Raw genomic sequence first — 143282 nt, 5'->3', positions numbered from 1 at the left:
TGTGTGTGGGGGGGGGGGGGGGGGGGGGTACAATAAATTTGAAACTCTGCCCTGCTAATGTGTGTAATACCTCCTAAAGCCTGTAAAAGATGTTGTCAAACAGTGTGAGGACACAGCTGTATGCAGCTGTCTGCTCGCTGCACACACTGTGAGGTTATGTCTGAAGCCTGCTGCCAGAGGAGGGAAATAAAGTCGAAGCATCTAATCAGCAAAGAGAGGAGCCAAGCAAGCCTCAGGGAGTGTGCTTAAAAAGTAAAAGTGTTGTTGAGGTGGTAGAGACGAAACAGACACAGAAGGAGGAAAGTTGTTTTCATTTTACAGCAGAGTGGCTTTCACACTGCTGTCCTAAACAGTTTTATCACTCTTGACTTATTCCACACTGAGCTGACTATCAGAAAACACCACATGTCACATCAACACATAAGTTTGGTCCAAACAAGACAATCTCTGTTCTCGTCCGCTTCTCTGTTGACAAACATCAAACTGAGTGAGTCTGAAGAATGATTGTATGATTTAAGAACGGGTTAAAAAAAAAAAAACACTGTGAAGCTTAAAGTGATGACAGAAAATTATTCTGCCATGCTGGCTGCTTCCAGTTTCTGGAGTGGGTGTTGATTTATATGATCATGAGGCTAATTTCTTTGGAATTCAGACTGTTGGTCAAACAAAATAAGAGATCTGCAGACATCATCATAGTCTGTGGGAAACTGTGTTGACCATTCCTTACTTTTTACTGACATTTTATGAACTTAAGAGATTAGTCACCGAGTAATTATTAATGAAATGATTCGCTAAAACATTTGTCTGTCAACACAAACCTTAACTCAAGGCCTTCTTACTCGCTTTTTTTCTGTAGCTTTTAGCTGCGTCTCATGATGTTCTTCGGTGTTAGGAATTTGTTGTCACCTTGTCGATTTAGCATCTTTGATCATCTTAGTTCAAAACACACTTTTACTGTCTTTTGCAATCAGCACAGTTTCTGTATCTACTAAAATCTGACTTTACCATGATCAGAAAGCTTGTTTTAGGTGGAGCCAAAAATGGAGAGAAAAAGATGCATTTTCTAGTTTATTGGGCGTAGTTTCAACATATGTTGTGCTTTTATGTTTGAGTTTAATTTTCTGAGAATCGGAACATTTTACGGACACTTTGGGGGCTGATCATGGTTTCACGGCTTAAATAAATGTGTGTAGTTCTTTACAACAATAAGCTGGATCCCTGTTTTCATATTGGACTTGTTTCTTTTCTTCTTTTTTAATTATATGGCTACACTACCAGTCAAAAGTTTGGACACACCTTCTCATCTAATGTTTTTTTTTTAATTTATTTATATTATTTTCTACATTGTAGATTAACACTTTTTTGTTTACAACTTAATTCTATGTGTGTTTTTTAATAGTTGTGATTTCTTCAGTATTAATCTACAATGTAGAAAATAATAAAAACCACTGAATGAGAAGATGTGTCCAAACTTTTGACTAGTAGTGCATATTAGCACCTTTCTTACTGTACTCTTCTATTTTCTTCTATTCTATGTTAGTAGAAGGGGCTTGGGAATACATTATGTCCTCAGAGTCATAGTCACACAAACACATACGTGATATTTATGCTGTGTTTACGCGAGTGACAGTGAATAGATCTGCATATGTGTCGGTGAATGTGTGTGCAACGTGTGTCTGTGTGAACCAGAGTGAGCTCATGTATGTACCTGTCTGAACTTGTGAGTGAAGACAGCATATGGACGGTGCCCTCCTTCCTGTTGGGAGGGAACAGCGTGGCTCTCTGTGAACCGCGGCTTCACCTCTGACCTCTCAGGAACACACGCACACACACACACACACACACACACAAAGAAAGAGAGAGAGAGACACACACAAACCCAGATACCTACACACATGTACGCAGATATACGTCCACCCTCAGCCGGCCAGCTGTCCTCAGCGACTGACTGTCCCACACACAGACAGAGAGGAGGTGAGAGCTTCAGTCGGGCGGGCAGACAGGATTGTTTTCTCAGGCTGTGAGAGAGTCACTCTGGAATCCACTGACTTTTTTAAACCCACATGTCACCCAGCAGGGAAATCAACACACAGCAGCACAACCTCTTTTCCTATTTTAAACAACTGTAGCTCGCTGTGATGTCACCAATTAGGAGGAAAGAAAATCTCCTCTTCTCACACAGCTGAGACCGATCACATGTACCGGCTGCCAATTAAGCAAACTGTAAATAAAAAGCATCAGAAATTTTCCTTTATACATCAGTGAAATCTTAAAGTTATCTCTCTCTCATCCTTTTATTTTGTTCATGGTGTTCAAGTTTTTCTAGTGTTTAACCATCGTGTCGTCCTGTGGGTCAAAACTGACCGGTTTTAAAGTTTGAAAATGTGAAAGAAAAAAAAATTCACAGTGAAACTTCTGATGTCCACATTTTCAACATTTTTGGCAAATCTTTGAACATTTTTTGGTGGGAAAAAAAATGTTTAAAATGTTTCTTTAAGAACGTCCACATAAAAATCAACCAAAATCCAGTGAATTTCACTGGATTTTGGTTGATTTATTTATTTTTTTTGTGAATGTTCTTAAAGAAAATATTAGAAATTTTGCTGATATGCTTGTAATTACTTTAGATATTTTTAGGATTTTTTGGGAAGATTTTTACTCATTTTTTGAACATATTTACAAGAATTTTCTTGCCAAATTTGGGGTATTTTTTCAAATAAAAATTTTAAAGGAAATTCTTAAGAAAATTGGAATTTTCTTCATGAAAGTTTTGCAAATTTTCAGAAGTTTGGGGAATTTAATTTTTTTTGCTGAATTTTTGAAATTTTTTCAGACAAGAAAAGAATATTTTTTGGTGCCTGTAAATTGGGACAGTCAGGAGGGTTAAAGAAGACTTCCAACAACCCAGTATGTGACAGCATCTTACAACTTTGTAGCTTCAGGTAAATGAACATGAACTCTTGTCTCTGTGCCAGACGTAAGGCAATTAAAGCAGAAACAGATTCCTCAAAGCGTCATTGTCATTGTTGCCCCATGACTCTGCAGCTAAATATACTATGCTGATACAATGTGTCAATTAAATATTTAAATTCATGTTGTTGTATTAAATATTGAAAATTCAACAACGCAGTTCAAGTTTTACAATGCATGCAAAACATGTAAACATGATAAATATTTCATAAATTTATGTTGTAAACAATACAAACTGTTACACTTGAATTCATCCTCTCCTCACCAACCTCCAGATGTCTCCTTAGTCTCTTATCTGTGAGTTTTTTACCCAACAAGTCAGGCCACCTCTGTCCTCCAACTGTAATTACGTGATCTTCTAAATGCCTTTAGAGTGAATAATGACTACAATATGAGGACAAAAAGAAGATGAAGAAAAGAAACCATGACTCGAACAGAGGAGAAAAAGGAAGAAGTGAGGTTAGAGAAGTGAAAATAAAAAAAAGAGGTGAGGAGGAGCATAGCAGCAGCTGGCAGGTGTCAGGAGTCACAAAAGACCATCTGTCCATCGAGTGCCATCTCCACACAAACACACACGCTACATTAAACTTTCTCCTTCACAACCACATGCCTCAACAGAGCAACACTTCCCCTTATTTGTCTTTTTTGTAGGTTTCATCTTAGTTCAAAAATCCATTTGAGTCCACTGACCGAGTGTGTACAGTAAAATATAAAGAGCTGTATCATTTTTGGCTTTGCTCCACTGGCCTCCTCTCATTCAGAGTCGTATTGGCCGTTAAGGGTCAAGGAGAAGCCATTACAGCAACAAAACAGGCACTGTTTTGCAAACCTTGGCTTTGTGTGTGGTATGTTGTTCGTGTTTTGAACTCTGCAACCTCAAGTGCCTCAACTACTGACCAAGAAACACTTGCATGAAGACACACACTTTGTGCTGACCTCTGTCCTTTCACCTCACATGGACTCTCCTGGGAGTTTTTAAGAGAGTAAGGAACGCTGGGACGACACATGTTAAAGACTTCATGCCTGCAGCAGCTACTGTCACAAGACTGAGTTCACAGTGGAGTGTGAGAGCGAGGAGGCTACCTGGATGTATTTCATCTGCCTCGTAGTTTACACCAGTGTCTCAGAAAACAAATGCACCTCATGGCCAGAAGTATGGAGACACCTGATCAGCCTGCTGAATAACAGCCTCCACTCTTCTGGAACATCTTTTTACGAGCTCTAAGTGTTATGCTGATGTCAGGTGATAAGACCAGCATTTATAGTTGACATTCCAGTTGATATAAGAGATGTTTGATGAGGTTAAACTCTCCAGACAAGCTCTTCTGCTTCAGACTTACACTATTTTATCATGAGTCCTACTTTTTGGTAGCCTAGCCGCGCTAGACCCAGGTCTGAAGACACAAGGGTCTAGGAACTCTCGACAGGGAGGGAGGCGGGCTAAAAGGTTGTCTTTCAAATCACTCTGCAGCAGTTGGGTAGGTATACAACCAATCAGCGCAACAAATAGGCTGACGTAGTTCCTAGAGCGCCGGAAATCAGAGGATGCGGTAGTTCGGTGAAGCCTTATTTATACAGTCAATGGGTGAAGCTCAAGTATATTACAGACATGTTAACAGAAAGATTATTCAGAGTCGGTGCTAATGGAGCTCAACGACTGTTGTCGTTTTTGTTGTCGACCCTGGCAGAGAAATAAATTTGTTGCCGTGGGTTGTCTAGCGCGGCTAGGCTAGTTGTTTCCGGTTGTTTCTGTCAGAATCGTCGCGCCTCTGCCGTCACTTAGTTACGCCCGCCTTCTGACTCTACACTTCATGGTGATTCGTCGGCCAGTTTTAGGAGCATCCAAACTCGAGGCTTACCCAGGGTAACTACATCCACCCTGGCAGAGAATTAAATTCGTTGCCATGGGTTGTCTAGCGGGGCTAGGCTAACTTTTTGGGTGATAATTTTTGCAATCAAGTCATTCCACTGATGTACAGCAAACCTTCATGTGAGGAATCTTTGTGTCAACTTTTACATCTAATGCATACTCAAATTTAACAGTTTCTCTCTGTGAGAAGAACATGCTTCTTCTAACTAACAAATGTTTCCAAATCGAAATGTATCTTCTGTCTCCACGACATGAAGACTGTAGCCATAATATTCAGTTTCTCAAAGCTGGATTAATGTAACTCTCGGGACTCCTTACTGGCACCAAGAAAATTAAAAGCATTTCTCCCGTACTAGCATTCCTGCACTGGCTACTTGTTAAACACAAATTTCATTTTAAAGTTTGATTATTTGCTTAGAAACCATTAATGGCTTGGCACCTGTGTACATTTCAGAACTTTTTTGCTCCTACTCCACATCAAGGTCTCTTAGATGTTCGGATCAACTGTTCCATGATTCAGACTGGAGGGTATTAAGGAAGATCGAGACTTTAGAAGAACCTTTCCCCTTCTGTCAAATGTTTATACTGATTGACATTTGTAAGAAAAATTTTAAGATATATGTGTTTCCAGTGTTTTTTTGTATTGCTGGGTTAGGGTCCTAGTGGTCCTAATGTTTTAGTGATTTATGTTTCTGTTGCTCTAATAACTGAACTTATAACTCGTGGCCTTATTCGTCCTTTTTTCAGTATTTATATTTGCTATTTTTTTTTAGTTTTGTTCTGTTTTCTTCGCTGATTTGTTTACTATATTTTTGTTTTTCCTGTCTTATAACATGTGCAGCACTTTGGTCAACATGGATTTTTTAAATATAAACTATATATTTTATTTCATTAGAGTATAATTTGCTATACTGTTATTTTACCGCCCCCTTTCTGTTTGCCCTACCATTTTTTCATGTTAAACTTGTTTTTTTTTGCCGTTTTTCCTCATCTGGATAAAAGGTGTTAGGATAGACAATGCTGTATGTTGAACAGATTGCAAAAAATATTTGACTTGACAGCAGAAGACCTTCTCAAAACTGTTGCCACAAAGTTGGAACACAGTATAGAAATACGAGAGCGAGTATGCCAACAAAGTAGAGCCATGCACTGTATCTTGGCTCAGCAGCACAGTCTTTATGTTTCCTTTTTCCTCTCCTACTTGATCTCTTTTTTTGTTGGTTCAAATGTTATGCTGGACATTATGTTAAAGGTCTTTGGTCTTGTCAGTGAGATAGTCTTCTGTACAATAGATTCTAAGCGTTAATCCAGCTGAGGTCACACAGGATAGTGTCATATTGTTTTGTATAATTGTGAAACAGTGGACTATTTACCGACAAACAGGCCATCCCATATCTGAATGAGCAAACTGGTCACTATTTGGGGAAGGCCTTTTCCACATTTCAGCAACAGACAGTGCAAGAGACACAGTTTGCATCCCAAAACCACAACAAAACACTGTTCTTATTCACTTTTGCTCCACAAGTTCACATCTATTACGCTGAAATGTCTGTTAAAAAATGAAACTTTGCTGCAGTGAAAACAGGCACTTACAGTTTAGATTCATGATACTTTCCAATGTTGAATATATTATGGTGGGTTTCTTTAGTTTTTTTTTGACAAAACTTTAATAGAGCCTGAACTTCAGCCCGTTGCTTCCGGTTGTTTTCAGGAGTCCTTCCTTTGAATTTATTAAATATTTGCAGTAACTTCATTAATCACTTTGTATTATAAATTATGTTCAACATGGAGACAGGATAAGTCTGGATCTAACTGGGAAACAACGCAGTGGAGGATGCTCTGCTCAGACAGCCCCATCACACCAACCACAGAAGGAACTTCACCTCGCATAAGATCCTCTAATAAGCTACAACTAACAGAAGACCCTCAAATTGGCCTAAAGAGCATCAGGATGTGACTTTCTGAGAACTTCTGCTGAACGGCTGAATTATGTTTTTCAGGGCACCTCAGACGTCATCTGGATGATCTCCCTCGTGCTTCAACACAGTCCGTTGGTCTTCCTCTCTTCCTAAAACAACTCTCTATTTCGTTCTGCCCCAATCACTCCCACCTCCTCACTCCCCCCTTCCCTCTCTCCTTCCTCCCCTGTCCAGCAGACAGAGGGCGGATGCTGGCAAACACTTCCTCTCTCCACGAAGTTTCTTCCTGTCTCTGGGAATACGTTTCCTGTTCGCAGATACTACAGCGGCACTAAGAGCATTCCTCAGGAGTCTCACAAAAACACACACATGTAGATGATTGTGCAAAAATCCAAAATGATCGGTGTCTTCTGGTCCACTGATGTAGAGTTCAGCTGCAGGACTCTTCTTCTTGTGTCTGACGTTCTTGGTTTGCTGCAGAGTGAATCTGGGACTGATCATATGTCTCCTGATATTCTATGATGCATAAAATCTGAACATCCAAAACGGTTTCTCACCACTCTACTGGTTTGACTTATAGCTCGTGCCTTTGTCTTTACGTGTGTGATTTGTTTTTACTTCATCTTGTATGTGTGTTGGCTGAGGGACTCTCCTGTAGCTCAGATGTTTCTTTAAAGCCTCCCATTCTTGGTGAACTTTCTTCTTCTGCTGTATGTGGGTTACCATTGTTACAGTTTTGAGGTGACTGTGACTTAATGAGGACATCTCAAACATCAGCTCTTTTAGCATTTGTAAATTCTCAGTCATCTAGGTCATGGTAGTCCGAAAGGCTTCAGTAGAAGTCTTTTTGAGCCTTGGAGTTGAAGCACCTTCAAGAACCAAAAGGAAAAGTGAACTTAGAATCATTTAATTTCCCTTTGCTGTAAGTAGGTCAGAGAGCTTGCCCGCAGTTCATGGAAAAGACACAGAAAAAGAAATGTCAGTGTGTGAAAGTGTGTCATCAAATGGGGGAGAAAGAGTGAAGATAAGGAATGTAAGAATGAAAAATAAAATGAGTTCTTGGCAGGAAACAGGCATGGTTTCCTGTGGTGTTAACGAGCCACACACACACGTTTTTGTTGCTAATCAGTGGCAGTGTTATCTAGACTCACGGAGGGGAAGTGTTTATATTTGTCTAAAAGGTTGGACCTCCACTCAGTGCTGGAAGTGACACACAGTCACAAAAGCAAAACAGACCATCAGCACAAACTCCCCCCTACACAGACATCAACACACACAAACACACACACATTCACATATACACACCTGCAGTCACATACTGGGTCAGAACATGCACTGAATGTATTTTGTATGGAAAATGTACACAGTCGTCCTCACATCACTGCGTTCTTAACGTCTCCCTCTCGTTGCCTTTTCTCTCTCCAGCTGCTCTGAGGTTCTGATCGCCTACATGGTGCAAAAAGCTACACAAATATTTAGGTTTGAATCTAAAGCTCATCTTAATCAGAGGGACAGACAGGAAACAGTCTCCTGCAGGGAAATATTCCCCTGCTTCACTGTTATGTTTGAGGGTGAGGTGCAAATTCAGCAAGCTTGTCTTAAGTTGGGCCACATCTACGGTCAACCAGATCAGATCAAAATGGAACATTTCAAAATGTGTCTGTTTCACTGTGTACATGACGTTGTGTTCGTTAAATTCATCTTTGTGTAGTTAGCTGTAAAAAAATAAAATAGGAACTTCTCCACAATTTTATCTTTAACATTTTCGCTTTTTCACAAATCTGAAACAAGAAGCACTGAAAAGTTACACCTGAACTTAGTGTTGTCACTTCTGTGATGTTTCACATGAAGATGCAGTGATTTTTGGTTTAAATTTAAAATTGCTAACAACACCAAGAGCAGCCAGGTCCTTATTTATGCTCTCTATACAGCAAACGTGAAGACTCCGAAATGTAAAGGTGTCACTTCAGCAGACATGCCTGATGATGTCAGTGGGGCTCCTTCACGTTTTGCACAGACACATGTGACTGATAACTACTAAACACATTCATCTACAGTGATTATTTATAAAAATCTGTTTCGCCTGCTAGAGATTTGCTTGGAGAGACAGCATAATAGACTTTTTCTCACTACATCTCTCACTACTAAACCCTCTGGAGGCCTATTAGTTAAATACTGAGGACAGATCATCCAGAAGATGCCACCACTGACTTCGCCTTCTCACGGTTCAGGCAGCATGTCTCTGGAGTGCAATTAAGGGACATTAACAGCTCGTCCTCCATTATAAAACTGGCTGATTAGATCTGTTGTATATCCCAAGCTTTGGACAAAGGCAGAAAAACCGGAGCTTTCTAGCACAGAGGACTATCTATAATAGACAACAAGACTTTTAAAGCTCAGATTTCTCTCACATCTTCAGTAATATAAGGAGGTGGAAGGAGGGAAATGCTGCTAAATGTATCATCAAGACAACTTCTGTTGTGTTGGCAGTTCTGTTGACTCTACTTAGCAGTACTAAACTACTGTTAAACAGGTGACTCCTCTGTCAACCCTATTATTCAGCCAATAATGAATACACTCTTTGATCAGTGATGTAAACTTAAAGGCAGACTAAGTGATTCTAATTCAATTCATGACTTCTTCTTTGTCAAATTCAGAAAATATCTCTTTAATAGTCCACTGGCTGTCTGCTTTCTTTCTCTGTGCTGATAGAAAAGTGGAGTTTGTGCACCATCCTGGCTCTCTAAATGGGAAACAAAGAGGTTCAGACTAAATATCTTTAGTCTTTCTTTCTTCAGAATTGCAGACTCTACCTTTAGAAACATTTGCACATAAATATCTCATTTCTGCCTCTTGAGGTCTCTTCCCATATTCATTTAATCTTAAGCACACTGAGGTACAAAGACCTTATTTACAATGTAGCTGAGTATGAAAATAAAAGCACACAAATAAATTTAGAAAACAAAGAAATATTTAAAGGCAAAGCTAGTGAAATTACTAACACTAATTAGTGCATTGATGCTAAAAAATCTATTAAACAAGAGCAGCTGGAAGTTAAATAAGCTGAAATTAAAAGCCTACATTGCCCAAAGTTTGAAAATAATCAAATTTTACATTGTTTTGCAAGTTATTCCATGTTGCAGGTTCACAGTGAATAAAATAGGACTCTCCGGTCATTTCATGGTAATATTAGTTCCACTGGTCCCTTTATAGTTACTAACCTGTTTTTGCTATGATATAGCAAATACATATGTAATTGCAATGTGAATGTAATTGTTTGTCTCTATGTGTAGCTATGTGATAGACTGGTGAACTGTCCAGGGTGTCCCTTCACCCTAAGTCAGTAGGAATAGACTCCAGCACCCTCATGACCCTAGTGAGACTTAAGTGTTGTATAGATGATGGATGGATGGATATCTTATTGCAAAATATAGATTTTGTTTTGCAAGGTAGCCATAAACACTTCAGAATTCAAAAACTGAAGATGAAATGTCAGAAGGCTGTAAATGTGTTCTTACAGACAGTTGATACGGAAATTCTTCTGTGTATTTTTTCAGTGAGATTCTCTGAGCTGCAGCTTTAGGTCACACCACAACTCCAAAAGTGATTTATGCTCCCCAGCAGATAACACTGAAGCACATTATGCTTTAGTGTCCTGCTTGCTGTTAGCATATCCCACCCGGCCATCATCATATTCATGACAGAGTCGACTGTTCTCAGTGTTTACATGGTCCAGCCAACAAGAGGGAAAAGTCACAATATCGGAGTATTTGTCTGCGAGGAAGCAGCATACAGGAGGGTCTGTTTGGTCTTTTAAGTCATACGGCTGCTGGTGCGTTTGTTCATTGTTGGTCCGGCCTCCTCTCTCCCATCTGCCGCTACTCATTAGCATGGAAACAGGACCGGGAGCGTTTTCACACATACACACACTGGCCATTAATCAACAAGTCAGACCAGGGTCCATTCCCACACATACACACCACACACATGAACACAAAGAGCATACACACACAGACACAGCGCCTAATCACACAAATATCCCAGAGCACACTTTACTACATCTCGACCACTCCCCTCGTGTCACCGGATCAGACCTGCCAACCCAAATTTTTGTCTATCAAATCTGCCAACCTTAGTGACGTCTCAATTGCTTTTTACTTGAAGTGATGGCTGCTCCCTCGTGGCACCGTGAGTGAACACGAGGAGATTTGTTCCCATCAGCTGTTTGCCTTTTTGTCTTTGTGGGATGAATTGGCAAGTATTATTGTGTGAATTTGCTGTCTAATTTGTCTAGCCATCATGAATGGTATCATTGAAGACAAGAGTGTATTCCCATGAACCGACGAAGTAGGTGTGAGCGGCGCGTAAAGGCAGACAATGACACTGTGTTGCTGCTGGAAACTATTTGCCTGTTGGGATCTACAAATGTGCGAGTACTCTGAATTTCAAAAAGTAACAGAATGGAGATTTAGTGTTTTACACAAAGTCATAAAATCAGAAGCATGAAAAGTATGAAAGCAGGGAGCACACTGAAAATGATGAGATAAAACGCTTAGATAAAAAATAAATATCTTGAAAATGTGCAAAAGCAGACACTATGTAAAGTGGTATGTTTATGTAGTAATGTAGTTTAAAAGCCTCAAAGCATATACAGCTGTCTTTCAGGGTTTTTTTTATTTTTTTTATTTGATCATCTTTGAAGTAGATGTGCCTTAATAGGGACTGGTGCATTTCTACTGTTTTCGTTGTTAAGCAGCAGAAATGAAATGTTCCTGTGCTCAAAACTTCACTGTGCATGAGTTCAACATGGAAACTGATTTTTGACTGAGACTGAAGCAGCCTGACCCAAAAATAAATGCAGGGATTACATAAAAAAATGCTTATTTTTGTTTAAATCTCTATTTTGTCACATTTTTTGTTGTCTAAACAGTAATCAGGAGTGCATACTATAGTTTGATGCCAATGTTGATGTATTGCATCAGAAAAGATATATGAAATTTGAAAAAAATCTTAATAAAAAAGTAAAATAAAGGTTTTACATCCACTTTAGGTTGCTTGTGATTTTCTGAAAATTAGTTAATGTGCTGCATGGGAGGTGGAAATGTCTCAGAATAAGTTTGGACATTGCAAACATGTAACTCACATGATTGATCAACTGTTTTTACTTTAAAATCTATCTATCTATCTATCTATCTATCTATCTATCTATCTATCTATCTAATCTATCTAATCTATCTAATCTATCTATCTAATCTATCTAATCTATCTGATGAACATAACGTTACCCATTGGTTTGTAGACTGCTATTTTGAAGCCTTGATTCTCTCTCAAGGAGACCATGCATCTATCATAGCAACCTGTTAACTATCACTACCACAATTTAGCCACATGCTAAAACATACCTTGCTTTATCATCCATTTTACTGTAAATGGGATCAAGATTTACAAATTGAACATCGCGTTGTATTGAAGCCCATTTGAAACTTGTGTTTTAACCCTTTAAGCTTCAGTCAATTCCAGCCGTTTTCAGTACAAAAAATCGCTAATATTCTATTTTTAAATAAAAAAATTACGAAAAATACGGGGAATATTGGATGGGCATCACAAGGTGCATTTCCTTGAAAATGACCGATTCGGGGATTTTATACGACTTCAGGACATGTTTTGGACAAAATAGTTTACTGGCTTGTGTCGTCTGGATGTAAAAGGTTGGATTATGGCCGTTTTTTGTGGAATCTTTTTTTTGTGTGTAGTAATGAATCCGGAAATGTGAGTCGCGCTGTGTACGTTGAAGCCGTGTATAGAGAACGGATGGATGAATATTCGTTTTTGTCGGACAAATGTGTTTTTCTCACCCGCTGTAGTAATCGCATCTGAAAGTGGTTTATACCGGCGGATTCATGAGAATCTAAGCTTTCCATCGGCGTATAGTGTTTGTATAATCGTGTTTGCAGCCGTCAGACATTCTTGAAATTCCTATGCAAATTAGTAGGTGTACCGCCGGCGGTACACCTACGACGCACTGAAGCGTAAAGGGTTAAACCATAAACTTGTTGGGAAAATGTTTACTGAGGTAGCAAACCAGTTGAGCAGTAGCATCATTTTCTCATAGACTTCTATAGAATTCCAGTTCTTTCTACAACCAAAGAAGTCGCCCCCTGCTGGCTCTCTTAAAAAAATCTCACTTTTCAGACCCAGAATCTCCGTCCATCTTATATTTACAGCTACGTATGAAATGGCACCGGTATTAGCTGACATGAAAGAATAATTACAACGTTCCCACTTGAACAAAATACAACCTTCTGTCACAGATGGCCAAGGGAACTGGTTTTATTTGTTTCATCCTTCTACGGTTTCTCTGGTTCACTTCACAATTATATGAAACCGCAACTAGTGGCACTGAAGCTGCTTTGACTGTTGACATGTATTGTGAGTTTAAATCTGACTTATGAGTTTTATGTCATTCTGCTTTTGCCCACAGTCTTTCCGAGTTTTCTCGGCTGTCTAATATCAAACTAAGATAAATGCTTCTTGCTAACTTGCATCTTATCCCACCAGCTCACACAGGCCTCATTTTGGGTGTTAATGATGGTGCTGGAGAGGACAAACGCATCAGTCATCGTGTGATGAGATCTGGTGACTGCAGTCACAGCGTATGATTCATATTATTTACATACCCACACACATTATTACACACCTTACACTGACACTTTGTGTCTTGTATTGAAGCATCTGCATGTCAGGCTTTAAAGCAATTCGTTATTGATCTCTATGTAAGATATTGTATGTTAAAGACGTGGTAGGACTTAAAATGGGCAACTCTAGAGTTTAGAGGGTTAAGAAGAAATGTGAGGCGAGCTAAGTGTAGAAGTCTGATCCCAGAACCCATCCCACAGCTTCACAACAGAGAGATCAACCACAACAGAGAAGTGTAAATGTCTGAGCAGTTTTTTAAAATTCTGGACTTGTTGAACAAAGTCACATAGTTTTGTGAAAAGCAGGTAAATCTGCTGTATCTTCTCACCTCCTGCTAAAGAGTTGAATATAAATCAAACTCATCAGAGAGAGAGAGAGAGAGAGAGAGAGAGAGACATCTGCTGTCTCTCTCTCTCTCTCTCTCTCCCCTCCTGTGTGTCCTCTGTTTCAACATCTGCTTCCTCTGCTGCTCTTTCCCATCATGCAGTGGGCGTGTCCTTTGTGTTGCCCCCAGCTTCATTGTTCTAGCCAATCATTGTCCTCGCCAAGCTGTTCCCACGATGCACCAGTAATGACCAGAAGGTGCTGATGGGAGCTAGTGTCTCTGAAGGAATGACTGTGTCTTTACAACTGCTTTAACCCCCAGGGAGAAATGACAATAAACAAAATACAAACAAAAACAATGCTCTCAAAGAGAGCTGAAAAATGCGGTTTGCTTTAATTGCTTTTGACTCACAACCTAAAACTATGACTTAAAAAAGAAATTAGAAAAAGGACAAACAAAAAGCATCGGAGTCATGTTCTGTAAATATTAACAGAGTCCAAGAGAGACAATCAGGAAAGAGAATGAGGGGGTGAAGTGAGTGAAAGAGAGAGATGGAGCTCTGGGAAAAGATCAGAGCCTGGTCCCTGGGGAGCAGCGACAGATGAAGTAGCTGAATAAGCTGTCTGTCATTGTGTGACTCGAGCTGCTGTGGTCACTTCGTTTGTTCAAACTCAACAATGGAGGATGGCTGAGAGAGAAATCTCTGTTTTCCCACAAGATTTAGCCCAAAAATCTCTAGTCAGTGATGCTCTGTATGTGTGGGGATTTGTGCTGGTGACAAATTGAAATGCTAATAATAGACAGAGTGGAGAGGGGCGTAAAGTCAATGAGTCACTGTTATGATGCTGGCTTATTGAGGCTGCGAATCAGCAAAAAGCTGAAGACATGGAGAGAGGAGCAGGATTGGTGTTTACTGTGTATCTCAATCAATATTATTAAAAGAAATACATGTATGTTATTATTTAGTGATGAAATTGCATCTAAATTAAACTCTTCAGTGTCAGTGAGTGAGCTAAAGTGATCAGAAACGTTGTCCAAAATTTCTGGTAAATCTGGTAGTTTGGTCAGAAATTTAAAGTTGGAAGAAGAAAAAGGCCTTTCAAGACGCTCAGATTCAACTGAAAAACATTGTCTTCTGGTTCTCCATCTGTATGAAGGATGTCCACTGGTCTCAGCATCAGGATTTGGTCTGAGCTGACAAAGACGTTAAAATTAACTAACAGCATTGGCCCATGATGAACAGAAAATTCCTACTGGACTAAAAGGAAATACAGCTTTGTTTGAATAAGTTGGATAAAAAAAAAAGTGCTATTTCTATCAATTAGTCGTTTTCTTATTTAGCTTAGTGATTGCATACATTAAAAAAACATTGAAATTAACTTCACTACAGAAAAAAAAATTGATGTATTTTGCTGTAAGGTGGAAGAATGGGTGCATATATCAATATTAGCAATGGGCAAAATGAATTGGGAAATATCCAATCCTCAATATTTTTAATACATTTCTATGTCAAATCTACAATTATTTCATAGAAATGTAAACTTTCTTCAAGCACTGTTTGGCAGAGCAAAGACAGGAGATGGATGGTCTCTTAGGTGTCAACTGAACTGTGTTGTGTAGTGTTACTTTTTATACCTTAGATGGATTTTATGCCTCAAAAAATTTAGATGCTAAAAGTTAAGTGAGACTGCTTTGGATGCAGCCCTTCTGTGAATTTAGACTATTTCATTGTCTTCTATCGCTTCATGTTATCCAAGACTGACTCAGTTAAAGCTTCTTGTACTTTTTGTCACTGAAGATGACTCTGGTTGTGTTTGGATTGGACTTTGGGACTAATTAGATGCCTCCATGATGGTACTGAGTGATGCTGTGAAACAACCTAAACATCTAAAGTGCTGGAAACTTTTGTCCAATTCCATATGTGCATTGGGAATTTTCTGTGTTTGTTAGAGAGATGATGGGAGTTATGGAGAGACAGACGACCTGATATGTGGACTCAAACCAGTCCATTGCCCTTCTGCCATGAGGGGTCTCTTCAGTTTCAGTCATTTTCACTAAAAACCTGCGTGTGTGTGTGTGTGTGTGTGTGTGTGTGTGTGCGCACGTGACAGGTGACCGGTGCACACACAAAAGAAGGGTCAGTGGCCAAGTGTGAGCTTTTTTCTTCCTCTCCTGTTACCCCATTCCCAGCAATCTTTCTCTGTCTCTCCCTAACACACACATGCAGGGTTACACACAACAGACACACACTTCTACATGGAGAGGAGAGAAGAGGAGAGGAGGAGTGTATGAATGGACAGATTAATCAGATTATAGCAGAGACACACTTAAACAGCCTGTTCTCCGGATTAGCTACGGTCCTGCCTACTCCCTGTCAGAATAAAAAGTGTATAAGAGCAGAGAGGGGGAGAGCGTGAATGAGGCAAAATCATCCGACACACATACTTATGTTTTGTGAATATCTGTGTTCACATTTTGTATGGTGTTTCTTTTTGTCAGTGACATTAAACTTCGCTCATGTTTGTGTTGCCAAACAATGAAGGTCGTACGATATGAACGATCGTACAGCTTGGACATCTTCAAGAGCTATGTTCAGAAGAGGGAGAACCAAGCCCATGTGAACACGGGAGTGGCTGACTGAATAAACACTTCTCTATCTATCTGACCATGAAGAAGTTTCGATTTCCCCCTCAGAAGTTCAAAGAGTGCTGTTCTTTATGTGCAGCAGGGCAGCATATGGCAGCCAGTGACCAGGGCTTTGTCTGACTATTGACACCAGAGAGATGCAGAGAGGGAGGACGCGAGTGTGTGTGACTGTTCGGGGGCCGGAGGACAGCCTAACAATAACAAAGGACCAGCTTTAAGCCTGTCTCCTGTGATTTTCCAACTCAGCGAAAAGCTATTGTGGCACTGAAAAAAGTTAAGTTAAAAAGCTTAGCATGGTATGTGCTAACAACTGCCTGCTGCTTGTGTAATACAAGCAAATACTTTTTGAGCAGCCACAGTCGCAGTCTTTGGAAGGGCAACCGTCGCTGTGTCTACAGCCGGCGGGTAGGCCAGTGGTCCGAGGTGCTGCTCTGTGCAGCCAGTTGTGATGTGAACGATGCTTCACACACACACACAACACTGTATCAGTATATGTAGAATTAAAGCAACTTACGTAGACTTTCCTACTTCAGTCAGCCAGGCCATGACCTCGGTGTGTGTGTGTCTGTGTGATGATGTGTTCCATGTCGACACTTAATACAGTTTATCCTCTGTAATTGTAGTGAATTTCTGATCATCTGTCATCTAATTTCACCGTCTTGTGTGTGTGTGTTTATATAAGACTGCAAACCAGATGAGTTACTTTGATGACTACTTCTACGTTCCCAGTGGTCGCTAAATGACACACACACACTCGTACACACAGAGTAGTCAGTCAGGGGTAACTGGGACTAAATCCAGACTGGTGGTTTCTTTCTCCGGCTATAAATACCCCTCTGCTTAAAACAAGATCACACGCACACATGCACTGATACTCGTGTACAGAGGCCCATAGAAAAAAAAGATTCATTCACAAACACATTAAGGCGCAGACTAATGTAAATACACACTTAGAGTCGTGCACATGTGGACGCTCTCTCACACAAACACACACACATGTAAAAATACTTGTATACACGCATACAAATACACACAAAGAGATGGCTCTGGCCTCAGAGGAGGCTAGCTAAGCGGTCTATGATTATGGGGTGTGTCTTTGTCTCATTTAGTGGTTCCACAAGGAGACAGTCTTCTGCTGTGTCAGACAAACACACACACACGCACACACACATGAATACCTCTTATACAATCAGTTAGTGACAACATATCCCCTGGCTTGAATTTGTTTGATAGTTTTTAAAGTGGAGCTGCAAATGTAGAAATGGCTGCACATGACTGTATGCTTTTATTTTTTGTTTTGCTGATACTGTTTTGCCATCCTTTAAAATTATGAACACACAAAAGAAAGTTGACCCAAGTGTTGTAATCGCTCTACTCCTTCTCTAACCCTCCTGTTGTCTTCATTTTTCGGGCATCAAAAAATCTTGTTTCCTTGTCTGAAAAAAAATCCAAAAATTCAGCAAAAAAAATCCCCAAATTTCTGAAAATTTGCAAAACCATCAAGAAGAAAATTCCAATAATTCCTTGAAAGTTTCCCTTAGAAGTTTAATTTTTTTAAAAAAACAAAAGCAAATTTAACAAGAAAATTCTTGTAAATATTTTCAAAAGAATTAGCAAAAGTCTTCCATAAAAATTCCAAAAATATCTAAAGTGATTACATATATATCAGTAAAACTTCTAATATTTTCTTTAAGAACATTCATAAAAAAAAATCAACCAATGTCCAATGAAATTTGCTGGATTTTGGTTGATTTTTTTGTGAATATTCTTAAGAAACATTCGTAACATTTCTTTTTTTCCACCAAAAAATGTTCAAAGATTTCCCACAAATGTTGAAAATGTGGACATCGGAAGTTTCACTGTGAAAATGTACTTTTCCCCCACATTTTCAAACTTTAAAACGGATCAGTTTTCACCCGCAGGGCAACACGAGAGTTAAATGCGAAAAAACAAGCATGAATAAAAATAAAATCATTCAAGACCAGTTGTGCTATATTTCATTCCTCTTTTATTTTGGAAAAATATTGCGTGTTTTTTTTTCCAGTAATAAAAATGACAGGCTCTGTACATACGACTTTTCTCTTAAATACAACACAGTCACAGTGGTCTCAAGTGCCTAACACATACATGCATACATACATACATACATACATTATCTGCCAAATAAAAACAATCCAACTTAAATTATAACAGGTTTAACAAAAAAAAAAACATCACGACCAAATGGAGCACAAATAATTACATAATTAAATTAAAAGAATACATCTTTCTTTAGATAACAAATAAAATAAAAAACCAATGATCCTAACCAGCGGCAGGCGGGTTGACGGTGTCCTTGACTTGGCTAATAGTGGAAGAACTGGGAGTGAGGGGAGTGGCAGTGGGCAGTGCATACATTGACACCATACACAGGCATTACCTCTTCTGTACACACACTCACACACACACGCATGCACACACACACCTCCATAGTGCAATGAGGTCTTGGCAGTTAAGACTAGTCCTTTATAACTCGGCCTACTTGGAACAATAACAGCATCATTAGAGGTCGGGGGAAAAAAGGCCAAACTGTCAGTGTTGAGTAGCTGCAAGATTGATGCGACCTTAATTACACTGATTCCAGGAAACTTTTCTGTAAATGGATATGCAGCAGATTAAGTTCAACAACAGAAATCACAGAGGAATTAAACGTCACATTTTTTGCTTGATTTGTTTCACCTCAATTGTTCTCTAATGCTGAAAGTGTTTCCTAAGTTGCCCTACCCAAACGTTGCCCTGTGTATCACAACCTTCAGGGGTCAGAGGCCAGTATGGCCCAACAGAATCCATGTTGGATCGATCTGCAGTCACTACTGGAGTCTTCAGTTCTCTATTTTCTGCTGAGAACCAGCTCAGCCAACACTTTCTCTGGCAGTGCTGCAGAGTTAAAGATGCTCAGCTGCAGCAGAGGTCCCACTGTTTATTTTTCTTTCTTTGTGTTGTGAGGAAAGCTCCGATTAAGATTTATAGAATGAATTCTTAGGAGTGAGCACAGCAGCACTGGGACTTCTAATGTTGCTCCAGCTTCACCCTCCACTCTGCAGCACAGCGCAGAACATGAACTACTCAACATCCATATCAGATTTTACACTGCATTGTAAAACCACAGCACATAACAAGTACTACAACGGTACTTCAAAAGTTCTCAGTACTCCAAAGGTACTACATTGTTCATTCAATCAGTACGCCACGGTACTACAATATCATCGGTCAACATCCAAGTCAATCAGGGGAGAAGAGTTCATCCTGGTTCGAGCAGTAAACAAGCTCTTCATCAGTTCTCCAGCAGCCTGTGTCTGTACAAAGTCTGTACGAGTGCCGGTACTGTCTTCTGGCGCTTCATCCATCGCACTGAGTCAGCCTTAGACCTACATCCATCGAAGGTCAAAAATATCCAGAATTCACCCGTAGTACTGAGTGTACTTAGTCCTTGCCAAGTCAGTACAGACTGCGCTGGCTCATCAGCGCCTTGGCTCAAAGTCCTCTGGTAAATCCCAGGGAACAGCAGCAAACAGCAGGAGTAAAACCTCCTGGAGACAAGTTGAGCTCTACTGCTCAGGGCTGGTGTGACTGGACCGCCATCAACCAGAGAACCTGGTCTGGTCCGGTCTTGACTGGTATCATACCTGTAATACAGATTTTTACAATTTTTACAAGTTTGTTTTCACACAAACATTGGTAGAAGTTCAATTATTTGGTGAACTTTTTGGGCACATAATTCCATTTTTGTGTCCTCACCTCTGTTGCGATGATACATTCATCCTTCTGGTCCGATATGACGTAGACGGACTGGTATTTGGTGTCGGTGGTACACTGGTACCGGCTGTCACTGGGACTGTTGTATTCCACATCACTGCTTGACTGGAATTTGACATCACCAGTCGACTGGTATTTGAGATCGCTCGCAGCATGACAGTTCAAATCAGTGGAGGACTGATATTTTGCTTCGCTGCAGCTTGGTGACTCTGCTGCTGCTTTCTTTTCTGATGTACCACTGTGGAATAAAGAACACAAACAGGGTCACAAATACTGTCATTCACACAACACATGCTCCACTCTATTTAGGGAAATACAGGCTCTTCAAGCAGCTTAGTTTAAGGCATGCACCATTTTAAAGCAGTGTAACTATGTAAGTACATATTTTGACATCTGTGTACCTGTTGCGTCTCTTTCTGTATGTTTCCTCTGAGTCAGACTCATCTAGCATTTCACATTTGGCCTCTGGCTCATCATGGTCCTCTTCTTTACACAGTGACAGCTCCTCAGGCCGGAGCTCATGGACCAGGTTGTACTCCACGCTGGGGTAGCGAGTTTTAAAGCCATTCTTCTCTGATCCGTTGAGGCCACTGATTCCACTCAAACCACCCAGTGACCCGGCAAGGTCTGAATGATAATCTGCCTTCTTGTTGGTGTTTTTAATTGACGTTGTCATCATAGGACCCAGTTCTTTGTCACTGCGAAGGCAGTTGTTGGTGGTTGTCAGGTTGTTCATGGTCTCACGGCTGTCACTGTGGACACTGTCACCATGGTGACTGTGTCGCTCCTGCAGTTTGACCCGAACGTAGACCACCAGCACTGAGCAGCCGATCAGGATCACAAGAACAAGGAAGACACCGGCACATACAGCCGTCCAAGGAAATCCGCTGTCGTCATCCTCCTTGTCCTCAGCATTTGCAGTTTCTGGGGAATATCGCCGATCTGGTCCGTCCACAACTGGCTGGCCCCTGGGAATATCTGGTAAGAGGAACTGGCAGTTGTGACCGCCGTAGCCGGGCACACAGGCGCACACATAGCGACTGCCACGCTCATGGCAAGTAGCCCCATTGTGGCAGGGATTGTGATGGCAGCGGGAGATGGGAGAGCTGCAGTTTTTACCTGTATAACCTGAAACAGATTGAGACAGAGTTTGAGAGTCTGATACAAAATTACATAAAACACAAATAGAAACACAGAAGAATCAGTCGAGTGCGGTCATACCTGGAGGGCAGGTGCAGGTGTAGCCATTGACTCCCTCCTGACACGTTCCACCGTTCTGACAGGGGAAGGACAAACAGTCTCCAGAGATGCTGATGCTGTCCTCACAGTTAGGACCTGAAAACCCTTCAGGACACTGACAGAGATAGGAGTTCACCAGATCCACACATTCTGCACCTTCAGAGGGATTTGGATAAAGAACAAGGATTAGTCTCCAGATATTTTAACTCTAGGTTTAGATGTAATTGTAGGTGTAGGTAAACATGCAAACACAGACGACAACGTACCATTTAGACACGGGTTGGAGGAGCAGTGGTCGATTTTCTTCTCACAGTTGAAGCCGGCATATCCCATCGGGCACTGGCAGAAGTAGCCACCTTCAGGGTTGTCAACACAACGGCCACTGTTGAAGCAAGGCCCATCTGCACAGGTATTGGCACTTAACTCGCAGTTGTTGCCATAGAAACCAGGTGGACAGGTGCACTTATAGCCACTGTCATTGTCCTATATTGGAAATAATGTAAACAGTGGTTACACACATAGGCTTCTTTCCATGCATGCTTTTGTTTACACGCCACCTCTCCTCCTCTAAAGTGATACTCACAGTGCAGCTGCCTCCATTGCGACAAGGATTTCCAGAACATTCATTGACCTGGATCTCACAGCTGGCTCCTGTGTATCCAGGCAGGCAGGAACAAGTGTAGCTGCCCTGACCAGTGTTGGTGCAGGTGGCTCCATTAGCGCAGGGTTTGTGGTGTGTACAGTAGTTCAGATCTATAAACACCAACAACAGTCAACATTAATGAACAATCCAGTTAATATATGAAGCAGACAACGCTGACTGCATCCTATGGGAGGCACAACTACAGAGTAAATCTGTCACTAAACTCACCCTGGTTACAGAAGAGCCCACCCCAACCCTCCTGGCAGTTGCATTGCCAAGGTTGTTGGCAGGTACCATGGAGGCAGCCCGGGTAACGAATGCAGTCATCACAGTAACGTCCACTGAAGCCCACACGACACCTGGAGGGAACACATTCATTTAATACTGTTAATAACAGAAACAAGATGCATTGTGACTAGTTAACCACTGGATGATTGATTCTTATATTTATCTATGAAAACTACAGATCCATCTAAGCAGTTTATTAAACTTACTTGCACTCTCCTGGTTTATCACAGAAGCCATGTTCTTCATCACATCCAGGGAGGCAGATTGCTGCAGACAGGAAACAAATAGTGCCAGGTGAATCATGGGAAATGGGAATGTTTGCTCTCCATCAATCTCCCATTCACTGAGAGCCTTTTCAAACTGCTGCCTGCTTGCCTGTGTGTCTGGTTGGTGCCCAGCATTCTTATCTGCTGTGGGTCTTTCTGCCTGTCTGGTGTCGCGTCTGTTTACCCTAAATGTGTACCTGACCAGCTGTCAGTCTGTCTACAGTCTCTTTTATTCTCTCTTTCTACTTTCTACCGGTCGTAGAGCCTGAATTGACCATGTTTGGTAGCTTCTCTGAACCAAACGCAGCTGCCAAAGTGGCAAAGAGTAAGGTCTGGAGGTAAATCAGGTCATTCCTGACCTCAGACTTACAAGTGCTGATGTCTTCAGTGCCACAAAAAGTTGCTGTAAATGTCACCTTCCAGCTTCAGCAGCCATAAAGGGAGCTATGGCAGTTTTGGTCACCAAACAGGGGAACCAGCCAACAAGCCCTCTCTTTTAACATGGTTGCTCTCCAACACAAAAGCGTCCCACACAAAGCCTCCTTTCTCCCCTTGACTGTGGGTCAGAAGTCCCTTTTCTCACCCTTGGCCCCTTTCCTCCTCTTCTTCCATCTCCCTCCTCCCCCTGATCCTCCTCTCCTCCCTTACTCCTCCATCCACCTATCCCCTCACTTCTCCTCCTCTCTTCTTCCTCTCTTCTCCTGTCTCTCCTCACTCCCCTCCTCCTCCTCCTATTCCCCCCCCCCCCCCCCCCCCCCCCCCCCCCAGGGCCAGCTGGTCTGTGTGGAGCTAACCACCAGACAGCTGCTCCATTGTCTCCTCTCACCACAACAATACACAGCCCCACTCGGCCAATCACCAGCTCGGGCCACAACAATACAGGACCCCCACTTGGCCAATCGGGGAGGAGGTTTGGGGCGAGGAGGCCCCAGTGGTCTAATGGAAGGCACGCGGCGTGTGAATTACTGAGGAGCCACTGCGGCTCATTAGAATGGAGGCCTCTGGTGCTATGGGATAACTAACTGACGCCTGTTGCACACGGGCCCCATATTATGAGGTGGAAAAAGTCCCTAAACAATAAAGCGAGGCAAATGACTGTTGGGGAAATGAACTTTGAGAGGGAGTTTTACAAACTGTATAGAAATCCATAACTTTCAAACTCTTTATTTGGAGATATATAAAACTATTTTTCAAGATGGTAGTGATTTCAAGCTAAGCCCAAACTAATGTAAACTTGGAGTATTATTATTATTGCATTAATATTGAGCTTGTGTAAAAAAAATAGCACTTAAAAACTGATGACCGTGCTGCTCCTACAGCTTATCTATCCCACCAGCAGCTGCCAGTAGATTTAAATATTAACTCCTGCACTGAGGTGAACAAGTGCTTGTTCTTTTAAACTCATATTTATGGCTGTTCCTCATGCTGCTCCATACTGACTGAATGGTAGTGACTATTGGACTAATAAGCAAACCCACTTACGTTCTGTGCAGTACTGTCCCTTCCAGCCAGAGTTGCATATAATCTCTCCACGCTCGCCACAGGTGAAGTGTCCAAAAGCATCATCTCTGGGTCGGCAGAAGACGGAGCAGCCATCGCCATAATAGTGTTCATCACACAGGAAGCGATAAGAGTAGCGCAGCTCCGTCCTGCCTGATGTCTGCATGTCTTTGGACCACTCTTCTCCCACCGTGAGGTGACGCTGAGTGGTGATCCTGCTGATCAGACGCTCTGGGTTGTCTGTAAAAGTAAAAAATCAGGTAGCTTGTTATGAATCATATGTTGGTAATGTTCGAGTGATTATTCAACTGCATGATGCTCTGCTGGTGCACACAAAGTTTAAATGATCTTGTGATGGCTGTAAGTCATCAGTTACATTCCTTTTGTTTATTACATGTCAGTTACATGTTTGTGTTTTTAAATATGAGGTTGCCGTATGGTCAAAAATAAATGATTTTTAATGGTTCAAAGTGGTGGATCCTGTTGTCAAAATGAAAACAATTCTTCTGTGACCTCTTTTATAAACAGAGCCAGATTTCACAAATCAAAATGTGGAGTCCACCTGGTTTTCCTTCATGTTACCCTCCACCATATACACATTCAATTAGTGATAAGAGTAAAACATAAAGATGACAGCAGTAAACCTCACCACAGGGCCAAATGTTTGACAATGTATTAGAAATGAGATTCTTATTATCATGAGGCACAAATAAATCTACAAAAAGTACCTGAATGTGGCTGTTGAGTGTCATTTTCCGTCATATACATGATGAAATATTGGCTCTTTTTTCTGTTGAAGGCAACAGAACTAACTGTTGTAACAATTAAACATTATCTTAAAAGTAGATCAGTGTGTAGTAATTCATACATGGCCACCAAAATGTCACAGAGAAAAACGACAGCAGACATTAATCAAACTTGGTGTGTCCAGTTCATCACTAATGGCTGAGCACTAAGTGAAAAACAGGCCACACCAAGGAAAACAAGGCCATCATCAGCCTTCTGCTCTGTCTTTGAGTTACAGTGCTGCCTTCTCTGGCTGTCACCCACCTGTTGCCAGGTCGTCCAGGGAGTCAGTGTGCAGAGCTTCAATGATCAGTGAAAACGTCCCCTGAGGAGAGACAGAGAGAGAGTCAACAGCTGCTTGGCCTGGAGGCCTCTCTCCCTCCGCAGGGCAGCAGAGGGCCATCAGGAGGCCTCCCAATAAACTTCACAGCCCAATTCCCGTGTTGATTAGCGGCCTAATAAGGCCTGCTACCTGCTCCTTTTTCACACCCCTGCCACTATCACACTCTGACACTGCCGTAAAACCAAACGAGGCGGAATTTCACGCTGCGCTGCCAATGATGTGCCAACTCAGAGGATGTTAAATTTCCCACCACGGTTGGTCGGAGGAGAGAAGCGTTTGGTGAAACACCCCCTCCTCCTTCTCTTCTTCTCTCTCTCTCACACACACCCTCCTCCCCTCCCCATTTTATCCTACCAAAGAGCTCAGAAATACTACAATAGCCCCTCTCACACACTGCTGACAAAGACCCTCACAAGTGTTGAGTTTGGGAGCATCTGTTGCGTTTTACACTCTTCAAAGCTAATACGTCCCACTGGAATAATTTCACAGTCTGCTCATGGTTTTCATTACCTACTCCCTAAAAATGTAGTATGTAACAATTATCACATCAATAAACTATCAAATAAATAAATGCACATTAAATAATCTACATGGATCCTCCAGGAAAGTTGGCGTCCTTGGAGGCAAAATGCCAAGAAATGTGAAAAAAAAAATGCAGTTGAAGTTATCTTTAAATCTGAGGGTGTCATTAATACATTCTGATAACTAATAATCCTCATAAGATAAGTACTCACTGGCCATGTGAAGCCGAAGGTAAATCGGATTGGGTTGGTGAAGCTCTCCGCGTTGGTCTCCGGCACCTGGAAGGAGTTGGATCCCAGGACGGGAGTCACAGCCCAGCCGTAGGTGCATGGAGGCTCTGGGGAGACGTTGGCCTGATAATGCTTCAGACAGACCCGAAAGAAAGTCTTGCACTCGCACTGCTGGTGGCCCTGCTGATGAGTGGAGCCTCCCGGGCAGCAGTTGGCGTTCCCCTGGATCCCCTTCTTGTTGAGAAACTCCTGCAGCTTCAGCTCAAACACTCCAGAGCACAGAACCTACGAACCAAAATCAACCCAGTAAGACTGAGGCAGGTGTGGTATTGGAAATATGTATATATCAATCAATATAAAGTGTGCATTTAAAATGTTACTGTGAAATATATGCAAACAAACAGCGTGCGTAAAGACGCACTATTTACGCCCTTACGGACCTACCTGGCAGGTGAGCATGGACAGACTGACAACCAGGAGCAGACACAGGCGTCCCATTGTATTGACAGCCCCTCAACAAGCAGTGAAAGCTCCACAGGTCCGTGCACCCAGACTCAAACAATCATGGAGAAAGTGTTAAAAGCTTTCCGCGATGTCACAGTCAAGGTGAGTGTTTTTACGCACAGGAGAGAAGATGAAGTGAAACTTTATTTTCTCCTTTGGTGCGTCTGTCTTGCCTCTCTATTTTCCCATAAGAGGCGTGAGTTTTTGACAGAAAAAAACTTCAGTGTAAAGTAATCCTCAGCAGAAGGATCCCCTTGTAGAAGCGTGAATGAAATTCCCGATGAAATGTAAGAGTTAATTCCAATCAGTCGGTGTGGACGCAGCTTTCGATGGCCTTGTTTGTTTTTCCACTTGATTGCTCATCATATGCTGATCTTGAACACAGAAAACGAGTCTCCGTCTCTCTCTGCTTCTCCTGCTGTAACAGTGCGTAATGTCTGATGTCTCTTCTGCCCTGCGCAGGGTTTTATACCGGGCCAGCAGGCGAAGGGTAATAAGATGCAAATGAGCCCCTCTGCTCCTCTTCTTCCCCTCCCTCCGCCACCACCACAAGTCCGCCCCGGGGCCATCACAAAGAAAGAGGAGGGGGAGGAGGAGGAGGAGGAGAGGGGGTGCACACAACTTTTTCTAAACCCGCCCCCCTCCTCTCTGTCTCTCAAAGGGACAGACCAAATGGCTAGTGAGCTGTTAAATGTGCAACAACCCCTTGTTTCCCCCCCTGATGCCTCCCTCCTCCACATCACACTCACACACACACACACACACACACACACACACACACACACACACACACACACACACACACACACACACACACACACACACACAGGACCCATTTACATTCCGACAAATTCTTTAACCTCTGCACGAAATCCTCCACTGCTCCATCAGGAGATTTATATACGCAGCAGCCAGTCTGACGGTGGCTTCTCATATTTGGGGTTATGGTAAAGCCCTGGTTGGCCCCGCTCCTTGCTTGGCCAGCCGGCCAGCCAGCCCGTCCCAACTGCGCTACAACGACCATCTGCTCCACCACATTCCTATGGTGATACCCCTGCCGTGGTTTTCACATGTTCACAGCCCCCCAAAACAAGTACTTCTGCTCCTATTACCTTATCTTTATTTCTCCGCCTGAAGACATAGCTATCCACGTGCGCACTCACCTTATAAACAGCGGCTGTTTTCTGTGCTACAGTAACTGTCTTGTTGGCACCCTGTTCGGCCGATTTAATGGGAAATAAAAATGTCAGATAGGATTTGTTTGATCAATGCGAGTTTTGTGATAATGTCACTGTTAGGCGCACTATATGACACTCTATCACCCTTTTCCGAAAAATACCACGATCTTTGTTATCGTTTTTTCCTACCGAATTCCTATATACTACTCTCTAATGTCCATCTTTCTATTCACAGTCTTAAATTACAAATTTTGTATAACTGTAATCGGATAGAGATCAATTTTTGGGGCTCGAAAGCAAAATATTCTCTGAGATAAAAAGTGCGTAAAGACGCACCAAATTACGCACACTGGCTACAGGCCAGCACACCTAAAACCCTGTTTTCACCGCATGCCTGTGTATTTCCCCTTACTGGCTCTTTGGTAGAGGCAGTAAAAAAGACTTGGTGGTGTGTCACTCGCGTGGCTGTCATTAAGGGACTTTGTGAGGAGCAGGAGGAGGGGGAGGAGGGGAGTCATAGAGGGAGTAAAGTTTTTTTTTCTTTGTGCTTTCAGCTGTATGGTAATTGGGTCGGCAGCACCTGCTCTCCCACAATAATACAACACCAGAGAGAGAGAGAGGGAGAGAGACTGAGGGAAAGCATGGAAGGGTGCATAAACAGTAGTCTTACAATATGTTTGATAATGAAATGTCATATATTACATGCAACCACATGAGATTAAACATTACAGACTCCAGCAACAAGACTGAAAGTGTCTGTCTGCTAGGATGGCAACATGACACCAACTCCCCACATGGACTCACTGTCTAATTTGCATATGTGTGTATATCTGCAGAAAAATGTGGGGAAGAAGCCACACTTGTTGGCATGATGTTAATACGAGCTTATCTTCAGCTGTGTGGTAACTGAAGATCTTAGTATGCCATCAATCAAACAACCTTGTGATGTGATTCATTAAGTTTAAGAAAGGATTCAATAATAAATCAAACTCCTGTGGAAGTGTGGAGCTTAAAGGATGTATAATACATCTGTACAGGGTTGATTCATGTGTGATTGTATGACCTGATGGTTCATAAAAAAGGAAATGAAAGCCTGGGAAGAGAGCTGCTGATTGGACAGAGCAGTTAATTGGGTTTTGGTGCCACACTTGTCAATCAACTCAACCTCAACAATGCACAGATCCAGAGAGGGCCTCCTTTCTGAATCATTTCTTTATTAATGTGTTGGAGCAGCGGAGTCCAGAGAAGAACACGTGTCTCTGCTGCATCAGAGTGCAACACCACTTTTGATGTTTACACATATGAGCAGAGGGAGGAGGAGGAGGAGGAGGAAGAAGAAGGGGGGGGGGGGGGGTCTTAATTAACAGCTCTCACTGAAGCTGTTCCCTCTGCATAGCATCACTGTTTTGGTGTCCACAAATAAGGCCTTCATTCACACTCCACAAACCAGCATATGGACAACTCTGAGCCTGCCATGTCAACACATCCAGAGCTGCAGTCCCACATCAGCGCATAAAAATGAAGAAGCCTTGATGACCCTGCTTGGTTATTCCCTCTGGGTCAGTGTATAGCTGCCTGTGTCTAATGTGGTTGCGTGTCCTTGATGTGCTCTTTACACCCCTCGAGGCTGATTGAAAGGCCTTTAACCTTAAGCTTTAACACTATTATCCCTGCCTGCCACCGTCTTCCCAGATACCAGTGTGTATGTTTAGCTGCAGGACGCGGCTCCAGCCTGCTCATTTCATTTAACCAGTTGATTTCAGCCCCCTTATAAATAGAATGCAATGCCCCGACGTGGCGTGGCGTAAAATCTCTTCTCCCAAAGCCTTTTATTTACACTCATCCCGACTTTCAGAGGTCTTTCTCTCCCTCTCTGTATTAGGCCAATATACTATCAGTCATTCATCACCATGACGTGGCACACATTTCCCGATTACGCCACCAAAGCGTGACTGAGAGGCATGATGGGATGCAGAGTGACTCTCCTCCTCTCCCCCATCCTCACTCACCAGCACCAAGACGTTTTCCCCTAAAACGAGATTCTCTGATTGTGTCTTAAAGGAAACAGCAGAAAGTAGAAACTCCTCCCCTCTGATCCCACTGTGTGTGTGTGTGTGTGTGTGTGTGTACGCGCGCGCGCGCGCGCACCCATCGGGTTAAGAAATGGTTTAACTGGAGGTCGATTGTTTAACTGAAGTGCTTCCGTGTGTGTGTGTGCGTAAGTGCGTGTGCGCGCGTGTTGGCCAGTGCGTGTGTGTGTGTGTGTGTGTGTGTGTGTGTGTGTGTGGACCAGCAGCTCTGTGACACGCAGGGTAACAACAAAGGAAGAGGTCTCGCGCCCCGCCGCCCATTCATCCCTTTCTCTCGCGGAGTAATTCCCATTGATTCCTATTGAACGGCGAGTCGCGAGCCCCTCGGGGGAGAACCGTGTGATTTGTGAAGGGTCGCGAGGACAAGACACGCCCCCTCCTCGAGCCCCGGCCATCTGCTCACCAAACACCAAAACATGGAGCAACTACCAAATGGTTCCCCTCACCTCTGTCTTTATCTAACCATCCTTCCATTTCTCATTTTTCCTCTTCTCCCTTCTCTCTGCCATCCCGAGCCTCCTCCTCCTCCTCTTCTTCCTCCGTTTCTCCCTCCACAGAGGACGCCTCTGGAGGTGAAGCTGCTGCTTGCTCCCAGGGCCAGCTCACAGTGGAGGCATGCAACGGGTATGAGGTGGCCATATGGCCTGTGCGTTTGTGTGCACGAGTGTGTGAGTGTGTGTGCCAAGAAATGGATGGATGGCTGTCGTGGGAACCTTCACATCATCACCATCACACCAGCCACACACACACACACACACACACACACACACACACACAACATGGCAAGCCTTGGACTGGTCAATTGCAAAAATCAAAGTTCGCAGGGACTCAGGAGCCAACAAGTGTGAATACTTTAATTCTCGTCTCCCACATGCACAGCAAAAATACTGGTTTTAATTACCCAATGCACTGATTGATAAATTTAATTTGTGTTTGAGAATGACTGAATAAGAGACAATATTCAATTTGATTGGAAAATGGTGCAGCAATGTTATTTTGTGAATCTGAGTCACTGCATTCATCGATCCTTCATTCATAGAATTTGCGATAGACATACAGATAGATAGATAGATAGATAGATAGATAGATAGATAGATAGATAGATAGATAGATAGATAGATAGCATTCATATCAGGTCAGAAACGTGAGACTCACGTCACCCACACAACACCTGAGGCAGCCCACTTATCACCCCTGTCAGGAATGCACTGACTTACACCACCTGTCAGCCTCCAAGTGTTACAGTAACTTATTCCAGTGTTGTTGTGTAGCATAGTATGATATTTTGACAGTCCACATGTCACCCTGTTCTAGTCTGGGCTATCAACTGATTTAAGAAATTAGAAAATGTGAAAATTGTGCATTTTTGCTCTTTAAATCTTTAAATGTCAGTGCTTCTCTTAAAATTCACCTTCTATAACTTAAATGTTGAACCTTTTTGTCACTGGGACACTTCATATTCTCTATGTTCCAGTTCTGACCTCATAGGAAGTAACTAATTAAGTGATTAGTTGAGAGCTACTTGAATTTGTAGTTATTTTGATCACTGAAAAAAGTGTTTAAGTGCATTGGCAAAAATGACAATTTTGCTTGAATTCACTTTTCACATTATAATATATAGTGAAATGTGAAAAACAAAGGTGAGGATTCTTTTTTTTTGCATTGTGGTTTATTTGTCAGACTAAACAGACAATTTGAAGACATCGTCTTGGAACATTTCCCCTGTGTTTACATATTTTACAGGCTGAATGTAATTAATAACAAAATAATATTCAAATTATGGTTCCACCATTATGTTCCATAGAAAATTTCGAGGTATTTTGTACATCATTTTACACCCTTCTCTGAATTTCACCATGAAATAGTTTTTGATTGGAATGTTAATTACATCCTTTAAGCAGTGCTTGACCACAAAATGTGAGTTAACACTAATAAATCTACTTCTGAGGATGAATCAGATTTGTGAAGATGACTAGAATTTAAATTCCCACAGGACTCTGGTGTTTGATGTGTAATGTTTTCTTTAAGGTTTGATCTGGACTTAAAGCAAGCAAGCAAACAAACAAACAAAAACTCATACATTTTGAACAAATCACACACTCCCTGCTCCCTGAGATCCCTGCCTGTGGTCCCCCAGGGGTCCTTGGCCTTTAGTTTGAGAAGCTCTGGCCTCCAGCAGCAGGATTAGCCAGGCCAGCTGCCCACAGAGACCCTGGGCTCTGGACGCTGACACCAGGCCTGACCCTGAGGTGGCTGCTATCAGGAACCCTGAGGGGATCTGGACGGCACTCGGTGTGTATGTGTGTGTGTTGTTCATTCAGTTGGACAACTGTTGAGCCCGTACAGATTTGGGCAGCGGTGTTCTTTGTATGGGTGTGTGCGTGCTTGTATGGTCAATTCTTTCCGGGGGTTAACTGCTGGTCCAGTACAAATGGGAGGTGTTGGGGGTGGGTGAGGGCCGTCGTGTGCTCCTGGAACATCTGCCCCTGTTTCTCCTGAGTCAAGCTTTGGTCAGGAGAGGGTAGGAGGGGAGGCGGGGAGGCAACAGTGGGGGAGGAACTCAAAGGGAAGGAGATCGAACAGGAGAAGGAAGAGTTCTTGTAGGAGGAGGAGGTGACTAAAACGTGAATAGACAACAGACCCAAACAGTGGGTGCTAACAAAGAGATGCAGTATTATAAAAGCCCCCTTCTAAGGACTGGTTTTATTCTATCTATCTATCTATCTATCTATCTATCTATCTATCTATCTATCTATCTATCTATCTATCTATCTATCTATCTATCTATCTATCTATCTATCTATCTATCTATCTATCTATCTATCTATCTATCCATCCATCCATCCATCCATCCATCCATCCATCCATCCATCCATCCATCCATCTATCTATCTATAACATCTTTTTTGTCTTTAACAATACAAATGAATTTAAAACAAAATGCCACAGAGCATTTTTTCCTCGGCTTGAAATTCAACAGCCTACTTATTTCCAGTACAAGCACCCTCACTGTACACATGCAATAAGGATTTCCTTTCTTTCTGGCTTCCGTCTGCTCTTTCCAAGCAAAAATTGGCCAAAGTTCGTGTGTTACAAATTCTCAAATGTAAATATTTGCTAGTTTTTGTACTCTACCACGATGTTTGTTTTTCGGGTTTTGGTTATTTGGCTCCTCTCTGGGAACACTGCTGTTTTCCAGTTTGCTCCCTTTGTTTTACAGATCATTTGATTTATCAGCTAATTGAGTAATTCTGTAGCTGAATAAACAGTGAAAATAAATGTTAGCTGCAGAATCTCAGCACCGCTCGTTGTCCAACCGTCTCATTCTCTGAAAACCATACAAGTCAAAAAGGAAATGGAACAACAACAAAAAAAATCTCAAATTTAAGAGCTTGGTAGTTTTGAACATCCCACTGCAGCTTTAAGACAGGTGGGCTATAAGCAGAGTACTTGCAGCAGCTGTTGCTTTAACATCTGTGCAGGATGAAGTTGATGATTACTTTAATACAAAGAGATTCAAACCCAAATATTAAAATGAAAACAGACCAGAGTCACTTTAGCCTCAGGTGCTTTTGAGACAGGTGCCCAGGGTACGCTGAGAGTGAGTTTAATGTCTATAACTCTTGAGTGGGTGATTGAGAATCATGGCACTCCTCCCTCCTTGAAGATCAGTTGTATGGGAGGGTTGGATTGTCCCAGCACTCCAAAGAGCATCTGGCCGAAGAACGACAGATGCTGACAGCTGGACTGACAGCCAGCATATGTCGCCTTCTTTATTCCTGTTCTGCTCAGACAATAGAGTGGAAGGGACGGGGGCGCTTTGTGTTGAGAAGGTAGATCTAATAGCTTGTGACTCCAGAGAAGAGCCCCCATTCTCCAGGAGAGCAATTAGGCCTCTCTGATCCTGGCCTGGAGAGGTATAATGGGGAGCCCACAAAACCACAATGGTTCATTCTTATTCATGACAGCTCAGGATGTTTATTCCTCAACTGCAACAGCATCACTCTGCTCTGTCTCACAGTTTATTTCGGCTCCGCACAGTCTTTAATATTTACATTAATCTCGCAGATGATTAAAAACATCTAATACTGTTGCTGTTGTTGGAGGCTCCATGCGCCAGGCACGTGCGCTTTGTTTTGCAACGTGATGACGCCACACGGAGATTACAGGAAGTAATTTGAATTTACACCAAGTAAACACAGCGCGGACTTAATGCTGCTCAGCTACACCAGAGTGAGTTTGTTGCTCTGCGGAGCAATACAGGAGTTGATGGTATTTAAAGACATAACTCGGTTTTTCACGAGTGTGTTTGAAGGGACAAGAGACGAGAATGTCTCTGAATACATGAGCTGCGCGGCTAGAAGCTAAGCTAACTGTTAGCATTCGGTCTGTTCGTACTGAACACCTGCATTCATAGTCTGACGAACTGTCAAAGCGTGTTTTTGAAAGCAAAACAGTGTCATTCATCAAATATTTAAAATATAACGTGCTACGAAGACGTTAAATTACAGTTACAGTCAAATGTACTGGCATAAATCCTCTCTTAAATTGTCACTGAATAATTCCCCCTGTGTTTTTCTTTCTGTCTAGTAGAAATGGGTGTGAAGGGTCTTCAGTCCTTTATGGAGCGCTGCTGCCCAGAAACCTGTGTGACAGTGAACCTGAGAGAGATGGCCAGGCAACATGCTGCCAAAAGCCAGCAAAGCTCCACAACCACAGCTAACACCACCAGTTGAGTTTACAAAGCTGATGAAAGTACTGTTAATAATTTGGAAGATGAAGCATTTAGGTAGCAGACAAAATTATTACATTTCAAATACATTTATCTGAACAAACGTGTTTTTTTAGTGTGAATATCAATTAGGTTCAGTAAGCTGCCAAATTTACATCTATGTCCAGTATTCTGTAGATATTTACACATTTTTTCTCCCACTGCTGTTTTTAACAACAGACGTAGAGATAGGTAGTTAGACCTCAGGAATGATAATAGTTGAAAATGTAACACTTCACTTTAAGTTTAGTGCATATAATCCCTGTAAAACTTTTCTTAAATGCCCAAATAACACCGTATAATGTAATTCTATGAAGATATGAGTATTTTTAGTATTTATTTGCATTTTTTACCATGAAAACACATTTTTAGAACTGCAGCTTTGATGTACTATTTTGTCATTCATTGTTGTGAGTACTATGGACATATGTGTGGGATCTCACCGAGGAATTGTAGCTTTTGACAATTTCATATCAGCTGATATCATGTTCTAGTGTGTTGTGATCTTCCTCATCTGTAGGTGCCAAGGGCAGCAGTCCTAAGGGTCACCGTTTGCAGCTGATTACTGGCTCAAAGCCTTTTTATTTGTAAATCACGACACTTGAAGAAAGAAGTCTTGAATTTTCTTGCCTATTACTTGGGGAGTGTGTTTGCTCAGAGTGGGTTAGCATGCAGGTCTGCTGTCTGTTACAGTCGTGTTTCACTCTCATTCAGCTCCCGCTCTTGTTGTGGATGGTATGGCATGCCTGCGTCACTGGTACTCGTGTAAGGACTGGGTGTGTGGCGGCCAGTGGAAGGAATACATGGATGTCCTGAAGAGATGGGTGGAGGCTTTTAATTCTGCGGGCATCAGACTGGTCTTTTTCTTTGATGGAGTGGTGGAAGAGCAGAAGAGACAGGAGTGGGTGAGGAAGGATGCTGAAAAGATTGCTGTAATTTAACGTGTTTAAACTGTATTCATTTAAGTCTTCAGTTTCTTTAAGCGCCACACGTTGTAGTTGTATTTCACCTGTAGTAGAAGGTGCCCACCAGCTTTTTAGAAACAGTTCTGATCGAACACTTTGGGCAATTTTCTACCTACCTGGTCGTCTCCTACAATTAAAGGAGTACTTACATTACACACAGGGTTTCAGGGCTTGCAGCTTCATTTGTAGAGCTTGGTATTAATTCCGTTTACCTGGACCCAACTTCTTACATTAAACAACATCCACTGTGGTCTACAGGTGAAGAGGAGACGCAGAGTGAACGGGGAGATTTCTAAAATGTTTCGCTACATCAAGCAGCACGGAGAGCAGCCTGGTAGAGAGTTATTTTGTCTGCCCTCTGGTCTAGCAACATTCACACGCTTTGCTCTGAGGTTGGCATTTACAACACTAACTGTGATGTTGTATTCCTCCTGTACAAACTATGCATATTGAGATCATAAAGTTATTGTTGTATTTCAGTTATATTAGATGTGATTTATAGATTTTGTGTTTTGTACAGTTCCTTGGGTCAGGAAGTGTATTGCTCAGTGCGTGAGGCGGACTATGAGATTGCCAACTACGCTCGTCAGCATGGCAGCATGGGTATTCTGGGGCAGGACTCTGACTTTATCATTTATGACAGGTTTGTAAATATGATATTTTTGTACTTAAAAATGACTACAGAATGACAAAAATTAAATAACTTAAAATGATGAATCTGATAGTAGACTCACAGGTTGTCAGACTTTTTTGAAAGTGATGGAAACTTTTTGCTCTGAACAAGGATTTTTTTCTAATCTTCAAAGTGCCCCCTACTTGTCTGTGACCAAGCTGTGGATGAAAGGCCTCACCACTGTCATGTACGACCAGCAGCGGCTCTGCCAAACCCTTGGACTGTCTGTTACCCAGCTACCACTGCTGGCCTGTCTCCTCGGTAATGATGTCGTGTCAGAGGAGCGAATGCAGCACATCAGGAATACTGCCATGGAAACGTCCAGGTGTCTTTACTTGTATTTTTCTCTGCATTGATATTGACTGTAATGTATAAAAATTTATTTGGAATTTACAGTCTTGTCCTCATCTAACTACATACTTTTTTGGTGATTGGCTTCAATTATTTATAGAGTTCACCCTTTCATAATATTTTTTTTAAAAGTTCCAGGAAATTATTTTCCCAGCCTACATTGTTGACTTTTGTCTGCAGATAAATACACTCATCTTGTTTGGTGAGCCAATGTAGTTAAACTTCTTTATTTTATTGTTCTCAGGAAAAACAATCCCACACCACACCCTGGAGCTCCTCAGGGGCAGGTGGTGCTCGCAGTATCCCAACTTGTCAGCTCTTTGTGGGGCAGAGAGGAGGAACAAACTAGACTTGTCCCACGGTCTCTAAATCTGTCAGCTCCTGACAGAGAGCTCCTCGTGAGGGGAGTTTGCTCCTACCTTTTACCTGGACAGAGACCTCTTGGGCTAGGTGACGTTTCTGTACTTCCCTCTGCCTTTGAAAAACATGTGAGCCCAGAAATATTAAAGGTATGCTATGTGTCTCACATGTATATTTGTCCTGCAGAACTCCCTGCAGTTTTCAGTCAACCAAATACCAGAATGGCTAAATATTTTTTGCTGTGTGGTTTTCCACAGGCATGTAGAGAGAAGCATGTAGCAGCAGAGGGTTTCATGGTTTACAGTGTTGTGTGTGAGGGAGTCACTGAATGTAGCAATACTCTGGAGGACGAGGAGGACGCTGATTTGCTACCTCAGGCCCTCGTCTACAAGCCCTGCAGACAACGCATCTATGGTCTGCTGCTGCTCAGGCAGGATGGTAAGACAGTAAACACATCAATGTTACACACAAATGAGGACGTAAGCACACATGTTGATATACATGTGCAGGTAAATACAAGCAAACCTGCAGAAGAACTCTAATGATTTTGCCATCCTCAGGAGGAACACATGGTCGGAAGTGGAGTTTCTACCATTGCTTCTTTGTGTATAGTTGAAAATATTGGATGAGAATGCTTTGATGTCTTTTGCAGACAATTGTGTAAAGTTGTTCTAAGCATAGCATCTTTCTTGTGTGTTTTCAGGCAACACTGTGAATATTCCAGCAATCAAGGAATGGTTTGTCTACCCTGGAAACCCTTTGAAGGAGCCTGACATGGTCCAGCCTGTCCCAGTCCGCCTCCCATGTACTGTACCTGCTAGTTTCTTTGTTCATTTGTCACCTTCTGCTTGGACAAAATGTGATATCAGTTTGATGAAAAAGGGTTTATATGTTTTAGTTTTGCAATTTTTTTTCTTTGTAGCTTGATGATACACAGATGTGCTGCTGCACCTTGTCTTATGCACTTTAAGTTTAGTGTGCTCCAAATAAGCAGCAACAAAAGAGTGATGTGGTTCTAAACTCGTCTTTTATGGTGTTTTCGTCATGATTAAGTAGCTGTAGACTAAACCTTTTGGCATGTGTGGCCGTCAGAATGATTTTGAAAAGCTGCCTCTCGTTATGCTTAATACAGAGAGGACATGTGTTTAAACATCCAGAGTCTTACTGTATTTTTTCCTTTGTGTGAATGTGTAGGTGAACAACCCACCCTGGACTTACTGTGGTTTAGCACTGGTCCTGCGGTTTCTGCTCTTCGCCTGAAAACCTTCCTTTCAATTTTTGACTGCCTCGACATCTCAGACTTGCATGGAGCCATTGAAGACTCTCTCCTGGCTGCTCTCTGTCTGGTCGCGTATATTACACTGCAGGTACTGTCGGCTTGCTTATTGAATAGTTATCAGGTAGTAAAAATACAGCCAGAAGATTTTTATTTAATAGCAAAGGTCAATTAAAGAGAAACTTTTAAACTTCTAGGAAAGAACTGAAAAACCCATGACTTGTTTCATCATTGAACTTGTTTGCTCTTATGCGTTATGATTCATATAAATAAAGTGCAATTTAGTTTTCTTTTAGGCTAAAACATAGGTAATGGTTTCCTTGTTGTGTGTCGTTTTCTATAATCCTTTCTTCAGTCATGATGAGTGTTCCAGTTGCAAAAAAACCCCAAAAACATCATTGGTTGTAGACACTTTGAAAACGCTTACGTCTCCAATGTGATTCATGTGTCTCTGATGGTTTTCATTGGTCGGGCTTCATGTCTGGCTTAGCCTCCGCTGAATAAGTAAATCTGTTAAATAAGCAGGTAGTAAATCTACACCTGGTGATTTATGTAAACAGAAAATGAAAGACCACATATATTTGGTGACAATTAAACTTACGCGTCAGCTTTTGATTTAGGATTTACATCTGTAAGACATACACAACAATTACTCTGCTCCTTTGTCAACATGTGATGTGAAGCTAAACACGGCTTGTTGACGCTCTGTTCTCTGTTGTTTTGTTGTGGCTTCATGGCAGCCATTAACACCCACTGAGCACCCAGTTCAGCCACAGACACTGGTCTTTGTAACTTCAACGTCAACAACAGGTCTGATAACCACCCAAAGGCCAAGAGATGATTCTTAATTCACGTCATAACTTTCATGCTCTTGTTTTGAACAATATGATTCTGAGCTGTTGGTGATCCTGTTGTAATGCTTCATGACCAGTTTTCAAAGTATGTGAAAGAAGCAGAGATTTTCCCCTTTCTGCGTTGACGTCAGCTGATTGAGCTCGAACATAGCAGGAATCACAGGTTCACATCACCTGGATCAAGGATGCGTGCGTCATGTTGTAGAACCAAAACAGAAATTATACTGCAGTTTGATGTATCAACTCTGTATCAAACTGCCTTAAATGATTTTTTAATGCTTTATAAGTTACATCTTCAAGTCAGATGTTGCCTTGAGTTTTCAAAATGTGCTTTTGAACTTTTTCTTCTCTTTCATCACTCAAAATGATGATGGACTTCAGTAATCTTTGCATCTCACGTTGCATAAGATTCGTAAGCTGCGGATGCTGGATTTGTGAAATGCTTGTGAAACATTGTTTGTCATCCTGATAGAATGCTCCATGACTTAGCAGTTTACTCCTTCAACTTTCTCCAAGTCTCAGTGCACAGCTAAGAAATACAAGATTATTAATTTAGATGCCGCAGAATGGAAGGTCTTTTTTTCCAGCTGGTTTTATCTGTGTTAGTCACAATACAGATTAATCTCCAAGCGTTCGGTCAGTGATTTTTTTCACAGTTTCAAAGTGTTTTACCAGCTCAAACTGACAGCTAAAAGCTCAAAGACGTAGATCAGCTGGTAGTTTACCAGACAGAAACGGCGTTGTAGTCCATCACACAGACAGTCTCCAGTCATGTAAATGGGTGACGGACCAACAGACAGACTGGAGAGCTGCTTGTTAGATGGACCGTTAGCTGATAAAAGATGAGCAGTCGGTCTGACAGACAATAGTAGCTGTTGTCTGATCGCCGCTGGATTCACATTATTCTATTTAAATAACTTCAGGGTTTTGTTTGTTTTGTACACACAACTGGGCAGCCTTGTTTCTGTCGACAGCCTTGTTTCTTTCTCTGTTGAATTGTTGCACAGTGAGCAGACCAAACAAACTGACCGACACAGAAGACACACTGGGATGTGACTGAATTGGCTCACCATATATTTTTCTCTCTGTCTGTGTGCTTGTTTTTGTGTTTGTTTTCAGGTACAAACTTTGTCTCAAGAGGACGTGGATGCCTACCTGAGTCAGGCTGTATGTCTGAGACTAAAATCCCCGCAGGAGCTTCAGCAGATTGAGGTCTGTCATAACCGCAGACACACAACGTACAAAACATGAAGACTGTTGTTTTTGATTTTTAGTTATTTTCAAAAAAGGTAATTCTGATCTACACCCTTGCTTTTGGTCAAAATACAACCAAATGTTGTTTCCTGCTTCAAGAAGACAATGTTCTCCGCCGTTTACACTAAACAAAGTCGTCTTGTGGTAAACACCGCTCTGAAATTGTTTCCATTAATAGAAAGTGAAGAAAAAGTGGAGCGAACACAGAAACACACTGCTGATTGACAAGCTTTTTTAAGAAACCACACATAAAAATAAAGAGAAACAGTTAACAGATTGTTAAAAATCAAATCCTATTGAAAGTTAAAAATAGTCTTGAATGATGATACTTTTTTGCAGTCAAATCTGTAACGTGTTTTATATTTTTTAGCTGATAATATAGTAGTTTTAATGATTATGGGTGCTATTTCTGTGTGTAGAAAAACTAAAACTACATTTTTAAGTTGTTAGAACATGTTGGACTAAGGATCAGTGTGATACATTTATATATTAGTGTTGTAGCTTTTAATCACTTAGTCAACATAATAATTAGCTCCAATCCTAATCAAAGCAGTGTTGAGGCCAACAAGGCAGCAGCGATACAACTGTCTTCTCAGCGTCTCCAGTGAACTCGCTTCATGTGACTCGTGAGTTCTCACAGATACGAGCATCAGCTGTGCTTTTCCATTCTCTGGGAAAACGGCCGTTGTGTTTGCTGCCTTTTTGTAGCCCCATTTATTTTTACTGCTTAATTACCATACTTACGTCTAGTAATTTGTATTTTTGCTGCTCGTCTGTTTTCTACACAATAATTAGGGCTGGGCGTTGATTTGAATATGCTGTGTGGGAGAGGTTCAGCGCTGCAGGAGGGGGTTTAACTGGGTGACTAGTGTATGGATTAAACACACACACACACACTATACAGACAGCGTGTGCTTAGATGTGGGCAAGCAAATGATCAACTATTGATTGTGTGTGGTTTGCACGTGTGCACTTTGCAGACTCACAAACATCTTCCACTCAACATGTCACAACCTGAAAATGTGCATCTATATTTCAACACAGCATACAAAGCAAACACTTTCTTCGCTTAAAGGTTTCTTTATTAAAGAAGTGTGTCTGTGCTCATGAAAATGAGTCACACTGTTTGTGTGTGTGTGTTTAGGGGAAAGGGGTTGTGGGTAGGTTTTGGGATGCGTCGGTTTTGTTGCAACATTCCTCCCCATGGGACTGTGATTTTGGCGTGTGTGTTGTGTGTGTGACAGGGAGAGTATGCTGGCGACAGTCGCCTGTCTGTCCTGACTGACGCTCACCACATGGAGCTATTTACACCACACACACTCCACCCCGCTGGACACACACACACACACACACAGACACACACACATTTCTGTCTTTGTCTCTCTCCTTTTGTGTGTTCTCATGTTCATCTACTTTTTACACTCGACCACTTTCTCTCTTTCTGCCCCTCTTCATGTTGCTCCCTATCTCTTTTCTCCCTCCGTCTTTGTGTCGGTGTGTTTGTGAGCGCCCTCAGGCTTTTGTGTCTCCGTCCAGTGGTTCATTGTTTTCAGAAGGTGAAGCTGTGTTTGACTGGAAGCAGGTGGCAGGCAGGGAAGTGTGTGTATGTGTGAGTGTGTGTACACGTAATCACTGTTATCAGTGTTATCTACCAGAGGACAGGTGAGAGCAGACACACACAGCGAACATCTGCCTGCTGTTACTGACTGCTGTCGTTACACTCAGCTTGTCTCTTGTTTCTCTTTCTCTCAATAGCATGAAGCAGCTGTAAGATGTATATTTGTGTGTTAATTGTAGGCTCTGTCTTTAAAGAAATCAATGAGAGGGAAATTGGATATTGTCCTCATGAAATAATTTATATAATTTTCTTTCAAATTTTATTGCAAGTGTATTTAGTTTTAATTGTGGGATGGACCACTTTGCTTGTTTCTACAATACGATAACTGGTATTTTGGATTTAGATAAGTATAAGTTGCATTCTCATTTTTCCTCCCATTTCCTTTTTACTTCCCATTATTAAAGTTTCAAGCATATAATTTCATACAACAAAAAGGTTTAGAACATCATAGGCAACAGAGCATCTCATTTTAATCCAATTTGTCTCAGTGAGCCAAACTAACCAAAGAACATCATATTCCCAGCACATTTTGAAAAAGACGTGTAGATAAATGGACAGATGCGAAGACATCTCACTGTCGTCTGGCAGAGTTAACTAACGGTGAAGTGGGTGGTCTGAGTCGCAGTTAATTGTGTGATTTACGTGTCAGGGCTGAGCTGATAAGGTTGTGCAAATTGGGGTTGGGAAACACCAATTATTTTAGCAACTGTGAGAGAAAAGTTCAGGAATTTGTTGCGGGTGGTGACACTAAGCATATTGAAGAACCAGATGTCTGTTTGCAGGAGGAGTCCCTTCAGATGCTGCAGTTTGGGAGGATATTTGAGCTGTGCAGGTTAAAGTTGGTGTTAATGCTTCAGCCACAGTCTAGTCACAGTTTAGTTTGGTTCATTTGGCCCGTTAGTGTAGATGTTGTTATGTTGTTGCTCAAGATGAAAGAATCAAAATCACGCATATTAGCGCTGCAGCAAATCTCCTGAGAGTTAGATGTGGTTAAAAACTTTGATAAAACCAAGTAAGACAGGTTTTTGAAGATGACTTTTTTTGTAAGATGATTTCAAATTAATACTTTCCAGATTTATCGGTCCCATTAGTAAATCTCACAGCAAACTCTCTCTCCATGAACATTGGAGTGACCGGCTGTGTGGTCTGTTATTGTTTGGTTTGCATCAGCTCAGGAGAGTCAGCACTGCACCACCTGCCACTGAGTGTGCTGACAAAAGATGCAGCACAATACAATGATGGTAATAATAATAACTTTATTTGTATAGAATCTTTTAGAAGAACGTTCACAAAGTGCTTTTACAGGTAGAACGTAGTGATAAAACAAAAAGAGAACTTTACAGGATGGCGAGTCAATAAAAGTGGGTTTTAAGAAGTGATTTAAAAGAATGTACTGATTGGGTGAGCCTTATCTCCTCAGGCAGGTCGTTCCAAAGCCGAGGGGGCCTGATGGAGAAGGCCCAGTCACCCTTTGATTTAAGCCTCAATTTTGGAACAACTAGGAGAGACCCACCTGAGGATCTAAGGCTGCACGAGGGGATGTACGGGTTAGCATGTGAAATATAGCCAGGGGAAAGGTCCTGACCAGCTTTAAAAGTGAAAAGCAGAATCTTAAATCAATTCTAAAAGGGACAGGGAGTGAGGGGAGGAAAGCGAGAACAGGGGAGATGTGATGTCGTCTGTTAAAACCAGTAAGAAGCCTCGCTGCTGCGTTCTGGACCAGTTATAGTCAGGACAGGGATTTCTGTGGAATGCCCGATACAAGGGAGTTGCAGTAATCAAATATCAGATCTCATATTAATGATGTGCCACCATCTGTTTTTTTCCTTCGTTCTCAGCTGCCTTTCCTCTCCAGTCGTGCGGTGCAGCTGGGATCTCTCTACATCCGAGGACTGAGCCACCTGCTGGGTGCTAACTGTGCCAGTGGCTGCCCGCTGCCCAACGCTGCCCTGATGCCTTGGCACAGCTTCGATGGACGTCTGTTCCACTCAAAGTACCTGCTGGCGCACAATGGCACAGAGAATACTGAGCTGCTGGACAGCAATGTGAGTGGAGACAGGTCAACAGAAAGGGGAATGCATGCATGTTTATCTGTGTGAATATTTTAGGAGAGAAACAAGTGACTTTCGTTGTATCTACTTGCAGGTTTTGGATTTTGTTTTCACCATTAAAACAGCATTTGTCAAGTGTAACATGTTGTATCTAAAATGTGTTATTGTCTTTCCCTCTCCTCAGCCGTCCTACCTGTCTACCTTTCTCCAGCTGAGGGAGAAACTCACAGAAACCTGCAGGAAGAGAGGCAGAGTCCTGCAGTCCAGACCCAACACACCAAAGCAAAGTCTTAAAACCACAACAGGAGCCACTTACAGAGACAGGCATGCAGGTGAGACATCTGACTGCCTGATCCCTCTTTGCAGATGCTGTCCACCTTCAAATAGCGGCTTTTAACAGATCTACTCGGTACAGTTTGTCTTTTCACTTGTTACTGGATGGTTTTTATCATCAGCTCATGTCAGTGCTGTCACCAGAGACAAAACACATAAAGGGTCACAGTGCACGGTAACAGCAGGGCAGATGTATCTTTGCATTTGCTATTTCCACTGTTTCTAATTTATTTTTGATCATTTTAAACACAAAATCATGAATGTTTCAAAAACTCAAATGAACAAGTGCATATGTTTTGAATTATAGCTTTAGATTTGTTGACACATTGTCTGTTTGAAATGTATTTTTTTGCCCTTGATGTTTCTTTGTCTTACTCAACATTCAGTCTGTGAATGTTGGCTCTTTGTTGTTTTCGTGTAGTGTAATTATGCTGCCATTTGGGCCATAACTCTTTGGAAAAATAGTTTTGATGTTGAGACCATCCTGGTTAAATAAAGGTCAGAGAGAGAAAAATGTTTTGACCTGAATGTTATGGTGTTTCTAGTGCGCCCTGGTAACCTTGTGGTTCAGAATCATACTGTATAACCACAATGTCCTTGGTGCAATGCTGGGGACCTTTGTTTCATGTCAAACCTTTATTTCTCTTATTTGTTTCCTTCTACTCTGTAAACCTTCCCAAAAAAGGCAGAAAAAAATCCAAAAACATAACAAGAGAGATGGCGACATTATTTTTATCATTTCAGTTGCTCAAGTTTTATATTTTAAGCTAATCACAGCCCAAAGTACAGAGAACTAAAAGGCCTCTGGTGTTCTGAGTGGGAGAAACATTCTGCTCACATGAAAAGCTGTTGAAAATACTCATGGAGCCAAACAGAGAAAGATCATTTTCATCTGACAGTGGATCTGTGGTTGTAGTTCTTTGGGCCCCTCACAGAACCACATTACCCAGGGGTCCATGCTCTAACGAGCTCCATGTGTGCTGTGGCCTTAACGCATACCAGCGAGTGTGCGCACACACATACACGCTCACATGCACGCCTGGATCCGAGAGTTGCTTTGTCAGAGCGCTAGTAATAGTAGGTTTCTGTTTATAGGCTGGGGGAACTCTATTTTAAGACACACAACAAGACTAACTGATTACAGACTCCTGTCGTCTGTCTCTCCCCTCTTTCTGCTCCCCTTCCCCTCAGTCCTTCCCCTCTCTTACTCTTTGTCCTTTTATTTCTCTCTCTTTATCTACAACCTCAGTTTTTTTCTCTAATCTCTCTCTCTGTTGTCCTCTTTCTAGTCTTTGAAGTGCTTCACACTTCACAAAAACTTGTCATGAACATATCAATACTAACTTTCTTGTACATCTAAAGCTTTATTCTGTTGAAGTGTTACTGTGGCTGTCTCTATATGATGTTCCTTGCCGTACTGTGCAGGTTTTAGGCCAAGTTGTGCTCTCTGTTGATCTGTTTGCCGACTTACTCCTGCTCAGTGGTCAATCACAGAAGACGACTCAGCAGTAGCTTATGAAATGTGAACCCGTAGTTTCTTTTCAACCCTGTGACTTACAAACCTTTTGCGACCATCTCTCCGCCTGCCATGTTGGCGTAGAGTCTCCGATTTGCGCCAAACTGTCTGCTTTTTGCCCAAGTCAACCCTTGTGGGTCTCATGAGGATGTTTCTGGTTTTATAGATGGAAGGCTATACACTCTTTATACCTCAGTGTTTCATTTCTGCCAGACGCAGACACCAATCATTACTACAGAACTGTGGGGAAATGAAGAGTGTGTGAGAGAGAGAGAGAGTATGTGTGTGCGTGAGAGTAGTGGTGGCGCTATGTGGTATCGTTGAGGACCCAGTTTGGTTTTTGTTTGGAATCAGGCCTGATGTTTAGTCTCCTCAGCAAATATCTCCTATGCCCGCTTGCCCTCGCAATTCACTCCAACAGTGAATCCAGTATAGCTGCTCTCCCACATCTCTTCAGTTTATTTCTGTCCAGAAAGACAAAAAGTAAATGAAGACAACCTCATTTTCAGACTGGCTCACGTCTGTTGTAGAGCACATCCGATTTTGGCTGATCTAATTTGTCTCTGATTTAGAATTTTCATCAACACACTTTTAACTCACCAGTCAGAACCCATTTACTCTAATCTCTATCGGTAATCTTATTTACTCTTCTCTTCTTTTTTTAACACTGACAAGACATACCAGCCACAGAAATGGACCTTTTAGAGGTTTCGGTGTTTGTGGCTTGACTGACAAATCGTTCACTTAGCCATGGCACGCTTACATGTGCTTTTTTTCTGTACTTTCACACTCAGCTGTGGATGGATTTTGGGATTGTGGCCTGATTTAGCCAAGCCAACAACAGCTCCCTTTTGGTAAAGGCTAAAGTTGGACTTGATGTTTTATTTTGAGTGCTTTGTAATTGACTTAAATATCTGCCACATCAGACAAAGCAGTGAAAGTGAAAAACATGTCATAAGCGTCTCTCAATTCTAGAATAGACTTTTATGACAGCTAAACATTCACGGGAAAATATCCAACTATTCCTGCCAGTTAATCAGCCTGATAACCAACAGAAGAGCAAAGATCATCGACCACCATGAATACAAAAATCTATTTCATCTTAGCTGTATTTGTATTCTTAGATGACAGAAGATCTGAAAGCATTTATCTGTGTGGAACTTTATTCTTTGTCTGAATAATTCAGCTTCCTGCAGACTTGGTGAGTGTGTGTGTCCTCTATGATATGACTTTTGGCTTTTTTTTTGCTGTTTTGTGGGTAGCTTTAAATAGTTGTGGATAGACTTTAAAGGAAAGCTAAATGTGTTGTGTGTTTGAGAGAAAGAGGGAGAAGAACAAATGAAGAGTTCATTTGCAAAAACAGATAACTCTGTTTTGATAAATTTTCAGCAAACTTTTATTTTTATTGTTTACTTGAGATAATATCAATCAAACTGAAGTTGAGTGGATTTGACTCAGTAGAAAAATACATGACAAAATAGAGAAAAAAGAAATTATTAGTATTATTATTAGATCTCAAGTAAACAATAAAAAAATGAATTTTCTGAAAATGGAGTTACCTGTTTTTGCAAATGAACTCTTCAATTGTTTAATACTTTTTTTACACAGAATGGAACATTTAAGATTTCCTAAGATTACTACGTTGAAAAGTAAGTCAAACTTAACTTGTCCCTAGTTCTATTCAAGTTTATTCCCGGACGCTTTAAAGAGTTAAATGTAGTGTGTCAGCAAACAATCTAAAATCCTGTGGATGCGCACTGAGCGCGGCATACACAATGTAAGTAACAGTGCAGTAAAGTTTTCCTTACAACTGGCATGCAATATTTTGTTTTCTGTGATGTATATATTTTTTAAAAATTAATTTCCTGTAAAATTAATTTTCACCTGATGACTTTATGAATCATTTTGGAAAGAGGTGAAAAGTTTAGAATGAATGGGATCATCTTTTCAGGGGAGAGCTTCTGCATTGGGAAAAAAAAAGTCAAAACAAGCAGTAAAATGCCTTTTTACTGTGAAGGCATCATTAGGAACCTTTTTAGTGTACCACTGGTAAAGACATCTGAAACAGGGGTTAGCTTTGGGCTGCCTTTATGCTCGTCATGCAGACACAACAAAAATTACTTTGAAAAGACTGAAATAAGGTGTTCTGATGTCAGATTTACCCAAGTTGAAACCAAGTCATGTTACCTGTGTGATCTCTTTGGACGAGTTTAGCAGTTTCACAGCTGATCGTGTTCATTTATTTTGTGAGAAGCCAAAACCATGATTTCCATTAGCATTCCATTCATAGTGAAGCCCTGTAGCTGACACGGTTTCTTTGTGCAACCAAATTCTTTCAGTGTTTCTTTCCTGTTCTTGCTCATTTTGCTGTGTACATGTGGAGCGTCCATGTCAACAAACTCTGTATCTGTGTCTAAAGCTGAAAAAATAACTCTCAAGATCCCTTAAATCAGAGTAAATGTTCTATCAGGCAGATTTGTTTTGTAGATTAGTTACAGAAATTTAGAACTGTGTGAGTTTTCCTCAATAAAACAGTTGTAACGTGTTTGAGTTGTATGTAGGTTTTGCAGTTCAAATAGTGAATGCATGTTAATGACTAAAGAAGCGACACATTTTGAAGGAAATGTTTGAGCCCCACGGGCTCAGGTCTCTGCTTCATCTGGATTGTGTAGATGTTATGCAGTCAGATTTGATTGCCAGTAATTAATTTTGAAAGCTACGTCAAAATGCCAGAATCCCTTTTTTCAGTAGAGCCCAGCGCACTTCACTGTAGTGAATCTAAAGCGGATTCACAGAGCATATTTTCAGTGTTTTCAAATATCATAAAAGCTCTGCATGCTGCGTCTCCCCCTCAGGTCGGGCTCCAGGTGGTGATGAGGGCTGGAGGGGAGGAAGAGGGACGACGGGAGGTCATCGACATGAACGAGGATGGAGGGAGAGAGGAGAGGAAAGGAGAGACCGAAGCCAGTATGAAAACAGAGAGAGACTGTGGGAAACAGGAGGACACGGAGGAGGAGGAGGAGGAGGCCAGTATTTTCATTCATTTCAGTCAAACTACCATGATGGAGGAGCGCAGATCATGAACCGCCCTCCAAAACAGTCCAGAGGTCGATCATATCACAACAGAGGAAGATACCAGCTGGCTCCAAGGTAAAACCAACGTGATTCAAAGATGTTTAGAGAGTTTTCTCCTTCTTCTCTGATCTCTCCTCTCCTCTCCTCTCCTCTCCTCTCCTCTCCTCTCCTCTCCTCTCCTCTCCTCTCCTCTCCTCTCCTCTCCTCTCCTCTCCTCTCCTCTCCTCTCCTCTCCTCTCCTCTCCTCTCCTCTCCTCTCCTCTCCTCTCCTTCTCCTTCTCCTTCTCCTTCTCCTTCTCCTTCTCCTTCTCCTTCTCCTTCTCCTCTCCTTCTGCTTCTCCTCCTCTCTTCTCCTCTCAGATGGCAGCAGCCTCCAGCTCCAGGAACATAACTCAACCCTGAACAGAGAGCAGGCGAGCGAAGGATTAGAGAGGAGGACTTTAGGGATTTAGGAGGATGGGAAAGACATCATGAAAGGAGGGAAAGAATCAAATTTCTCTGAACAAACTGATTAGTGAATGACCCGTCAGGAATGTTTGTCCAAAGGATGCAGTAGATGAAAAAATGGGGATTAAGAGGAGGCCAAATGAAGAGATTAAGAACTTTTCATCTGATTTGCCAGTTTAGCCTGAATTCGTCTCCAAATAATCCTGTGGAGACACTTTTGGAGTCCATCACCAGCTTCTGCTTTATCCCAGGACGACGTACCTGCTTTACTGTGACAGAAAATCAAGTATGAAGGAGAAGCCATCAAACAAACACAAACTGAGCCACTTTAAAGTTGCACTGAGAAGTGGATTAAGCCTGTTTCCATCTCTTGTCTTTGGCAATAAAAAGCCAAAGATCTTAAAGGCTGTGTGTATCCAGAGGGATAATCCTTTTAGATGAATGGGTTTACTGAGAGAAACAGTAGAGCTGGTATCGAATATCAAATGAAATAGGACATCAGTGCCTCTGATTAGTGCACCTCTGTAATGGGATGCCATTTGGGATGTGTCAGAAACAAAGTGAGGCCATTGGAGCTGCTGTTTTTCACACTTATAGGACTGCCAGTCATCTGTAATTAATATTAATGGAGAACGACATATTTTTCTTTTCTTTTTTTACTGTGCAAATACATCAGGTGTGTTTGTAGAAGCTTCAAGTTGCCAAAATGTTTAGTTATATCTTCTGTTTTTATTATTTTTAAAAAAAACTCTTTCAACCATTTTACATGTATTTTCAAATGTTACGTGTTTTTACCTACAATATTAGAATTCTAGTGGATCTTGCATCTGCACTGGAAAAAATGGCCCTCTCAAAACAAGAAAAAAAAATGTATTTCAAGGAACTTTTAACTTGAAATAAGTGAAAAAAAATCTGCCATTAGAACAAGTGAAAAGAGGGATGTGACATTTTGACTAAAAATAAGACAAACAGGCTTGGTAAGATTTTGAGTTTTTGCAGTGTGAAAGGCCTTGATAGTCCCTGAAACCGTTAACTTTAATAATTCTCATCTCACACATAGAGACATTTGTGAAAATGGTGAATAAAACCTGAATCATTGAGTGTTTGTTGTAAAAATCCGACATGATTTCATCATTTTTATCCCAAGAACACATCTGACATGCCGCTGAACTGTAGTGAAGCCGACCTGTTAGTGTTCAGTAACAGCTTTAAGTATTTTCACACTCAGGAGGGATGCCACTTTCATTGAGGGTGTGAGGATCAAGCTTCTGTTGCACGTGTGAAGGTGTTTGTTAGGCTGATGAGGAATGTATGGGCTGTGTAGTCAGGCTGACCGTCTTCCTGTAGCACCTTAGATGTAAAACTCACCAGAGAGGAAAAGGATGTGGAGAAAGTTCCACAGCCTGAGTGCTGTCATTCCTGTTTCTGTGTGTCTATAAGCTCAGCAGAAATGAAATGTGATGCTGATTTACTCAGCAAATAGAATAAAAAATGGAGGGAAATCCGATTGTTGATCCAGTGATATCCAGTAAGAAGACACTTGCAAGAAACAGGATAATGAAGACCGATATTAAATATAGGAACAGCTGAGTTTTCTTTTAAACATTTTTAAAGTGTTTGCTTGTTCAGAGCTGTGGTTGCAAATGAACTGAATGCAGCAACGGAGCTTCAGATTTAAACCAAACAACAGTAAATGTGAGAAAGTCTGCAGAACACTGTTAGGAACATGAAGACCAATACCACATTGCTGAAAGTCATGCAGTTAAATTCATACTCGAGTAAAAGTACAAAAGTAATGGCATCAAAATATACATAGAACACCACAAGTAAAAGAACTTAAGAATGGCACATTTCAGAACATTAAATATGATGAGTATTGATGTATTCATTTGTTCATGAGGTTGAAGGTCCCATATGGTGAAAACACACTTTTTTGTGTGTTTTATGGTTGTAATAAACTTCAAAGTGTAAAATAAAAGATATTAAGGTACGAACACTTTTACTTTCCCTAACAAAAGACACACTGTGGGGACTTTGATTAATTTAACTACTTTATATAGAATAACTGCTGATTAACGTTTGAATTTCCAATCAAGGATCAAAGAAGCTTTAGTTTAATTTATATTGCATCCTGATTTCTTATGTTGATTATATTTTGTGTTGATAAACTACATTTGCCAAGTTCTAAAATAAATGCAGTGGAGTAAAAAGCACAATGTTTGTGCTGAATTGTTGTGGTATCAATGTATAAAGCAGCAGAAAATGAAAATACTCAGGTAAACTGTAAGGGGCACAGTTACTTTTCAAACATACAAACTTGTACTAATACTGTAAACCATGAAATTATCAGTACGGAAACAGAAGAAACAGGCAGGTCTCTTTTTGATGTTTTGCAGTGTCAGTTTATGTGTGTCAGTCTGTGTGCAAGACAAACATTTGATCTATTTCCTGGAGTTTTAATGAGCTGGCAGGAAATTGAGCACCTCACTGACTGATTGACATATAAATATAAAAGCTTTTTTAACGGGGTGTGACCGCACCATCCACTCCCTGTCTTTCTTCTCAGGCCAGTGGCAGCAGAAGAAACAACAGAGCGTGTGGGTGTTTTGGGGTTAGCAACTGTGGTGAGTGGAGTGGGTGTGGGTGTGCATGTGAGGAGGAGGCACTAGGGTGGGGCGCGCAACACACACACACACACACACATATATATATACACATAACTGGAGTCCAGTCGCCCCTTCCAGATAATAACAATAACAGGAGGAGGGATGTTTTCTGTGGTGAAGAGGAAGCGAGGGATGGAAGGTTAAACAGAGAGGAAGAAAGAGGGAAACAGAGGAATTTAAAGGAGAAGTAAACACCGAGAGAGATGAAGGAAGCATACCAGAGGAACGGACGATGGAGAGACTAAGAATAGAGGAATCAACAGGATGAGGGGAGAAAGGAGAGGAAGTGAAGTTAGAGGAGGAGACAGGAGAGTGGAGTCTGAGAGCCGCCTCGGTCGGAGGAAACCCTGTTGGCTGCTCGTCAGATCAGCTTCCTCTGAGTGTCGTGGAGGTCTGGGTGTGGTCCTCCAGCAGCAGCAGCAGCAGTGGGACAAACAGCCAGTCAAACCCCCTTTTATTGCGGCCTCCCCCCAGAAATTGGCTCAGGCCTCTTTCCCCCTCTCTGGTGGCGGTCAGTCAGCGGCCTGTCTGCTCTTTTTGTGTCACACACTCTCTCTGTCTTATCTAAACTCTCTGAGGCTTTTCTTCTCGCTAAGGTCATCAAACCAGCCGCCTATTTGTCTAACCCAGTTGCAGCATGCAGGGGTTTGATGTAAACCTCTGTGGTATCCACTGGTGGCCACAGTGAGCTGAAAGGATCTTATGGGATCCACAAAACCACTTCAACAGAATCTCAAGGTTTCACTTCTCTGATTCTACATTCACCTGTAGACAGGCGGTCAGACTGTTTGGTGTGCAACAGGTGTGTTGGAAAAAATCGCTCTGCATATTTGTTTATTCATCTTTGGCATTTTAAGATAAATTGAGATCAAAAAAGGGGATTTTCCATGTTTATTTGCCACAGAATTAACAGAGTTTAGCTGTAATTATTATTCAGTCAGCTACAGCACTGATGAAGAATTTAAACTTTATATTCTGCAATGAATCCACTCTAAAGGCAGTTTCTGCTTGTTTTTTGTTTTGTTTGTTTCAGTTAAATTTTTACTCACTGTGGTCTTTTTTATTTATTGTAATTATATATATGCACCTCTATGGAAACAGTACAGTGGCTAGGAGGAGAAATAACTGAAATGTCTTTTGTGCAGTGTGATTACCTTATAATGCCATTAACCCTGGGAAAAAAAACAAAGAAGAAATTGAAGTTGGATTTATTTAATTATTTATGTTACAAACATGGAAAATTCTGTTTTCAATATGTACAACAATTTAGAAGTGCACACAGATGTTATCAATATTGGAAATGAATAGTGACGCCACATACTATAAATATTGTGCTACTTACATTTGTTTCCTCTCTGTGCAAACGGCCTGCAGTTCAGCACAGTTCACATAAATTCCAGATTTTTGTCGGCCAGCTTCACTGTTCCACCACAAATAGACAATTTGGCCTGTAACTGGCGCTATATAAATAAAATAGAATTGAATTTTATTTATTTATTTTTTGAGAGAATCTGGTTTGGCAAATAATTTTTTAATGGAAAATGGAAAAAAAAAGTAGCAAAAGTAATTTAAGTTACAGTTGCTTCATTTTCCTAAAGAAATACTTTCTATGGATAATTCATTCAAAGACTGTTTAATTTAAAATCTAAATATTCTTTCTCTTTCTTTAGTTTCTCTGACTCCAATAAATTATGTAATTTTGGTAGTGATTTTGTCTTCCAAATCTCTCTGCATGTTTTAAAGTTCAAAAGATTAGTGTCTTTTGAGCTAAATGTCATGACATTTACTTATGAGTTTTTAAATTGCGTAATTGTTTCCCTTTAATGCTTTTTAGCCACATTAGCTCAAAAGCCATTAGACAGGATGAGTGACATTTTGCACAATTATCCAAACTTTACATCACTTGTAAATCACAGTGCTCCCAAAACTGACATTCCCATCATCCTTAGCTGTGTGTAAACATACCCAAAGAAAGTATCTGGGTGACACAAATGGCTGTGTTATTTTGTCGTTGCAGTCGATTTTACAAAGGCACACACCAAACAGACACAGGCATCCGAAAATACACTGAGCCATAGTGAACAAATATAACCATCATATATTTACAGCAGAGCCTATAAATACAAACTGCTTTCTTTAGCTGAGGCGAAAACACAGAAGGAACGACTCCTAGACTGCTGTTTGTGTGTGTCCAGTCCAAGCACACTCCAGATTGCTGCTTGATAGCATGTAGTTAGTGGAAATGGGCACACATAGAGGAGATAATTTGAAAAGGAAGACAGTAAAAGAGAAAGAGAGGAAAGTGAACAAACACCAGCGGAGAAAAAAAGGCAGATCAGAGAACCTCAAATATGCTGGATCTTGATTGTTTTCTCCTCTCTCACCCTCCACAGCAACGAAGGCTGAAGCTGATGGTGGAAACTTCACTTTCAGACTCTTTGTTTTTGGCGCAATCACAGCTGATGACATTTAAACGTAATAAAAGACACTATAAAATGAATTACAGTACTCGGATGCCAAAGTGTGCAACTTCCCAGTTCCGCAGATGTTTTGTAACAGCAGCAAAAATAAATCCGACTATCAGGAAACTGTGGAGGAAAGTACTGAGATACTTGTGCATCATTTGAGTACATTTCTGTTTTGCTAGTCTCACTTTTTCCTGCTACAGTTCAGATGGAAATATTCAGCTTTTTACTCTGCTGTTTTGAAGATTTTACAACCTTTCTGGATTCTCATTATAGCAGTGTGCAGCTAGAGTCAGATTACTATTAGAATGATTTTTCACTCTAAACTTGTTACGTGGTTGTATTTCAGTAAATTTGCAAATGATCCAGCATATGAGCAAAAATTAAAGCTGTGAAAAAAAACAAAGTCTAAAAACTGGAAACGAGTTACTATTAATAATCTAATGATGTCCTATATAATAACGTATCAGTCTGAGAGACCGAATCAGCACTTTAATACTTTACAGCTTATGCTGAAGTAGAATTTTCATGCAGGGCTTTTGTCTGTAATGCAATATTTTACATTGCTTTACCAGTGCCTTTAGTAAAGGATACAAAAGTTTTTTCCACCTGCTGGGAAACATGCAGCTCAGCAAGGAAACACTGTGTGCAAACAGATGGAAGAAATTTCATCAGAAAGTACTGCGACTTTGCAAGAAATTGGCTTAATCTGGTGAACAGGAGGAGTAATGACAGTGACAGTTTATTCAACACACATACAGTTTGGCATGTGAATAACAACAGAGCTCAACATTTTAGGAAAGTAAGCTTAACCCACGTGTCGTCCTGCGGGTCAAAATTGACCCATTTTAAAGTTTGAAAACGTGGAGAAGAAAAGATATTTTCACAGTGAGACTTCTGATGTCCACATTTTCAAGATTTTTGGGAAATCTCTGAACATTTTCTGGTGGAAAAAAAAGAAATGTTTAAAATGTTTCTTAAGAACATTCACTAAAAATCAACCAAAATCCAGTGAATTTCGCTGGATTTTGTTTGATTTTTTTAGTGAATGTTCTTAAGGAAAATATTAGAAGTTGTACTGATATATATGGAATCACTTTAGATATTTTTTTTGGATGATTTTTACTCATTTTTGGAAAATATTTGCAAGAATTGTCTTATTTTTTTAAATAAAACTTTTAAGGGAAACTTTTAAGGAATTATTGGAATCTTCTTCCTGAAGATTTTGCAAATTTTCAGAAATGTGAAGAATTTTTTTTGCTGAATTTTTGGATTTTTTTCAGACAAGGAAACAATATTTTTTGGTGCCGGTAAATGAGGACAACAGGAGGGTTAATGCCTTAGAATATTTGCTTGACTTAGTGCTCATGTGATGGTAAATGATGCATCAGGGTCACAATTGAAGACTGATACCTGCTGCCTCTGGACTGCTACTGAAAATAACAGCTCTCCACTTGCTGTCATTTGGGATTTAATTCAGAAACAAAGCTTACATTTTACACTTTTCTGCAGACAAAGGTGTGTCGTCGCTCTTCGTCACCGTGTCAACATCAGCCAGTGTGTTTGTTTCCAGCGGTGGGCAGCAGCTCTCTGACCACTCCCTCCCTCCTGCTCTCCTCCAATCAGCTCCCACCTCCTTTATCTCCTTTCACCTCCATCCATCCCTCTCCTTCACTCTTTTTTCTTTGCCTTTTGCCTACCTCCATCTCTCCACAGCCCCCCACACTCGCTCAGCAACCCCCCGTCTGTCCTTGAATGAATGCTCTCTGACTAGTGGAACATATGCTGCTGGTTGTTCAATACCCTCCCTCTGAGCGGGGGCGCATCCATGCATGTGTGTGTGTGAATGAGACCGAGAGTGTTGTGGGTGTGCGTTTGTGTGTGTGTGTGCGTGCGTGTGTGTGTGCGTGCGTGTGTGTGTGTGTGTGTGTGTGTTCATTGAAACATATGCCTCCTGTTGCACATCGGCCATCTGTTCCTTGAATGGACTGATGGAGTGCTGCTGTAACCATGACGATAGGCCATTCAGTCAAATAGCCCATCAAACAACCCCTGTGTGTGTATGTGTGTGAGTGTTTGTATGTGTTTATGTTTAGGAATTGACTGGTGGAGTGGAGGAATTCCCACATGTTGATGAAATGAGGTTGACCCTGCAGGACGACCTGCTCCTACTTTATCCCACTTCTCCACTGGCCTCCACAGTCACACGGAGTGTTTTTTTTAATACTGTAGCTGACTGAGGACATTGTCTCCAGGAGACCTGCTAACCCAGTCAGACCATTTACAAATCAGGCAGTAAACAACCCGCAATTTAATCAACAGACAATAAGGAAAACTATTAAGTAAGGACAAAAAATTAGGCGCTTGATTTGTCGTTGTTGATTCCTTTTAATGTGACTCTACACAATAAGAACTAACAAAGTAGTTTTAGTGGAAAAAGTTTTGCTTTTTTTTTGGTCATGTTGGCAAACCCTTTCCAATGATTATTAGTGTGGAAAAAAGAAGCCTATTGTTAACAGACACACTCAGATGGCCGCAGGGCAACAGAGAAGATAAAAATTGAGTTTCAACTGTCTCTAACCACCGCTCTATTCATGTGCGCCCTCAGTCAGACCATTCAGCAGCCCCACCCTCACTAACACACACCCTGCCCCACCCAGCGCAGTGGTCTGCTGGCCATATGTCAGCCCATCTCCTCTGAGACACCTCTCCCGGGACCCCCACTTCTTTTGTATATGTGTGTGTGTGTGTGTGTGTGTGTGTGTCCTCTAATGTGTTTGCCATCTCCTCTCACTATCTCTCCCATCTCCCTCCACTATGCTCAGTAAAAATTGAAGCTGTTAGTCCAGCTGACCACATGACATCTGTGTAGTTTCAATATTTTTTAAAATTCTGGTCTCGGCTGCTGGTGAGGACAAAAACTATTTTCTGCTGTGAGTTTCAGAAGAATAAAAACAGTAGATGTGTTTTAATCTGAGCCTGCTGGGAGCAGCAGCGAGCCCCTGCGGCTTGTTTGCCAGAGTTGCATCACATGGCGCTGATTTCTGGAGACATGACAGTAAGCTCAGAAGTTGGGTTTCAGCGAGTTGTCATGGTGGCGTCTGTGTGTGTGTCTGTCTGCCTCGCTGCAGACGCATTAATGTAAACAGCCACTCAAAAAGAACGTGGAATAAAAGCAGCTTTCCCCCTAATAATCATAAAGTCATGCACGTAATCTCAGATATGGTGTAGACATAGTTTCCTGAGGTCAAATTATTATTTTAAAAATCAGCTGTATTTTCCTCCAACTTGCTTTTCAAAGAACCAATAAACCATTTAGCTTTGGCATCCTTGACAAAGTCCATGTATTCATTTATTTACTTTGACAACAACAAACTCTTTGTAACAGGAACACTATTAGAAAATTGTACCTCTCTGTGTCCACGTGGTGTCAGGCCATGTAGAAAGGTTCAGTGAGCTTTTATAAATGCAGCTGTAACATTTCTGCACAGAAACATACGTAGAGATGTTGGTCAAGATCAACACCTGTAAGGTTTTTGTTGGAAAAGATCATGACAAATGCGTTCTTACACGATGTCTAAATGAAATCTGCGTTAAGTCTTTACTGCAGTAATTTTTTTAGCTCAAGACCTTCAAAATAAAACACAAATCCCACATTCATGAAGCATACAAATGTTGGGCACAGCCAAACACACATGCTGATAGGTCCAAACACAATGACAACACAAAATAACACAACAGTCCAATAATTATAAGATACTTTTGTCTATTAATAGATGGAAATGATAGTGTTGGAGAGTGAAGCTCAGGTATTATATGCTGGAGGGAAAATATTTTCAGTCGTTTCAAAGCAAGTGTGTGTGTGTTTAAAGAAGTGAACATATATCAAGGTAACAAGAGTGTCTCTGCAGGACAAAAACACACAAGGATCCCCCTCTAAAACAACTGGACTGCTGCGTCCTTGTTGTTTGGCAGCCTGAGACTCATTCCATGTTGTGGTGTTTTGTGTTTGAGCCCAAATTATGATCTTGGTTTAATGTCAACCACCAAAATTCTTTCCCATTTTGTTGGTCTCTCACCACTGTCTCCACTATCTAGTAACTCAGACATGGCTTAACTATGTTATTACATTTTCCATAAGAGATACTTTTGTTATTATTAGCGTTAATGCTGATTGGTTGTCACTGAAGAGAACCATACGGTTTGATGCCACAACACAAGAGACAATTGGTTCCTGGTTCCTTCAGCTGAACACAGTGAAACAACTGAATGTCTTGTTTCATCCCCAACAACACGGAAAAACAAATAAGTACATTAAATTATCACAAGACATGCCTGCTTTGTGTTTATGTGACAATGTGTCAGTGGAGGACAGATATAAGGCTTTCTATACTATGTGTATGAATCAAGTTTAATGACATTTGGTGCAATCACCAGAAACTGATGAATCAGTTCACCAAAATCACCAGCTTTGTGAAAAGATGAATGAAATATGCATAAACCATTTTCTAGAGCAGTTGAAAGCCATTAATATGCAAAACCTTAGTGGCATCAAAATCTGTTTTACCAAAACTTCTCTTCAGTGAAATGTAGAACCTGTGAAATTTCTTCTAAAAGCCGATGATGTGCTCTTTGACATGATGTCGAGATGAGATCCAAGTTTTTAATGTTTCCACTGCAGAGTGTTTCCACTCTTCTCATACCTCTGAGTTCATTTGAGCCTTAATGTTTCAGGAAGACGTGTTGTTGACCCACTTGGGTTAAACAATGATTCTGTTTTGACCTTATTTTCAGGGTTTTTCCCATCATTTGTATTACTGATGTTAACTGCAATCACATGCAGATCTGGGAACATGGATACGTTACTAAAAGAGAAGTCAGACTATCGCACAAGTGTTAAAGAAACACCTAAAGGGCAAACATTTGGAGGAGGAAGCAAAGACAAATGGCAAAAATATTAACCAAGCTGATTGTAACTGTTTACAGACCCACTTTCTGGTTCAACTATGACCTGCTATAAATTCCACTTTTGTGCAAACTTTCCGTTTATCTCCAAACGGTCTGGGTGTTTGATCACCTGCCTGCTCGTTTCTTTCTTCATCCAGCTTCCTTGTAAAGCATTCACCCCCATCCCAGCTCTAATGAACTGGAATTATCCCTTTATGACGAATCAAAGACTGACCGAGGTTTTTGAGCCTCTTGGTCCTGCTGGTGTTTGCAGCCTCACCAGAGTCTCTGTGGGTTTAGATACAACTGAGTCCCTCAGGCCTGGTTCTGAAGCTTCTGCTTTCTGTTTCTTGGCTCTGTCTTGAGCAATTTGAAAACCATCTCGGTTGACAGATGCAGGGAAACATACAAGCACACATGATGAACACAATATATCTCTGTGTATGTGGAAGATTGTGCAACAACAGTTGAATCATAAGAAATATTCAGCAAACACAGCCTTACTGACCACAGTATTCTCAACTAGTTATGGTTAACCAGAACGTCCCTCTGCATTCTGTATGTATGCATGCAAAATATAGTAGTGCACCACATCTGGTTGTGAGTGTTTGTGAGTGTTTTAACTCCCATCTCCAGCAGAACCAGACCACCATCCAAATGCTGTTTATTCCTTTCGTCTTCTCTTGATGTCTTTCTTTGTTTTGTTTGCACTTTTCTGACTTGACTCTCACCACTTTCTCTCTTTTTTAATTCCCTTCATCTTCTCTCTCCTTTTATTCTCCTCTTCTGTCTGTATTAAGTAGATCTGTGTGGAATTTAGTGCAGCTGTACATTTCTGTCAATCGGTCCTGCTTCTCTGCAAACACTCGGGTCTTTGGTTCTGCTTTGAGCAAAGAGGTCGACATAATTTATTTTCCGCTGGTTCGACAAAGAAATGTTTGTCTGTGTGTGCCTCAGTATATGGACATGTACAGTATTTGTTTGCACCATGTACAGCATCCTCTGCTTTTTGCTATGCATCATGCAATTATCATTTGCACTACTGTCTTTATATATTCTTTCTAGCTGTAGATTTCTGTATATATTGAGTTAGATTTCATTTTGCTACTATTATTTATTTCCCTCCCTGTTCCTCTTTCTATAGTTTCTTTATTATTATTTTTTATTCTCTTCCTTATTCCTAGGGTGACACCAACAGCCAAAACCAAATTCCTTGTATGTTTTTTACACACTTGGTCATTAAATCTGATTCTGATTCTGCTTCTTCTACCTGTCTGTGTACTTAAAATGAACTTAAAACAGAACAGACCTGCCCACGCAGACAGACTAATTTTAGTTCAGCAGTTCTACCTGTATCTGCTTTTTTTCTGTGAAGTCCTTTAAACAGTGAGCTGCAGTGTGCGTGCAGTGTGCGCTGACGTACAGACTGCTCCCATCTGCTGCTATTTTATGTTTGTCCTAATGATGAACAAAAACCCCTCCATTGTTTTGTCTCTTACTGTGAGAGAGTCATCTCTGCAGATGTCTGTGGGTTCAGCTCCCACAGTTGTAATCCACTATGGATGTGAGTACTTTAAGTGTGGTCGGCAGAATCTTTTGGCTGTTGTGGAAAAAGTCACTAAAATCTGGAACCTGAAAATGATTATAATGTAAGCATTTTATTAGTAGCATTACTATCAAAACATTTCTTCCTGTAAAATATGAAAAACGTGTTTAATCATTAGTGGTTGAGCATGCAATAAAGATTTAAGATTTAAATAATCCAAAAGTTTATTAGCTTATTACATTATTAGAGTGCTTATTATCTAATTTGCATGTAAATCTAAATACTTACAGTGTTTGGTACCAACTGCATTTACAACATTATGGAATAAAACACATAAAATCCCCCAAATGGAAAAACTTTAACTCTACTCTCTGGCTTAGTTAACATCCAAAGATCCACTTTTTGACCCATTAATATGCTCCCAAATGCCACCGGTAGAAAGAAACACTTCAACATTAAGGGAAAAGTACCGTTTTGTTTTGTTACTGAGACTGATGTGAAAAGATTGATAACATTTCTGCAGTCTAAATTGAAGTTCCAACTAGCTTAGACTGGCATAGAGACCAGAAACAACTCAGAAAACTGATTGTTTGGCTTTTGGACAAATCCACCAGACAGGTTTGTAATGTGTTTATCCATGAGGTAGGTGGATTTTGCAACTGGTGGTTAAACTAAACTGCCTGTAACTAGATACAGTATTTATTTTACAAACATGAAAGCTGAATCTATGTGCTCATACACTCTTAGCAAGAAATCAAACGGGCATATTTCCAGCACTATTCTTGTACACACCTCACACACATCTAAGAATTTTCTGAGCTTCAGCCACAGTGGTGTCCATATAAAGTCCTTATTGGCATTAGACTTACTTTAATTAATGCCCGAAGTACTGTTCATCTTTATGTGTGTCTATAAATTGTTATTAAAAGAGCCCGCATTTGAATTTAGCTACATTTTGCATGTTAAAGTAAGCACATACTCATTTAAGAAAAAAATCAATGATTCATTTCAGCTAAAAATCCTCTTTGAATTGTAGCATTGTAGACAAAACTGTGTGGTTATATTTATGTATGTATGTATTTATTTTAACTATGATAGACCTGAGGAAAAGCACCACACATGGATTTTGTTTTGCTGTGGATTTTCCCTTTAAATAGATCATCAGTTGCATACCTATGTTGCCCCCCCCCCCCCCCCCCCCATGCTTGAAACTACCATGCCTGTTCCACTCCTCAATGGCATTCATGTGTTAATGCATGAATCATGACACTTCGACTTGGTGCTTCTCTTTCTTCCTTTCCTTTGCTCTCATTCATATCTCTCTGTCTTTCAGTAACGGTTTAAGCCTCCACAGATGACTCTGCTCTGGGACTTCCTCTGAAGTGCTGATGGGTCACATGCATGACGCTCAGGTTAACAAGCAGGCAGGTTGTGGAGGTGAGCATGAGGGGTCACGGTCAGAGGTCAGGATAACAGGGAAATCCCACAGCTCAATGCAGGGTCGCTCGTCCTCCGGTGGGATGATGACTTCAGAAATCTGCTTTGATCCGCTGCTCATCTGAAACACTTCTTTTTCTAAAGGTGACAGATCAGTATTGATACATATTCTGCTGTCTGGCTGCTGTTTTCTCCTGGTTTCGCCTTGTTTTCGGGCTCTGTCAGTCATCTTTTCTTTAGATTTACAGGATTTGCCATGACAAGACAAACAGAATAAGACCAATTTTCATCCTGTTTATGCCAAACTGTGAGCAACAGGTATATTTTTATACAACAGCAGTCATTCTCTAAATTATGTGCACTGCTTTTACTACACAAATGATTAGAGTAAATATAAGAATGACTAACTGACTGGTCACTGACTCTAGACATACAGATGATCTGAAACTGAGAATTATTGACTAAGCATTGACTTTATCTTGGGCTAGCTGTCCATAAAACTCTCCTGTCTGCTTTCTGTAGTTTAAAATGTTATTGCTGCCAGTCAGTCTACACGGTAGCAGTTCAAGTGGTTGTGAAAGTGAACACGGTACTCAATGAAACAGGCCACAAAACATGACAAGCATTTCTTTATTAGTCATTGATCAGAGAGAAAAAATGGGAAAGCAGCACTTTAACTGACATCTTAAAGTCTGTCACACCACAGTGGCGTCTTCCTCTGTGTAAATCACGGTCATGGCTGTAAATGCCTCACTGGAAACTCTTTGATCACAGTGGAAAAAATGTGCTTCTGTGTGTGTGTGTGTCTACATCTGAGCGGTGGGTGCAACCTGCCGGGTCGTGTTTTTCCTACTGTACACATGGGCAGCTTTAGGAGACAGCTTTATGAGTTCAGGAGTCACACTGGCTAAATTAGATTGAAAGCTCCACCATAAACAATGTACTGTGTTGTACTCCATGTTTTACAGCAACCACACCAGGTGGTGGGGCTTCCAGACACAGTGGGTGCAAACTGCTTCCTGTTCAGCATCCAAAATCAAAAGCAAACACGCAGATATACAAAATCAGGTTGCAAATGCATCATTTTCAAATGTATGACTCAAAAATACTTGTGGAGGGTCTAATGAACACATAAACAGAAACTCACCACAAACCCGCGCTGTGTCTGTGTGGTGGGGTGGGGGGTGGGGGGGTGGGGGGTAACAGCCCAGTATAAAAGCTGGTAGCTCTTCAGCAGGTACATGTCAGCTCATCCTGCTCTTTGATAAGGACAGACACTTCCCTTTAGCATGGGACTGACAACGCACACACACCTTCCTTTGTACTGCCATACAGTCAGCAGTGGAAGATGTAACAGATCTGTTACTTGAGTAAAAGTAGTAAAACTACACTGTGAAAATACTGCAACTCTTTCCCCTCGTATTATCCTGTGGGTCAAAACTGACACATTTTAAAGTCTGAAAATGCGGATTTTTTTTAATTATTATTTTCACTGTGAAACTTCTGATGTCCACATTTTCAAAATTTGCTGTATTTTGTTTGATTTTTTTGTGAATATATATTCTTAAAGAAAATATTAGAAGTTTTAATGATACACATGTAATCACTTTAGATATTTTTAGGATTTTGTTGGAAGATTTTTACTCATTTTTTAAAAATATTTACGAGAATTTTTTTGCCAAATTTGGGGGATTTTTTTTAAAATAAAACTTTGAAGGGAAACTTTTAAGTAATTATTGGAATTTTCTTCCTGAAGGTTTTGCAAATTTTCAGAAATTTGGGGATTTTTTTTTTGCCGAATTTTTGGATTATTTTCAGACAGGAAACAATATTTTTTGGTGCTTGTAAAGTATTAAGTCAAAATATTCAATGTGCAGTAAACTTTCAGTGTCAGTGTTTACCTGTTATAACTGATGTACGATGCATTATATTGCTGTAAATAGAGTTGATTTTACCTACGTTATACACTACAGGGTAGTTTAATTCACACAGTGAATCATATTCTAAAACACTATCATATGATTGTAGTGTCGGTGCCCAATAAGAACTATATTTCTCTAAAAAAAACATCAACATTTATTGAGTTGATGCAAATAGTCCTGTTCTCAGCTTTATAAAATTTGTGCATTTTTCAGTTAAACCAAGACGGTTTTAAAAAATATCTTTAGAAGAAGCTGCACTTTTCATAAGGGGAACATTTTGTCTTTCAATTTAGCAGAAACATTTTAATTCAAAAATCCCAAATTTGGAGCCACACATTTTTCACTGGAATCAAAGGATGTAAAAATAGTCATCTGAAAAGTAACCAGTAACTAAAGCTTACCTACAAATGTAATGGAATAGAATGTCAAGACATCAGATGTGCAACTGAGTGGAAACAGAAAGAAGAGGAAACTGGAAAAAAGCCAAATCAAGTACAAGGACCTTGAATTTGTAATAATTATGCTGGAATTTCATTCAGTCACTGGATACTTCTGTGGTCCAAACCAAGCTGGAAATTTTGAAAATGCATCATGTTGCTCTTCAGCTCACATTTATAAGGTGGTTTTTTCCACATCCAAAAAAGATGACTTCAACTCTTGAAATTACAGGTAGTATTTAAGCAAATAATTATTCATAAAAAAATATGAAAAAACATGTCAAGGTGAAGTCAGCCGTAACTTAAACCCCTCTGACCCACATCATAAGTGATAGCTGAGACAAAGACATGCAGCTTTCTGCCTCTCCCAGACTCATATCTCTGCCTCACCAGCATGATAATGCTGCGTGTACAAGAAGGTCTGTGTGAAAAAGAGATCCAGAGTTAATGAGAGAGTCAAAATGACTGACAATACTCACACCCAGAAGATGAGTAAGATGTGGGGCAAGGCACAAGAAAGGAAGAAGCAAGTCTCACAGAAGCCTTAAATAGTACAAATGAATCCTAGTCTCTCTTTAGCATGGATCCGCCAAAAGGAACAGGATGTGTGTGTGACAGAGAGTTTAAAGGATTGGCACATTGACAGCACAGTTTCATCACCCTCCTACAGTGAGAGCGTTGGAGGTTTAACTCGACTCCTCAGATGTTCTCATCATTATCAGACATGTTCATTACTTCAGCGTCAAAATGTGATCGATGAAGTAATGTGTTGTGGACCAGGATGATATGAAATGTCCTTCACCCTGGGTTATACACAGCCAGTAAAACATCCGCATGAACTCCTCTGAGCTGGAGCGGACAGCAACAGATCCTGAACTGATGACGCAGCAGTTATTGGAGCCCAGTGGGTATGTATGTGTGTTACAGAAAGGAGTCACAGCCTCAAATACAAGCGAAGCAACGTCATAATAACAGTAATAAACCCCTTCACTGAAAACATTGATGCAAAATAGTAATTTAATGTGTTTTGCAAGGAAATGTCACAGAACAGAAGGAATCCAGTTTGACAAAATAATGGCAGCCGTGACAGTGAAACGATGATTCCTGTGGTTTTTGCGTTTCGGTCTATTAGCTGTGAATCTCATGCAATCTGAGGACGAGTGCTGAACATTTCAAAAAAGCACTTCCTCGTAGCCATCAGGTCATCCAGTTTAACCTACTTTTGACTGAAGACATCAGAACATACACTGACCAGCCACATTATGACCACTGCCAGGTGAAGTGAATTGATCATCTTGTCATAATGCGATGCTTTGCTGGGAAACCTTGAGTCCTGACATTCATGTATACGTGATATACCACCCAACCCTCCCACTCCTCATGGCAACAGCAGTTCTTGATGCCCGTTGCCACCTTCAGCAGGACAACGCACCCCAACACACCGCAAAGAAGTGCTCAGGAGGATATGACAGGGCTAAAGAGTTCACTGGTCCTGTGCACATGTTCCACTAGGTCAGAGAAGTTTTAGCAGCACAAAGGGGGCCAACACAATATCAGGCAGATGGTCATAATGTTTTCCCTGATTGGTGTATGAGCGTGCATTGCTTTGGTGCAAAAAAGGGCCAGTGCAAATCACCTGAGTATATATGATGATTATTATTGTCCAGGTTTGATTTCATGACAACATAACTTGCACAATGCAGCTTGGCAAACATGAGATTTACGATACTGATGTTCTGTGAATACCTCACTAAGAAAGAGTCCCTGCTCAAGACTGCATCTCTGTGTTTAAAAGTTACGTAAAGTTTTTGACATTAATGGGAATAAAGCTATCAATGCTGACTCTATCTTTCATCATAGACCTCTCTCTCTCTCTCTCTCTCTGTCTCTCTCTGTCTCTCTCTGTTTTAGTTACAGGATCATCTCCTATCGTCAATGAGGTGTGAACCCCAGACTTCTCACGCCCCCCCCACCCCGCCTTTACACCAGCCCAGGTGTCAAAGCCCCCACTGAGGTGACACTTATCACTGCTCTGGGAAAGAGCTGCTCTGCAACAACACACACATGAAGATACCAGAGGATGACTCGGGTTGGAAAATGCCATCCCTTCTCACCAGATATTAAGATTATCAGGTCTAGACAAGGCATGATGAAACCACTGTGTTTCCTTGACAACACCTTGACGACCAGGAGGGCAGCTCTGGGTGCAGATTTGTCTCATTTACATCATCCTGCTGCTCGTAGTGGCTCAGCACGGTGGGCCTAACACTGACTCACAGATTTATCTTCAACTACCTGACTGGTGTCTGTTTTTAGGCGCCGTATCTTGCTCTGCTCTCCCCCCTCCTTTTCCTCTACAGATAAATATGTCACTCTCACTGCAGATGATGTGTGTGACTGAGAGAAAGTGTGTGTCCAGACAATCTGGGATGTTGAGTCACTCACTGTAGGGACGATAACACAGCAGACAAACAGCATTACGACCACAAAACCTTCGCGTTTTATCAAGGCTGTGGCAGACGTGGTGAATACACACTTTCTGGGGTAATATTTTGTTATTTTGAACTTAACGGAAAGCTACGGGTTCACCATGCAACAGGAAACTTCATCAGGGCACTGAGGACAAGCATTCAAACAGCAGAGTACAGAGTATAAACATTTGTGGAGGACAGTAGCCAAATGTTTATAGGAATGACCTCGTGACCAGAAGGTCAGCGGTTCAAATTCCTGGACCGCTTGGCAGGCAGCAAGAGGCTGAGGCACAGCAACTCCCATCGAGATGCTGTGGAGCAAGGCAGCATTCAGGGGCTGCAGTGGATCTGTGTATCAATAGTACACTGCTTTATGAGGTTCTTGGAGCATGTCAGATGCTAAAATGCTCCAAACAAATAATAGCGTCTCTCTGTCAGTCAAAGGAAATAAAATACATCTGTATTCACCGGCATGATTTGTCAAAAACAACAACTTCATTTGTATAGCACCTTCCAAAACACACAAAGTGCTTTACATTAAAAGCACATAAGACTAAACAATTCAAGTTAAAATCAGTAAGATCCCCCCCAAAAAAACAAACAAACAGTGAAATCATAGAAATAAAAGCAGCTGTAAAGAAAAGGCCATGAGGTAAAACTTAGTTTTAAGAAGAGATTTTAAAGAGTATATTGAGTTCCAGAGCTTGAGGGTCCTAACAGCAAAAGCTTGGTCATCTTTAGTGACTAAACAGGACTAAAGAACCATCAGAAGGGCCCTGCCGGTGGAGCTCAGGTTCATAAGGAATTAGCAGTTCTCAGATGTAGGCAGGAGCCTGGCCTTAAAAAGCAAGCTTTAAAAGCAAGCAGTAAAATCTTAAAATCCATTTTAAAATCAAAGGTAGCCAGGGAAAAAAACGTTATAAAGTGAATACTTCTGTAATAGAATTTGCAAAATGGAAATATGTGAGAATCAAATTCTATAAAACCATCCCTTCATCAGGCTATAATGTCAAAGTGGTTTCTTTGCTACTCTGAGCTGCTTTGAGGTGAGTTGAGTTTCTTTGGCTCCCTCTAGTTAACTGTTTCTGCACGTGTTTGCAAAACGTACAGACCTGTTGCTGAGTGTTTGTTTTGCTGTCTTGACTGCAAGCTGTATCCTATAATATGACGGAGACGTTTGTCACAGCAGATGAATATGATGACTGTTTTTGCACCAGACATCCCAAAACAACTTCAGTCATCATATTAGAGCGAGTTATGGAGATATATGCATCTTGTTTGAGGCTTCTTTGAATCTCACACTGGTTCTTCTTTAGAAACAGGGATTATGTGCGATATATTGGCACTTTATTTCTGTTCACCTAGCTAAAATCATGCAGCTTCCATTTGTTTATTTGTTTTTGGGTGAGCTCTCCAGAGGAAAGCTTGTGGCTGCAGATCGTGCAGGAACATGAATGCTCTGCTTCTCTCTTGTGGATTTGGACTCTCTGTAACAATCACTGCAGGGGAGACAAGCAGATCTGCTGAAAATGTTCATGCATGAGTGGATTTAGCTGCTTGATTTCTCCAAAAGTCAAAAGAGACAACCATATTTTAAATAATTTTAGTGGTTTTATATAGTCTAATATCCCTGAGATCCTCGAAAGGACAAAGCTGGTATAACTAATGGGTGATGGGTGTACATAATGTTACATTTCAAAGATGATTTTCATACAGATTTACTGGAGCGATTGCAGTCCCTCGGAACATTTCTGAAAAAAGCAGCTGCAGCTATTTGTCTTGAGCTGTTTTTGTATCAACAAGAGCAACAACTCTCCATGTTAATCTTAAATCAAACCGGTAAATGTATCTTGTGCTGTCTATATAATCAGTGTTGTTCCTTTAAATTAAGGTGTCTTGACTTTTTAGGATCCCTGTAATAACATGTTGCCACCTCTCATGTAGGTAGTCTAGACAGCCGTGCTATAATAGTCATTGTAACAGGGTGTGCAATCACATGTGACATCCCGATGATAATAGCTGATGTCCTCGTAATTGGTGTTATCCACCGAGCTGTCCCTGTAATCTGTGCTGTCCCACATGAGGAGTCTTCCAGGTGACACTCAGACCGCCTCCAGCAGAGAAGACGTTTGATCTGTCACTACTCTGCACTGTCGCCTTCACATGTAAATGAAATCTGATGCAAGGAGCAATCACACCTGCCTTGAGTCTTGATGTGGTTACCATTTAAAATGATTTAAATTAGCCTTCTTTTAAATTCTGGCCTTTGATAAGCACATGCTGCCACACACCAGAAGATCCAAACCTCACTGCTGCATTAATATCCGAACATGAAAGTTTGTGCAGCAAGTGGTTGCATGTTTGCTGTCATAATTGTGGTTATTGTCACACAAATACAAGTCTGGGTGAAATAAGTGACAGAGACATTTTTAAAAGCAGCTTACACAAAGAATAAAAGTCACACTCCACTCTGATGATTTACTGCAATGACCATCTACATTTTTCAACGGTATTTTCTACATGTGTAGAAAACATGCACTTAAAAAGCCACCGGCCACCTGATAGCAATTGTGTCAGTTATGAGGCTTTCACCATAAACATCCATTCTGGTGTGTTTTTACCACTACTAAGTTTCAGTAGCATGGATACAAATATTTTAAAACCCAAAAGACACATATGCTGAGGAAAAAAAAAAATCTCCAAAACATTATGGACAATCAGAGCCCAAAACACTCAGCCACATGCATGATTTATTGCCCTTTAACTTTACTTTCAAAAGAGATGTCAGTTTAAATTATTTTTATATGCAGGATAGTAAAAAGCTTAACCAGAGCTAAATGATGCTGAACCATATCAACCATTCACAGTGCTAATGAAAAAGTAGAGATGTGAAGGAAAGAGCAAATACGCCATCTAGGGCAGACAGTGAGGAAACACAGCTGAATAAAAGTCTGTAGCAACAATCATAAGCCTGTCATTTATAAGTTAGATTGCAGCTTATATCTTGACACAGACATTCGTAATCACACACATAGTAAAAAGTGTTTGCACGGTTTAAACTAAAATTTTTGCACACACATCAAGGATTTTCCACAAGGAGTCATTCACTGCTTGTTGGAATTTAGTGCACAAAAAACAAACTGGGAAAGAAACTGTCTGTAAATCTGGCAGTCCAAATGATCACAAACAATTTCATTGTTTGTCTATTTTATTGTTATTTTAGTTTTGCCGTGTCCACATTAGAGTCCTGCATTATTACATACCTAACATTTTCAATTCAAGTCAGTTCCAGCACCAATTTACGACATCTCAAGACACTTCACATAGGAGTACTTGTACTCTGTGCAATGACAATAAAGTTGAATCCAATCCAATCTGTTCTAATCTAAGGTGAAGGCCTCATGATATTGCACTAGAGAGAAGCCCAGCAACTCCAAAGGCTCCCTTGAGTAGCTCTTTGGTGACAGAGGGAAGAAAAAACTCTCCCCTTTGACAGGAAGAAGTGATCATTTCACATGGAAAAATTGCCAGATCCAAAGCACAGCTGATGTTTTTCATTCATGTATATGGTGAGCTTGTCAGACAACATTACGGTTATAAAATCTGTATTTCAGCAGCAGCTTTGGAAGTGATTGATAGGTAACATGTAGTCTTAATGGGGTGTGTTGTAGTCTGACAACTAAAACTGAGAATTATGTAAATGAGAAAAGCTTTATTGGGAGTTCAAGCTGCATTGAACTACAGTATATGTGAGCACAGAACGTGCGAGAGAAGCAAATAGATACAAAACGCAGTTGAGTTTAGGTTTCATCAAAGCACAACAGCACAAAAACATCCAGTCCATGTTTCTTGGTTGCAAATTGCTCTCAAAGTTTCCCCCATCTTTCAGTGTCTGTCAGCTTTACCATTTCCACAGGGCACACGATCAAAGCCAGTGGTCATGTTATGTATACATTAACTGCACAGGACCAAGGATTTTGCCCGTAAATGTGGTGAAATTGCCATCAATAATAAAAACTAATCGGCTGGGTCGTCAGCAAATCAAACACTGAAAGTGCATGAAGATTATTGAGCTCACTCTTGCAGAACCTGAATCTCTGCTGTTTGTTGTCATGCTTGTTTTTCTCACAGTCTTATGGGCTCCTTTTGTATATTGTATATATTTATACTTTTTTAAATCTTTGTATTATTTGTACTTAGCACCACAAGAGTTTTAGAGTTTCCTGTTGTCCTCATTTATGGGCGCCCAAAAATATTTTCTTGTCTGAAAAAATCCAAAACTTCAGTAAAAAATTACCCAAATTTCTGAAAATTTGCAAAACCTTCAGGAAGAATATTCCAATAATTCCTTAAGTTTCCCCAAAAAGTTTTATTTAAAAAAAATCCCTCAAATTTGGCAAGTAAATTCTTGTAAATTTTTTTTTAAATGAGTAAAAATCTTCCCAAAAAATCCTAAAAATATCTAAAGTGATTAGATACAGATCAGTAAAACTTATATTTTCTTTAAGAATGTTCACTTAAAAACCGTTTTTATGTGAATGTTCTTCAGAAACATTTTTAACATGTCTTTTTTCCACCAAAAAATGGTTAAGATTTCCCAAAAATGTTGAAAATGTGGACATCAGAAGTTTCACTGTGAAAATATTTTTTTTCCCCACATTTCGAAACTTTAAAACGGGTTAACAACACGAGGGTTAATTTTGCTGTACATTGTGTGTATGACAACAAAAAGCATTCTATTCTATTCTAATATTTAATGTGCTTTACATTTAGCAGCTCTAGTGAGTTAATAAACCTAGTTGACTGAGGCAACTACTCAGGTAAGCTTTTGTTTTTCCAAGTTTATTAAAACCACAAAGCACAATAAAAAACAGATTATCATTATATGTAGCCTTTAAATAGAAGTATTATGTAATATATATTAACAAAATTTTCTTATTTTCATAGTTCCAAATAAATTATCTTTTAAAAACGCAAAAAACTTTAACTGGCTCTTATTTTGAAACTGCGCTGCTCTGTACTTCCTCTTGTCGACCTGCGGCTGCGGAGGAAACCGAACCGAGCTCGCTGTCTGCCGACGAAGAGACTTCGCTGTGAGAAAAACCCTCAGAAAACAACATGAACGCCACAGAAAAGAAGCTGGCGGACTTGATGCGGCAACACCCGAACCTTTACGACCCGAGCCGGCGGGACTACAAGGAAACGATAAGGGGACACGCGTCGTGGAGGGAGATCGCGGACGCCATGGGGAAGTCTGAGGAGGAGGTGAAGCTCAAGTGGAAAAATCTGCGCGACAAGTTCGTCAAAGCGAAGAAGCGACTGGCCAAGAGAAACTCCCCCCTGCCGGACGACGACGAGAACCCGCTGGAGAGGCCCGTCCCGGTGCTGTTCAACCAGCTGGCCTGGCTCAGCGACTATGTGAAGCCCAGACTGGATAGAAGTCTGGGGGAAGCCGAGGAGGTGAGACTGTCTGTCCTTCATTAGGTTCAACGTGTTCAAGTGTGTTAGCTTAGCATCGTTAGCTAACTGTTGCTAACTTTTGAAGGCTCATTCAAACAGCCACTTACTTCTACCTCACACGGTGATAAATCTAATATTATATTTTTTCCTCAAAGCTAAACATCACTTTGTGTGTTTCTTTTACAAATTAAATATGTGTATACATCAACACCATCACCGCTGCCTCTCACAAGGTTCAGCTTTTCAACTTAAAAGCAGACCATAGTTCACCAGCTGACTGTAGGTGGAGCAGTCATTATTGTTGTATTTATAACAGAACCTGTCAGAAACTGGATTTTTTAAAGGTTAAATTGGATTTTTTTTAAATAGTAATCTATACATCTCCAATTAGTCATTATAAATAACTATACATTTTTAGTAAGACAGCTTTAAGGTCTCTTATTGCAGAAATCAATTTTTTGTTGCAGTCTGACATAGTCTCCTTGTCATTATGCTATAGGTGGTCTGGCTTGTTTGTACACTGCCCGGCCAAAAATAGGTCGCACACACTAATATTTTGTTATTATTTTGTTCCTTGAGCTTTGAGTGTGGCACTCATTCGCTGTGGCATTGTTTCGATAAGCTTCTGCAATGTCACAGCATTTATTTCTGCCCAGAGCTGCATTAATTTTTCACCACGATCTTGTATTGATGATGGGAGTGTCAGAGCACTGTGCAAAGTCTTCCCCACACAGACCAAAGATTATCAGTGGAGCTATTGATGTAAAGACCTGGTCATTCAGTCATTCAGCAATTTCACACATTACAGTGTTGAGGAAACACTGAAGCCTCGTCCTTTACTTTGCCCGCTCTGAAGGCGATGATTGGTATAAAAAAAAAAAAAACAGAGGCACTATTTCCCCTTTTGCCTAATGATGTGATGCAGGCAGACCACTACATTTTATTGCACGATACAAATCTTCTGCAAAACTTTAAATTTTCAGTGTGGGAGGTTGCAAGCCCAGAGGAAATGTCAAAGAATGTCAGTACCTGACTTATACCCACAATCTGCATCCAGTGAGTCAGGTTGTGGGTGTTGCAAACTCCAATATATAAAGTAAAAGCTGTACAAATATGAAAATGTTTACTTCCGCCATTCTTTAAGCCCACGCCACAACTCTGTAGTCTGTCAGATTTTAGACACCAGTGAGAATTTTGCTGGCCTGCTGACTGAATTGTCATCTAGCTCAAAGTTTGTATCATTTTGCCCTTTCACTGCCCACTACTAGTGAACTGAGTCTGATGTAGCAGCATTCTTGAAGTCTGCCAAGTGTGTTTAACTTCTCGAACTGCTTCTGCTACTCAAGTGTTTCAGCCACGAGGAAAGCACTTCAAACGGGAGAATGAACACAAGTCCTGGTCTCACACATTCACGTCTGAGCTAAAAAAAAACTGAAAGAAACATTCTGGGGACATGTGAGACTTCTTCTAATGTCCTCAATGGGAACACAATATGGGACCTTTGAAGACCTTGTGTGTCGATGCTACACACAAACACAGGTGATTTCGCTTGTTTGACTAATTCTTCCTCGTGTGTAGATGTGAACAGACTGTGGTCTGAGGAGCAGGTTTAGCTGGAAACACCCGTGGGTGTGTGCACATAGCCTCTATATTTGGCAAAGATAGGTTTTAACATGTCTCAGCTCTTTGCTCTTTGGCTGCAAAATAAAGTGGAGACAGCAGAGTTTCCAAAAATAACAGTTTTATTCTAACAAAAAAGTGGCTTAAGTCAGTACTTAGGGGATAAATCGCAAAGCCTTGAGATCATGGTAATCTTATGACTCCAGCTATAACACCAGGCAGGACTTTTATCCACACCTCTTAGGTATCGACCGTTAAAAGAATTAAGGCAGTGCACCACCCAAAGACTACTGCAGAGCCAGTGGAGATACAGAGAGGTGTAGCACATGACATGTAGTGAGATGGACAATGTACGAATGCAAGAATGCTTCAGCGTTGCTCTGTGGCAGACACACTATACTGTGTCTAAATTTCCTCAAACATCTCAATGAATCAGTCAGCCTTTGCAAAATATAACACACAAAATAATATGAAATTCCTTCTTTTTAAAATAAACTTTTTGAAATATCCTCCTGTTTTGTTTCCACTTGGAGGATAAGAATAGTGATGAATTCTGATGTGTTTGTGATCACTCAAGAAGCTGAAGCTTTTTATCAGTGTTTGGTTGTCTGCAGTAATCATTAGCTACACATTTGACATTGTTCTGCCACGCAGGTAGCTGGAAGAACAGATGACCTGAAGAAAGAGCGAGATAAAGACGAAAAGTCACAGAACCGTTCCCTGCCTGTTGTCAGTACTAATTGTCACGTGGAGTCCACTCCAGCCAGCCGTCAAGATATGGGAATCTCTCTTAAACGCAAAAGGCAAACAGTTGCAGAAACTGAGATAAGTTCAGCAGATGCCCTCACCAACCTCAGAGATGAAGATGAACTGTTTCTGCTCAGCCTCCTGCCCTCAATGAAGAGGCTCACCATTAAAAAAAGAATGGAGGTGCGGATGAAATTCCAGCAAGTGCTTTATGCTGCAGAGTTTGAGGACTAAAGAGCTCAAAATGCACTAAAGATTGGTAGGTGGTGTTCCATATTTGCAGCAATTCTGAAACATTCAGTGTGTAAATAGAATTTTTCTAACCATTTTAACTGTTAATATTTATTTTTGCATCAATATCACTCTGAGAATATACCACAATATTGATCTTTAGCATTTCCTGTTGTGAGAGTTGATCATGCATTTAATACAGAGAAGTGTCTGTTGTTTTGAAGGTAGCAATGGAGACACTTTTTTATTTATTACTTTTTCTAAAATTGGAGTAAACACATTTGAGATGTGCAGTAAATTCTAATGCAGTCAAATACAGTACAGCGGTCCTATAATGTCTTTTTTAAAGCTCATGATCTGCAAAAGTTGATGCTGTATGTTGGGATATTGTTGAATTTGACTGCATTATATGAAAATATGTTAATTTATGTAGTGAACTTAAAGTAATAACAAAACAGAAAATTAATTTTGAGCCACAGGCTGTTGAAATTTTCTACTTTTATATTCATAGATGAAAACACAAATGCTATAATTACAGTTTGAAAGTCTTTGTCGAGCACAGTTCATTGGGTTACTGTTGCCAGATAAAGTCTGATTACTGATTGATTGCACTGTACTAACTCATAATAAAAAAAACAACAACAAAGCAAAATACATTAGCATTTTTAAGTGAAGGAAAATATGAATGCAGCTGTTTCCTCTAATTTTCCACCATGTTCATCACAAAATCACTCTACTTTCCAAAGTTGCCTGATTATTTAAAAAAAAAAATTACTGATGAAACAGAGCTCACAGTCTGTACAGAAATAACTTTTCTTTATCTTTCTGAGAAGTCATTTCTACTGTATATATTTTACAAATAAAATTTTTGTTGTTCCAGAAAAATAGTTTTTGCTTCCTGTTATTTTTGCACAACTTTCTGATCATAACCAACTAGTAACAAATTGAGTTACTTTAAAGTTCTCTTTGCACCAGTGTTAGTGTTAGAGACAGAGGAGAAACCAGGGATCTATTTGCAGTTAAACATGTTAGCTTTTTAATCAAACTCCTCAATTAGGCAATACATTTGGGTCTCTGATCTGATAATAAAGTATCTATCTATCTATCTATCTATCTATCTATCTATCTAGTCACAGATTAAACGCAATACGTATGAATGTATATGTACATATTTTATGATAAAAATGCAGTTTGCAGCTTTAAATGTTTGCATTTTTATTCTTCATGCATGTGTACAAATATATTTTCTGCTCATTTTGTGCACTGGCTTGTAGAGAAGTAGTCTTCTTGTATTTCACAGAGCACTCTGTAGCTGCAGTGATTCTATTTCATTCTCTTAGCTGCTAAGTCATTCACTTTCAAACACAGCCAATCGCTTTTCTGCACCAACAAAGTCTGTCCTCTACATCCAGCCACTGATTGGATAGGAACAGAATAGACCCTCCTCTTTTGTGTTCTGCTTTCAGAAATCACAATTTGTGTCTTTTCATTCATATCTTCATGAATTTCATTCATTTATTTGGGCTTTATGCTAAATTATGGTGGTATGAGAGAGTCCAAGTAAGTGCTTCTGTTTCGTTACTCTCTTCTGTGAGTGTGTTTTCATTCTCTCCTCTTCTCTCCCCTGTATTTACCCCCCTCTAACCTCCCCTGTTTTTGCTGTGCTGCTCTGAAACCCCTCCCCACTCCCAGCTTCCCCGCTCTCTTGCCATTGGGTGCTGTGTGGGGTGATGGTTGTGGTTTCTGTCGGTGATATCCCCAGCAGAGCGTGTACCGGCTTCCTGCTTCTGAACTACAAATGCTCTTGCTGATGTTACAGCCTTGCAGTATCTTTAGGATAGACAGATAGATAGATAGATAGATAGATAGATAGATCAGAGGATGTCATCTTTTCATCATTGCTGATGTTTATCTGGACATCTGGGCATGTCTAACTGCCGCCTGTAGCTCCTGCAACTGGGCTGATCCACTGCAGCTTCCATGTCCATCAAGCCCATCTTTTGTGGTTTGCACAGGGTCATCGCCTGAAAGTCCATCAACGTGACCAAGTCATTTTTCGGAACAGATTGCTGAGAAGCTGCGTAACCAAGAATATACACACTTCTTCCTACTGAGGTAAGTTGACATACTTGCATGTTAAAGTAATAACAGCACATTAGTAATGATGGTGTGATACATGTAGTTGGTTTACTTACAGCCATCACACATGAAGTACAGTATATACTATACGTACTGTAGTAATACTGCTTTCATCTTTGTGCTGTACTTTCTTACATGTACACTTTACTACTTGAGATAATTACTACGCCTTGTTCTGTGTTTGACAAAATAAGGAAGACAAATAACTGTCAGAAACTGTGAGCATAGCAGCACTGTAACTGCAGCATTGCTGCACAATGAAAGGCTGGCTACTACAATGAAACAGCATCACACCCTATTGGTGGACAGAGCATCCAGGGTAAGTATTGATTGGTTGTTTTGGCTTTCTCTCATATGCAAGGCAGGTTCCTGCAATGAATAAAACTGTCATATGACAGAAAAACACGCCACCCTGGAAGTGGTGTGTAGTAGTGAGTATGTTTAGCTGTGGTTCAGAGATGATAAGAGAGTGGGGGAGGAAGGTGGATGGAGGGAGGAGAATGATGTAAGCATGATGCAGCGATAGCAGTAAAGCTAAAGACGTAGGATCATATATAATGTATTTTTCTATTGCAGCAGGATGAAATCCAGTTACCTTCTATTCAGATGGATTTCAGCGTGTTGGGATGTCTGTTGTCACTGTTTGTAGTTTTCTACATGATGTTGTGTTAACGATAGTTATATATGGACATGTTCCTGCAGCCAGGCTGACTCCCTATCATAGTGTCTCTTGTGATTTTGATAGAGAAGCAAACAGGTTGATGAGTAGAGCAATAACAAGTCAGACCGTCAGATGACATAAGGGTGGATACAGATGAATCAGGTTTGAGGCAGACAACAAATCAACAGAGAAAGAAAACAGAAGGAAACTCATGTACATGAGCAGTGGGGAAGCTGTGGTTGTGAATCATGTATTTTCTGCTGGCTGAGGTGAGCAGCAGCCATTCAGAGAATTAACACTGGCAGTATGCAAACAGCTAATGATTGAAGGGATCTGCACAAAACTGGTCATATGATTCCTGGTCAGCCCTCAGCTATTAGCAGGAGAGAGAGAGAGAGAGAAAACAAGGCGAAACCACACAAGTGGAAGAAAAACAATGTTTTTTGCAGTACATTTTACTGTAGTCTGAATAATCCTACAGTTGTTGTGCTGTTGGAAGCTTTTACATTCAGGCTACTGTGAGGTGGAGACACTGGATTTACTTCTCAAAACTGGGAAAAAAAAGGTAAAACTCTATGGAGGCGACTGTTGATTTCACAAGAAATCTGAATTTCTTTGTTTGATTAGATAGAAACTGTGCAGGGAGAACATTTTTAGCATATATTATTCATAACTGTTAAGGGTGTGCTTATGTGAGAAACGTTTGTACAGATAAGTGACAGGATGCAGAGACATAATGGTCTTGAGTACTGGACAACATTTTGAGAAAAAGTAGCGACCTGATAATCGGACTTGTGTAATTGGATTCGTCCTATTTTAATAGATGATCAAACTGCAGATGTAGGAAGTACTTCAGTGGGATGAGACCAGCCTAGCAAAACAGGGAGCTAGTTCTACATTAGCCTCACCACCATGCTTTCTGCATGTCATGGTGAGCCAGTGAGTACACACCCATGCAAGGAGGTCTGTCAGTGTTTTACTGTAAGTTAGTTACATTTTGTATGAAGCGAGGATTCCTCTCCGTGTCTCCTTTTAAGGTTTATATATCTTCCTGTCTACTGTCTCTTCTGCCTCAGGTGTACGTGATGCCCAACATATCCTGAGACTGCGACCAAACAAGACCAAACTGGAACACACCATCTCAGTGCACCACAGTTTAGGTGGAAGGGTTGTGTGGGGTATCAGAAAACCCAAGAAAACCAGACTGTGTGGCACAAAATCAACAGAAACCTGACCAGAACGGAACGCGTCAAGTTGCAGGGACTGACAATTGAGAGTCCCACTCGACATGTACTCCCCTCAGAGTCTCCACCGCTGGGGCATCACTCATAGTGAGAGTATGGAGCGACTCGCCTACAATCAAGGTACAGTGGAAATTGCTACTTGAATGAGTGACCATGTATGTTGCAATGGGGTCTCAAAACATGTCGTATTACAAAAAAACAATGCCATGTTAGTAGGTATCCATGGACTAATCACTGGACTAAAACTAGTTTAGAGAAACTAAATAACTTGTTTTAGGTTTAGGAAACCATTCACTGAAAAAGGCAACTAACATCTTAAAGTTTAGTAACTGTGCTCGAATCAAGGATCTGCAAAATCATTTCTCTCTATTGTGAAACCTTGATGCTGAAATCTCTGATCTACACGTGCACCATAATTTAAATAATTAATGCATCAGTCTTAGACTTGGTGTCTAAAGGAAATAACTTATAGGAAGAAGCATGATGTTTTTACTGCCGGTGTATTAAAGTTCTGATGATCAGTGCCATCTTTACAACCATCAGTCACATTTAAACAAGACAATTATCAATCAGCATGATGAGGTGGCTGTTACAGTTTGACTTTTGTGCAGTCATGACAACTTTACAGTTCATTCTTGAAGCTCTTAACCTGTTAACCTGTTACAGATAATTGTTACTGTAAATATTTACACAAGAAATTTGAAAAATGTGATGGTTCAGCTTAGACAAATATGAATATTTGCTTTTTTTCCCCTCCATGACTGTATCACTAAAGATGGCGCTGGGCATTCTTTCCAGGTTAATGATATTTTCTAGATTAAAATGATGAGGTTGAATAATCAAACAGATAACAATCTACAAATTATATAGTAAAAATAGTCATTAGTTGCAGTCCTGAATTTCATGCAATGTGCTGGTTTCATTTGAGACCTTTATCACATTTTCCACAGCCTGCTCAGCTTTGCTCTCTTCATTTACTTTTTCCTCTTCTTTACTGGGGAGTGTGTGGGTGTTCATTGTTTCCACTGTTATGCATCTAAATTACACTAAATTCGTCTGCATTGCAGTTTAATAGTATTCCACCCTGGTTCAGTATACATGTGGAAAATAAAGGCTGAATATGTAAAATTTCCCCCAGCAGAAACCACATGCACATAAGAAAGTATGAATCAGACACTTGCTGAAGCAGCAAGTGCTGTAAAATGTCATATTAAAATTTGAAGTTTAATTTGTTTAACAATTTGATTATATTTTCTACAAAATGTAAAACATTTAAAAGATAAAGGTGCTTTTGTTGACACTGTGAGACTTAAACTTAAAATTCACATTTGTATTTAAGCGTTTATGACAGTATGTAAACTGGTCTTACTGTCATCAAAGCTCCACAAATTAATCAAAATACAGAGGTGAAGGAAATATTCAGAGACTCTGCTTCAATAAAAGTAGCTAAACCACAATTTAAAAATACTATGCTACATGTAATTTTATAAAGTAACTTAGGTAAAAGCCCATAAATAGTTCTACTTCTATATACTTTTTACATATTCTTAAAGTATCAAGAGTAAAAGTGCTCAAACCCATAATTACAGGCTGTGAGTAGTTGGATTATTGGATTAGTAGTACTGATGTGCATTTCCTGTTTTAGATGGCTGGAAGTCCTTATTGCTATTTACATAATGTTGGTTATTCTGTAGCATCATGCATGATTTTATATGTAAAACCTTAATTTCTTGCACAACTAGGAACAATAACTGTATTAATATTATTGTAGAGTAAAAAGTGAATTAATTACGTCTGAATTTTATTGACATATAATTTCAATTGAAAAAGATTAGTATGGACTTACTTTTGGTATGCAAGTGTACATAAACACACTTTTACTACAGTCAACCGCTACAGAAATATTACTCAGTGAGATTTTGCATATGAATGCAGCATGCAAATGGTTCTTTTTTCTGACTAAGTGAAGGAGTTAAAAGTCAAATTTCTATTGTCATGGTTTTAAAGATTAGAAAAGGCTACAAAAATTTAGCCCACAAGAAGTTTTTGAGCTTTCCACCTGGTGACAAATTCTCAACCACTGAGTTCATCCACACCCTGTGATCAGACAGACACCTTTAACACACCGTTCTGTTATTCTGACTGCAACTGAGCGGGTCGGCTTTATGTCTTAATGCACGCAGAGTTACTGCAGCATCTCATTACTGGACGTAACGGCATTTCCAAATCACTTTCAACACGACAGAAGTCTGAGCTGAACCATCACATTAATGGATAGACAGTTGTGTCACCGGTGCACAGACTATCCTTCTGTGACTATAAAAGGCCACATTAAAATGCAGTTTTATTCAAATGACATGATGCCACAGATGACAAGAGAAAGATGGGAGCAGGCTGTCGGCCTGCTGGATGCTGGCGGGTCAGTTAGAGTTGTAGCCAAGTGCTTAAATGTGCACAACCCCCCCATTAGTCATCAAAGAGATCATTTCAGACAGCATGGTATGATAGTTAATCTGTTACATGATGAGGCAGATGGAAGTGTCTGACAACACATCCACCAAAATGTTCACCAACTGAGACAACATTCCTTAAACAGCATTTATAAGCTCAGCAACTCTTTGTGTCACAAACATGACTCATTACTGACAAGTGGTTTCGAGACGATCTCTCGATTTGTCCACTATCGTATCATATCAGTGGATACTAAGCTACTTCAATCATTCAATCAATCAGACTTTATTTGTATAGCCCTTTTCATACAAATGGAATGTAACATGTAAGTGCTTTACATAAAAAAGAAATGTTAAAAAAAACTATAAAACCAATACTCCTCTGCCATCCCTGTAAACATGTCATTAACGAAAAAAATAAATAGTATTATGTGGCCACGAATTAGTATTTTGTGGGAAGGAATTAGTATTTTGTGCACATGTTATAGCTTATATTGTGGCCACAATTTATTATTATTATTTTTTTACCATGTCACCAGAGGGGCTCCGTAAGAAACAGATTGAAACTCATAAATAAATTCAATAAGGAAACACCGGACGCAGGATAAATCAAAATTTGGAAAATAATAGAAAGTACTTTGCGAAAGCTATTTAAAATAGACTAAAATGTATAAACAAATGTAGAAATAAATTCAATGTCAAGCCACTTTATACTGTGTTGTTTACAGTGTCGGTAGTGTATTTGTTCATTTTAATTTCTCATCCCTGTAGATAGTGTTAATATTTTTATTTTATTATTATTTTATTACTATTACTGTTTATTACTAAATAAGCTTGCTGTAACGATGTGAATTTCCCCAGGTGTGGGGAGTAATCAAGGATTATCTTATCTTATAAAATCAATTTAGAAATAATAATCATATGATACCCATTCTGTAATAGAGATTTAATGTGTTGGAACAACAAATACCCTTTCTCCTAGGTTAATAAAATTAAACAAAATATTACATGATATGTTTATATTTTTGTTCAGTATAAAAAGTATCCGGGCTGCACAGGGCCATAGTGGTTAACACTTTCGCCTTGCAGCAAGAAGATCTCCGGTTCGAATCCTGGGGTGGGCCTGGGATCTTTCTGCATGGAGTTTGCATGTTCTCCCTGTGCATGCATGGGTTTTCTCCGGGTACTCCGGCTTCCTCCCACAGTCCAGAAACATGCTGAGGTTAATTGGTTACTCTAAATTACCCGTAGGTGTGAATGCTAGTGTGATTGTTTGTCTGTATATGTAGCCCTGTGACAGACTGGCGACCTGTCCAGGGTGTCCCCTGCCTTCGCCCGAGTCAGATGAGATAGGCTCCAGCACCCGCCGCGACCCTAGTGAGGATAAAGCGGTGTATAGAGAATGGATGGATGGATAAAAAGTATCCAGGCCGCCCTGGTGTTTCTGTTTAAACACAGCAGTGTCCTACCTGCAGTTCCGTTCCCCGGCAGCAGGGAGCGCCAGGCCTCCGCTCAGTAGCCAGTAAAATCATTACGTAGTGCTGCCTTTGTGTGTCTTGTGAGCCGTGTGACACCGCCCCTCCGGAGGTGCAGCGGGACCGTGGAGACGCCAACTATCGGTTAGGTCTGCTCGCTGTAAACAAATCTGAACACCAACACGATGTACGGAAAAGACACACGTACTGAGCAGCGGTTTTCCGCGCTGTCGCCGCCGGTGCTTACGTCCATCATGTAGCGAGACCGACGCCCGGTTTACGGTTTGCAGCCCGGGAACGTTACCGATTTTTGCCACTGGTCAGACCTGTCATTGCTTCGGCCGGTGCTATCACAGGTATTTTAACGCGACGACTGTCATAATGGTCGCCGGGTGAATTGTGCATTCACGCTAGCTCGCTAACGGTTAGCAAACCGTATGAATCTGGCTAATTTGGACTCCGAGCTGTGAAATAATCATCCGTCAGGTCCGTGAACATGGCATCGCCCGCAGAGCACGAGTTGGTTCTGTCTGAGGCGGACAGCAGCAAGGAGAAGTCTCAGGTGTTTGGGATTTTGAGGCTACAGGAGGAGAAATCTGGGTCTGTGGATAAAGCTAACAGTAGCGGCACGGCCAGAGGAGGCGGCGGAGGAGACGGCCGATGGCAGGCTCCGATCTTTGCTTTGGCCAGGAAAGCGTCCGAGACTATTTCAGGGAGCATTCACGTCCTGCCCAAAGTGTCGGAGCACAGGACGTCTCTGCCGGGGGACTGGGCCGTCCAAGGTAGAGTATGATCATTAGGGGGCTGAGAGTGTGGCGGGATCCCTGGTTCATAGCAGCAGGACTGATGACCCCCAGTAGCTGATTCAGGGGCTGGTTTAATCTTCGTCTTTGCTTTACAGTTGGTTCCTAATTGAAGCAGGATTACTCATTTCAGCTGGTGGTGCTAGATGTGACAGTGTTCTTATGTCTTCCTCTCTGTGTGGCCAATTGATTTTTCTTACATCAGTGCTGTTTTCATGCTCTGATGCTACATCTTCATCTGTTTCTGTTAGTAGTAATACTGCTTCTGTTTTATAGCGCCACACAACTTCACTGCCTGAAGCATCACATGCTGCACTAATACAAATGGAAAATGTTCCCTGGGGTGGGGGTTCATGCTTTGCTCTGTGCTGCAGCACTGTTGGCTGTATGTGATGTCACCTTGTTGATTATCTTACAAAGTTAATATACCCAGGAGCACAGCATCATCTGCCCAGCAGCCAGCATCTCTTTCTGTCTGTCAGTAGCACAAATACCCTCCCACACTAATAGCTAAATATAATCTGACTGCTTTCAGGTCTGCATCACAGACTTGGATTTGAAACAGGCCTGAAACAAAAGGTGAACAAAATGACTATGGCCAATTTGCCTTGATAATTAACTGTATATTCCAGCGCTCATGTGAGGATTTGCTGCTCTTACCTGCTTCATGGCATTGCAAGTTTAAACATCTTTGTGTTTTGGATTTTTGGTCAGGGAAAAAGTGCAGTTTGAAAGTGTAAAGGGAAACGAGATGTATGCTAACAAATTTGAAAGGCATGCGTTAAATCTTAAATTAATGTCATAGCTTTAGGGCTGCAAATGCTTTAGTTCTGTAGCTTCTCACCATCATTGACTGGATTTCAGTGTAGCACAGGGCTGAACAATCAATCAAACTAATGTCAAAATCATAACATGGCTAAGTGTAGCCACAATGTTTGAATTGAGGATAGGTGTGTCGCAAAATGTCATTATGCATGAAGTCTTTTGGATACCGCGGCTTACAAGTTCCATGTTACAGACATATTAGAACATGCTTATTTTTTACAGATTGTTGCAAAAATCACATCATCAGTTTGTATTTTTCAGTGGAAAAATTATGAAAAATGATCATTTGCACATAACTTGTGACCCATGTCGCAACAGGCCTCAAAATAATATCTAACTGATTTATTTCTTGCCCATTATTCAGCCCTACTGTTGTATAAGTCACATAATGAAACACTTAGTTAGAAGTTTACTGTTTTCTAATTTAATATCCTCTGGTCCCATCATACTAACTGTCACACGCCTCCCGTTTGTTAATCTACCTCAGTCTCTGCCTCCAGGCCAACCTGCTGCAGTATTTCAACCTCTTCTGCACTGCTGGGCAACTTCTCTGTATACTTTTACCAGACATTTTTCTGTCCTGTTCTGGTGTTTGGCTACACATTAACCTGGAAGTCCACATGTAGAGCATTTAAAAGCATACCACAGTGGAAGGTCACAGCCTTAGCCTTGGAGATTTTCTGCAGTGGAAACGGTACGTCTGCTTTGTTGAGATACAGCATTTCCTCCCAAAGACACAGTCACAAATAGGACAAATACATATTTCACAAGAAAAGATGTACTGTCAGATTAATTATTTCTATGGCGATTAATAATTTTAGAGTTTGAAGGAGTGCTTTTGCTCTGGTCACATGAAACCTCTTCTTTCATGATATTTTTTAGTCTGTATTACTGCACTGGGGTGTATTCTACCTTTAAAGCACAAAGATTGACTTCATTGCACCCTGTTTGTGATAATAACCAGTTAAGACATGAACTAACCGACTCAGTTGTTTATTCCTCACATAATCAGCCCTCAGAGTTTGTTGGTGTGCTTTAATGACCAGTCTGGAAATGATTATTCAATAAGTGAAGTGAATAGTTGTTCAGAGAGACAACAAATCTTTAAAAAAAAGAGTCACGTATTGAATTTCCTAAATATTGTTTTTCCTTCTCCTTATGTGAATATGTTCTATGTTTTTATGCATCCTGTGCACCTTCTGCAACCCACATTCAACGGAACATGGAGTTCTTAAGATGATGGAATAATGAAACATCACTGATTTGAAAACTGTTAAAAAGATGTTTTTATGCATATTTGACATTAATTTTTTGTCCTGCAGCCCTGCGAGACCCCATGGCCATGGAGCGAGCCAACCTCCTGAACATGGCCAAGCTGAGCATTAAAGGTTTGATCGAGTCGGCTCTGAGCTTCGGACGAACGCTGGACTCGGACTACCCGCCTCTCCAGCAGTTCTTTGTGGTCATGGAGCACTGCCTCAAGCACGGACTCAGAGGTAAGAGGGAGACTGACTGTTCTGGCTATATCTGCTGTCCCTTAATTGAATATGTAGGCTGGGAAATTGTCTGTGTGAATTTGCCTCCTACATAGAAGATTGCATTTGCATATTTTTATACGCTTGAGTGTGTCTGAGAAGTTTCCCTCCGTCTTTCTCCAGTGAAGAAGTCCTTTCTGGGTTTTAACAAGTCTCTGTGGGGTCCTCTGGAGCTGGTGGAGAAACTCTGTCCTGAAGCAGCAGAGATCTCAGCCTCCGTACGAGATCTGCCTGGACTTAAGTAAGGAACTCGTTTATGTACACTCGGGTTTACTCTTGTATGACTTGTCTTAACATCCTGCTGGAGGAGCCACAACAAACACACAGTCATAAACAGGAGTAACATGAGAATGTGACCTGAGCCAGATCAGGGAAGTACCTGAGAGTTGTTTACTTTCACTTCACCTTTCCTCTCCCTGCTGCCTCACTTCTCTCTTTCCTTATTTCCCGATTATTCTTGTGCGTAGACACATATTCCAGTAATGTGACAAGCAGTTACCTGTAAAACTTCATGTTACACTGTCAATTTTGGGAAATTAACAGGTTAAATCTATCATGCCAGTAATAGTGCAGTAGAGTTTATATTTCCTGTGTCTTTTTGACCTTTTTTTTCCTAGACTTTGACAATGAAAGACAAGAATGCAGTTGATCAACATCCAAAAACTCCAGTGGTGCATCCAACATTAATACTGAAGTAATGTTCTCTTGTGGCTGTAGTTAGCTGGATTCTGCAAAACCTCATTAATGCACACGATTCCCATGTTGCTCTCAAGTCCATCCTATTATGAGTCACGGACCCTCCAGGCAAAGAATCAAGTGAGAAATATTCACGTCTGATCTAGCAAAATGAGGAACAGTTGTGCTGTTTCAGACGGAGAACAGAGTCTGTTTCCTTTGGTGCTGCTGAGTCAGACCTGCAGATGTGTAGCAAAGCAGTCATTTAGCAACACCAAGTTCAGACCCAACGGTTAGATAGGGGACAGTACAAACTGCCAAACACAGTTCTGGATGCTCAGACAGAAGGAAAATGAAACATTGACACAAACAGAACATTAATTGTGTAGATGAGCTCACTCAACTTTTTTTTAAGATTTCAATAAAAACTTAAATTTGGGGAAAAAAATTGAAAATGTGCCCTGATAAGTTTCATGTAGGATCTGTATTTTTGTCAGACTTAAAGATCAAATCTGGAAGGCTCTCAGACACGCAAATCTTCAGAGACTTTTCAGAGCAAGAGCAGTATCAGTAGACGGGGACAAAAAAGGCAGATGGATCTAATCATGTCCCAGCACCACCAGCCTAGAACCTTCAGGGCCTCTTTAAAATCTGATCTCATTTCTGGCGTGCATGTGTGTGTTTTCCAGGACTCCTTTAGGCCGAGCCAGAGCTTGGTTGCGTTTGGCTCTCATGCAGAAGCGGCTGGCCGACTACCTGCGACTCCTCATCACCAGAAAAGACCTGCTCAGGTGCATACAGACAGAGGACAAGAGAATAAACTTGACATATTTTGACAGCAAAACTTGCTCACAAAACATAAATGACAGTTCAGACTCTTAAGGATAAAATGGAGTGATAATTTCTGAGAATCTGTTGTATTTTGATCCTCAGCGATTTCTATGAGAATTCAGCTCTGATGCTGGAGGAGGAGGGAGCCGTGATCGTTGGCCTGCTGGTGGGCCTGAACGTCATTGATGCTAATCTGTGTGTGAAAGGCGAGGACCTGGACTCTCAGGTAGCTGCTGCTGTGACACACTAGTTCCACAATATGACTAAAGAAACACATTTACATAGTTCATTTGAAACGTGGTCTACACTTTGGTGTGTTATCTGGATTGTTGTGCAGCCAGGTATGCATCACTGTCATCACTATGCTTGCATTATACCACGCAACGATGCATAGGATGCCTTATGTGAACAATACAAGCAATGTGGCTCTAATTCCTGTGCCAACTGGACCATTGATCTGAAACAGATTATCTGATGTACTCTAGTTTCAGGAAAGACGGGAATTGTCAGTTAGACCATATTGTCTTGGCCTCTTACAGACAGAAAGCTGAGGCAGTGGTGTCAAGTTTCTGCTCCACTGGTGGACAACTTGTACAAACACGTTTTTTCGACAATACAAAGCCTGTGTTCACACACTGACTGAATGTGGCTGAGATCGTAGGTAGATATGAGGTGATTTGGCGTTCCAGTGACATGAACAATTACACAGAAAGCTGTAGACAAATATGGCTTCTAATAGCAGGTGTAAATTGGGCCTGGTGCCATTTTTTGAGACTGAAAAATCACCGAAACAATGAATTTTTTTATCAGAATATCCAAAATAATCCAATATTATCTTTTTGGAGATTGACCATTTGATTAATCTAACAATCAACTCAGCTTAGCTACTTTTTTAATGATTAATCTACTGTTCTCCAACTCACCATTTTGTCAACTCTGTGGTTAACTGGCAGCTTTTATGCAAGTGAGTGGTTAGAAGATAATTTTGTGCTTCAGTAAATGCAGATACACATAGCATTGGATAGAAATTGTATACTATCACTGACAAGAAGCGCTCAATTTGTATGAGTTTTAATTTGTGCCACAAAGTATCCATGTAATTCTAAGCATCTCTAATTCTGGTAAATACTATTGCAACTACTCAGGCACGACGACTCCTTTATTCAAATTAGTGAATGTGTAATCATTGCTTTTTACAGTTTTCCTACATTTGAGTGATATTAGCTCATTTATGTTCTTATTCAAGGTCGGCGTGATCGACTTCTCTATGTACTTGAAGAATGACATCGATGATTACAGGAGTGAAGAGAGGTATGAGCGTTCTCTCTACTATTTAATACAGCTGCTTTATTTCTCCAAATGTGATGTAGAGCTCTGTTTTATGTCCGTTTCCATGACAACAGGAATAGCCAGATCGCATCCATCTTGGATCAGAAGAACTATGTAGAGGAACTGAACCGACAGCTCAAGTAAGTCATTTGTTTTGTTAGAAACAGAGCTGTCTGCACGGCTTTCCTCAGACTTGCTGCAGATCGGACTGTTACGTAATATAAAGGAAGTTATGTATTAATAATTGTGTTTGGATAAAATCTATCCAGGATTTATGTTCTTCAGAATTGCATCTCTTGTTCCTGCTCACAGCTTCAGCAGAGCTCAGATTCAGTCACATTTCCTCTTTCAGTTTGTTTGTCTGCATAAATCTTCTGACTCATTTAAATTAGCTTCAGTTGATCTGCTGCTGTAAATGTAATTATAGTTTAATAATCTCTCTCTGTAGCTCTGAACTTTAAAAGGTTTAGGAATTATGTTGCATAAGCTACAATCCCAGCCACATAATCTAAACTAGAAAAGCACTCGGAGAGCGCAGACCTCCGCCAAGGATATTGACATTCCCGTGGAACATTGTATTGACATACATTTATGTACGATTTAGAACATTTTGGATGACATACTAAACTATGAAGTTTTTGTCACATTTTGGACCACACAGTAAACTATGACGATTATGTCACATTTTGCATGATATACGTTGATGACGTTTTGTCAGTTTTTGGATGACATACTAAACTATGATGTTTTTGTCAGTTTTTGGACGACATACTAAACTATAACGTTTTTGTCACATTTTGGACGACATACTAAACTATGACGTTTTTTCTGTCATTTTGGACAACACACTAAACTACAGTATGACGTTTCAGTTACATTTTGGACAACATACCAAACTATGACTCAGAGAGTGCAGACCTCCGCCAAGGATATTGACATTCCCATGGAACATTGTATTCACATACATTTATGTACGATTTAGAAATTGAAGTATTTTATTGTATTTTCATGAAAACATAAGACATATATTTTCATGAACAATTTTATTCCATTCTTAATTAATCGACAGAGAGAGAGGAAAACAGGAAACCCATGCAGTAAAGGATCATGAGCTGGCATCAAACCTCCGTCTCTGACACAGTTCTGTTTACGAATCACCTTCTTATCCAGTTGAGCTATGTGGACACCTTGTTCCAATTTGTTGGACGACATACTAACCTATGATGTTTTCGTCCTATTTTGGACCACATACTGAACCGCATACTAAAAAATTCAAAGTGATCCAGAATCCAGGATCCTTTCCAGATTGCCACCAAAATTAAATCAGCTCTTCCTCTTACCATAGACTACATCCCCTCAAAATTTCATGTGAATCTGCACAGGCGTTTTTGAGTTATCTTGCTAACAGACAGACAGACAGACGGACGGACACACAAACGCCGGGTGTCACATAACCTCCTTGGCGGAGGTAATAAAAAGTGTTGCCAGCATGAACTTGGTAAAACTCAAAAAGGACAGAAGTTGATTATAATTATAATGTATTTTTTTTTGTCTTTTTGTGTCCAGTTCCACAGTTCATGGTCTTCAGGGCAGAGTCGACTCTCTAGAGAAGTCCAACTCTAAACTCATAGAGGAGGTGAGACCGACTCTGTTCAATTAAACTTATGTCAACAGATTGCGTTTTCATATCGATGTAATTTAGCCAAAATAGCTTTGCTAAAATCGCAGGGTCAGTTCAAGTTTTAATGTGGAACTGTTAACCCTTAAAGACCAGCTCAATTATTCTGTTTCTTTGTTCATATGTGCACGTTTGTGTCTACAGTTAGCCATAGCCAAGAACAACATCATCAAACTACAGGAAGAAAACCAGCAGCTAAGGAGTGAAAACAGCTTGATTCTGCTGAAAGCACAACAACATTTAGAGGTACACAGTCACACACAAGCGCAAATTTACACAAACATATATTATTAACTGCAGCTAAAACTGAAATGTACATTTAGCCTCCTAATATTCCAGAAATGTTTCCTAACTCTGACGACAAACTATTAAAACTGATGCACATCACGGCTGACATCCTCTTCCTGTTGATGTTCTTTATCCAGGTAACTCAAGGCGATGTGTCCGTGGAGAGAGACACGTACAAACAGTCTCGTCAGGGTTTGGATGAGATGTACAATGAGGCTCAAAGACAGCTGAAAGAGGAGTGTCAGCTCAGACAGGTCAGACTGTGGCTGTGTGTGTAATATATGTGTAAAATATGTGTGATATCTGTGTAGTAACAGAAGCATTGTGTCCTTTTTTCAGGATGTGGAGAACGAGTTGGTCGTCCAGGTGTCAATGAAACAGGAAATGGAGCTGGCAATGAAGCTTCTGGAGAAAGATATTCATGAAAAACAAGTAAACATGCACTTCCTTGTTTATCTTCTCGCCTTAAAAAAGGAAGATTGAGCCATGTACGGCTGTAAGGCTTGTTGGTGTTGTTAATGGTGTGGCTGAATCTGTCATATCGGAGTTATATTTAGACATTTCTGGCAGCCCTGTCAGTGTCTGGCCTCTCACCACCGATATGTGAACTCTGCAACATAAACACCAGCAGCTGACATTTGTAGCCGAACTGTGAGATACAGTAGCTGCAGCTTCATATCGGGCTGCTGGGATCATTAAAATCCCAAACATCATGAGGTGGAGAACATCAGCGTCATTATCATGACAACGTTTGTGTCATGCATTCTTACATGCAGTTGATTTTATATTCATATTTCATCCTCTCTGTTATGTTTTCCTGAAATGTGACACAAATATGATTAAACTCCAAAACGGCAAATGACAATCAGTGCTCAGTTCAGTCTAGTGCAGAATCAATTAATGGATAAATGAATCCACCAAGAAATATATAAATACATAAACACAGCTTAAGTCTTTTGATTTTCGATCAACAGGACACACTAATCGGACTGAGGCAGCAACTGGACGAGGTCAAAGCCATCAACGTAGAAATGTACCAGAAGATGCAGGTACGGACACAACCACACACTCTATCGGTCATAAGACAAAGGAATAAAGTAGAACCTCTTATGAAAGCTCATCGTTTTCATTTCTTAGTCATCCGATGAGGAGATGAAGAAGAAGAACGATGTGATCAGCCGTCTGGAGGAGAAGACCAATCAGATCACTGCCACCATGAAGCAGCTGGAGCAAAGGTGAGTTCCGCTGTCTGGAAAGGCAGAGCACACACTCGTCACATCACTTGTCCCATGTGTCTCCACAGCGCATTCAGCTGTTTAATCAGGCTGTTTTTCTTTTATATACCTGAAATTACGCAATGCCCTTTTAACAACATAGTAGCTCCAATGTCTGTGAGACGCTTTTAATACAAGCAGAATAACTTGACTTTCGTTATTTCTGGATGAGACGATCATTAATAATTGGACGCTGTGTAAATATTTGCACATTTAAGAGCATTGTCTGGTCTAAGTTGTAGGTCAGCTGAACAGAGCTGTAGAAGGACATGGGGAAAAGTGATTTCTTGTCTCTAATGCTCTGGGTTTTCCCCAAGGAAGCAGGCTATGAACTGGAAATCTGCAAAACAGTGTCACAGTGCAAACTTACTTTTTGTAAACTAAATTGATCTTTTTACCCTGCATTGTAAAGTGTAATGAGATGGGGTCTCAGTCACCTTGCTAAGCGTCCTTTGTGATCCGTTTAGTTGAGTAGATTAAGGTCAAAATATTCACAATCTTCCAGTTTGTGGCTTTTGTTCTGTGCCTCCTCTTCTCTTCTACCTCAAGGTGTCTAAGATTTTATTTTGGTTCTTTTTCATCACTGTGTTTTTATAAATGAAAACTGCTGCTTCGTGCAGAGCTTCTTACAGTGTTCTATTGCCGAGGCCAGGCACTTTTCCTGAAGTAAAGGCTGTTTCTATGAGCTACACCATTAACCTTCAAGGAGAGGCAGATGTGCTAAGCCTTTTGTTACTAACAACATTGATTGCAAGACAATCTGCTTTAGTGTTCGATGAATTATTTCCTTGTGGAAACCCTGCAGTCCTTAATTGATCATGTCTGATATAATACAGTGCATGTTAAGTTTTCTGTCAGTGCTGCACCTCGTCCTTCTGTGCATAAGTGCTCCATATTTCTCATGATGTCGCTGTCTGCTGGTTGTTAGATGCTTTACGATCCCTCCTCGCCCCATTGTCTCCCAGTCAACACGGTCCATCCCTCCCCTCTCCTCTCCCATTGGTTTAAGTCTGTTCCATCCTATTTGTGATTGGTTGTGAATGTTTTTTGCTGCGCTAAAGGTTTACGTAGGCTGGTGCTGTAAGACACAGACCCCGGTTACACTTTTTAGTGGGAGGTTTGTGTTGTTGTAGCTGAAAGAAGAAATTTAAATGGTTAACAAAAGGTTATGAAATTTGAATGATTTCCCAGCTAATGTGAGAAAAATCTCCCCCTCTGTAGAGTTCTGTACAGATGTAGCCTGAGCATTCCTGATTTTGTCTGTAGTAGTTGTATTCATCTATCTCCTACATTGCCTTTCCTTCCTTCCTTCTCCTCCCAACCTCTTCTCATTACTCACGCTTACTACGAAAGGAAACATTTCCAGGCTGTAGAAATCTGATTACAGAATGAACCCGGTAGTCTGAAATCAGATTTCTGTGTTTTAATGCTTTTCATTTACACGTCCTGCTGTGCCTGTGATGTTAAAGGTCACAAAAAGTGTTCAGTGTAACCGGGGCTACTTAGAATACTGATGTATTGACATCCTTTCTTCCTTCCTTTCTTTCCTCCTTCTTCCCTCCTTTTTGTTCATCTTCTTATACCATCCATTTATCCATCCATCCATCCATCTTGCTCCCCTTAAACCTCCATATTTAATCTTTTTTTTTCCCTGATTTGATCCCTGCTCCTCTGTGCAGCGATAAGGATCTGCTCAGTCAGACCAGAACGCTTGCTATGTCGTTTGTTAAGTGTGCCAGCACAGACACAGAGCACCAGTACAAGCTAGTCAAGGACATCTCCTTCTGAGGACACGCAAGCATGAACACGTGGACTTTTGAGAACATTCCTGTTTTTCTGCACACAATATTTAGATGGTTTTAGAACCTGAGAGCTGCCACAGAACCAGGGGAAACAGGACTGCATGTTTGGTTTAGTTAGCGAAACACCCTCATCAGCAACAGATCATTGCAACACGTTTCATGATCTTCAGTTAAATTACATCCAAACAGCGGAGTTCGTGCTAATAGAGGAAAAGTTTCATCTGTGTTTAGCTGGGCAGAGAAGAGTGATATACTGAACTAGAAAGTGAAGAAACATTTTAAATTAATCACACTCTACTTTATGTACTCACATGCTCAGGCGTTCACACACATACATAGAAAGGTTCCACATTCTTGCTGTCTCCGGTAGTCAGTTTATATGCAATAACACTGACAGTAGGATAGTCGAGTGTTTGGGCCCTGAGATGTAGTCAGAGGCTCCTCGTTATTGATCGCAGTGGACGTCTGCACTCATGTCACAGCTTTTGACTGTTTTACCTACAACACTCTGAGCCACCAGTAACTGAGTCATTGTGGTATTTAGACTAGGGCCAGATGATTTGGAGTGCAATTTTTCTGACGGATATCGTAATTTGATTTGTGATTAGATGTTTTTAAAAGTCAAGCATCAGTTCAATATTCACTGTGTAAAAGATTCAAAATGTGTGATGGAGTATGACCACATGAGACGCCATCAAAAGTGTGATCACTGCACAAGGAGACTGACATTAATTTCAGAAATAATTGACACAACATTTCAGAAACACTGCGTGATGTGTTTCTTAGCAGTAGCTTGCAATTCTCTGATTAAATAGTTTCAAATTGCTATTTAAATTTGCTTAATTTAGATTGTATATCAGTCCCTTTTTTGCACTGTCCCTTCTGCTTTTTGAAAAGCTGCAGAGTAAATTGAAGGTAGGAGCTGCTATAGGACAGCGATAATGATGCTCTTCTAGCTCCTGCCTCACAAAAACGTAGACCGTCCTCTTGTCAGAAAAGTAATTTCCCTATCAGTGGCGTCCGTGTTGGCTCGGCTGAGATCTTTGAATAACTGCTTCTGTGCTTTGCTGTTGTGACTGCCTGTGCCAGAAGGGAGGATTTTTTTTTTGCCTTATTGCAGTTGACGACGTTAAACTCCCAAGCAGGAGCAGTAACATGACAGGCGTCACACCATCTAGACTGAAAACACTGCTGGCAGCACCTGCATTTCACTGCAGTCAGTCACTGAGATTCACTCCAGATGTTCAGTCTGACAGGAGTGTGTTTGTGCAGCCTCCTGCTTTTATTTGTTGCTGGTTTGCTCTGCATGTGTTGCACCTCCTGGCCTGCTTGTGACTGGCTGTGATGACCCTTGTTGTGTGCGAAATCGGCCCTTTGTTCACTTACCCACAAGCGCTATAAATATATAAAAATACAAGGCACTGAGCAGAGAGCAGCAAATTGAGATTCCAAACACAGACCAGTGCTCCGTTTTGCTTCCTCACTGACATGTGACATTGTAATGTAATGTTACAAACTGTATTGCCAGCAGAGTGTATTAGTTTTTGAGGGCATCAAATCCACAATCAGAAATTGGACACTCAAACAGCACAGTGGGAGTAAATAGAATTCACTGACCTTAAAAAGGGTGTGATTCTGGGCACAGCTCTACTCCTGCTTGCTCTTTATCTTGCGTAGGATTCACATGCAGTGACATTTGTGAGGTTGTAGATGTAAACTACTGGGTGGGAACAGCAGCTTTAGCTCAGTTCATGTGTGCTGCATCTGCAAAACAGACAGCGGGAACTTCAGTTGCACAGCTGTCCACCTCTGGAGCTTCTGTCAAGGGAACTGCGTTGTTGTGCCCGTCTTGGCATATTTATTGACTTTTGTGATGTATCAGGAAGTAATCATTCTACTTATCTCCATGTTCATACTACTCTCAATTTGTAGAAGAATAAACACTCAGTACAGTTGTTTAAAACTCACAACTACTGTCTTTTACCACCGTGATTAATAAAGTTAGATGTTTTGAAAGTGCTGACTGTGGTTTCAGTTTTTGGTCATGTTAGACAGCTGATATGTGTAGAGTACAATGTTCATGCTATGTTATTTTAATTTTTCAAAGAAGTCTTAAGCCAACATTCGCTGTATATTAAGGTGCTCAAACGTCATTACAATCCTCACATCCCTAAAAAAAGCTATGAAATACATCCCCTTACCGCATTATAGTGGGTGAAAAAGTGCAACTGGCATATAAAAATGCAGTGAATATGTGAGGTAATGACCACTCATTCATTGCTCAGGTACTTCGTTCAGTTAGCTCTCCTTTACTCCCACGATCCGTTCAGTTCCTTTGAGGTGGTTTTCACTCATTGTGTCATCATGTGTCTTTAATTTAATCATCAGCCCTTCCTATTCCCTACTGCTCTGTTCAGATCTTCTCCCTCTGTTTTACACCATTAAATTTGACTTCCTGGTGTTGTAACAGACCAAATTACAGCACCTTCCCTCTCCCCAGCCTGAGCCATACCACCTCCGTCTTTCACCCCAGAAACCTTCGTCCGTGACCCTCCTCTTTTACCGTCCATCCTCGCTCCCATCTTCCTGTTGTTTTCTCCCTCTACACCACCTCCTCCCAGTTTTTTCTCTCCATGGTCCTGAGTTTGTCCCTGGTTATAATGGTGCAGATTGCAGGAGGCAGAGAGGCACCGCACATCGGCCGAGGAGGGAACCCGGCGCTTCAAGTTGGACTTTGCCAACAAGGCCGACAGCCTGCAGCGGCAGATCGAACACAGAGAAAAGCAGCTGTAAGCAAAACGCCTACAAAGACAGACTGACTGGTAGACTCGCACCCATCCACACCTACATCAGCACGTCATGTAGAGAAGCTGTGCTGCATGTTGTTGAGACTGAAACATCAGACGAATATATATTAATCAGTGTGCTGTATTATAATATGTTATTCAGTATCTCCAATGCTGTCTCTGTCCCCTTTATTGTTGTTATTGGTGATGTCTGTGGCTGCGGTGTACATGCAGCCAGCAGCTGGAGACTGACCTGAAGATAGAGAGGGAGTGGAGACAGACGTTACTGAATGATCTGGACAGAGAACGAGACACTGTGGCTCAGCTCAGCACAGAGGCGCTGCAGATCAATGGACTGAAAAAGGTAAGAAAAGAGAGAAAGAAACCATGTGCATGACATACAGTATGCTTTATAAAGTGTTTATGTCTTAAGGCAATGACAGGGTTAACCCAAAGTCTGGCCTGATCTAATGTGTGTGTTCTGTCGTTTGCTTGTTTTTGGTTTTCTAGGAGTTCCATCGTCTCCAGGATGAAAACATTCAGCTAAAGTCCATCTGTGAGGACCAAGAACGAGCTCTGGAGGAACTAGGCTCTAAGCTCAGCGAGTATGGAAACCTGAATAAAAAATGCTCTTTTACTGCTGCAAACTGTTTATCAGTTTCAGATGAATTGGACTTTAAAATCTAAATAGGAGTGAAATACTTTTTATTAGTATTTGAGCGAATATTCTCCTTTATCTTTGTCTGGTCTACAGTTTGTTTGTTTGTTTTTTAAGTCTGGAAAAAACAGAACTGATGACCTGTGGTGGGTGACTTTGTTTACGTAACACTGTCTGAATTTGTTTGTCACCAGATCCAAAATGAAGATCGAAGACATCAAAGAAGCCAACAAAGCTCTTCAGGTAAAGTAGGAAACTGTCAAAGAGGGGAAAAAAACAACAGATCAGTATTTTGGTCTTCCATCACTAAGATTTTAGTGGTGGCCAGAAAAATGACAAAGAGATTGATGGTGAGTGATAATTATTGCTGTTTTTTTTTTTATCATGTGAGAAATTGGTTGTTTGTATTCTTTCAGGGAGGTCAGGTTTGGTTGAAGGACAAAGAAGCCAGTCACTGCAAGCTGTGTGAGAAGGAGTTCTCCATCTCAAGACGAAAGGTCTGTTCTCATTTCATTACAAATATGATTATAATTAAGACTTCAACATTTACAAGTCATGGTAAAACAGCACTGGAAATCTGAAAATGTTTGGTCTATCCTGAGAAATATCATCTGTAAATAATTTGCTTTAGTTTCCAGCAACAACAGGTTGAGCCCCCAAGTAGTGCTGAAATTAGTGTCTGATCCCCAGTGGATGGAAAATGAATCAATGTTTCAGTACCTGTAGGAATAAAAACAATACTGAGGTGGTTCTGACTCTCTGTCTGTCCACAGCACCACTGTAGGAACTGTGGGGAGATTTTCTGTAACAGCTGCTCTGACAATGAGCTTCCACTGCCTGCGTCTCCCAAACCAGTCAGAGTCTGTGACACCTGCCATGCCCTGCTCCTCCAGCGCTGCTCCTCCAATCCAACGTGAGTCTTGCTCTGCTGCCAGCACAGCTTGAAAACAATCTGAGATCAGACACGTAAATATCAACTCTCCAGTTCTCCGCAAGATCCATCTCCCAACTTCCAGGGTGTGATCAAGAAGTTCCAAGTCTGCATCTGTTAAATTCAAAAAGCATGCCTAATTGAAATTCAACTGCCAGTTGTCTTCTTGTGCAGTGATACACGGATATACTCTGGAAGACACATTCTGACCACTAAACACAGTTTCACCTTGAACCTCAAACGTGTAGAAAGAGACGTTTTTTTTTGTGTGTTGAACTGACGAGGATCACGTGGTGATGAAACTTGGGTCTACATCCTCAACCCAGAGGACAAGCAGCAGTCTTCACTGGAAGAACCTGCAACCTCCAAGACTGAAGGAAGGTCAGCAGTTCAACAAGAGCCTGATCATTTTGTTTGACATGTATGATCAGCGCTGAACTGTCTGCAGTCTTGGAACGTCTTGATTGCATCTCCTATATTAACGGTGCTTGCTGCTAGGAGTGGACCAGATGCATGAACACTCATTTGTCTTTTTCGTTTAAAGAAGTCTCACTAAGTGAGCTGCACCTACATCGTTGTACCTTGTCAAAGTTTGATGTCGCTGCTTCCTCTGCAGATGCTCTGTCGGGAGTGCAAAACATGTCTTGCAATCAGACAGAAATTTTCATATTAAATCACAAACCTTCAGAGATCTTCAATATACACCCGTTCTACAGTTCATTCCAAAAAATGTTATACATGAGTATTTGAAAATACTCTCGGTAGAAAATAAGTTTTAAACTTCTGCTTTCAGTTTCTTGGTACTGAGTGAATCAAACAACCTGATTGGGTAATACTGAAAGCTGGAAAGAAGCACTGAGCTTTTTGACATGAACCTTCTCATTGATCTGACCAATGGTCACAGTTAAAAAAAAAAACACTCTTAAAGGCACAACAGGTTTAAATCTATCAAGGTGCACTGCAGGCCTGCTGTCATTTCTGCACACAGACAGACTGATCAGCAGCTCTGGTTCTGGTAAACTTTAGCAGGATGAGAAACTTTGTTTAGGGAAGAAGGAACAACTTTATAAAGAGCTGAAAGTGAAACTGACTGTGATGAGCACTGCTGCAGCTGAATGAACCAAACTGCCAGTTTCACTCAGCGTGTGCCAAACCTCAAACTGTACACATTAACTGTACGGCCAAAAACATGATAATATAGTTTATACATGCAGTATGGTGGCCTTGGTACTGTTGGTGAGTCTGAATTCAAAGCTCCTTCTTTTTAAGGCAGCATTTACTCAGGCAGTGCAGATCAACCGAATTAACAGGGTAAAACAAATGAACCACATCTTACAAAAATGAAACAGAAACCAGATATATTTCTGTTCAGTCAGTGATGAGATTGGAATTGTGTGAGAAAATTCAACTGGTCACCCTCAGTCTGTTTAGATGAATCATGGCCGAATGAAAAATGCAATGAGCCACATTTCTTCAGACTAGTTGCTGGAACATTTACAACTCCAAGCATCTTGAGCTCTAACACTAGATTAGGTTAGACTAGTTCCCCATTAGGCTGTGGAACTGAAAAAATGGCTATGGTGCCACATGTGCCTGTGGACGTACAGTGGATTTTACCTACTTTAGCTTCTCTTGTTGCCAAAATGAGCCTTATATTTCTACAGCGAGGATTTCTGCAGAGAATCTAAAGCCCAACATATTTCAAAGTAGCAACACTAGCCTCTACTAGTCAAGCAATGAGTCTAGATTAAAGGCACATATCACTGTTTGTTTGAGACACTAATGCCGTGGATTCTGCTTAAAGGACCAAGAAGAGAGCGAAACATGCAGCCAGCCTGACTCTGTGTGGTTCTCCTGTTGATGAACCACTGATGGCTAACTTACAACACGACCACTTCACGAGTTAGTGGTTGTCAAGAACAGACTTAAGTGTTGCAAATCTCTGACAACTTTGCCACAAAGTATGTTTGAGCACTTGCCAGTCATATGTTGTCTGAATATAGATTAATTTGAGAGTATTTATATTTGATTTTGTGTCTTCTGCACATTCATTTGTACATTCACAAGTCTGAGGAACTTGTCTGAACTTTCCCTGTTCACTTGAAGTCAGTCGTGATCACATGTAGAAAAATCACCTTTTACTGCTGCTCCATTGCTGAGAGGAAAAGTTTGAAACTTTAAAATACTTGTTAATTTTTTTTTTAAATCAAGATTTACAACTGTATTGCATTGTCAAACGAAAGCTGATTCCCCACAAGTACACAATCTTCAATGACGGGTCGCGAGCTTCAGTGTATATTCTGGTTTTGTACTTGCAATGTTTACAACCTCAGAATTTTCACAAACTGGAAGTATTCATTCCCTTGAAGACATAAATCGGGCTGGGGTTCATTTCAACAAGCGGTTCTTGTTTCAAATAGTTTTAAATTATTACAAGTTTTTCATGTCATCAAGTACTAGAGGCAACTGTTTCTGAACTGAACCCTGCCAGTCTTATTTTTTGTGCAGTGTTGCTCTTGTAAATCTCCCAGCTTTCAGTGGGACTTGTACAGTGTTGATACGACTGTATGTTGAATATAAATAAGGTTTATAATCGCTGTGGCCGTTTAGCTTACTAAATCCTGCCAGTTTAATATTAACTCTATTGCCAACAGTCTGCTGCCTTGACTGTAGCAGTTTGATTAAATCAAGGACAGACACAATGAATGCTTAGTGTTGTCATTTTTTATGAAATTTTTGAGTCTTTTTCCTGCATCTAGCTTAAATCTGTTAATGTTGTATTTGTCAACGTAGACATTGATGGTGTTTGCCACTGTAACATCATTTCATACACTTCAAAAAGTCAGGGAGGCTGAAGGACAATTAAATATAAAATTTATTAGGCAAAATGTACAACAGCTGCATAAGCTATCTTACAGCTCAAATATAGACTTTATTTTACTTCCACTCTTTGAGAGTGGAATATAATATTCAACTCAGTTTTAAATTCTGTAATGAATTGTGAAAACATTCATAAAAAAACACACTGGCACACATTTAGAAACATTTCATACCAGGAAAGCTGATCTGAAGTCCTATTTGAGTCAGTGTATCAGGATGGTGTTCTGAAAGTATGTTGAGCTACAACAACAAAGATTATTTTTTTATATATAAACATATGAACTTCTTACTAAGAGAAAGGCTTGTAATCATCCAACTCCTTATATCACCGATTCAAAGCAAAGTTAAAATGATTATATTCCAGGTGACCGTGCTCGGTCCTGACAGTCCAGTGCCTCCATATTTTCATATGCATCAAACAAAAACTACAGCTGTTAATTAGAGGGATGAAGTTGTGTCTCCCTGCTGCATTGGTACTGAAACTAAATTAAAGTGCATCCCAATGAAAATAAAAACTCAAACAGATTCCATATAACATTTTTAACTCACAAATCTGGAAGTCTCTGAAATCTAACCACTTTGCAAACAAAAATGTATCTTTCTGTAGCAACTACATGTTTTTTTATTCATGTTAATTACAATAAACTATAGTACAATATTCAGTTGCTTTAAAAAAATAAAAGGTAAATGCGAACATGACTCATAAAGCGTGTTCAGCACCTGCAACAGCTGCAACATTTTATCATTGACAAGCTGTTGTGTATTTTGTTCTTCATATGCTTTCAGGAATGGTGTGAAAGTAGTGCTCATTCAGGTCATATTTGGTATGACATTGTGTCAAGTTGTACTACAAATCTGCACTTCAAAAAAAAAAAACCAAAGCATTTGTCATGTAACAAATGAGTAACTTCACATCAGCTTTCCTGCTTTGAAACACCAAACGATTAAATGTGGCCTGATAAGACGTGAGACAGACGCCAGGATGGATTGGAAGAGTTGGATGACATCATCAGTATGCACCTCTCAGCCCACTGCTCCGGGAGCCTCCGCCTCCTCCTGAGTTACCATAGTAACCACCACGGCCTGAAAAAGTTGTGAGAAGGTAAGTCAGTGAAAAAAAGAAATAATTTCTCAACTCCATAATATCATTAAAATGTGCAGGCGATATGCAATAAAGGAGAAGAACTCACTCATTTCAGCTGCTCCGCTGGATGTTGAGTTCAGGAACAGCTCAATATAACGATGCTCTGTTGAGAAAACATCGACCCATCAGTCTGAGGAACCTGTGATTCTCTTGCCAGTTAATACAAATGAAATCTACTTATTTACACACACACACACACACACACACACATGTTTGTACTTCTATCTTAGTGAGGACATCCATAGGCGTAATGCATTTCCTAGAGCCTTACCCTAACCTTAACTATCACAACTGATTGCCTAAACTTAATCCTTACCTTAACCCCAACCAAACCTCAATTCATACCTGTTCTCTAAAAACAAGTCTTCACCCTCAAACATGGCTGTTTCAAAGTGAGGACCGGCCAAAATGTCCTCACTTTGATAGTTAAATGCAGAAAATGGTCCTCACAATGTAGCAAGTACAAGAACACACACACACACACACACACACACACACACACACACACACAACACACACACACACACACACACACACACACACACACACACACACACACACACACACACACACACACACACACACACACACACACACACACACACACACACACACACACACACACACACACACACACACACACACGTCCTTCTCAAAAAATTAGCATATTGTGATAAAGTTCAGTATTTTCTGTAATGTACTGATAAACATTAGACTTTCATATATATTAGTCATTACACACAACTGAAGTAGTTCAAGCCTTTTATTGTTTTAATATTGATGATATTGGCCAAAAAGTAAAGAAAAAACAAAAATCCCTATCTCAAAAAATTAGCATATTATGAAAAGGTACTCTAAACAAGCTATTAACCTAATCATCTGAATCAATGAGTTAACTCTAAACACCTGCAAAAAATTCCTGAGGCCTTTAAAAACTCCCAGCCTGGTTCATTACTCAAAACCGCAATCATGGGTAAGACTGCCGACCTGACTGCTGTCCAGAAGGCCATCATTGACACCCTCAAGCAAGAGGGTAAGACACAGAAAGAAATTTCTGAGTGAATAGGCTGTTCCCAGAGTGCTGTATCAAGGCACCTCAGTGGGAAGTCTGTGGGAAGGAAAAAGTGTGGCAGAAAACGCTGCACAACTACAAAAGGTGACCGGACCCTGAGGAAGATTGTGGAGAAGGGCCGATTCCAGACCTCGGGGGACCTGCGGAAGCAGTGGACTGAGTCTGGAGTAGAAACATCCAGAGCCACTGTGCACAGGCGTGTGCAGGAAACGGGCTACAGGTGCCGCATTCCCCAGGTCAAGCCACTTTTGAACCAGAAACAGCGGCAGAAGCGCCTGACCTGGGCTACAGAGAAGCAGCACTGGACTGTTGCTCAGTGGTCCAAAGTACTTTTTTCAGATGAAAGCAAATTTTGCATGTCATTCGGAAATCAATGTGCCAGAGTCTGGAGGAAGACTGGGGAGAAGGAAATGCCAAAATGCCTGAAGTCCAGTGTCAAGTACCCACAATCAGTGATGGTCTGGGGTGTCATGTCAGCTGCTGGTGGTGGTCCACTGTGTTTTATCAAGGGCAGGGGCAATGCAGCTGGCTATCAGGAGATTTTGCAGCACTTCATGCTTGCATCTGCTGAAAAGCTTTATGGAGATGAAGATTTCATTTTTCAGCACGACCTGGCACCTGCTCACAGTGCCAAAACCACTGGTAAATGGTTTACTGACCATGGTATTGCTGTGCTCAATTGGCCTGCCAACTCTCCTGACCTGAACCCCATAGAGAATCTGTGGGATATTGTGAAGAGGAAGTTGAGAGTCACCAGACCCACCACTGTGGATGAGCTTAAGGCCGCTATCGAAGCATCCTGGGCCTCCATAACACCTCAGCAGTGCCACAGGCTGATTGCCTCCATGCCACGCCGCATTGAAGCAGTCATTTCTGCAAAAGGATTCCTGACCAAGTATTGAGTGCATAAGTGAACATAATTATTTGAAGGTTGACTTTTTTTTGTATTAAAAACACTTTTCTTTTATTGGTTGGATGGAATATGCTAATTTTTTGAGATATGGATTTTTGGTTTTTCTTTACTTTTTGGCCAATATCATCAATATTAAAACAATAAAAGGCTTGAACTACTTCAGTTGTGTGTAATGACTAATATATATGAAAGTCTAATGTTTATCAGTACATTACAGAAAATACTGAACTTTATCACAATATGCTAATTTTTTGAGAAGGACCTGTATATATATACACACACACACACACATTCCCTGCCATCTTCAGCATAAACTGAACTATAATAAACACAGGTTCTTGTGAAATGTGTATTTGTTGTCTGCTTAATGCCAGAAATACACTATATTGCCAAAAGTATTTGCTCACTCATCCAAATAATCAAAATTAGGTGTTCCAATCACTTCCATGGCCACAGGTGTAGAAAATCAAGCACCGAGGCATGCAGACTGCTTTACAAACATTTGTGAAAGAATGGGTTGCTCACAGGAGCTCGGTGAATTCCAGAGTGGAACTGTGATAGGATGCCACCTGTCGTGATATTTCCTCGCTCCTAAATATTCCACAGTCAACTGTCAGCTGTATTAGAAGAAAGTGGAAGTGTGTGGGAATGACAGCAACTCAGCCACAAAGTTGTAGGCCACGTAAACTGACGGAGTGGGGTCAGCGGATGCTGAGGCGCAAGGTGCCAAGAGATCGCCAACTTTCTGCAGAGTCAGTCGCTACAAATCTTCAAACTTCATGTGGCCTTTAGATTAGCTCAAGAACAGTGCACAGAGAGCTTCGTGGAATAGGGTTCCATGGCCGAGCAGCTGCATCCAAGCCAAGAGTTGAAGCTGTTGTAGCTGCAAAGGGTGGACTGACGTCATATTGAACCCTATGGATTAGGAATGGGATGTCACTTGCATTCATATGCGAGTCAAGGCAGGTGAGTGAATACTTTTGGCAATATAGTGTATATTTTCTTCATGGCTCCAGACCGATTTTTTTTCACTGGTACATCCAGCTGTCTCCGTTGGTTGCATATCCCACCTATGCATAGACAGGAATCTCCAGTAGATGCTGCTACTGACCATTTTGGTCACTATCAGGAGCCCTGGACTCTGAGCTCCAACGTTCTGCTTCTCTAATTTTCCGTAGCTCTGTCCCATAAATATAATGCATCTTGGCTCGGAAAAGTATCCCCAGAGCCAAAGTAATGGCCACATAGGCTGCAGAGGAAAAAGGGAGGACATACGCATGTGGTTTTTGTCTTTGGACATGGCTGCCACAGCATCTTCATGGGAGCGAAACTCCACATCTGCCTCTCCAGTCGACTTGCCGTTAGGAGCCATGTCGATGTGGACCCTCATTGGATTCAAAGGAGAGAAGAACTGCGGGAAAGGAAGCAAAACTTTAAAGGTAACTTAAGCTTTTGCTAAAATTATAATTACACACATCTTAATTTGATGAGCTTCCTACAGTAGTTATTTTAGTTAGCTGCGGCGACTGTGTGTAATATTTGCTACAGGACTTAGTCTGTATATAAAGTACACATCGGCTTCCTGCACACAGTATTGAAACAATCCCAGTTTTAGTTCATAGGTGTGTCATGTTTCCTAAAATGCTGCGATCAGATATATAAACATTTTATTATTAACTTTTAGAATTTATCAGCATTGCTTCGGCAGGCAAAATAAATTGTTTTAGACTTCTTATTCCTTGTAGGGCTTTTTATTTTTGAGGAAACTGGAATTTTAAAACTTTTCAAGACCTGCTAGTACACACGTGGACAAAATTGTTGGTACCCCTCAGTTAAAGAAGGAAAAACCCACAATTCTCACTGAAATCACTTGAAATTCACAAAAGTAACAATAAATAAAAATTTATTGAAAATTAAATAATCAAAATCAGCCATCACTTTTGAATTGTTGATTAACATAATTATTTAAAAAAACAAACTAATGAAATAGGGCTGGACAAAAATGATGGTACCCATAACTTAATATTTTGTTGCACAACCTTTTGAGGCAATCACTGCAATTAAACGATTTCTGTATTTGTCAATGAGCGTTCTGCAGCTGTCAACAGGTATTTTGGCCCACTCCTCATGAGCAAACAGCTCCAGTTGTCTCAGGTTTGATGGGTGTCTTCTCCAAATGGCATGTTTCAGCTCCTTCCACATATGTTCAATGGGATTCAGATCTGGGCTCATAGAAGGCCACTTTAGAATAGTCCAACGCTTTTCTCTCAGCCATTCTTGGGTGTTTTTGGCTGTGTGTTTTGGATCGTTGTCCTGTTGGAAGACCCATGACCTGCGACTGAGACCAAGCTTCCTGACACTAGGCAGCACATTTCTCTCCAGAATGCCTTGATAGTCTTCAGATTTCATCGTACCTTGCACACTTTCAAGACACCCTGTGCCAGATGCAGCAAAGCAGCCCCAAAACATTACTGAGCCTCCTCCATGTTTCACCGTAGGGACAGTGTTCTTTTCTTCGTATGCTTGGTTTTTGAGTCTATGAACATAGAGTTGATGTGCCTTACCAAAAAGCTCCAGTTTGGTCTCATCTGTCCAAAGGACATTCTCCCAGAAGTTTTGTGGCTTGTCAACATGCATTTTTGCAAATTCCAGTCTGGCTTTTTTATGAGTTTTTTTCAGCAGTGGTGTCCTCCTTGGTCGTCTCCCATGAAGTCCACTTTGGCTCAAACAACGACGAATGGTGCGATCTGACACTGATGTACCTTGGCCTTGGAGTTCACCTTTAATTTCTTTGGAGGTTGCTCTGGGCTCTTTGGATACAATTCCAACGATCCGTCTCTTCAATTTGTCATCAATTTTCCTCTTGCGGCCACGTCCAGGGAGGTTGGCTACTGTCCCGTGGGTCTTGAACCTCTGAATAATATCAGCCACTGTTGTCACAGGAACTTCAAGCTGTTTAGAGATGGTCTTATAGCCTTTACCTTTAAGATGTTTGTCTATCATTTTTTTTCGGATGTCCTGGGACAATTCTCTCCTTCGCTTTCTGTTGTCCATGTTCAGTGTGGTACACACCTTTTCACCGAACAGCAGGGTGACTACTTGTCTCCCTTTAAATAGGCAGACTGACTGATTATGAGTTTGGAAACACCTGTGATGTCAATTAAATGACACACCTGAGTTAATCATGTCACTCTGGTCAAATAGTTTTCAATCTTTTATAGAGGTACCATCATTTTTGTCCAGGCCTGTTTCATTAGTTTGTTTTTTTAAATAATTATGTTAATCAACAATTCAAAAGTAATGGCTGTTTTTGATTATTTAATTTTCAATAAATTTTTATTTATTGTTACTTTTGTGAGTTTCAAGTGATTTCAGTGAGAATTGTGGGTTTTTCCTTCTTTAACTGAGGGGTACCAACAATTTTGTCCACGTGTGTACCTGCATAAGTCTGCACAATTTGAAAAATTTCAAGAGAAATGATCAGTGTAACTGTGCTCTTACTTTAGCGATGTCTCCCTCTGTGGCACGGAAAGGTAAGCCCCTCATATGGACAAAATGTCCGCTGTGAAAGCCCGAGCCAGTGTCACTTTGACCACTGTAACCTCCCATCCCTGAGAAGAAACATACAAACAACTGCAATAACCTTTAGTGACTTAAATGCTTTTAGTTTCTCTGATGAGAATTATACAATCAGACATATTTCTGGGGTTTTGAAAGTATTATCGTTTCATAGGTAAATGCGTGAAATCTTTATATAACCTCCGATGAGGATCCTGGGTTTACTTTGGGGACAACAAGCTAAGCTACTGCTGTTTGAAACCAAATCGTAGTTAATGCTTCATTATCAAGATGAGTGGAGCCAAAAGGCAATTTATCTTAAATGTAACAATATAAGTAAGCAAAACGTTAACAAATACTGGAAAACTTTAGCCTTTCAGCCAGCTGTAGGTACAAACTGGGCTTTCAAACAATCATTTAGTTTATCTACATGCCAGACTGGAGAAGGTTAATACAGTTTGAACTTTTACCTCTTCCTCCCCTCTCTCCTCTCACTCGATCATCAAACATGCCGTTGCCAAAACAGTAGTTGTTAAAGCCATTGTAGTTGTCAAAGCCACCGTAACCTGGACACAGAACAACAACAACAACACACAAGACATGAGACCGCTAAAGCGAGGCTCATCCTCAAAGAGAATCAGTGGCAGAAGTGAATAACATGAAAACTGGATAGTCAACATTTTCTTTCTGCAAATACAGGTGAAAATAGCAAAATAATGACACTTAAGGTGGGCCCATCAGAAAACCCTTTCAACATAAAAATGAACCCTCAATTACCTTTATCATGTAACATATCATAATAAACAAAACATTTGCATAATATACAAAGAAAATACATGCACTATGCTGTTGACTGCTCTGTTCTGAACTATTTGCACAGATGTAGAAATCTGCTTACCTCCTCCATAACCTCCTCCACTCCTCATGGTGTCCATGAGAGCCCCGCCACGACCAGGCCCGGGCCCAAAAAACCCTCCCCTGGGGCCCCCCATCATGGGTCTATCATAGGGCCCTGGTCTCTGGCCTCCCATTCCCCGCCGGGGCAGCTCATAGTAGGCTCTGATCTCATTACGACTGCTCTTAAAAATCTCTATGTACCTGCAATACGAGAGGCCCGAGGGATGAAAGGGGGGCAGAGGGCGGGATTAAGGTGCAGAAATGGCTCAACTCAGGTTACATACATAAATATGATTTACAGAGAGAGAAGATAAACACACAAAAGATAAGTATTCTAACATAGTGGTCTGAGTGCCTGAACAACTTATATCTCATCTTTAGCTGGGCTTAGGGCTGCAGTATGCCAACCTCATCACTTGCTACTTAAGGACATTTTACAGGGCTTTAAGGTGTTGTTGATTGTTTTACTAATTTAGCACATAACACATTTAGAGAAACCTTAATGGTAGAAGCTGTGCTGACTGTCTACTATACCCAAATGTTACTCTAAGACAAATAAAGAGAACTCCTTGGTCTTAAATGACCACCAGAAAACTGTCTAGGACACAAAATGATCACACCAGCTTTAACTTAAAGATTAAATACACAGCCTTTCATCCTAATATTCAACATGTAATTACAATATATATAAACCCACTTAGCCCCTCCCATTAGCATTCTAACAAATATTACATGTCCCACCCAATTAAACGATCATTTTAACAGTTTAACCACAATTTATTCTAGCACACCAACCCATGTTTATCATTCAACCAGAACCCATCCCATTAGCACCATGATTATTCTAGTTTGACCACCCATTAAATACTATAATAGAAGTCCAACCCAGTCCAGCCCGTCCCTTTCCCATCTGTCCCACCTGTGCCCTATTCTTTCCTTGTGTTTCCCCAGAGCCTTTTCTGCTATCTCCTTTGAGGCAAACTGCACGAAGGCTTCCCCTGTGCTCCTCCCCTGGTAGTCCACTGGCAGAGTAATCCCATTTGGCACGATTCTCAACCCTTCAACCCAAGCACACATAAATACATAGGTCGGTAGGTAGACTGATAGAATAGATAGAACAACACCCACGTCATCAGTGAAGCTTTCAGGGTTAATATACGTCATGGAAGCGAATAAACAACAGATGTAGAATCTCATAAGGCTGCATTAAAAAGGGGGTATCTCAGAGGACTGAATTAACACCTGCTGGCACCCAGAAGTGAACAACAAAAACAAATACTGGCCTGGAGTCAGCATATATGCCACAGTACTTAATGTAAAATAAAAATGTTTTCTGACACACTACAGAATATAGATCACCGGCTAAATTATTTATTGCCATTGAGTGCTCTCTATCTACACTAATTTTTCAGGGTTGATTATCCTTGATAGAGACTGCCAGTAAGAATGTTAATAAGGCTGACCCCAGGTCAGTTTCATGGCACTGTCTCCCCTCAGCCAAACCAGCCCAGCTCATCCTACAGTTAAACCCCTATTAGGAGGCAAACATCAAATCTGTATGAGAATACTAAATAAGTTATCTTAACACTAACATGGTTGGCATCATACTAACAATTCTTGACAAGGACAATATTGTAAGCACAGAATGACTAAACTACAAGAACAAACATACATTAAGCCTTTGGGCCATAACACACAGACAGGTTAAATAACTGTAAGTGGAGTTTAATCACTTTGTATCATGAGATCCAAAATGTTAAAGCCTGGTGCTAACAATCTGTCCATCTGCTCTGAATGTTACTGCATGCTTGTGTTGTGGTGTGTTGATCTGTAACGTGCAAAGGACAGTCGTCCAAAGTGCAGTTGGCAGAATTTGGAATCTATTTTTATGATACAATCAAAGTCACATTTCCTAGTATGGTGCTGTGTAAAAGAAGAGAGTCGTTCTACGTTTGTGCAAACATGATCTTGCCATTACATTCATTTTAAGGATGCAATAATAGGAAACAATTTCTGTAAACTGGCGCTTTAAGTTCTACTTTTGTCTTAAGACTTGCTCCTTTATGTTAACTGAACTATTTCTTGGCTTTATTTAATCAATTCTTTGGAAAAACTGTGTATTGTGCAAGGCTATATGAAATACTTCAGGCTACAATAAATATTAATCAATAGATGAGTGAAAAGCTTTGAGATCCTACTTTAAGTGTATTATCTAATTTGATCGCCTTGCACTACATTACACATCTTAGTCTAAAAAAAGTACAACAGTGGAAGAATGATGTGCCTGTAAAAACTATTCCATAGATTAGCATAAATGGTGTAACATCACAACAATTCAATAGAGTAAGTAAAGTTTCAATATTTGTTTACCTGAGAAGAACTGAACAATCTCCTCCTTGCTGCAGCCAAAGGGCAGGCCTCTAAGTCTGAGCATGCAGCCACTGCAGCTGTCATAGTCAGCAGGACCGCTACGTTTCAGCACCCAGTCCATCTCACTGCGGTTCGACTTGAACACTGGACACACACACACACAATGATCACCAAAAATAAACATTTGCTCATTTTCATGAATATTTAATTGAAGACACACATCGCAAAACAATACAGGAAAATCTTCTCCACAGTAAACTAATAAGATGAGGGAATTATTTCCACCTGGGCCATCAGTACTGTAACATAAAGTGGCAATTATGCAAAAAATGAAATTACAACTACCAACACTCAGAATCTGTTCGTCTGTTGCAATCGTTTTGGTCACTTACCTTCTATGTATCGGTGTCCCATGTATTTACGGTCCTTGGCGAGGGCATTCTTAAAATCCTCGGCAGTTTTCAGCTCGATAAATGCCTCTCCACTGGGACGCCCTTCTTTAGAGTAGGTGAAACACACTCCGTTTACTTTTCCCACGATGTCACAGTCTACATGGAAATGAGGTTGGTTGAACTTTTTTTTTTTTATATATATATAACTTTGCCTGCTCTTAGACATTCCTTATGATAAAATAGGTAAATTCAGAAGTTGATTTCATACCACAAGTTGTAAAAATGTTTAAATTCTTACCAGAGAAGAAACTGGCCACCTCCTCCTGCGTGCAGGACCAGGGAAGTCCTCTGATCCGGACCACATAACCCTCTTCATTCAAAGACATCCTCACTGCAACAGAGACACAACACAGCAGCAAGAAATTAAATTACTAACTCGGTAATACTTACAAATAAAGTCAAAGCATTGTCACTATCAAACAGCATTGTACTTCCAGTATTCCCTGACCTACAAGCCCCAGTCACTGAGTGGAGTCCCTTGTGCCAGATCTAAATTTAGAACCAAACCCATTCTGGTGACTGACTGCGCAGGTACTTTTTATAACTATACACACTAAAAACCTGCACTGCATTTATAGTAATTTATTCGGTAACTTTCTACTCTTCACATTTTTCTGTCTGCCAGTTGTTTTTGCTTCATGTGTGCACTCACTATTAATGCTGATCATCGTTATTTCGTCTTACTACTTTCAATGTACTAACTTAACAGGTTTTCTGTCATTCTAAACAACTCTACAGTTTAGTAGTAAGTAGCAAAGCAATTAGCTGAAACAGACATAAATATTAGCAGTATACAATACGTAACCACTGTTAAAAAATATGCATTACTTCGCTTTATAACGCCCGTTTCTGCAGCTGCCACAACAGTTTATATAAGCTAACGTTGGATACTTCCTCCTTCCAACTGTGTATCGTAGTTTTGGTAGAATTTATAAGGCTGCTGGCAAACGATCACAGTTCAACGTGAACTCAGTAAGACCATTAATAACGTGTTCGTACAGTATCTACTCCTTATCTGCTCCTTATTAAAGTTGCTTCTTTAGAGTTCGCCACAGGAGACCATTACTCAGCCTGGCTAGCATCTGTGCTAACGTTTCTCTGCTGTCACTCTGACGTGAGCGTGTTAGCTTGTTAGCAGTTAGCGGCTAAAGCTAACTGTAGGACACAGCGGTCAAACGCACAAGACAAACTGGAGCATATTGTGACGGTCGCACGGTGCTACTGAGTATAATAGTATATCCACAGAGAGCGATATGTCAGTCGTCGGTGTAAAATGTGTGAAACGGTGAAATGGTCTCACAGCCACCTCTTGTCCCAGTCTCCTCCTGCTCCTGTCCCGAGCCTCAGGTGACACCGCCAGCAAACCCGCTCAGGTATGTTGTCGCGAGAGTTCGGCATGTAAGCGATAACGTCCATTCAGCAACTAATGAACTAACAACAGCAATATATTATTAACACCATCGACACAATAACAGTAGTAGTAAGAAATCTGACCGAGTGTAAACGTAAAATATTTCTATCATAAAAAAATGATAAAATTAAATAACTTTACAGACTTCACTGCTTTTACTTCACATCGGATGAATATCACACATTTATGTAATTACATGTTTTGTATCTTCTGTTTAATTATCTAATTAAACATTTTGTCTGTTTAATATAATTTTACTGTATTTAATGTTTAATTTTCTTTTTAAAAGTTTTATTGTATTAAAAGTTTTTTTCCTTTGATTTAATTGCTTTTTAAAATGTAATTTATTCCTTTAATCCTTTTTTTTCTGTCAAGATTGTAACCCCAACCTTAAAGAAACAAACCTATAAATCACAATGAAAATACTTCTGTTGTCACAATCATGAGTTAGTCAGTTATTCAGTATATCAATTCAACTTTGTTTAGCACCTTTCACACAGATGACAAAACTACACAAGCAAAGAAAAAACTATGATTAAAATTCAAAGACATTTTTAAAAAAGATTTAACATGGTAAAATCTGTTGTGTCCAGGGGATGGAGGGAGTTTATTGAAGTCTTCTTGGGCTCACACAGTAAATCATTTAAAATAGAAACTTCATATTCAATCTAAGGAATCTGCAGAGCGACAGAAGAACCAACAATATCTCCTGTTTTCTCCTTTAATGAGTCGTGCTTTCAGACCAAAGAACTACAGACTCTTCACAACCTGCTCTAACTCTTCGTACAGGACCTCACCACACGGGTCAAGAAGGTTTTCTTCCCATTTCTACTCTGAAGCTCACCTTCTCCTGCTCAAACTGCTGACAAATATTTGTGCTGCTCTAAAGTTTGGTCTCCAGAACTTCCTAAAAACTCTCAGTCTCTTCTGCTGCACGTTGCTTTGGAGAACTGTTACAGAAAACCTCACTAAACTACATGGAGGGGCGTCAAGATAATCGTCCAAATGAAACCGTACAAAACCAAACTAGCACAATCCAAACGCTAAAGTCTCCTGCAGCCTACCAGAGAACCTCTGAACAGAGAATCAGGACAGGAACTCTTACATTCTGGACAACCAACGTTGGTTCACAAACAAGAACACAGAATGTGTCTGACCAAAAACCTCTAAAGACTCACTACAGCAAAGATAAAGACAACTCAGCTGCACCAAATCCACTAATCACTGCACACATTAGCACCATGTGCTAACTGTGGCTAAAGAACCACATTTACCAAGGCAACTATTCAGTACAAAGCCCTAAAACACACCAAGAAACACATTAAAGACGATTTTACTACTGGAAACTGCAAACCAATGCCTAAAGGACAAACTAAAGCAACGGAGCCAAACCCGGTTCAGTGAAGAGAAGCAGAAGAAATGTTTGAATGCCAAACTGCAGCAGTAGACACTGAGCTGCTCAGGTGTTCCTGATAACACCAAGCAGCCACCTGAACAGCCAATAGGAACACAGCTTACCGGAAGTCCAGAGGGCTGGCTTTGTGAAGTAAATTTAGTTTAAAGTTGAAGCAGAAAGTTAACAAAGAAAGTTGAAAACCACCATCTGATACCTGAAATCTCTGATTTTTCACACAAAGAACGCCTGAACATGTCAAACAGGTTCCATAGTAGAACCATCACTGTAAAAACGTCATAGTATGGTGTGTTGCTCAAAAAACATTACAACCCGGCTGTCTAGGGTCCCCAAGAAGGACACAAAGACAGGACAAACATTGGTTTCCAAGGGGTTAGGTGGCTATTTATTTGAAAGAGTAAGTTTACAACAACACAACATGTGAGCAGAAAATCACAAAGTCTGTCTTTAGTTCAGCTGAAAATATTAGTTTTTATCTTTTTTATTGACCAAACTTTTCAGGAAGTAGATGAAGAATAATTAAAGCTCTCATGTAGAAGTCACACTTATTTTGGATCCTTGTGGAGAGTTTAATCTTAGTTTGTAAAGCTGTTGAGTTTTTAGAGTCACTTGGATTGTTTTGACATTCAATAACCAAGTCCTAAAATAAAATTACAGTTGTGGATATCTGTCATTTAGTCTGGACTCAACAAATAACAGCGGCATAAATCTCAAACATCTTTATGAGGAGTCTGGATTGAGGTTTCTCACTTGATAATGATCAAAACATTAAATTTAGGTTGGTTTAAAGGAATATTCCACCTTAAATCTTTGAATGTTGACGTAAAAGGTTAGTTTCAGGAAATATTCTACCTACAAGGTCCTCACACATCCACCTTAAAGGAACATTCCACTAAAAATCCCTGGACATGCACCTAAAATGTTGGTTTAACTGAGTATTCCATCCAAAATCCTCAGAGACCTGAGGGGTTAAAAGGAATAATCCACCTAAAACCTCAACTAGGGCAGTATATATAGCAGTGACCGCAAAAAGAGGTCCTCTCTGGGTGGAAGAACTGTGTCCGAGTGGCAGCTCCCTTTCTGCTCTTACCTTGCTCACTGAACTCAAATGCCATAGAGGACTCGAGTAGTTGAAGTTTCCTGTTGCAACCTTATCTTTTTCAGCTTTCTTCCACGTCTGATCACCTCCGACCTGGTTTTTGTTGATGTTTTTGACCCTTTTTCTGAGCTTTGACCAATCCGAGAACATGAAGTACATCATCAGCATCGATGGCATAACCAGTGGAGGGAAAACCATCCTCACCATCCGCCTGATCAAGAACCTGCCCAACTGCTGCGTGGTCCATCAGGATGACTTCTTCAAGCCCCAAGATCAGTTTGAAGTTGGTGAAGATGGCTTTAAGCAGCACAATGTCATCACTGCTCTGGACATGGACGCCATGATGAGTACGATCTATGCGTGGCTGGAGAACCTGGTGAAGTTTGAGAAGTCTCATGGCGTAACACCCTGGACACAGAGATGGTCCCGAAGTCCGACAACAAGGAGGAGGAGACTCAAGTCCTCATTGTGGAGGGCTTCCTGCTTTACACCTACAGGCCTATGATGGACGTGTTAAACCAACGTTACTTTATTTTCATCCCATATGAAGAATGCAAAAAGACTCAAAAAAAATGTATAGAGTGCTACTTACTGTATTTTAAAATTTACATTACTGCACAGAATATTTCAGATTATTTTATCACAGATCAAGGGTACAGATTGTTGTTGTTCACTGTGTATTGGGTAGTACTCATTTTGATTTAGACTGATTAGTATACAGAACCTTATGATGTTTCTGGTTTACAGCTGAAAACTAGCTGCTAAAAGTACAGAATATTATTTCTTATTTTAGGTGCGATAATTGTCAGTAAACATTCTAAGAAGTGGAAATCCACAGGGTTGTATGTAGTGCTTTTCTTGCACAATATTTGTCAATTAATTGCCCTCAGGATACTGTCATTGAGTTTACCAGTTTTACATAACAGACAGAGGCTGCAGCTAATGATGTCGTAATTCACATAAACAAGGAAACAAGTACATCATAATTTGAATGTTAACAGTCCAAAATAAAAAAGTCGTATACAGCTTTCCTATTGGGTTAAACAGTCAAAACAAAAAATGAAAAAATGAAAAATACATTGTAAAAGCGAGAGGTCGGTAGCAGCTTTCATCCCCCCCACCAAAATTAATCTGGATCTGCCCCTGTCTACAGCAGGGACACCGCCAGAAACGTTTCATGGACAGAAATAGAGGTGGCAAGATGGGATAACTTACTTATTGATGATTTCAATACTGAAAATTCAGGCTTTGTGTGATGATCATTTGCAGTCAATTATGGCACAACATCTTGTTTTCATTGTTGCCCGTTGCCATGTTTAGGTAGTTCAGAGCGGTCACGGTCTGTAATGTATTATAAGCACAATGAAGTCAGTAAGTAAAATAACAGTAAAATAATGTAAGGCTGGGATGGGGCACAGGATTTAACTTTTAACAAATGTTTTACCTGCAGTTTATAAATTGTGACTGTGTGTGTTATTTACTGTTAGATCTTGTCTCCATGTTGGAAATAATTTCTAATTACAGGTGATTCATGAAGTGTTTTCTGGGTCCTCTTCTGCGCACTTCTATCTTTCTTTTGAGATGCACATGTGAGTCCAGCTGATGTCTCATGTAAAATGAAGTCTATTTGATAATTTTAGAGGAAACATTCTTACTCGACGTAACAAACATAATTTCAGCTGCTGTTAATGTTTTGAAGTCTGGGTGTAACCAAAGGCAACTGAAGTGTTTGTGCACACAGGACACACTGCCAGCTGGCTGTCAGTACTTGGAGCCTGTACAATCATCAGTGCTGCCTTCACTTGCACTCAGACACTGTAGTTGCATTCAATTACACTCGGAAATAGGAGTTTTAGTGAATGAATTTGACCTATGAGATGTGGGTTGGCCACAGTGGTGACCAATGAGATTTCAGGGGCGGCCATGCTCCCTCTGGTTGGAGCCTCTGGTCTAAAGTACAGGAACAACAGCAGATTGTTTCAAAGACTGTCCTCATCAGAGGTTGCTGTTGGTTTGAAGCCTTTTTTATTCTCGGCACAGCAATAATGGAAATTCCAGTGTTTGTCCTGGATGCCTTCACCAATTTACCATTCAAGGGAAACCCTGCTGCCATTTGTCCACTTATGCATGTGAGTAAGAATTACAGGTTTGTGTGCACTGTGGCATAGTTTGGACTCCATCGTGGCTGTCTATATTGGAGCACAGAAAAATGCAGTTTGGCACTGGGCCGAACACATGGTGACACTTCAGCCTGGTGCTTCTGAGCCGTGCATTTGGTTACTTATTCAAAGATCCCAGTTACTTTATCTCATTTTCAGTGAGCGAAGTTGAACTGTTTCCGTGGTCTGCAGTTCTATTTTTTAAGCAAAAGATGACATATTTGTTGTGAAAATGGGCCTGGTCCAGTGTGCATGCACAAGCTATTACTCATTATTACAAAATACTGTGTTGTATTGTGTGTTTCTCACAGGAGCTGAATGATGACTTGTATCAGAAGATAGCAACAGAGATGAATCTTTCAGAAACTGCTTTCATCACCAGGACCAACCCCTCTGACAGTTTCTCTACAGGTATCTCTGTTTAAATACATCACCACTGTGTAATTGATCAATGACCACAGATACCAGCTCAGACTGGAAACACTAAAGATTCAACAGAGATGCACTTTCCTTTGTCTGGTTTCTTTACTGAAATGAACTGAAATTGTACCTGTTGTCCATCTCTGTGTTGTTATTAGGTCTATTTGCATGATTATAAAACTGTTGCCAGCACTGGACACTTTCAGATGTTGTTAATGTCTCAAAGTTCTTTGACTACTAGCAGGTATTTGTGTCCTTATTTACACTTACCAAGATCCCCTGAATTGCTGGCAACAGTTGTCCATCTGTGTCTCATTATCGAGTCTGTTTGCATGATTATAAAACTGCTGACTGGAACAAAGGACCTAGTGATTTTGCAACAGAAAGGGACGACCTAATTAAATTAGTTCAGAGAAAGGCACATCACAAACACAAATTCATACAAATAAAATAATAAAAACACCCAAAAGCCCATATTACATTAAAGAAAAAGAATAAAAAACAAATGTTAAAAGAATTTAAGTAAAAGAGACTACAATAGACAAAAACAGGTGACATTCTGTCTGATGTTAGACTTTATTTATTCACTTTTTCAGCATGATAACACTTCCAAGTATTATTTATCGTGAAACAGGGAGTTTTCCATGAGATACTGTGCACATGTATAATCCTCTCTCCTTTGTGGTTTTGCTACATCATGGATGACATATGTGGAGTAAATCAGTTCTGTGTTAAGGTGCCTGTCTGAAAATGTGATGCGATTAACAGGATCAAGGTTCCGCCTTCGATGGTTCACACCAACCAATGAGGTGGATCTGTGCGGTCACGCAACTTTGGCCTCTGGAGCTATGCTGTTCCAGCATCAGAGTAAGACAAAACATAGACATCAACAGCATATCAAGGTTATTCATGGTGTTGTTACTATAGGGTTTAAATCACTGTCAGCAGGCCACAAAGTTGCCACATTTTGTAATTGTTCCAATATTATAATGACCCTTCATGGAAGAAAAATAAATTGAGCCAATACATTTGATAGTCATTTACATGGAAAAGCTTCTAGTTCATCAGCTGGTGTGTGAGAGTAATACTGTGTGTACTGCACATGTTCCTTCAGACAATGTAAATCACACCGTGGTGTTTGAGACTCTGAGTGGAGATCTGGCCGTCACCAAGAAGGGGGACGGCTACGTCATGGACTTTCCTCTCAGTCCACCAGCCCAAGAGGTACAGTATGTGTTTACGTTTCAGATGGAGGCAATCCTATCTGATATCACAGTTACAAACATTTGCCTGAAAAACCACTGTGCAGCTTTTCTATATGGTATTTTCTTGTATTACTTCTGGAAGATTGTCCAGAAATGTTAAGAAGTGATAATAACTTTTTCCCCCCAAACCACTTTCATGTCAGGATCCTAACGCCTTCAGAGACATTATCAAGGTCAGTAATACTATTTAAGTCATGAGCACAACCGTGTTAACAGAAAGATGCAGCAGTGTGATTACATTCCTGTACTTTAGAGCAGTGGTTCTCAACCCTGTTCCTCAGGACCCCATGTCCTGCATGTTTTAGATGCTTCCCTGCTCCAACACACCTGATTCAAATGATCAGCTCGTCATCAAGCCTCTGCAGAAGCCTGATGACGAGCTGATCATTTGAGTCAGGTGCGTTGGAGCAGGGAGGCATCTAAAACATGCAGGACATGGGGTCCGGAGGAACAGGGTTGAGAACCACTGCTTTAGAGTGAGAGTGTGTGAACTTAAATGTGTATTTGCATGTCTGACATAGGTGGCAGTTGGAAACCACCCAGTTCAGGATGTTTGTCTGAGCCCCACCACTAAGAAACTGCTGATTCGACTGGCTGATAGCTGTGAAAGGTTACTAACAAAACACATGCATGGAGGAATTTTCAAATACAACCAGGCTTTGGACTGCTGAGGCATGTTTGTGGTGAATTTGTTCTATTAAGTGAGAACTCTTACTCCTCAGCCAATAACTATGTGGGAACATCAGTAAAATACCCAAAAAAGAGACAGAAATTCAAACCACTGACCTTCCAGACCCACTCATCACAATCTACTGAATGCACATTGTCTCCAGGTCTGTAATAACCAGTCTGAAGGTTGATGCTGCTGCTCTTCAGAGCAGTGAGAAGAGTGGAAGAGTTAAAGGAGTAATCATCACAGCGAAAGGTAACTGAATATATGAGTATTGTCTCTTTTAGACAGTCCAGAGGGATATAGTTACAGTTTTATCACTTACTGGGACAGACCTCATATAGAAATTTTACTTTTCAGTGTGATGAATTTTCAGACGCGTAGCATCATCATAACATGAACTCTCAGACTTCAAGAACAAACCTAGAAGCATCTTTTCATGATAAGTAATACTTGTTTGTTGTCTGTGCTAAATGCTTTAACAGTTAGGTTGCTGTAAATCAATGTCTACTGAAAGTTTCTTCCCAATAGCCAACAAATATTAAAAACTACTGTTAAAGATGTCATCTAATCTAAGTGGTCTCATAACATCATCCTTCTAAAATATTTGTACATCTGACAAAAGGATCACCAGATTGCCAGCCAGGATACGATTTCTACTCCAGATATTTTGCTCCATGGAATGGCATCACTGAGGATCCTGTCACTGGTAAGATGACCGTCAAAAGTAACACTATTACCAGTGTTGAAGTCACATTTCAAAAGTAATGTATTACTTTACTTATTTACTCCCTGTAGAAAGCAATTCATTGCACTATTCAGTGTATTACTTTTGTACTACTCATCACTTGAGCTGCATCATTACATAACTGCTAATTAATATAACATTTAACCTTTCATGTGTCTTCATGTCAGCAAAAATCCTGGAAAAAAGGCCATGGCGAGATCAGGGCTCTAGGTGGCGCTGGCAAGAGACTGTACTGCCTCAAAATAAAACTAGTAAATGTAACTAATTATGAACAAGGCTTTTATATTACTGCACTTTTGGGCTGTTTTACACATTTACATACAAGCAACAGATCCAAAGACACAACAGATGAAGTGTTTTCAGATGCACTCAGAGCTCTCACGCAGTAAATTTGTTATATGTTCAATGTATTCTGTGAAATTCACCTGTGCAAAAATTGGTAACCACTTCCTGGCATGTCTTCTGTCCTTGAAGGATCTGCACACACCGTCCTCGGTAGCTACTGGTCCGAAAAATTAGGAAAGAAAAAAATGCTGGGTAAGAAACTTAAACAACTTCACATAGTTTTAATCAGCACAGTTTAAACAACCAAACCAGAGACAAGCTATTTTACCATCAACTGTGTGTCCTACTTGATGTGTTGTTTTCTCCTGTAAATGCTCCATCACTGACACTCAGATTATCCTGTGTCTTTGTGTAGCTCACCAGTGCTCCACTCGAGGCGGGGAGCTGGAACTCGAAGTGAGAGATGATGGAAGAATCAACATATCTGGACAGGCTGTTAGTGTACTGCAGGGAAAAATCACAATATAGTTACAGACACAAGTAATGAGCTGAGAGCTCAACATGTACCTGCAGACAGACGCTTTGCATCTTGTATTAATAAATACTAGATGGTATAATTAAAACGCAGGCTAGAGTCCAGACTGGTAAGTCTTATAATGAAACATCACCCAGCTAACCAGCATTCTATAGGATAGAAAAAACAGCACATTTTGTAGGGATTTGCATTATTTTATTCACATAATAAATCAAAACAAATGACAAGATTCTAAATTAATAAACTCATAGACTATCTTCAAGTAAAACAGGTTGAATGTTGAATCACAGCTGTGGTCAGAATTTTATTTGACAAAGCCCAACATGACAGTTTACTGGCGTTATAATACAAGGCTTTCCAAAAATGATTCTGAGCAGGATAATTTTTGTAACTGTAGTTTCTTCTAGATTCCTAAAATTTCATCTGTTCTGTCTTCTGCAATCTCACTGTTTCTGTCCAGCTAGTCTGCAGAGTAACTGAGATTAACGACTCAAATACTTGGCTTTACTTTAGCTTTTGCTGTTACTTAACATAAGACGCAGAAAACTTAGTTGTTAAAAAGATAAATCAATAAAAAATAATTTATATAGCAGTTTGTTTTTCCTTTTTTTTTTTTTTACAGCTGTAGACTGACAGTGAAGCACATTCACAGATCAGAATAGAGTTCTGTTAATATAATGCTCTTCTTGATCGAGAGTCAGTCTATTAAATAAAAAATTCTATACGACAGCTTGAGAGTTTTTGAGGTGGATAAAGACTGAATTTGTACCAAGCAGACTGTAAACAATATCATAATTTCAGTCTCATCAAGTTTGTCATTCCTGAAGATTTAACAAACGTCAGTTCAGTGGCAGACACACACGAGTGGATCTGACTGCACAGATTTCATTAAATCACAAATAGTTGCACCAGAAATACTGTCAGTGTATTGAGTGAGGTATTTGATGAACCATCCAAGTCTGACTCCCACTTGAGGTTTGGTGCACTTAAAATCAGTGCCACTTCAACACATCTGAACTGCTGGACCATCTTATGAATGCAGCACAAATGCTCATGCAGCTATTGCAGCATCTCAGTAGTTTGTTTCACATCAAGACATGAATGGACACCTTTACAATTAGAGTGCTGAAAGTGTTTTGCATTTAAAACTGATAAACCTTAGCACACAGCTGCTGTGGCCCAATGTTCTGGGGTTTACATCTGGCCATCTATTGATCTGCAGGAAAATGCAAGAAAAGATGCCAAGTTGTGAATGTAAACGCAACGGACTATTTTACTTTGTGAGTAGCATTTGGTTTTGATGCAAGTTAGCTCAGATCTTATTTGAAATATTTCCAGTTTGAGGTGAGGCCTTGACGTTGAGGTGTGAGGTTATACAGGTGACTTGAAACCATTATGGCTTTGTAGTCTTCTGTCACAGGTGCATGCTGGGTAAGGCCTTGTGGGCAGCTGGTGGGAGCTGGATAATGTGAAGAAAGAGTTCAGGAAGAAAACTGTATAGACACAGAAGTCATTAAAATAACTGCTAAACTGATTGTTCAGGGACATTGGTGACTTGCTGTTAAACAAATGTAGGTTTTGATTAAGCTACACCAACTTTGCATAACATTATTAGAATTAATCATAACAGTGCCCCTACTAGAGAATAATTTGTCTTAAAAATGAAGAAAAATTTAGTAGAACTATCAAGATCATTTCTTAGGATATCATGTTCTCCTGCTGGAGATGGTTGAGTAGTTTCTCCACCGGTGTGTAGCGGCGTAGTGTTGTGGCAGAACCCACCATCAGCAGCTTGTGTTTAGCTCTGGTGATGGCTACATTCAGGCGACGCCAGTCCTTTAACAGCTCCCCTAACTTTGAATGGAAAGGCAGGAGAGAATCAGCTAGAACCACTCAGGCCTAAAGAAAAATGTGCACAATAATGATTGAAAAGGGGAGAGAAACACTTACGCTTCCTTCCTCTGCAGTGCTCCTGACAAAAGAAAGAACAATCAGACTTTTGTCCCTTCCTTGGTACCTGTCCACTGTGTTCACCTCAACACCGGTGAAAGCAGAGGACTGCAGCAGAGATGAGATTGTCTTTAACTGCTGCCTGTAGGGGGCGATAACTCCCACATCACTGGGCTTACACCCTGCCTAAAAATAAGAAAAATAAACATGTCAATATGATTGCACACTACACTGATGATCTAACTTTCATACCCAAATTCCATTTTTTTAAATACTGTAACAAAATTGGATTTCATTTTGTCTCAAATACTGTCAGTTTAAAGCTTGATGCACCTTTATCAGAAGTGAAAGCAGCATGTGTATGAGGGCAGCTTCAGTGCGGTTGCTTATTCCTCCCCGTTCCACCGACTCCAGTGCAGGCACCTGAAGGAACCAGTGAAGAGAAAACACAATTAAGACCAATGCACCTCCACGTTCTCTTGCAAACAGTGTTCCACATGCACCAAGTCTGTCATACATGCATTTATTTATAAGGTATATTTGTAAATAGACTGTTTTGCACTATTTCTTAAGGTTTTCTTGCACTGAAAAGGAGATGCTTTCCTATTGCGTTATACACTGTATAATGACAATAAAGCATATTCTATTCTTCTATCAGACTAAACCAGATGAAAAGCCCAGTCTCCAGTAAAGCAATCTTATTTAATCAGACCACTTTCTTCAACAGTTACAGCAGCTGCTTCGGTTATTTGACCTTCATCTTAAATTGAACAAGTTGTAGCTCAACACAATTAAAAAATCTGAAGTGCCCTCTGTATTTTACCAACCATTGAACAATCCAGGAAGCAAACCGGGTTGCTAGGCAACAGTGTGGCCTGTAACCAAGACAGGTCATGCTGTGGTTGCATCTGCGAGTAGGAGCTAAGCTCTGATTGGACAGTGAGCAGGAAGGGCAGAGTGAGCAGGGCCAGGGCTGTCCTCTCTGATCCACACTCAAGTCGGCCGTCGTACATCAGAGAGTTACTGAGAGACATGATCTGCCTGAAACAATAGAGCACAAACTACTATCAGAGAGTGGGTTTACTTTAATTTGTACAAACTGCTCTTACTAAGCTGTGTTGCAGCTGTAAAATGAACAGAATAAAGTTTTCTGTGTGATTTCATAGGAAGACAGAGCAGCTGTAAATTCAGACTTTATTCATTTCAGGATTATAAAACCAGATTACTGGAACGTAAAGTGTTTAAGTGTTCAGTCTGTTGGTTCACCTGTTCATCCTGTACTGTACATTGAGTTGGACCACTGCCTCTTTATGGAGCTCTAGTCGCTTAAATAAACTTTCATCCATACCGCGTGACCTGATGAGAAAAGAGAAGAAAAAAAGACTTTGATAAATGTTGAACCTTGGCAGCTACATCATCAACACACATCACAGATGCTCAACCTGGCTTCTTGGTTTTGTACTATTGGTGGCAGCTGTTGATGGTCTCCAACCAGGACAAATCGTTTGGCGTAGAACAGCGGTCCCAGACAGACAGGCTGACTGATCTGCGACGCCTCGTCGACGATGCAGAAATCAAACCGGCGATGTGTGAAAATGGGATGCTTGATGCCCATACAGGTGGTTGCCACTACCAGCTAGAAAGAGACCCAAGAAGAGCATTAATAATAAAAAAAAATCTTATTGTATGCAAACGTGGGAAAGGTTTTGAAGAAAATACACACTAACTGCTCACCTCTTTGCTATAAAGCTGCTCCAGCTCTGACAGAGTGTGAACACCGTTCTTCCTCACACTTTCCTCTGTGTATGGCAGGATGTCTGGATGAACCTGGAGATAGCAGAAGAAAAAAAACAAACAGAGCAAATCATGAGGAGAACACTGTAAAACAAGAACAAGAGATCTAGACATTTGTACTTTCACATGCTCTCCTGATATTTAAAACTAAATTATTTCATAACCCAGATATCACTACTTTTATTCATTACTGAACAACTTCATCCACAGTGCTTCAGTACAAATAAACGTGAGAATGAAGTAGGTAGCGTTTTAACTGCAGATATCTTAACCAAAATACAAATTCTATTGCTTTGAAACAAGTTTGGCAAGTCAAGACCTCCCTGTCATCCAAACACACAATAACACACGTCAACCGTAGTTCACCTTCTGCCCCTGCCCCAGACGCAGAAAACCGACTCTGAAACGTTTGAGCTTCAGCAGGATGTTGTCAACAGCAGAGTGGGTGTAGCTGGTCAGCAGCACACTAAAGCCACATGCATGCAGGATACGAACCTAAGAAACGTGAAGAAGAGAGGAAGAGAAAGACAGAAAGAATGGTTTGGCCTTACAGGGAGTAAATAATGTTGGTTTATGGTTCAGGTAGGTTTATAGATGATAATCTGGGGGTTACCAGGGTGCAGATTGTTGTGGTTTTGCCAGTGCCAGGCATGCCGACAATCAGCGTGTAGTCTTTAGATAATAACACCTTCTTCATGGCCTGCTTCTGTGGTTTGTTGAGACCTACATAAACAAAATACACACAAATGCATGTAGTGACTAAATGTGTGCTCATCAACACAAGCAACATATGAGAAAATAACAGACAAGATGTGAAAAATGGCACGTGTGCATTGTCCTCACGAAGGGATGAAGCAAAGACCACAAGACAAGCAGAGTCAAAAAACGTAGTTGTGTCACCTTTGAGGATGTTGGCTACTGTGTCCTTGGCCTCTCTGGGCAGAACAGAACTGAGGTTTGAGATAAACTCTGGAGAACGAAGATCAACAACCAACTCCCTGAGACGATCGCTGCACAGAGAGACATTCTAGTCAATAAGACCTTAAAATCCTTTCAGACGCTTTTTCATAAATCTCCTACACGCACCTCATGGCACTGTACCTACCTGTCCTGACAGTTTTCCATCAGTCTTGACACATTGGTGAGATGAGTGCTGAGTCCCACCACGCCTTCATCACTATCCACTCGAAACAACACGCCGCTGTACTTTGACAGGTCCCTGGGAAACACATTAAATAACTAAGTAGGTGTGAATCAGGTAAGTAACTTATTTGCTCAGTAAATGGCTGAACAAAACACAGGTAATTTACTGTCCTATAGTTAAAGTACAGTGGTCCCTGGAGTATCGCAGCAGTTACGTTCCAGAGCCCCCCCCCCCCAAGACTAAAATTCATGAAGTAGTGACCATATTTTATAATTCATAGATATATTTAAAGGCTTCAGAAACCCTCTCCACACACTGCACAACAACACCACACGCAGCAATCAGACGACAATGGACACAGCGAGAAGCTGAACGCTGCTACACATCGGAGACAGAGGAGACTGATGCTACGGTCACTGAGCCAATCAGAGCCCAGTGCTGCACGCTACACATTTTATTTCGATTAAATATTCTTTTAATATATTTTTAATATTGATTTCATTTTTTAGGCTAGAAAATGCTTATTTTACCACAAAATAATAAAATAATGTCGCGATCACAGAGCCGGTTGCTATGATTGAACTGTTGTGCTGCAATGCACCATGGGAGTTCGGAGTGTTGAGGTTTAAATGCCATTATTGTGGTTTCTATTAGTTTTACAGTGTCATTAGTGTAATAACACTTAAATATTTCTCTCAAGGACCTGTAAGCATCACCGTCTTCGCTTTGTTAGCTAAAACTTCTAGAGATCGCAGTTAACACGTTATCATTTCCATTAATAACAAAAGAAAGACTGACTATAAGGACTGTAAAGCTATTTATTTTGTTTTTGTGGTTTACTCAGCCGAGATAATTTTAGTGTTATGCTGTCAGGACCGTGAGAGTGAAGCATAGTGTGTTTGATGTTTTTCTGCCATATTTTATATAGCATTGTTGTCCGTATATGTCATAATAAAGGCATCCGCCAGCTGCAGAGTGGATTAAAGGCAGACATCCTTTCTCAGGTGCCATTCTTCAACGTATATCACAAAATCCTGCAATATATTAAAAATTTTGGGATACCAAATGCAATTTAAAAATCCACAATACAGTGAGACTGCGAAAAGTGAACCATGATATGGTGAGGGACCACTGTACTCAGAAAGGAAGATTGATTTGCAGTTATTCCCACCTGTCCAGAGTGCAGCTGATCACTTTCTTGCTGACCTCACACAGGTATCCTGTTGCCAAGCCAACGAGGCGACCTTCCTGATCGCTAACAACAATCCGATCCCCACTAGCCAAACCCTGCTGTGAAGCAACACCACTGCGCTGGAAACGGTGGAGGAAAACACCTTCAGACTGCATAGTCACTGGAGCACTGAGCTGCAGATTCCCCACACAGCTTCCATTCTTCTCACTGGAAACACAAGTCAGAATTAAATACTTTAAAATATTTTATACAGTGTCAAGTTCCTGCCCTAAAAATAGAGTCTGAATGAGTGCTTTACTGCAAATGCTCCATACTCTGACAATAATAAGTACAACATTCAGACCATCAGTGTCTATGCTTGAGAGTCAGTTTTGTACCTTTCTTGAACTGTCTGAAGCCATACACGCTTTCGGCTGTTCTTGGTCTCCATAGGAGCAGCCTCCAGGCAGCAGAGCAGCAGCCAATGGGAAAAATAGTTCAGATGTGGCGGAGTCAGATGACCAGTCTCTTGCTGCAGAAAGTCTTGTACAACATCCTCACTGACATCTGCTGAGCTGGGATCCACAGCTCTGAACCAAAGGACACATGTGTCTGATACACAGCTGGAAACTTTCAGAAAAAGTCTGATGCTTGAGATTTCCATGACCACAAAATGTGTTTGAAAAGGTTTACCTCTCATATAAAGCACAGTTTCTCTTCTGAGGACAATACTGGCAGGTTTGTCTGTTCGTCAGGATGTCAGGGAGTCTAGTGAGGCGGCTCCGCTCTGCTTCTTGCTCCACACAGTTATGAATGTGATGGACCAAAGTGTTCCTCAGCTTTAGCAGCTCTGACATGAACAGAAAGAGTTTTAGCAATAAGAATGATGGAGGTAGTAATGCCGTAAAAGGCTTTTTTGGTCACTGAACCATCATGTTGTGGTCAGGCACACATGATTCAGCACTTTTTATATTCATTAAATTATGTTTTATGGAATTTTAAAATCTGCTAAGATTTTCCACATACACATTTAAAAAAGTAAGACTGACAAATGATTGATTACAGCTGGTGTTGGGCAGGTTACATGCGTACCTCTGCGGTCCATGTGGTTGGCTACTACAGGGTGCATGTTGCCAGTCTTGAGGTAAAGCAGAAAGCCGGTTTCAGGATTGTATCTCTCGAGGCTCATCAGGGTGTACAGGATCACCTAGGCACAGAAACACCCCTTTACTTAAATAAAACTTCACTTCCTCTTCATCCACCGCTCTACATACATGTCGATGGCCCACCAACCTGACTGCGATGTTCTATCGAGTTTGACTCCTTTCCAGTCTTCAGCTCCAAGGGGACGATCTTTTCCTCTGGAGTTCTGTGGCCGCCAGTTCGTGGTCTCTGGATTCGAACCCGCGCTGTCACATCAATTTTCCCTTTCAGGCCAAATCTCGGAGACCAGACGTTCTCCTCTATGTCTGCCAGCTCTGTTACCGTGACAACAGTTGCAGAGTCCTGACAATTGCTTGGACCTCTGCTGTTGCTATGGCTGAGACCGGGAAGACAGAGAGTAATCAGCTCTTTAAAAGTTGGCGAAACACCAATTACACGGGTTTTAGGTCATTACCTTTTAAACTCTGGATAAGCTTTACACTGCATAGAAACAATCCTACTGAGCTAAAGAAGTTTTATGAATTTACATACATTTTAAGATTGATGGCTTTAGGTGCTGATGAGTTCAGATACTCATTTGCCCAGTGTTGTAGTGAAGGCAGATAATCATGCAGCTCCTGCTTCATCTCCTCCTGACTTACACCCAAACTGTACCTACGAACACATTGATAAAACACACATTTAACTGAGGAAGAAAAACCATACAAACAAATGAAAGACCACCCTTAAAGCGGATTCTTAATAGTATTTTACCATCATCATCTTCTAGAAATGCATTTCACAATGAACTGATCACTTTAACAATCCCTTCAAACATTTACTGCTTTGTTCAAGCACAGTATTTTGAAAAACTATTACTTGCATCATTACAGAAAGGTAAAGGTCTGCAGAATCAATCTTACATGTCTCCCAGGTACCGAGGACCGTGCAGTGCCTCGTCAGCCAGCTTAGACAGTTTCTCCAGAGAAAAATCTTTAGCTGTAGCTGCTCTCTGGAAGACTTCATGGACCATGGTGCCGTTCAGCATTTGCTTGGAACCGCCGTCAAAACTCTGCATCAAAGCAAACGGAAACAATGGAGACAGTAAACAATACAGCATTGTGTTTTTAAGGTATGTGACTTCAAAATAAGATGAACATTATGCAATATAAAGTGATTTAATGCACTAACATCAAACTATAGCCTCAGCGATTATTTAAGCAACAAACAAAAAAAATACACATTTAACTTGTAACTAAAGTTGGAATGTGTTTCAGAGCAACTGTACTTCATTATATTTGCATCTTTTGTACATTTTAGCATATTAAGGTCACACGTGGTTCTTAATTTCACATCTTATACACAGAAGAGTTTCTCGAAGCACCCCGACACTCACTTAAATGACACATTATCATTAAAGGCCTTTACCTTGAACATATCCCCCAGTACTGCACGCCTCATGCAGCGGATGGAGCTGGAGATGCTGGTACCTGAGATGAGGCTATCAGGTAGTAAAACCAGGAAGCCCTGTTCCCTGTCCACCAACCAGGATCCACCATCAGAGCAGCCCTCCAGATGTACCACATCACCACGACGAACAGGCGTCATCTCCCTGCAAACAGCCAATAAAAAAAAATCATTTTATGCGCATGTAAAGACAGATGTACACACACTAATGAAGCAACAACACAAGACACATTCGCTCATCAGCACAGACCATCAGAGAAGGTCATGAGACGAACACACATCATTCACTGTCCTCCAAAGTAAAACGACAACAGCGAACCCAAGCAAAGAACAGAAGCATAGAATTTCTGTACAGATTGTGACAGAATATATATTAATGGGACATTTTAATGATTACAGAATGAAAAGCTGAAACACTTCTAGGATTTCCACTGAAACTTACTGAAATTGGATTCAGCACAAAAAGCACATCATATATGAAATGAAAAGAAATTGTGAACAGGACAAATTTCCTGACACACAGCATTACCATCCATCTTTGAGCAGACACGTCTCAGTCGGCTGTAGAGACTTGGAGCATGAGATGGTCAGTGTTTTGTGACCTGGTCTTTCCTCAACATCCACAACCCAGTAGCGGTTGTTTGGGCCTCCAGAGAGAATCACGTGGTCTGGTACCTTACTGCAGGGACAGAAAAGACTCATACATTCAGTTACACATTCAGTTTAAAATAAAACATCAGAGACGGCATTAAAGTACCACGTTTCAGCTATAAATTGAGCAGGTTAACATAGAAATAACTAGCATTGGGTGACATAGTACCAGTCATTTCAAATTTAATGTACTTCAACTGTACATATATGCCCAGTGTGTCAGGAGCTGCTTCTTCTTTTTTGTTTCATGTCAAACTCTGATGCGACTTCATTAAGGCACTGTGTTCATGCCCTTTCTCCACAAACCCACTTTCTCACCGGGGTTTTTTATCTTTATCCTCTGTTGCACGATCTTCATTATGTTCCATCTGCTCTGCAAACCAGCCCTCATCCAACACCTCTTCTATGGGACATGCAGACGTCGTTGCTGTGTTTTCGGTATAAAATCAAAAGCAACACAAAAAGGCAAGTTAGCAAGATCTGAAACCAAATAGAATCAAAGTGTGATGTACTGACGAAACACGAGAATATGACAGTGAATACTGTGAAACAGCTTAAATCGTTTTTTTTTGTTTTCTCCTTTAGCACAACATTTATGCAAAGTGACTGACCACACATAAAAGGGTCGTGTAGCAATTTTTGAATTCCACGTCATTACATGGAAAAATGTGTTCAAGAAGGGCAAAGAAGAGCTTTGACATGGAAGACTGATTAATTCTAGTTATTCTTAAAGCGAACGCTGATATCAGTACAACATACTACAGAAAAACGGTAACAATACATCAAGAACCACAACATTTCTTAAAGAGGAAGAAAAATGATGAGCAGAACAAAGTACAAATTTGAATTTGTCAGTTTTATCTTGCAACACACACTAATGGTCACACTGTTTCGAAATAATCACAAATCTAGTTTAAATGCATTTTTTGTTATTTATCAGAAAATATGCAGCTTTGGTAAAACTAATCACAATAAGTAGAGAAGATCATTGAAATGTTGTATCTGTACCTCCTGCAGCTTCGTCCCTGTTTCCATCTGACACTGGTGTAGTTTCTTTTTCATTTAGGTCATCCTCTCCGTCTTTTGGTGCAGGTGTAAGAGTTTGTGCTCTGGGTTGATGCACATCAGCAGTAAGACCATCAGTGTCCTTGTCCAGACCAATGTGTAGATATCCTTTAGTTTTTACCTCAGATACTTTCTGCTCTGTTATCATGGTAAAACGAGAATCTTTCTTGTCTTGTTCCTCCTCATGTTTTCTCTTTTCCCCTAAAGCCTGGCAAAAACCCGACGTCAGTGACACGGTTACATTCGTGTCGTCACTGAGGACCACTTCAGTGTCTCGGCAGTGAACTATCAACCTCTCAGACTGATCTACTGATTGGTCACTAAATAACTGTGGTATCTTTATGAGGTCAATCACAGCTCTGGTTCCTTTTACGCTGCTACCTGTGGGGTTGATCACGGTTGTTGTTGGTGGTGGATTAGTAGTTCTTGGTCTCTTGGCATGGTTTGACTCTTCCTTAGGGCTGAGGAGTCTTTTAATGGAGCCAGACCATCCATCTTCCCGTCTCCTTACACTCCGTCCTTTGGAGCGGGGACTGCGACAGATAGGGGATGCTTGGGCGAGCTTTGAGGAGAATGCCGCCTCTCTGCTGGGCTCCGGGCTCCATAGACCTGCCTCTCTGGTGGAAGGAGAGCAAGCAAGCCTGATCTGACTGTTGGGAGTTTCAGGCACAGAGAGGAGAAGATCTGGTGGGGAGGGAAGAAGGTTTTCAAGATCCCCAAGGACATTCCTCTTCAACGGGGAATAGGGTCTGAACAGAGAGCTTCCAACATCTTTGATCTGGGGTTCATTCTTGGTTTGTGTAGAGCCAGTAACTTTTGGGGAAGATGAAAAGTCCTGCAAGCAACAAATTAGTATTTGAATACAAAACTTAAAGCAGATATTAGTAAGTAACTAAAGCAAATATTAGTAAGTAATCATTTGTGTACATCAGGGAGAAATACAATTGAATAACAGGAGAACAGAGAAAAAGAAAAAAACTGCAGGTATATAATTTATCTGCAGTTTTATGCATTCATCTCACACTCTGAAAATGTGTCTTTTTTGTCATTTCACTCATCTCTCCAAGTGGATATGTACAATCCTACAGACATGTAAGGTCTTGCTGTAGAAAAACAACAATAAAATGACACTTGATAGATGTAAAATGAACTGTGCTGAGTTGTTTTCAGTCTTTACCTAATCTTAAAGGCTGTAGTACAAAGATTTACAGTTACAAAAGTGCTAGTTGTTTTAACCTAAAATTTTTGAAAGCTAAAATGCATTTGAATGTATGATTAATCACAATATGCACATTGCCCTAAATTATCTCAATAATAGCAGAAGCAATAATATTTAGACTCCGACATCCCTGTAAAGGCCACAAAGACACTGGGACCAAAAAATGTACAGTTTACCCACTACCTTTTGGTTTTTGGAGGAAAGGAAGGACAAGATGTTCTTCTGCTGTCCAAGTTTCCCTTCAGATACCTGACAGAAACCACAAAAACAAAAATGTACCAACATGTCAGAGGTACCATTTGTTTGTTGTCTGAGAGAAAACACTATGCTCAACAGATCATCTTCTTTCAAAGGTCGAAACGTTTAACATTTCAGTAAAGGACTGAGTGAATAAACTTTATTGTATATTAGCAGTTTGGCCTCTAGTTGCACTGCTGCACACATACGTCAAATAATTACCTGACGAGCCACTGACAACTATAGTTATGCGAAAGTCACATATCAAGGTGAGAATATCAGTAATCCGCTGAAAATCTTACTTCTGTGAAAGCCATGCCATGTAGAAGTAAATGTATTAAAAACACTTTCATCTAGAAAAATAAAAGTGGCTGGATTTGAAGAAGTGAATGCAGCCTATCAATATATTACTGAAGCCTTCACAAATTTGCTTCAATCTAGCAAAAAAAAAAAAAAATCCAAGCTTTGCAACACTAAATTTGAACCTCAACATTTTTGTTCACTTATGTGTTTATTTAACATTTGAGTTTCAATCTTTCAAAATCTTTTCTTTTTTATTTTCAAAATATGGCACGTTTTCCCCCTAGATCGTTAATTTGGTAAAAGGAATAGTTAGTAAAATAACTCAAATGGATTTTTAAAATATATATATAACTTCAATGATGTATGATTAACAGTTTCCCCATTATAAAAATGGATCTAATTTTGAAGGATGCAAAAAAAATAAAAAATCAGTGATACTGCTAACTCCATCCAGTGTTGAAGGTGTAAGAGATGTTGATAACAGCTGCAGAAAATCTTGATCCGAAAACAAATAATTCAGTGAGAACTTGTGCATTTAAATATGTAAATGTGTGCAAAACTGGGACTGAGGAAACACTATCATAAATAAAAACAATTCAGAAACACCAGAGACTGCAAAAGCAAAATTTCATACAAGCAGAATAACAGAATAACAAAAAGACTGTGATAAGACAGATAGAATACAATAAAATCTAAATTAAAGGCCACCTAAGACTCCATGATCTATTACAGCTTTGCCCAGGAAAAGAAAAGACAGAAAAATTAAAGACTACCGCACAGGTGGGTTCAGAAGAAATGAATTCGGTAGTGTAACAACCAATGCAATCAGTCAGACATGAAGGAAACAAAGAGAAAACAAAACGATGGCAGGTGTCAAATTTTAACGGTTACTGTTGTTACTTAACGACATCTTACCTTGGATTTCTTCATTTTCATCCTGTTCATGATGACTGTTGTTAAGCAGCAGCCCGACGTTCGTATTAAATTGTTATTCGACCAGAAAAGTTGATCGAGCTGCTTGTTATCAGTGAGTTTTCAGGTTAAGCTAACCTGAGCAGCTCCAGCTAACGTTACATCTGCATCTCCGGAACCAGGAGACCGTCAACCGTCTGAGCAAGTGACAGACAGCGGTTCTGTTTTTATAAGCAAAGCTACAACAGCGGTTGAGCTCCGGGAATTATCCTTTCGACGGTAGTTCCCATGTTTACGCTATTTCTTTCAGTGTTTTGTTCAAGACAAACCGCGGCGCCAAATTTTCAGCTTCGCGCAACGGAAATGACGTCAGCGCAGTTCCGCCTGATTTTTTTTTTTCATTTTTTTTTTTCTTCTTCTTCTTCTTCTTCTTGTTTTACGGCGGTTGGCATCCAGCTTCTTGGTGCATTACCGCCACCTTCTGTTCCGGAGTGTGGACCAGACAGTAGACTTACAGACTTTACCCGACCTAGTTCAAACTATCAAATCTACAAACACACACTACAAAGACCAAACAAAAACCCAAACAAACAAATAAACAACAACAAAAAAAACCTCTAACTTGCACTCTCCACACCCAAGCCAACTACCACCCCTTATTCCTATCATTATCCCTACCTAACCATCATATTCTATTATAAACCCCGGTCCCCTTTAAAAAATCCATCAGTGCCCTAACCTGTGCCCTCTCTTCCATACTTAGCAACTCTTTCAGTGTAAATTCCTGCACCCCTAACTCCTTTATCCTATCCATCAGCTCCCCTCTCTGCACCTCATATCTTCTACACCTCAGAACTACATGTTCCACCGACTCTTCCTCCTCCTGACAACCCTCACATAAACCAGTCTGGTGCTTCCCAATCAGTTTCAGTGTTTTATTTAGTGCACTATGCCCCAACCTTAACCTGGTCATCACACTCTCCTCCCTCCTGTATCCACTACTCACCCTCCCACCTCTGACGCTCTTTTGTACCTGATACAGGTGCCTCCCTTTCTTCTCTCCATCCCACCTTTCTTGCCACACTGAGTTGCTTTTTTCCCAGATAATACTTTTGATTTCTTTCTTGCTGATCCTCAGACGCATTTCTATTTTCCTTTTCAGTAAAGCTCTCTTGGCCAGATCATCAGCCCTCTCATTCCCCCTCACCCCTACATGTGCTGGTACCCACAGAAACTTTACCTGACCCCCCTGGTGAACAATTCTTGTTAGTGACTCAAGAGCTGAATATAGGATGTCCTGACGGCTGTTTGAATGAAAAGACCTGAGGCTTGCTAGCACTGATGATGAATCTGAACACACTAATGCCTTTCCTAGACCGGTCTTCTCCACCCACTGTAGTGCAACCAAAACCGCCACCATTTCCACTGTGTATACTGAAAGATTATTAGATGTTCTTCTGTTGATCCCAATTCCTCTTTCCGGGACTGTTACCCCGAATCCTGTCACCCCTGTCTCAGGTTGCTTTGCCCCATCTGTGTATATGCAAGTAAAATTGCTGTACTTTGTTAATATGTGACACTTAAACTCACCAACCAAATCAACCATGCCTTTCCCCCTCCTCTTAGCCTCTAATAGACCCCAATCAACCTCAGGCCACACTAGCATCCATGGGGCCACACCTGGATAGACTACCGTAGGACTAACTTTGAGGTTAAGTATTCCAAATTCTTTTGCAATGTTATTTGCTTCTTTTGCAAAGTTTTGCCTCCGGCTCCTTTCACTCTCCCAGAACCCCTGCAAAACTCCCTTTGTCAGATGAGACTGATTGTGTCCTTGCAAGTTAGCCCAGTAGTTAGCTATTATCTGCCTTCTCCTAATTTCCAGAGGCATCTCTCCCACTTCCACCTGTAGAGCAGGAACCGGTGATGTTTTGACTGCCCCACTACAAACCCTCAGAGCCTGCGCTTGAATCACATCCAGTTTACATAATAAGGACTTGGATGCAGAAATTTTCATTTTTTGATAATGAAACGCATGAAAAAACATAAATTAAGAAAACAAGTAGATGCATTAACTTAAAAAAGACGTGTTCCTACATGTTTGCAGGAGCGGTCATGAGCTTATTAGCTAATAAGAGTATGGAATGTGTCTTTATTCAATTAAAAAAATACTACTATTAAATAAATTTATTATTAAATATCAAACAATAAGAATAAATTAATCAGTTAATCAATTTTTTTTCAGATGATTTTTGTTCCCCAGAAAATACTCTTTTTTTCATTCTGCTGTAAATCAAATAAAATAACACATAAAATACTATCAAACAAAACACAAAACAGCTCTCTCTCTCTCTCTCTCTCTCTACATACATATATATACATATATATATATATATACATATATGTTCAACCTTTCTCATGACTTTTTCTCAGTCATGTGCAGCAGATGTCAGATCACTATTTACAAGTTTTTAAACCCAGAAGACAAATTTAATCACCATGACAACAATAACAAATATGAAATATTTTTTATGAAGGAGCTAACTGGAACTGAACTGTCACACTTGGAGGGACCAAATCACCTCAACAACAGTATGTTATGATGTTTAAGCTGAATATACGCTCTACGCTCTACAAACCTTATTTCCTCAAGTAGATTGTTGAATATGTTAAGATGTGTCAGTTTTTCTGATAAAAAAAGCAAAATAAAAATAATTAAAACAAAAGGAGAGAAAAAATAGCTGTGGATCAGTCTGCAGCTCATATTCTTAGTTCATTATTTGTCCTTAATGAGGACTTTGAAATATTTTTATAGGACCATAAAAATTAAGCTAATGTAAATCAAACATTTAATCAGCCGACACACCTGTCTTTGTTTTCAGCTTCGCCCCTGATAGCTCTTCCTGTAACTTATAGATGGGATGCATCGACCCTACAGTGAAGCTATCAGTTGTATCTTGTGCTGTAGGAAGATTTTACTGATGTGGTTTTGGTCTACTTGTCCCTTAAATAATTGCTGTAAATCAGTACAAAGTCGTTCCAAGTGATCACCTTCATCCTGTGATAAAACATTTCGATGCTGATAGAAGAAGTCTCCCCCAGGATGACAATGAATCCATAGTGAGGGGTCACTAACAATGATAAATCATTATCTAATCAAAACATGATGATGGGTTATGATTTCTTTTGGTACTGCATTTAATTTAGAAATTCTTTAATTTTGTTTGCTTGTGGTCAGCTTCTTACACACGCAACTCTTCTATCGTACATTTAAAGTTGAAGAACTGAAAAAAATTGGCAGTTCACTCTTTCTTTAGGTAGGTTAAAAAAAAGTACATGCATGAACAAAAACACTCCTAGAGTTACATAATAAATCACAGATGGCTTTGACATGTCATTCTTAAACACAGACCTATGGTTTATAAAAACAAACAAAAAAAACCACATACAAACAAACCAAAATATGCTTAAAAAAAGGATTTGTCAATTAAAAATTCCAGAAAGACGTATAAGAATCTCTGTATTCTAGTAGGGGGTTTGATACCAGCTTTGTTTAGACATTACTGGCAAAAGGGAAGTGTGTAAAACCACACTCTGGGCTCTGCTCTCTGTTCAGTGTTTTATAGAATCTGTCACTTTATGCTGCCAAAGTGAAGAGATTTAATAAGTGTTTGATTATCCACATTCTGCTTTGGATAATCCTATCGGCCATCTCTACAGATTCCAGATCCCATCATTGTAATAAACCCTGAGAATTTCTTCATTCAAAAGGAAACTGTTGGCTGAACATGTTGGGTAAAAATCGTCCCAAGATCAGCCATATTTTCTGGATCAGTCTTATAAGTGATCAAACATTTAACTGATGCTTCTAAGTGTTGTCTTTGTAGACAAAGGCAGATATATGGTATTCCTCTGCACTACAGAGATGAGCTGTTGTCTGACAACCCACAGTTGCCCTGGTTACATGTTCTACAGTGAACACACACATTGTACTTTATTAGACATAAATCCCAAATTCATCTTCCTCACTAAAAATCCCCCCAAAATTCCTACAATTGCACAATTTACTCTTGAGAAATAGTCACAAAAACTACAATACCCCTTTTGTAATAAAAATTATCCAAATTGTAAGTGAATATTAAAGATTTCTTTCTTCAGTAGGAAATAAGTGCCCTTTGTGTTGCTCTTTTCATGGGATGTTTTGACAACAAATAAAATGTATCACCCAGGACCACTGGACAAACTGATGATTTTGGAGAACATAAAAATGCCGTCTTAATGCCTACTTTACTGATTTAACAGCTGCTAATTGAAATCACCTGGAGATAATTTTAAACTTTCATCTTTTATTATAACATAGCAAGAACTAAGAAACTGTTCAGTACAAGTTTTGAGTCATTTATGCTTCATGTAATGTGTGTCCTCATTCACTCTACCAAAAAAAATCTAATAAACTACTGATTCTCTGCTGTGTGAGTCTTCATATGAATGATTAAATGAGAGCGCCGGATGAATTTTTTTCCACAAGCAGTGCAACTATAAGGTCTCTCCCCCGAGTGAGTCTTCATGTGGCGGGTCAGATTCGACTGGGCGCTGAATTTCATATGACACACAGTGCAACTATATGGCTTCTCACCGGTGTGTATTATTGTGTGCTTGATGAGGTCAGCTTTCTCTCTGAAGCTTTTGCCGCAGTCAGTACAGCTGTGCGGTTTCTCTCCTGTGTGGATTCGTATGTGGGCGTTCATGTTTCCGACCTGTGTGAATCCTCTGCCACAGAAACTGCACCTGTACGGTTTCTGTCCAGAGTGAGAGTTCATGTGAGTCTGCAGATAGGAGCGCTGGATGAAGCTTTTACCACAAACGCCGCAGCTGTACGGCTTCTCCCCTGTGTGTGTCTTCATGTGGCGGGTCAGAATGGATTTAATCCTGAAATTCTTGCTACAAACGCTACAGGTGTACGGCCTGTCGACTGTCTCACCAGCTCTCTGTGGTTTGTTCTTGTTTACGTCAGAGTGAAGTCCTCCATCGTCTCTCCAGTCGTCATCACTTCCTTCACTCATCTGACAGTCACTGGTTGGCTCTGGTGCATCTTCTTTAACAGGTTGAGATGAGCTACCAGGCAAAAGGTCGCCCTCTTTATTTTTAACTATTTGGTTTTGATGTGGTGAGCGTCTTCCTTCCTCATCACTTCTCGCTACATAAATTATATTAAACATAGAGTCTTTGGTGTCTGTTTCTTCCTGCTTTTCACATGCCTGGGCTGTCAACGGTTCCACCTCCTGTTCTTCTTTTATGTGCGGGGGTTCTCGATCATCCTCGCACTGGTCCATCCTCTTTTCACGGTGATCCTGCTCAAAGGGAACATCCTCTTTCTGGACAGAGAGCTGCAGGGGAGCTGTAACAGTATCCCAAGACAGAAAATGAGCACAGAATTTAGCTTGATCAAACACACGTTTTGTTTTGCACATATTTGACATAAAACATTATGGTGTGCAGCCTGCTGATGAAAAGATGGTAACAGCAACAACAGGACACAGCTTTCCATTGCACATGATACTCGTCTTTTGTTGCCTGTTTGTGAAATTAAAGCTTTGTGATAACATAATAGGGAAAGACAGTATACAAAAACAAATGATGCAATAATATCAGAAATGTAGCTAGAGGAAAGAAGTCAGCTTCAGCACAGCACTCATTATTTGCACAACTCATATGTGCAAATAGTGCATGTTTGAAGGTCATGGTGCACTGTTTTGATGTAGCAGGAAGTAGATGTAGTAAACAGATAAAAGTGGTAAAAGTGTTTTCTTGCTGGATGAATTTGTCTTATTCTGAGGATGGCACAGCAATCAAACAGATCATGCAGTTGCTTTAGAAAGTAATCAGTTTCACCTTTTCCACATACAATGTCTGAATTTCCTCAACAATTTGGCAACATTCCATTCAACAAACATAACAGATCACCTGAAAATTACTGTGTGCTAATAATCATATTTTTGGCAGTCCCTAAAAATGCACTTTTTTATTAGGCTTAATGTGGATTCAATGGAGCAGCACTTTAGTTTTTTAAACTACAAAGCAGCAAATAAGCTGCTCTGAAACAAGAAAAACAACCTGAAAATCTGGCCATAAGGGTGGAATACAAAACCTGTGAAAAATGCCAATAACAACAAGACAACTGCAAATATCTGTAAATTATGATAAATTATAAATTATGATATCAAAAGGAGAGTAAAATTAGCATTCATAAAAATATTTTTTAAAGCAGATATATTTGCAGTACTGATCAGTTTTCTTACAAATAATATGTAAATTAATACTCCTTGCCTCTGTGATTTTACTATTTATTTTCTGAAATTTACCAAAACAAGGAACAGAGCAGAATAGTGAATAATTATTTACTATTTTTTCAATAGATTTTTCTTTCAAATTACATGCATTTTTTTTTTATTTTAGATACAGTAAAAGAACAAATTACCATATGCAAAAATACAGATTTTGGAAGTGGAAGTTTTTTACAGTTTTGAAAGGTTTTCTTTCATCTATCTGTAGAAAAACAGTGAAATGTTATTTAAAACTATAATAATTCTAAGCTCTTTATTTACTGTGTTTATCTAGTCGCTGTCCTACTGAGAGTAGAGAAGTCAAAGTGAGCTCTGACTCATTTGTTCTGTCCAGTTAATTATAAACAGAAACGCCTTTTGTGCTGCATTTCTCTGACAGCCATTTTGCATCCCCCTCCCGGGTCAGGGATGCAAAATGGCGCTATTTGCTGGCTCCTGTGTGACGCTCTGAGCATTTCGGTAAAGTCTCCTGACACCGAGGCTTCAGTTCAGCTAAATAAACGTTAAACAGGAGTAAAATCCTCGGTGGTGTCCAGTGTGACCTACTGTTACCTCTCCATCCGGCCGTCCTCCGCTGCTGCTCCATCTGCCGGCTTGAACCAAACACTTCCTCCTCATATTCTCTGATGGTTCGCTCAAACAGGATGAAGATCTCCTCAGCGGCCGCCTTCAGTCGGTCGTTGACCAAAGCCTTTAGTTTTTCTGTTTTGAACATGTCTCGGCTGACAGCAGCAGACCTCCGGAGTTTTTGACGGGCTGACAGTACACAGGCTGGCGCTGGGTGCCAGATATCGCAATGAAACAAGTAAAACCCTCAAATGATTCCCTCCAACACGTCTGTCAGCCGGCACTACTCCCACTAATTCTCTGTGCATGTATTTTACCTACTGCAACTCACTAAACACGCTTTAAAAATCAAATATAGAAAAACGCATGACATTATTTGAATGCTTAAATCAGATTTTGTGACTACTATCAACACTCTGCTCCACTGGTCCAATCAAAAGCTGTGAAGCAAAACAAAGCAAACCCAAATGATGCAAAAAACAAAAAAAAAACGACGAAGTCAAATGTGTAAATCACGTCCAAGAAAACTGCCTGTCTGAAATTCAAGCACAGGAGAAGTGGTTTATATCAGACAGACATGGCAACACAAGATCTTGAGGCACACAATGAACCCGGAGCATCAGTGGTGGATCTCTGCTGCCACCTGCTGACCATCACAAAACAGTCTAAGTATCAAATAAAACAGAAACTGAAAGCTGAGCATCTGTGCTGCCAGGTTACATCACTTTATAATAATCTTATAGTTTAGATTTATCAGGTTAAGTATAGAAGTCTGAGAAAGGAACATAGACTGCACAGATGGAAATGAGCTTATTCTGATGTAACTCAATGTGTGTTTTATTAATGTTCAGTGCCCCCTGCTTGAAATACAGTGATATATTGCTAAATGTGGCATGATTTACTGACTCACTCCAGTGCTTCAGCTTGCAACATGATCGAATTATATATATATATATATATATATATATATATTATAATATTATATAAACTGGAACCTCTTTACTTCAATATACAAAAACAAAATAACAAATAATCAAACCCAGAAATGATGGCACCATTCCAGACACACAATGTCCTGAGGATTTATTTTTTACAGACCCTGCCGGCAAAATGGGACAACATGTATTTTGATATAAAACAACAACACAACTGAAATCCTTATATGAATCACTGGAAAGTATAAAGCATTTTTCTTGTTTTTTCTCTTTTTTTGGCCTACTGTCAGTTTTTTTTTTGTTAAATTTAAACAGGTCTTTTAAAATTATTCTTTACTATGGTCACCACATAGATGTACTTCTTGCTTAAAACATCAATATATTCAAAATTTATTTAAATT

The 143282-nt window shown here is 40.4% G+C and overlaps 8 protein-coding genes across 15 annotated transcripts; 4 read left to right on the top strand and 4 right to left on the bottom strand.

The window, feature by feature from the left end:
* Nucleotides 1–18417: 18417 nt before the first annotated feature.
* dld (deltaD) lies at nt 18418–27016 on the bottom strand. The gene is made up of 12 exons (XM_022193545.2): nt 26483–27016; nt 26021–26323; nt 25208–25268; nt 24140–24397; nt 22598–22658; nt 22332–22462; nt 22044–22213; nt 21727–21943; nt 21443–21616; nt 20623–21349; nt 20204–20459; nt 18418–20091 (listed from the first exon to the last, which is right to left on the bottom strand). The coding sequence occupies exons 1-12, from the start codon at nt 26534–26536 to the stop codon at nt 20086–20088; spliced, it is 2418 nt and encodes an 805-aa protein (XP_022049237.1). The 5' UTR covers nt 26537–27016; the 3' UTR covers nt 18418–20085.
* Nucleotides 27017–33936: 6920 nt separating this feature from the next.
* fam120b (family with sequence similarity 120B) lies at nt 33937–50472 on the top strand. Of its 2 annotated transcripts, none has more exons than XM_022193542.2 (15): nt 33937–34043; nt 34404–34541; nt 35296–35486; nt 35805–35938; nt 36067–36189; nt 36353–36544; nt 36815–37079; nt 37188–37368; nt 37634–37735; nt 38125–38297; nt 40180–40272; nt 43771–43977; nt 44168–44315; nt 48688–48982; nt 49268–50472. In XM_022193542.2, the coding sequence occupies exons 2-15, from the start codon at nt 34406–34408 to the stop codon at nt 49296–49298; spliced, it is 2271 nt and encodes a 756-aa protein (XP_022049234.2). In that variant the 5' UTR covers nt 33937–34043; nt 34404–34405; the 3' UTR covers nt 49299–50472. The 2 variants fall into 2 exon arrangements, with proteins under 2 accessions (XP_022049234.2, XP_022049235.2); XM_022193543.2 differs by having other exon boundaries at nt 33942–34043; nt 34401–34541.
* A 21783-nt stretch (nt 50473–72255) lies between these two features.
* LOC110950772 (uncharacterized) lies at nt 72256–76190 on the top strand. Its single transcript, XM_022193541.2, has 2 exons — nt 72256–72705; nt 74980–76190. Exons 1-2 carry the CDS (start codon nt 72364–72366, stop codon nt 75304–75306), a joined length of 669 nt encoding a protein of 222 aa, XP_022049233.1. The 5' UTR covers nt 72256–72363; the 3' UTR covers nt 75307–76190.
* Nucleotides 76191–77037: 847 nt separating this feature from the next.
* Nucleotides 77038–101393, top strand: rufy2 (RUN and FYVE domain containing 2). 4 transcript variants are annotated; one of them, XM_022193535.2, is made up of 20 exons: nt 77038–77418; nt 79180–79467; nt 86223–86396; nt 86559–86676; nt 87800–87901; nt 88044–88167; nt 89188–89252; nt 89345–89410; nt 90837–90906; nt 91093–91194; nt 91374–91490; nt 91576–91668; nt 92211–92285; nt 92374–92471; nt 96982–97101; nt 97333–97462; nt 97609–97703; nt 97951–97999; nt 98173–98253; nt 98530–101393. In XM_022193535.2, exons 2-20 carry the CDS (start codon nt 79392–79394, stop codon nt 98671–98673), a joined length of 1899 nt encoding a protein of 632 aa, XP_022049227.1. In that variant the 5' UTR covers nt 77038–77418; nt 79180–79391; the 3' UTR covers nt 98674–101393. The 4 variants fall into 4 exon arrangements, with proteins under 4 accessions (XP_022049227.1, XP_022049226.1, XP_022049228.1 ...); XM_022193534.2 differs by lacking the exons at nt 77038–77418; nt 79180–79467 and adding an exon at nt 83278–84054; XM_051945005.1 differs by lacking the exons at nt 77038–77418; nt 79180–79467 and adding an exon at nt 84076–85594.
* Nucleotides 101394–101544: 151 nt separating this feature from the next.
* On the bottom strand, nt 101545–113405 carry hnrnph3 (heterogeneous nuclear ribonucleoprotein H3 (2H9)). 3 transcript variants are annotated; one of them, XM_022193538.2, is made up of 11 exons: nt 113280–113405; nt 112212–112304; nt 111914–112069; nt 111522–111665; nt 110071–110209; nt 109153–109352; nt 108725–108820; nt 108198–108307; nt 105972–106107; nt 102758–102814; nt 101545–102650 (listed from the first exon to the last, which is right to left on the bottom strand). In XM_022193538.2, exons 2-11 carry the CDS (start codon nt 112297–112299, stop codon nt 102577–102579), a joined length of 1200 nt encoding a protein of 399 aa, XP_022049230.1. In that variant the 5' UTR covers nt 112300–112304; nt 113280–113405; the 3' UTR covers nt 101545–102576. The 3 variants fall into 3 exon arrangements, with proteins under 3 accessions (XP_022049230.1, XP_022049231.1, XP_022049232.1); XM_022193539.2 differs by having other exon boundaries at nt 113274–113358; XM_022193540.2 differs by lacking the exon at nt 113280–113405 and adding an exon at nt 112973–113089.
* Nucleotides 113222–122571, top strand: LOC110950768 (phenazine biosynthesis-like domain-containing protein 1). Of its 2 annotated transcripts, none has more exons than XM_051945012.1 (10): nt 113222–113346; nt 118368–118467; nt 119245–119343; nt 119591–119700; nt 119885–119914; nt 120263–120351; nt 120575–120666; nt 121037–121120; nt 121634–121696; nt 121860–122571. In XM_051945012.1, exons 2-10 carry the CDS (start codon nt 118407–118409, stop codon nt 121970–121972), a joined length of 741 nt encoding a protein of 246 aa, XP_051800972.1. In that variant the 5' UTR covers nt 113222–113346; nt 118368–118406; the 3' UTR covers nt 121973–122571. The 2 variants fall into 2 exon arrangements, with proteins under 2 accessions (XP_051800972.1, XP_022049225.1); XM_022193533.2 differs by lacking the exon at nt 113222–113346 and adding an exon at nt 117832–118026.
* Nucleotides 122527–135416, bottom strand: dna2 (DNA replication helicase/nuclease 2). The gene is made up of 25 exons (XM_022193532.2): nt 135039–135416; nt 133767–133832; nt 132308–133199; nt 131618–131726; nt 131178–131327; nt 130610–130793; nt 130105–130253; nt 129734–129856; nt 129332–129578; nt 129131–129245; nt 128732–128888; nt 128437–128628; nt 128039–128266; nt 126829–126942; nt 126624–126733; nt 126337–126446; nt 126090–126218; nt 125664–125756; nt 125372–125565; nt 125196–125285; nt 124757–124970; nt 124263–124352; nt 123930–124115; nt 123687–123833; nt 122527–123447 (listed from the first exon to the last, which is right to left on the bottom strand). The coding sequence occupies exons 1-25, from the start codon at nt 135066–135068 to the stop codon at nt 123394–123396; spliced, it is 4173 nt and encodes a 1390-aa protein (XP_022049224.2). The 5' UTR covers nt 135069–135416; the 3' UTR covers nt 122527–123393.
* Nucleotides 135417–138215: 2799 nt separating this feature from the next.
* LOC110950766 (zinc finger protein 32-like) lies at nt 138216–142497 on the bottom strand. Its single transcript, XM_022193529.2, has 2 exons — nt 141932–142497; nt 138216–140433 (listed from the first exon to the last, which is right to left on the bottom strand). Exons 1-2 carry the CDS (start codon nt 142092–142094, stop codon nt 139490–139492), a joined length of 1107 nt encoding a protein of 368 aa, XP_022049221.1. The 5' UTR covers nt 142095–142497; the 3' UTR covers nt 138216–139489.
* Nucleotides 142498–143282: the final 785 nt, after the last annotated feature.

The sequence above is a fragment of the Acanthochromis polyacanthus genome, chromosome 2 (genome assembly GCF_021347895.1).
Source record: "Acanthochromis polyacanthus isolate Apoly-LR-REF ecotype Palm Island chromosome 2, KAUST_Apoly_ChrSc, whole genome shotgun sequence".
NCBI lineage: Eukaryota > Metazoa > Chordata > Actinopteri > Pomacentridae > Acanthochromis > Acanthochromis polyacanthus.
The sequence above is the reverse complement of the archived record's forward strand: the minus strand, read 5'-3'. Positions and strand labels throughout refer to the sequence as shown.

Excerpts from the sequence above, each read along its gene's own strand:
- LOC110950768 (XM_022193533.2), top strand. The coding sequence starts at position 117,943 with ATGGAAATTCCAGTGTTTGTCCTGGATGCCTTCACCAATTTACCATTC. Across the intron at positions 118,027-118,367 it reads CCATTTGTCCACTTATGCAT|GAGCTGAATGATGACTTGTA; the intron begins GTGAGTAAGAAT and ends TGTTTCTCACAG. Across the intron at positions 120,352-120,574 it reads CTGGCTGATAGCTGTGAAAG|GTCTGTAATAACCAGTCTGA; the intron begins GTTACTAACAAA and ends CATTGTCTCCAG.
- LOC110950772 (XM_022193541.2), top strand. The coding sequence starts at position 72,364 with ATGAACGCCACAGAAAAGAAGCTGGCGGACTTGATGCGGCAACACCCG. Across the intron at positions 72,706-74,979 it reads GTCTGGGGGAAGCCGAGGAG|GTAGCTGGAAGAACAGATGA; the intron begins GTGAGACTGTCT and ends TCTGCCACGCAG.
- hnrnph3 (XM_022193538.2), bottom strand. The coding sequence starts at position 112,299 with ATGTCTTTGAATGAAGAGGGTTATGTGGTCCGGATCAGAGGACTTCCC. Across the intron at positions 109,353-110,070 it reads AAGGAAAGAATAGGGCACAG|GTACATAGAGATTTTTAAGA; the intron begins GTGGGACAGATG and ends CTCGTATTGCAG. Across the intron at positions 108,821-109,152 it reads TGGAGGAGGTTATGGAGGAG|GTTACGGTGGCTTTGACAAC; the intron begins GTAAGCAGATTT and ends TTCTGTGTCCAG.
- LOC110950766 (XM_022193529.2), bottom strand. The coding sequence starts at position 142,094 with ATGTTCAAAACAGAAAAACTAAAGGCTTTGGTCAACGACCGACTGAAG. Across the intron at positions 140,434-141,931 it reads GAGGACGGCCGGATGGAGAG|CTCCCCTGCAGCTCTCTGTC; the intron begins GTAACAGTAGGT and ends ATACTGTTACAG.
- fam120b (XM_022193542.2), top strand. The coding sequence starts at position 34,406 with ATGGGTGTGAAGGGTCTTCAGTCCTTTATGGAGCGCTGCTGCCCAGAA. Across the intron at positions 35,487-35,804 it reads AGCAGAAGAGACAGGAGTGG|GTGAAGAGGAGACGCAGAGT; the intron begins GTGAGGAAGGAT and ends TGTGGTCTACAG. Across the intron at positions 48,983-49,267 it reads AGATACCAGCTGGCTCCAAG|ATGGCAGCAGCCTCCAGCTC; the intron begins GTAAAACCAACG and ends TTCTCCTCTCAG.
- rufy2 (XM_022193534.2), top strand. The coding sequence starts at position 83,769 with ATGGCATCGCCCGCAGAGCACGAGTTGGTTCTGTCTGAGGCGGACAGC. Across the intron at positions 86,397-86,558 it reads CCTCAAGCACGGACTCAGAG|TGAAGAAGTCCTTTCTGGGT; the intron begins GTAAGAGGGAGA and ends GTCTTTCTCCAG. Across the intron at positions 98,000-98,172 it reads AAGCCAACAAAGCTCTTCAG|GGAGGTCAGGTTTGGTTGAA; the intron begins GTAAAGTAGGAA and ends GTATTCTTTCAG.
- dld (XM_022193545.2), bottom strand. The coding sequence starts at position 26,536 with ATGGGACGCCTGTGTCTGCTCCTGGTTGTCAGTCTGTCCATGCTCACC. Across the intron at positions 25,269-26,020 it reads CCTTCGGCTTCACATGGCCA|GGGACGTTTTCACTGATCAT; the intron begins GTGAGTACTTAT and ends GTCTCTCCTCAG. Across the intron at positions 20,460-20,622 it reads TACAGAAAGAGACGCAACAG|TGGTACATCAGAAAAGAAAG; the intron begins GTACACAGATGT and ends TTTATTCCACAG.
- dna2 (XM_022193532.2), bottom strand. The coding sequence starts at position 135,068 with ATGAACAGGATGAAAATGAAGAAATCCAAG. Across the intron at positions 131,727-132,307 it reads CAGGGACGAAGCTGCAGGAG|CAACGACGTCTGCATGTCCC; the intron begins GTACAGATACAA and ends CCGAAAACACAG. Across the intron at positions 124,353-124,756 it reads GCTTCCTGGATTGTTCAATG|GTGCCTGCACTGGAGTCGGT; the intron begins GTTGGTAAAATA and ends TGGTTCCTTCAG.